This window comes from Martes martes (assembly GCF_963455335.1).
Source record: "Martes martes genome assembly, chromosome: 4".
Classification (NCBI taxonomy): Eukaryota; Metazoa; Chordata; class Mammalia; order Carnivora; family Mustelidae; genus Martes; species Martes martes.
The window spans coordinates 68894529-69038707 of NC_137891.1; positions in this window are offsets into that span (position 1 = coordinate 68894529).

Genomic DNA, 144179 nt, shown 5'->3' on the forward strand with positions numbered 1-144179 from the left:
AGTCAGAAGGTAGCCCAGGTACAGATGGAGGGAAATAGACACCATCTTGTGGTAGGAGGACTGGCAAAGTCACCTGGCAAAGGGACAGGCATCCAGGGATAAGAGATGTTTTGTAGCCATTCTTATAAACAATTTTCCCACAAGATCCAACACCTGCTTATACTGTACTCTGTTTTGTGTAGTGGTATCATGACCAACTCATGATTTATTACGTGTAACAGGATGGAGGACTCCATACTGTTGGGCCTCTGGTTTGATCTGACTAGTGAGGGGCAGGCAGGAGAGAACAGTTTCCATTAACTGTGATGTCTGTGTTTTGGAATTGCTCTTCTGGCAATGGATCCTCCCATGGCTCTACCTCCTCCTGAGAGTAGTCTCTTCCTCGCCTCCAGCTCTCATCTGATTTTGGTAAAAGCATTTCCTCCAAAGGTTTTTTTTTATTTTTTAAAGATTTTTTTAAAGATTTTATTTATTTATTTGACAGACAGAGATCACACGTAGGCAGAGACGTAGGCGGAGAGAGAAGGGAAAGCAGACGCAGACGGCCTGATGCGGGACTCGATCCCAAGACCCTGAAATCATGACCCAAGCTGAAGGCAGAGGCTTAGCCCACTGAGCCATCCAGGCACCCCGGTAAATTTTTCTTTAAAGTGAAGATAAGGCCAATGATTTTCTAACCATGTTTCTTTAAGTAAATATATATTTAGTATTACTACCTACTGAGCTAAGCTTTGTGAAGATACAGAGATTAATTTTTCAAAAATGTACTTTGATTTCACTATGCTCACCATCTACTGGGAAAACAAAGGTACATAAATAAACTTAACACAGAAGAAGTAAAAATTAAATCTAAGATATACAAATAAAAAATTCTGGCAGTTGACACAAATGTGCAAGATGTGGAATTTCTTCAGATTCTGCTAGTGCAAATAGCTGCAAGATATTCTTGAAGTGGTTAACTGAATTGCATTTATCCAAAAAACAAACAAACAAATAACAAACCACCACCACCAACAACAACAAAAACACCCCCAAATCAGACTATTTCCTTTTCCTTTCTGTTGCTACAGGGCTAGGTAGTATCTTTTGTCTCATTGCCAGTACTTGCATATCTAAGGCTCCCCTGATGTTTCTTTTAACTTTTTCCCTATGGCTACATATAGCTTCTTTGTTAATTCTCTGCAAATTCCCTCTGAGCTTCCTTTCTGTTTTCTACCAGACCTTAACCGATCAGTGGATCAGTGGGCGTGGAGTATTTCACAGTGAAAACGGAGCAGGTCCCTCTGGCGCTTGTAACCTGTTCTGCCTTCAATAGAAATTTGCTGCTCCAAACCCAACCCTTTGGGGACAATGAGGTAAGTTAGAAGAGAATCAGAGAAGAGTGAAATCTGGAAATTCAAGGGAAAAGAGTACTTCAAGATGTTAATCACCAATGTCAAATGTGATTGATTAGCCAGAAAATAAATTACTCAATTTGGTAATTAGAAAGTCTTTGGTGGGGGCTCCTGGGTGGCTCAGTGGGTTAAAGCCTCCGCCTTCAGCTCAGGTCATGATCTCAGGGTCCTGGGATCGAGCCCCACATAGGGCTCTCTGCTCAGCAGGGAGCCTGCTTCCTCCTCTTTCTCTGCCTGCCTCTCTGCCTCCTTGTGATTTCTGTCCATCAAATAAATAAATAAAATCTTTAAAAAAAAGAAAGAAAGAAAGAAAAAGAAAGTCTTTGGTGGGGCGCCTGGGTGGCTCAGTGGGTTAAGCCTCTGCCTTCAGCTCAGGTCATGATCTCAGGGTCCTGGGATTGAGCCCCACATAGGGCTCTCTGCTCAGCAGGGAGCCTGCTTCCCCTTCTTTCTCTGCCTGCCTCTCTGCCTCCTTGTGATCTCTCTCTCTCTCTCTGTGTGTCAAATAAATAAATAAATAAACAAATAATCTTTAAAAAAGAAAGTCTTTGGTGATCTGCACACATAAAAAAAAATGATATCCTCCAAAAGGCTCCTGCAGCCGGTATAATTGAACTAAATAAAGTTTAGATTTGTGTTCATTATATCTGTAGATGACTCCATGCGGAACAGAATTACTAATAACTTAAATAATAGCTCAGAAGATGAAAGTAAACAGTGGGTCTTAAAATGGCCAGCTTAAGGGACAACTGAGTGGCTCAGTCAGGTAAGGGTGCGACTTCACTCAGGTCATTCTCTGCAGGCCCTGGAATCGAGCTTCACGTAGGTTCCACACTAAGTGGAGAATTTGCTGGTCCCTCCCCTTGCTCCTCCCCTTGCTCATTCTTTCTCTGTCTCTCTCAAACAAATAAATAAAATCTTCCAATAAAATAAAATAAAATGGTCAGCTTAACAATACATGCATGCATATATACATGAGACAGGTACCAAACATAAATATATATCTGTGGGAAATAAATAAGCATAAGCAAGTAAGAAAACTCCTTGACTAATGTATCATTTCATATTAATAAGACCGTTATGATCATAGATATTGTTATCATATTCTATGCTATACAGAATGATTTACTAGTATACCAACATATGACCCCTAAAAACCAATTTTACTATTTACTAATCAATGAATAATGCAATAAGGAAAAATAAAGTGGGTTAGCATCAGTAAACTGCTATTATTGTCTATGCAGATTTCTGAATACGTAGAAGACAAGGACATTTCAGATATGTCCCTCCCTCCAGCTGTATATAATCTATTTTTCCAGATTTTCCAAAAATTTCAAGTTTAATTTCTGCCTTCTTTGAATTTCCCTCAAAATAACTTGATCTTTACAAACTTTGAGAGTCTGGAGGGTTTTTTCCCTACATTTTGAAGACTTTGATAGAAAGGACAAAGAGGATGGAGAAATGGGAAAGAAAAGAGGATATGAAACAGAAATGTACTGGAAGTGTCAGATGGAGCCCTTTCCCCTTGGAGACTGAGGTTTACTTGGCCGGAACCATAACTTACTCCTCAGCTGCTCAAAGTCTGACGATTGTCCCATAATTCCAAACTCATCACCAGGGATCATACTAGCATCAATCTCATAGTCCATTTTGTTGCCTTTCCTAGATTCCTCTGGGCATGTGGCTCAGGCCTTGCACCAGTTTCCACCGACATCTACTCCTTTCCAAGCACTTCATCAGTTTTGGAAGAGTTCGTTCAAGCTACATATGGTTGTCCGGATGGGTCACATCACAAGCTCCCACCACCCTCTCCCCACATGTTGCTCTCTACCTTCTCACGCATAAGCATTTGCTGTTCCCCGACCCTCACCCTCTCCGTTCCTCCAGGCAGAGTTAGCTCTCCCGTTCTTCTGAAATCTTAACACTAAAAGAGGGGAGGTGCTCAGCTTTTCTCAAACTTACTCACACAGACTCACTGAAGCTCCCAGCAGAAGCCAGGCCTGAGCATTAACGGGGCCAATTATCCGTCAGAAGCTGAGAAGGTAGAAATAAAATGTCGGTCACATGCAGCTTTCTGCCATTACAGTGCATCACAGCTGTGTGGTTCCACAGCTCGCTCCAGATCAAACTCTGTCCCCTCAGACTGAACAAACTCTGAGTGAAAAATCTAGCAAAAAAGAAGTTAGCCTTTATAAAAGGCTTTAGCCGTATTCTCCACAAGCATCTTATATAAACATTCCAGGGCAATTTCTCCAAGAAAGTATACCTAAACTACTCAAAAATGTTGGAAATCTGGGAAGGGAAATTTAAAAAGCCATGTGTTTCTTAAATTTATTTCCCAAACCCTCAAGTATGTTAATGAGGTAAGAAGTGAAAACAGCAGGTCAGGTTCCCACTTCCTCTATTGAAATGTTATCACAATTTAACATCCTAGAAAAGGGGCACGTGTGTGATATGCTAATGACTTCAAACTGGGAAACCTGTGAGTTTCTAGACTTTGGGAGAAACTCATTCAGCCTCTAGCCTAAGAAAAAAGTTCGTTTTGGTCTCTCCAGAAAACTAGACCTTTCCTTCCCTGCCCATGTCCTGATCTTCTATGCTCCAGGAATTCTCTCCACAGTTTGTTATTTTCTCCTGTAAGCCAAGCTTGGTTTTCTTTCCCTGCTGGGCTTTTTTTTTTTTTTTTTTTTCTTTTAACGTTTGTCTTTTTCAAAGAGAGAGAATTGACCTCCAAGTTCACCTTGAATCTTTTATGCTCTAACACTCTACCTATTAGGATTTAGGGAGAACTATGATACAAGACATGATTTTGTAAAGGCTTCTGTTATGGGAGAAATTGCTGCTTCAGCCACATTCTTAAACATCCCATTATTATGGGGAAGAGTGAAATTATAACAGTTAATAAGTATCTATTTTGCACAAAGGCCTGTACTGTTTTTTGAAGCCCTAATCTCTTAGCTTTCTGGAAAGAAAAAGTTATTTCTTCTAATCTTTTACTGTGTTCTTAGTGGGATCATGTTCTCCTTCCCAAACATTGGTATTCCTCAGAGTACAACCATGGGTAAGTGGGCTTCTCACAATACATTTTATTTCTCTATAATCTTACCTAAAAGTGAGTGTATGTATGAGACAGAAAGAGAGAAAGTCTAAAGCTCTAGGGAAGCGAAGGGCTTGAGAAATAAATTTTAAAAGCATCAGTTTAAAGAACTAAAGTTACATAAAGTACGTTTCCTCTAACAGAAGAAGAATTATATTAGAATCAGTAACAAAATAAAATTTATAAGTTCTCAAAATTAAAAAAATTAAAACCATGAATGGAAGAAAAAATAGATATAGTCCTGGAAAATACAACTTACTAAGATTTTCAGCAAAAAGGTGAATGGGAAAATCTGAATTGTACTGCTCTTATTTTAAAAAAATCAAATCTGTAGTTTGAAACCCTCCTACAAAGAAAACTTCAAGCCTAGTTGGATGAACTGGTATGTTCCTCAACATTTAAGGTAGGAAACCACCAATCAAACACTGATCCAGAAAATAAAAAAATAAGGAAACACTATCCACTACACTTTACAAGGCCAGCATAAATTTAATACCATAGTCTTCCAAAGGCATTTTTAAAGAGGAATGTGTAAATCATGTCTAAAAATCATTTATATTAACAAGTAAACTACAGTTATATGTTAAAAAAAGATAATATATCATGGCAAAGTGGTGTTTATAACAAGAATGCAAGGTTATTTTAACACTAAAATCAATCAATTAGTAAAAATCACCATCTTGACAGAATAAAGAAAAATTACAGTCAACTCAATCAAAAACATTTGGCAAAATTATAATTCTCAATAATTGCATTAAATTTAAAAATTGAATTGAATTAAACCAAAAAAGTCTTAGAAGCTAATGACAATATAATGGTATAATAGAAACTAGTGATAATATAATATATATAATAGAATAGAAAACTAGTGATAATATAATAATATAGTATGGAAAGGACATTTCTAAACCCCCAAAATCATAATAATAATAAAATACTGAAAGCATTGTCTATGCAATCAAGAATGAGACAATGATAACTTCTATCACTTCAGTTCAATCATTTGCTGAAAAAATTAACTAATATAATATAACTATGTATAGAGTGCATATATTTTCAAATAATGATTTTATTTTTTATACAAATAATTATTTTAAGAGGAATAATAAAACACTAATTATTTAAAGACAAATTATTATATATGTGGAATAGCCAAAAGAATATACAGAAAAACTGTAAGAATTAATAAGTAAATTTAAGAAGGTCACTGGATAGAAGTTCAGTAAAAAAAAAAAATTGTATTTCTAAATATTAATAATAGAAAGTTAAATTTTAAAAGTGATATCGCTTTTATAAGCACCAAAAACAATCAAATACTTAACAATAGTCTTAATAAAAGGTGTGTAAAACACCCTCCCAGGAAACTAAACTTTACTGAGATAAATTAAAGAAGACCTAATTAATGGCAGAACATACATAGATTAAAGGTTCGCTTTGGTAGAAATATCATATTTCTCAAGTTGATCCATAGATCTCATGCAATCCACCAAAATTCCAAAAGAATTTTTGTGTGGAATTGACAAGGTGATTGTAAATCTTTTTTTTTTCAATTTTTTATTTTAATAAACATATAATGTATTTTTATCCCCAGGGGTACAGGTCTGTGAAGGTGATTGTAAATCTACATGAAAATCTAAATGGCTAACAGTAACAGAAATAATCTTGAATAAGAACAAAGTTGAAAGACTTACCATGTATTAAGACTCATTATAGAGATTTAGTAACTAAAATATTTGTGGTAATGGCACAAAGGTAGACAAATAGACCAACAGAAAAAATAGAAAACATAGAGTCATATCCATATATATATGGTCACTTGATTAATAATAAGGCAGGCCGATAAGTAAGTCTAAATAAATTCAAAGAGATTGAAATCAAACAAAATATGTCTCTGAGCACAATGAAATGAAATTAAAATTCAAAAAAGGTAGAAAATTTGGGAAATTAACAAATATATGAAAATTAAACAGCACTCCCTTTTTTAAAACATTTATTTATTTATTTATTTATTTCAGAGAGACAGAGACAGAGAAAGCGAGCTGAGGGAGAGAGGGAGACAAACAAACACCTTACTAAGCAGGGAGCCCAATGAGGAGCTGGATCCCAGGACCATGAGATCATGACCTGAGCCAAACTCAAGAGTTGGATGCTCTGCCACCCAGGTTCCCCTAAACAGCACACTCCTAAACAATCAATGGATCAAAGAAGAAATCACAAGTAATATAAGACAATACTTTGAAATGAATGATAATAAAACAACCTGCCAAAACTTATGGGATGCGGGTGAAGTAGGGTTAGGGGAAATTTATAGCTGTAAATGCCTATATTTTATAAAAATAAAAAGTAAAAAAGGTCTTGGAGCATGTAGGTGGCTCAGCCAATTAAGCCTCCAACTCTTGATTTCTGCTCAGGTCATGATCTCAGGGTCAGGAGATCAAGCCCCGGGTCAAGCCCCACGTGGAGCCCTACATCGGATTCTGCACTGGGCACGGAGCTTGCTTAAGAGTCTCTCTCTCTCTCCTTTCTCTAACCCTCCCCTCCCCTCTCTCTAAAAAAAAAAAAAACAAAAAACCCTCAAATCAATAACCTAATTTTTATCAATAACCTAACTAGAAAAAGAAAAGGAAATTAAATCAAAACCAAAGAAAAGAAATACATAATAAAATAAAAACTAATGTAATAAATAATGCAAAAACAACTGAGACAGTTAGAAAAGCCAAAAGTTGATTCTTTAAAAAAATCAACAAAATTGACAAAATATTTAATAAGTTAATCAAGATAAACAAAAGATGAAAATAACTAAAATCAGGAATTATAGAAGGGACATTACTACAAATCAGAGAAATAATAAGGACCATATGGGACTATACTAAACAATTGTATATCAACAAATTTGATAATCTAGATGAAATGTAAGTAATCGTAGAAAGATGCAAACTACTAAAAGTGAAAATTAGATAGAAAATCTGCATAGACCCATAACAAGTAAAGACATTAAATCAGTAATTTTTTTAAAATCCACAAAGAAAAACCCAAACCAAGAAGTCTTTGCAGGTGAATTTTACCAAATATGTAAAGAATTAATACCGTTCTTTAACAAATCTCCAAAATATAGAAAAGGAGTGAACAGTTCCTAACTCAACCTGGGAGGTCAGTATGACCCTGACCACTCAAACTAAAGACATCACAAGAAAAGAGAACTACAGAATATCTTTTCATCAATATAGACATAAAAATCCTCTATAAAATCTAAATCCAACAACCTATAAATAGGATTATACACCATGACTACATGGGATTTATCCCAGGAATGCAAAATTGGTTGAACATTTGAAAATCAATCAATGTATTATATTAATAGAACAGGCCAAAACTACATAAACATCTCAACTGACACATGAATGTGTGTGTGTGTGTGTAACCTAAGGAATCTACAGGAAAAAAAAACAGCAGACGTAGTAAATGAGTTCAAAAAGTTTCAGCATACAAGATCAATATGTAAAAATGTATGGGGTGCCTGGGTGGCTCAGCGGGTTAAAGCCTCTGCCTTCGGCTCAGGTGAGGATCCCAGGGTCCTGGGATCGAGCCCCACATCGGGGGGGGGGGGGGGTCTCTGCTCAGCGGGGAGCCTGCTTCCTCCTCTCTCTCTGCCTGTCTCTCTGCCTACTTGTGATCTCTGTCTGCCAAATAAATAAATAAAATCTTTAAAAAAATAAAATTAAATTAAAAATAAAAATAAAAATGTATTTCTATACATTAGCACTGAACAATTAAAATTATATTAAGAACACAATTTCATTTATAATTGCATCAAAAGTATAACATACTTATGAATAAATTTAGCAAAAGACATATAAGGTTTACACAGTGAAAACTATAAAACATTGAAAGAAATGGTTATTTTGAGGAAGAAAATGAATGACAGAGTGCATTAGGGCAGCTTCTGGGTTGCTTGAAAGTTTTTATACCTTGTTATTAATGGTTGTTACACTGGTATATTTAATTTGTAAAATTTCGTTGAACTATATACTTAGGATACGGGTACTTTATCATATATATGTTATATTCAATTTTTTTTTAAGATTGATTTATTTATTTGACAGACAGAGATCACAAGTAGGCAGAGAGGCAGGCAGAGAGAGGAGGAGGAAGCAGGCTCCCTGCTGAGCCGAGAACCCGATGTGGCGCTCCATCCCAGGACCCTGAGATCATGACCTGAGCTGAAGGCAGAGGCTTAACCCACTGAGCCACCCAGGCACCCCTGTTATATTAAGTTTTTAAAGGATGCCAAAAAATTACTCAAATCATATCATACTATGTTTCTATTCTCATTATTAAGCATAATGCACGCAATACAAGAAAGACAGAAAACTACATCACAATGAAGATATTGAACTTCAAAAAGGAGCTGATAATGAGTATCCAACAATGGAAAAAGAGTCCAAGTCACTGGATCTAAGTGAAATACATCTTAGAGTCATAAAGGATCCTGTTAATAAATCTCTAAGAGAGTGACAGCGATTAGGAAGAATTTGTAACAGACCTGAATAAGGGAGATATTCTTGTTTCCAAAGGAAAAAGGGAGATTCCAGGAATAATTCATTTACAAAAGTTATATTGATCTCTATCAAAAATCAATAACATCTTGGTCTCTAATACCATTCTGTATCGAATAGAAACAGTTCTATTCAGAGAAATGGCTGACCAGGCCTATAGCATAGAGAGAACAAAATGAACCTAAGATATCCTAATAAGTAAATAAGTAAATGTTAAAACAACTAGCAGCAACAACAAATCAGTTGGTATTTGTCACAAAGATATGAATTTAAATATAAAAATAATTAAGGACAGTAATTAATTACAGACATTGAAAAATAGGAACTCATGAGTCCATTTTGAATAATTATTTTGATATTTAAATTGTCCCTGTTTTGGCCACTGAGGGCTCCTTCATATCTTTCTGACAATTTCTCTAAGGCTGTCTGGCCTTCCATACTTTTGTCTTTTGGGGGTTTGATTCTTGCCTCTGAATTTGAACTCCTCTACTGGAGCTGCCTTCACCTTCTTCTCCTTCTTCTTTCCTCTTCTTTTTAAGATTTTATTTATTTATTTGTCAGAGAGAGCACAAGCAGGGGGAGCAGCAGGCAGAGGTAGAAACAGGATCCCCTCTGAGCAAGGAGCCAGATGCAAGACTCAGTCCCAGGATCCTGGGATCACGACCTGAGCCGAAGGCAAACGATTAACTGATTGAGTCGTGCAGGTGTCCATGGAGCCTTCTTGAGTAGTGTCAAAAATCACCTTAATAATGACCATTGGCCTGACTTGCTGCTTATGATCAGCTGAAGAGATTCAGCATCCCTGTGATTCGACTACCCCTTGGGGTACCTTCTAGACCTCTTTGACACCAGCAGCCTCTAGATCATTGTCTACCTGAAACTATACTGGGTATGTCCCTGGAAACCCAGTGGATTGCATCAGCTTCAGGTCCCAATGCCCTCCATAACCAACCTTTTCTGCTTGAAACTTGCTTTTCTCTGACAATAAAGACAGGCAATAATACAAATAATGCAAGACAGTAGGAAAGAAAGAAAATGAGACACATTTTAATAATGGCTTTAAGGTGTTAAATCACTGTACAGTTCTAAAGTAGCTCTTACCTGATTAGGGATTCAGGAAATAGTTTATAAAGGAAGTGACATTTGATCTTGGTTTTGAGTGATGAATAATTTTTATTATTAGGATTGCTGAAAGCAACGGTGGATCCAGATTTTGTGTGGCCTAAAACCTGTAGAAATGATAGAAGGAAGGATTCTTATAGAATGCAAAGTGACAACACAAAATTAAGTATTCACCATTCATTTAATAATAATAATTATTCATTAAGCAATCATTTAATGAGAATGAAAAAAGAAATGTCAATGTACTTTAAAAAACTGATAAGTACCAAAAACATCACAACAACCAGAAAAATAACATAATATTTATATTAACTTGATACCTGACATTTTTTCAGCTACATACTCTTTAAATCACTTTTTCATATGACACTAATTTTGTAATGTATTTCTAGAAAGAATAGAAAAATATTTCAATCTTTTATTGATTTGGTTGACCAAAATTTGTTTTTTATTACTTATAGTATAAAAGTGTTCCTTTGATTTCATAACTCATTACTCTTAATGTCACATAAATTTTTAGTAGTTTGGTCAAATGTGGGAAAATACCTGCCAATTTATTTTCTTATAAAAGACCTATTTACTGTAGTACTGCTATAAGTTTACACCCTTAAATCACAAGAAGTCTGATAAATTCTGTGTTAAGTCCATCAAAAAAGAAAAAAATATATATAGTGATAACCTTATATACAATATTACCATATATATATCTGCCAAGAGAGATATATATATGGTATATATATATATATATACCTTATGTCAATAAGGATAATTTTGTTCTTATTTACTACATTTGTACATTTACTATAATTGTACATAGATGATTAAAAGAACTTCTCATAGACTAGCTTCTAGAGGATACACTAAGATCTATAGGATATAGTTACATTGATATACAAACCCTGACTCTACCATTGTGTTTTGTTGCTGGTTAATGGCCTAGCAGAAAGGAGGAGAATTTCTACAACCCGTTCCTAAACTGGTTCAGCTTGAAATACCTACACATAAATGTGTCAAGTTGTAATAACTATACATTAAATGACTGCAAATTACATCTTTATCCCACTGTACCAATTTAAACTAAATGTATTCCCCATTCATCTCCTCCTTAGCTTGATACCAAAAATGCTCACAGCCATTCCAAACATGGAGAAGAAAGCAAGGTTAGGTCAAAGTGTTAAGAGATAGCATGATATGCTACTTTGTAAAATTTACCCAAAAAATCATATGACCATCTGAATGTATGGGTAAGGCCCTCCCAGAGCCTTGATTGGGGACCAAGCAAGAGCAAGAGAAGGCTTTGTAGCTAAAGCTTCATCATTTCATAGTAAACACACCCCTGACGTCAGTGCATTTTCAGGCGGAAGAAATCGACAGTTTCACCCTGAACTCTTTAACTGAGTCTACTGTTCTATCTAGAAAACTATCAGTTTTATCTAATATTTTTTGCACTAATAGAGGCATAAATTCAAAATTAGTAGGGGTAATGTCCATCATGCTCATAAGACCAGTTTTGAGAATCAAACTTTAGAAGGCCAATTGCTAAAACTGGAGGATGACCAGAGGATAGGGATCAATAAGGTGTGAAGGCTCAAAAGGAGAAAAGTCATTAGAACTTGAATATTTAGAATGTCAAAGAGATGACTTAGGGAGGAAATAAGACCTTTTGGTAAATGTAAAAGGGGTTGTCCGATGGATGAGGAATTTGACTTGCCCTACATTCTTTGTGGCAGAAGAAGGAAAAGGAGTGGTTTGAAGACTTAGCACAAAAAACATATAAAATATATTATTAATAATGTTTATATTGATTACATGTTGAAATGATAATATTTGAGGGTTATGATAATAAGTTGAGGTTAAGTAACATGAATTAATTTCACATTTTTTTTTACTGCTTTAATATGGCTACTAAAAATTTCTAATGTATGGATATAGCTTGCATCTGTGGCTCACATTATATTACAGTTGGGTAGCACCAATCTGTTTCAGCCCACTAAGATACTAAGCCCTCAAAGCTTTTGCAATAGTACCAAGAGCTGAGGCATCCACACCATTGTATATTTAGGTAGCTTTTACTTGAAATTTTTTTTTCCTTTTTAAATTTTTATTTAAATTCCGTTAGCCAACTTACAGTACATCATTGGTTTCAGATACTTCTTTTTAATTTAATATATTTACCTGTTTTATTGGCTTTTTAAATATTTTACTGAAGTATAACTGAAATGCAATATTATAGTGGTCTCAGGTATACAACATAATGGCTTGATATTTATATATATTAGGAAATGATCACCCCAATAAGTCTAGTTGATATCCATCACCACACGTAGTTATAGAATTTTCTCCACATCCTTGCCAACACTTGTTATTTCTTGCCATTTTGATAATAGCCAGTCTAACAGGAGCAAGGCCATATCTTCCTGGTTTGTCTTATTTTGTTTGTTGTTTGTTTATTTGTTTGTTTTTAAAAAGATTGTATTCATTTATTTGAGAGACCATGAGCAGGAGGTGGGGCAAAGGGGGATAGAGAAGCAGGCTCCCTCCTGAGCAGGGAGCCCAATGTGGGGCTCCATCGCAGGACCCTGGGATCACAACCTGAGCTGAAAGCAGACAGTTAACTGACTGAGCCACGCAGGTGCCCCAATATCTTACTGTTTTGATATGCATTTCCCTTATAATTAGTGATGCCAAGCATCTTTTCATATTCTTGTTGACCATCTGTATGTTATTTTTTTAGAAAAACATCTATTCAGCGCTCTGGCATTTTTTAATTAGATTTTTTTTGCTATTTAGTTGCATGAGTTCTTTATGCATATTGGATACTAACTTCTTATTAGACATATGATTTGCAAATATTTTCTTCCATTCAGTAGGTTGCCTTTTCATTTTGTTGGTGGTTTCCTAAACACTAAAGCTGTGCAGAAATTTTTTAGTTGGTTGTTGTTCCACTTGTTTATTGTTGCTTTTATTGTCTTCACTTTTGGTATCCAATCTAAAAGATCATCTCCAAGACCTACATCAAAGAGGTTATTGCCTATGTTTTCTCCTAGGAGTTTTATAGTTTCAGGTCTTATTTCAAGTCTTTAATTCATTTTGAGTTAATTTTGGCGTACAGTTTAAGATACCAATCTAGTTCTTTCTTTGCATGTGGCTGTCCAGTTTCTCCAACATCAGTTATTAAACAGATTGTCCTTCCCCTTTGCATATTCTTGGCTTCTTTGTCATAAACCAACCAGGCATATATACATTGGCCTAGAGAGCCTAAAGGCTCTCCCTTCTATCCCATTGATCTACGTGTCTGTTTTCATGTTAATGCCACATTGTTTTGATTACTATAGCTTTTGCAATTAGAGAGCAGGAGATCTCCAGCTTTGTCTTTCTTTCTCGAAGTTGCCTTGGCTCTTCAGGGTCTTTTGTGATTTAGGATTCTTTGTTAAGTTTCTGTGAAAAATTTCAATGGACTTTTGGTAGGGTTTGCATTGAACCTTTAGATTGCTTTGATAATAAGGATTTTCAATAATAGTAATTCTTCCAATCCACACAGAATATGTTTTCATTTATTTGTATCTTCTTCAATGTCTTTCACAAATGTTTGCAGTTTACAGAGTACAGATCTTTCATCTCCTTGGTTAAATTTATTCCTAGGCATTCTATTCTTTTCAAAGCAATTGTAAATGGGATTATTTTCTTAATTTTTTTGATAGTTGATTATTAGGGTATAGAAACATGACAGATTTCTATATGTTGAGTTTATATCTCTCAACTTTACTGAATTTATTAGTTCTAAGAGTTTTTTGGTGGAGTCTTTGGAGTTTTCACATCATCTGCAAATAGTGACAATTTTACTTCTTTCTTTCCAATCGAATGCCTTTTCTTTCTTTTTCTAGCCTACTTGTTCTGGCTAGAACTTCCAGTACTATGTTGAATAAAAATGGTAAAGTGGGCATACTTGCTTTAGAGGAAAAGATTTCAGTTTTTCATCACTGAGTACGTGAGCTATGACCTTGTCATTTATGGCTTTTATTGTGTTGCCACATATTCCCTTTATACCCACTTTGTTTACCATAAATCGATGTTGAATTTTGTCATATGCTTTTTCTGCATCCACTGAGATGATCATATGATTATTATTCTTCATTTTGTTAATGTAATGTATCACATTGATTATTTTCAGATGTTGAACTACCTTTGCAACCCTGGAATAAATTTCACTGGATCATGGTATATGAGCCTTAGAATGTATTGTTGAATTCATTTTGCTAGTATTTTCTTGAGGATTTTTGCATCTGTGTTCATCAGGGACAATAGCCTATAAATTTCTTTTCTTGTCTGCTTTGGGTATCAGGGTAATACTGGCTTCATAAAATGAGTTTGGAAGGGTTCCCGCCTCTCTACTTTTTGGAAGAGTTTGAGAAAGATTGATATTAATTCTTATTTGAATGTTTGGTAGAATTCACTAGTGAAGTTGACTAGTTCTGGATTTTTGTTTGTAGGGAGTATTTTACTTACTGACTCAATCTTCTTACCTATCACCAGTTTGTTCAGATTTTCTATTTCTTCATGATTCAATCTTGGAAGGTTGTATAGGAATTCATCTATTTCTTCTGGGTTGTCCAGTTTGTTGGTGTGTAATTCTAGTAGTCTCTTATGATCCTTTGTATTTCTGTAATATCAGTTGCAATGTCTCCTCTTTCATTTCCGATGTTACTTAATTGAGCCCTGTCTCCTTTTTTCTTAATGAGTTGAATCTAGCTGAAGGTTTATCAATTTAGTTTATCTTTTCCAAGAATCAGCTCTCAGTTTTATTGATCTTTTTAATTGTCTTTTTAGTCTCTATTTTATTTATTTCCACTCCAATCTTTGTTATTTCCTTCCTTGGTTTGTTCTTCTTTTCTAGTCCCTTGAAGTGTAAAGTTAGGTCATTTTAAATTTTTGTTTCTTGAGGTAACCATTTATCACTATAAACTTCCCTCATTAAAACTGTTTTTTCTGTATCCCATAAATTCTGGAATGTTGTATTACCATTTTTGTCCCAAGGAATTTTTGCTTTCACTTTCAATTTCTTCATTGACTCATTGGTTGTTCAATAGCATGTTGGTTATTCTCTACATAATTTGTACCTTTTCCAGTTTCTTTTTGCAATTGATTTCTAGTTTCATACCATTGTGGTGGGAAAAGATGTTTGGTATAATTTCAATTATCTTAAATTTGTTAAGACTTGTTTTGTGGCCTAACGTATGATCTACCCTGGAGAATGCCCCATGTACACTTGAGAAGAATATGTATTCTGTTGCATTTGGATAGAATGTTCTGTATATATCTGTTAAGATAGTGCCTACTCTTTGAGGCCTCAGGACAGGTTTCCAGTCAGCCCTTAGATGTGTGTTTAATTGGAAGCCTTCCCCTCAGGCTGCAGCTATGATGATAAGCTAATAGGCTTTTTTCCAGAAAGATTGTGCTCCTAAGTCTATTGTTTCTTGCTTCCTGGCTGGGCCAAGGGAGGGAGGGGCTTGCTGTTTAAGAACTATTTTTTCATTGCTTGTTGCCCTGAGGGACCCACAAGCATAAGCCTCTCTGGCCACCAGAACATGGTGATATAGAAATGTCCCCTGACAGCAGCCACAAAAACCAGGGCACCAGAGAAAAGCATAGGTTTCTTTTGTAAGATACAGGTGAGTTAGGGGGGAGGCAGAGAGGAGTACAAAGATTGTGTTACCAGCTTCCAGGTATGGAGAGCCCCTCCACAGGCCCCTATAAGTGTGCCAAACTGGAAGTGCGCCCTTCAGAAAAACTGGGAATGTGTTCGTCCTCTGCCTGTGCAGTGCACTGGGATGGCAGTCTGCCAAAAACTGTCTCTCCAACTGTCTCCTGGTTCCTATAGGACCCAGGAACACAAAACCCTCTGGCCTCCAGAGTCAGGTGATTGAGGGGCATTCCTTAGGTGAGGGCCTCAAAAACTGGGTCACCGGATACACAAACTGCGGCCCCAAGTGTGTGTAAAGGATTCCCTTTGGGAGATAATAGCAATCAAGAACAACGAGAGGAACAGAGCCTGAAGATGTCATCCACTGGCTTGAGGGAAGGAGAGGGGGAGTACAAACATGGTGGTTGTCACAAAAAGGGAATAAGAAGAAAAGAAAGAAAAAAAAAGGAGGGAAATGAGGGGAAAAGAAAAAGAAAAAGAAGAGAATAAAAAGAAAAAAAAATGAGATGTTGTCACATCTCAGGCAACTACAATTTAGTGTCTACTAAATTTAGCAAGACAGAGGGAGAGTGGAAAGATTGTGCTCCCCACCTTCCATCCAGGGAGAGTCTCCCAGCAGGCCCCTGCCCTTAGACCAATGCTTTAAAATTAGGAAATGAGTCTATTCCACAGGAAGTCTGGGAACTTTTCAAAGAGCTGCTTCTGTGCTGGGCCCTGGGGTGGGTGAGTCACCACATAGGCCCTTTAGGGGATCTTCTTCAGTTTGTCACAACCCTGTAGGTCTCTTCCGTGTGAGCCCCGTTGGTCTCCACACTTGGCTTTTTCTTAAAAAAGGAAAATGAGCTCCTATAGTGTTCAAAGAATAGTCCAATAAAGATATTTTACTGTCCCTTTATTCAGTAAGAATTGATGGGTCATAGCAGTATGTCTGACACTGGTAGGTTTATACAGTAATTTTTTTTCTTATCAGCTACTTAATGAAATGAATTTCTATCATAGCATCTTTTAAATGTTAATACTCTTACAGCTGTCTTCAAAGACCTATTTTGAACTAAATATGTTATCAATCAAAATACTCATTAAAATTCGATGCAAGCGTATATGGAGAGAGAGATTAAATCATTGAGGCATCTGGGCCTCTTATTCCACTAATGTGACCTCATTATATCGTAATTTGTTATTACAGAAATTTAATATTCTGATGCCATAGAATTACTAAGGGTCTTCACATTTCCCTGGTTTTCATCTACCCTAATTGCAAACTTTTTGATCATTTACTGGTTGGGTTCTTGGATATTCCCAAGATTTGTATTTCTGGCTGACTACAATGTATAACTTAAGCAAACAGTACCCTCTGACACTGGAGATAGATGATGGCTCCCGTCCCTAAGGGAACTTGGAGACAGTGTTCTCTCTGATGAGATGAAGAAATATTTTGAATCAGTGATTCCCACCAGCCACCATTAATACACCATTAATACTGACTTTACTCCTTCACATGCTGTACCTTATCACTGAATTGCATTGCCTTCCCTAGATGTGTGATGGAGTCAGAGCATAGAGGGTACTACTTAGAGCATTAAGCAGATTCTCTATCCACCTGAGAGAGAGTACTAAGGACCAAAGAAGATAATGTGCAAAGCCCTAGTAAGTACCAAACAAATTCTCTCCTCAACCCACCACTTTAATCTAGCCATTCAACCAAACTTGTTACTTGGCTTTCTCCTGTCATTTGAGTAGAAACCAAGAAAAGCCAACGGAAGAGACAGAACATTCTGAGTGTCAGGAATCAGGAATATAGCATTTAAAATTTTAGCCCATTTTTCATATGAAGACAATTATCAAAATATCATAATTTAGAAGCAAACTCAGAATTAAGTCTGAAAACCTTGTCATCTCTAACTCATATACCTGTATCCAACCCTGTTCTAATTTAAAACAAAATGGTCATTCCTCCCATCCCTCATATTTTTTTCTCCCTGTTAACCTATCTCTTAAATTTAAAAAAAGAAAAAAGAAGCAGCCAACATTTGTGGGCCTTTTTGACATGGGTGGGAATAAATTCTGACCAGATCCCAGAACACAGGGATGCAGAATTAGTCCCATTTAGATTGTGATAGCCAGAGACACTTGGGTGGCTCAGTAGATTAAACACCTGCGTCGGCTCAGGTCATGTTCCCACAGTCCTGAGATCGAGGCCTACATAGGGCTCCCTGTTCAATGGGGAGCCTGTTTCTCCCTCTGCCTGCCACTCCCCCTGCTTGTCCTCTCATTCTCTCTCTCTCTCTCTCTCTCTCTCTCACTCTCACTTGATAAATAAATAAATAAATGAATAAAATCTTTTTAAAAAATAGATTGTGATAGCCAGTAATTAAGTAGCTTTGCTCCTAGTGATCAGAGGAAAAATCTGTAAGAAAGATATGAATAGCCCATCAGATGAACAACCTCCTAACCACAAGTTGTTATAACACATCTCTTATGACAGATGTGAGCTGTCAGGAAGTAGGTATTTTCAATAAAAAAGTCCCCCGTTAGATTTGCTGTCTCTTCTACTATTATCCTCCCCTTGGACCCTATGCCAACTACGCTGGCTTCCTCTTCCTTCTTCCACAACCACCCACCGCAGTAGGGCTTTTGCACATTCTGTTCCAGATACTACAATACTATTCCTCCAGATTTCCATATGGCTCACACCCTCACATTCTTCAAGGCTTTGCCCAGTGATCACCTTTTCAATGTGGATTTTCTTGTGACCTAATTGCAAACAGAAACTCTTTCTCTGCCCAGGACCCCCATCTACTCCTCCGCTTGATTTTCCTGGATGGTGTCTACCACCAACTGACACACTCCATATTTCAAATGTTCGTCCATCACTGCCAGTCTCCCTGGCTCACGTGTGAGGTCCACGGGTAAAGACTTTGAATGGCTTCTTGTTGTCACATCTCAGGCAACTACAAGAGTATTTGGTACAAAGGATAATGAGGGAGTAAATGAAGAGAGCACAGAGTAATGGGTTTTTGTCATTTTGTTGGAGGGCTTCGACTAAGAGTTAGTTGCACAAAGAACATTACTTTACAATCCATGCAGTGCATAATTTTGGTGACTTGATTTATATGTACACGTCTATTTGTAAATATGAATACACTGCAGTCTAAATTGTTGGGATTGTTGCTGTGTGCATTCTTTAGTCACTGGGAAAACAAATGGCTGTGAATTCATATAACCTTCAGCATGATTCTGAGTAACAGATGACAGACTACTTTCCCATTGTTTTATGTGAAATAATGAAAGAGAAATATGTACAGAAAAAGCCATTTTAGAGTGAAAAGAAATGCCCACGTTGGCTTGGCACAACCACCATTCACAGCAGCAGGACCCCAGGAAAACAGAAACTTTAGATTGCTGTGTGATGAACAGCTTCAAGTGCATCCCAAGCAGCAATGTCTGGCTCTGGTTCCCTGAAACTTCAGTTTGGGGAGATGCTACAGCCAACGGGAAGCCGGCTTCAGTACTACGTAAAGAAAATTAAATCCCATAAAGCAAAAGCATGACATTTCTTCTCCACACCCTCTGGTTTGTCCTCTATTATTATTTGAGAGTAAGCTTTTTGCAAAATGAAAAAAAAAAAAAAAAAGTAGAGAATTCTTTGCAGATAACTTGCAGTTCAATAACCTGATAATTATTCATTTCAGCTTAAAGCATGCTTGTAAATATCATTTCAAATGAAGCACTGACTTGATTTTTAATCAATGAAAACTGACATTTGTTGAAAAGCCTTTCTGAATAATTACCTTGCATTCTTATTACTAAAGCGGATTTAACGGAAAATCAAAACAAACGATATTAATTACATCGTATCCTCATTATATATTAATAGGTTCAGAAACCAAACATTGAGTGTCTTATAGAGCTGGGTGTAATATTTATATGAAGCTTTCTTGTGGAAGCCAGCTTAATTCTAATGCATCCATTTTAGTGCTCTGACCTTCTGTTCTCTGGATCCATGTGTTTGGTCTCAGCTAGGAGCACACATATCCGGACCCCATGCTTTGGTTTCATGCCTGAGAACCCAGAATGTCACTGGACATTGACTTTCTCACGCCAAGGTACATGAGTTGACTGACCAGACACCATCGACTTTTAATTCAGAGTTATTATTAAAATACTTCTCTGGGTGATAGATTTAGAACATCACATGAAGGGATCTCATTATGTGACTGTACACCTAGATCTGCCATCATCTGTATGCCCAGCAAGCAACTGGGCAGGTGCAAGCAGGAGCGTGGAAATGAGAAGAGTATCACAGGAGAAGGGATTTCCTTAGCTCTTTCTCTCCCGGACTGGCCCTGGACCATCAAGCCTTTCACACTCATGTTCAGCCCTAGCACTGGCTCCTTAGCTGTCATTAGAACCCAGCAGGTGGTTTCCTAGCTATGGGAACTTTGGGAGTTGTACAACACTTCTGAGCATCAGGTTTCTCATTTGTAAATTAAAAATAAAAATGATATTTGGTGGCTTAAAGATTAAATTAAAAGTTTTTATGAAGATTAAATGAATAATCCATATGAAGTACAAAGCAGAGTTTCTAATGCATGTTAGACTCTCGATAGATACTAGTTACTAAAATCATTATTAAAGGCCCCTTCCGGTCCTGACATTCTATGATTATTCAAGAGCAATATGGAAGCCCCACTGTGAATATCTGATGAGATGTCTTACTTCTTTAACCTTTTTCTCTGGCACACTCCTCACTCCTGAACTTGCTGCGAAACATCAGCATAAGCAGAATGGGCAAGTACAGAGAATTACTTAAACTTTGGACAAAGAAGTCCTCCATACTAGAATATAGACCACTTAGAAAGCAGTGAAATTTCCCCAAAGCAGGCAGTGTCCAGACAATACCATCGTCCTCAGAGATGACATCTGCAAAATCAGAATAATTCATTCAGCAAAAATTGACTGTGCCAAGAAGTGTTTTAGGTATGAAGACTCATCAGTGAACAAAAAGACAAGTGCATCTTGGGGAGCACACATTCTAGCTGGGAGGGGAAAAAGAGTGGAGCAGAAGGAAAGGGGAGGTGATGCAGTGCCCTCCATCCTTCATGCAGGCTCCTGAGAGCCTTCCCTGGCTTCTCCATGACTCCACTGTGCATATTAGTCAGCATTAAACTGCTGTTGATTTCATTGCCTCCTATAAATCCTCAATCACCCCCCTCTTCTGCAGTCCCACCGACCCTTCCCTTCCCAGTCTTTATTTTCTTCTGCTTTGGTTACAACTGTATTCCATATATTCAAAAAGCTAGAGGAATGGAGGGGAGGGTGAAATAAAAAAGACCCAAATCAAATCTCTAAAGATGAAAATGATAATGACTGAGCAAAAGAATATAATTGATGGGATTAACAGCAGATTTGAAAACGCCAGGAAAAGTGAATTTGAAAAACAACTCACAGTGAATCAGAGAAAAAAGACTGACAAAAATATGACCAGAGCACCAGTGAATGTGGAACACCTTCAGATGGCTTAATGTATGTGTGACTGGAGTTTTCAAGGGGTGGGAAAGAGAACAGGGGACAGAAAAAAGTATCTTGGAGGAGATAATGTTTAAAATTGTTCTACACTTGATGAAAATTATATACCCACTTTTGCAAGAAACTTAATGGAACCCAAGCATAAGAAGCATGAAGAATACTAATGGTAAGGAAACTAAAGCTCAGAGCATTTACCTAATTTTCTCTTTGTTATATAACAAGCTCTGGGTCCATTCACAAAGGCTGGACTTTATACCTATCTTAAAGAAGTCACAGATGTGGATAGGTAGGAACTAGATCAGAGGTGAAAGCAAGAAGAAAAATATTACGTAGGCGTGAAGGCAGAGATGCTGCCAAAGAATTTGTAATAGGATATATTAACACTTCACGCACTAAGCCAAGGTCAACAAGACCATGTCTCTGCCGGCAATGAGCTCTACCAACCACTCTGAGCATGAAGCCAGTACCAAGGGCCACAGTTTATATTCCCACTTTCCTCTTCTGTTGCCTGATTTCTTCAGTCTGCCTTCTTCCTCTCAGGCCTTAATAGTCCATTTCATGGGAATATTGCCTGTTTCTGTGTGAATTTTTATGTTTGTTTGTTTATCTGTGTCACTGGGTTGTTTCCTACTCAAATTTTAAAAAAAAAAATGTTTGAGAAGTGGGATGTGTATCATTTCCAAAGCTTGTAAGACAAAGAGGTTAATCAATTATCTTTCCTTTTGTTCTTCTTGTGCTTATAAAGTAGAAATTCCAGGTACTACTTCAGCACTTACCACTCATACCCTTGAAAATGCTGATTTTTTTTTTCATTATTTGCTTGGTGAGTAGTCTTACTCATTTATTTCTCTTCAACAGCCTTTTAATTTCCTAGCTGGATTTTGACTATTTTTATGATTTCATATATTCTCTTTTCTAGATAATAATAAATAACTGAACTACTGGTAAAAATCTGAAATTAAATTTCTAATTGAGCTCAATTAGACTAAAAGCACGCTTTTAATCTTCCTTCCTGTCTTCGCTCCCCACTCCACAACTTCTAAATATGGTTTTTACTGGAGTTGAAATACTTAAAATATGCTTTAGATTGTATTCAACTAACAATCATTCTACCCTATCGTGCACACACACCGATCTAGACCGACGGGGGGGGGGGGGTGGGGGGGACGGGGGAGAGCATGTAAAGATGAGCGACATCGGCGCTTCCCACAGGAGGTCTGTAGCAAGGGACACTGAGATAAGATTAAACTAAACAAAATCCAAGCCAAACAATGACAAGTGCTTTCATTATCGATGGGTATTCTTCTGAGTAGTTTGCTCAGATATAGAACACACACACTGCAACTTATAAAATCCTTGCTCCGAAGCAACCCAGCATTAGTTGGAGCAGAATTCAGGTCTGGCCTCATGAAATCATGAACGTTTGTACGTGTTTTCAAACAGCGTTTCTGAAGATTTAGCCTTACCTACCACCGTTGTATGTCACCTCTGTGACCATATACCAAAAGCATAGCACACCCAACACAAACAACAAACCTTCCATTAGCACTGCATTAAACCTACAAACCTTAGAAAACGGGTCTAAGTCAACAGGCCAAGAAAAATGAACAACTCAGACCCAAGAAGGTTCTAATTCTGAAAATAAACCCGATTTTTAAGCACTCAAGTTAACATGTGTGTGTTTCCATTTCTGAAATAACCCGAAAGAATGGTGGTCTTTAAAAAGACTCTAAGGCCTGCTCCTAAAAATGTGAGCATAATTTGCGGTATTGAGATAGATGTCGCTCTGAAGCAGACCGTCCAGGGAAAGAAAGGTAGGACAGCTTGCCTTAAAACCCCTTCTTGACCCCTCACGTTCCAGAAAACTGCAGACCAAAGAAATACCCATCATGTGCACGAACCCAGTGTAGATAAAGAGGAAGGTGCCAAGCAGGACTACTAAATTTATTCCACGACCATTCACCCTTTCCATTTTTCTAGACAGTTCACAGGCAGATTGATAAGGCAGCAATCAGGACCCCAGGCCAAGATGGCTGAACAATCAGGGTGGCGCGGGCCACCCTTCCATTTGTCAGAAGAAGCCAGAAAAGGACGGAGCCTGAAGGAGCCTGGCAGAAGAGGGTGTGCGAGTGATGTTCTGTGGCCTCAGAAAACGAGACATAATATCAAGGGGCAAACGGATGTCTGGGAGCGAAAAGAGGAGAGAAGCAGCCTGAGCCTGAGAAAAAGCCAGAAACAATGGGGGTAACTAGGAGGTGTCTGGGGAAATGTTTTAGTTATTTCCTGAAGTAAAGGGAACACGAGGTGCAGGAGAAAAGCTTTATCTCAGCTCCCGCATTGTTTTAGGAGTGATTTCCCTAGAAAGATTCTTCCTTGCCTCTGAACAGGTCAGCATACACACTCCCCCAGGATTTTCTCCTTGTTAGCGTCACAGGAGTGTTGGGATCCTAACACTCCAGCGGTTAAAAGCTCTCTGCTCGCCGCTCCAGCATCTAGGTCGACTCTCTTTCCTTTGTTACAAATGCTCCGCCGGCAAGAGAAAGGATTCTTTCTAGAAAGAGCAAAATAGCAAAGAGATGGAAATGGAGGGAGGGAGAGGTGGGAGTAGACAGAGAGACAGAGACAGGAGACAGACAGAAGGAGAGGGTGGAAGGAGAGCGAAGCCAGTGCAGGAAGCCCCAGCCTGCAGTCGAAGCCCCAGCTATTGGCACCCGCCCGCCCGTCTTCTCGCCTGGCCTTCCTGGGAGCCGCAGCTCAGGTGACAGCCTGCTGCTGGGGCCGCTGGCTATTGCTCTTTCTGCCCTTCAGACTCCCTTCAGCATTGTGATGCAGTAATGAAGCAGAGCTGCCCTGTCAGACCTCATCAGCAGTCCTGTGAAGGCAGAATGAAATCACTCCTATTGACCCCCTGGCATATTTATAGGCTCTCTCTTTCTGCTGAGGCTGCTGGTTATCACCTTCCCGTCCTGCGATGTGTTTATTCAGCCGCACGCTAAATCACGCCCCGGTGCAAGGGAAGCATTCATCAGGAACCACAAACCCCTCTTTCAGGCTGCCAAACCTATCCAATTACTGAAGCTGGGAGGGCCTGCAAAAACCCCTTTGGCCAGGCAAGTTCTCTTGTTTGTACCCTCTAAAAAGAATACCTTCTGAGCTCTGCACGCTTCCTCTGTCCAATCTGCACGTTGACTTTGAACTACCAGAGCACTCATTTATCCTTCATTGGCTGTGTCTCCAAGTTCCCCCTTTTCTTCTTAAACAACGAGCAAGAGGCGCTGCATTGCTTTCTGGAGAGGTGGGGGAGAGGGTGCGGGGTACGCCTGCTACTTCTCTCTCTGTCTTGGCTACCTCTTCCAACGTGCAACTTATGCAGTCCTGTTCTCCTAAAGGGCAGCTAGCACGCTGGTCCCATGCTGCCCTCTATCTGTTTCTTGCTAAACAAGTAATTTGGAAGAAACCATTAAAATAACAAGGGAAATTACATCATTTTGGTTTAAAGTCATGAGAACTGGATTTAGACTTGCCTTTAAAATGTGGACAGATAAAGATGGTAAATGGCTTAAAGTATGTGTCTCTTAACCCAAACTAATTTAATTCGAGCTTTGGGTTTTTTTGTTTGTTTTGTTTTTGTTTTTGTTTTACCAACACTTGTACATTTTCTATTTCTTTTAATGTATCTTATTTTTTGGGTAAGAAAAAAAAGCAAAGATTAATATTATTAAAACTAGCATTTTACTCTGTAGCCTGCAATGTTTTCTGAAGCTAATTACAACGGAACATTTATGATTGAGGATTTTTTAAATTATGGGAGGCAGAGTTGAAGAATAGCAACAAAACCTACCTGGACTTAGAAAACCTGAATTCTTGTCCCAGTTTTGCTTCTAACTAGAATTGTAACCTTGTAAGTCATTAATCACTCTGGGCTTTCGCTCCCTTATCTATGGTTCTGTCTAGAGCTAACATTTCCACACTTGCAAGTATGGCATTGAACAAAGGGAATGAAGCTAAATGACCACTTGATTAATAACCAAGCCATTTGTGAAACTTGGGGCAAAGGTTGATTGCTTCCCTTATCCCCAGAGGCTAAGGCATAATAGCGGTTGAGGGTGCAGCAGGAACGTACAAAGCATAATAAGAAAGACACCTAAACCAAGCATCAACCTTCCAGGGTGTGCTGGTACATACTTAACAACTAGTTCTTTAAAAAAAACAAAAACAACAACAACAACAAAAACCACTGATCTGTAGCCCTTGCCAATTTCAGTAGTGTAAGTAACTCCCACCATGGTCAATTTCAAGCTACCTACTTGATTTCACTGACAGAGGAGTCAGGAGGAAGTGCTAAAAATTGGCTCTCCAGAGCCCTTCTAATGGTTCTCCAGCTCAGCACAGGTTCCACACCAGCAAACCATCGTGTGTTCAGCCCATCAACTCCCACCGACCACCACTCCCATGGCTCCCCAGAGATTGGCTGGGCTTTGAGGAGAGAATGGTGGGATTCTACCAAGAATCTGAAACACACAAACTGAAGGTGGTAAGATCCTAAATAAAAGCTTGCAATAATAGAGAGGTTTTGAATGCTTCTCAAAGATATCACAGAAGGGGCACCCGAGTGGTTCAGTTGGTTAAGCATCTGACTCTTGATTACACTCAGGTCATGATCTCAGGATTGTGGGATCGATCGAGGAGCCTGCTTAAGATTCTCTCTCTTCCGGGGGCGCCTGGGTGGCTCAGTGGGTTAAAGCCTCTGCCTTCGGCTCAGGTCATGATCCCAGGGTTCTGGGATCGAGCCCTGCATCGGGGTCTCTGCTCAGCAGGGAGCCTGCTTCCTCCTCTCTGCCTGCCTCTCTGCCTACTTGTGATCTCTGTCTGTCAAATAAATAAATAAAATCTTAAAAAAAAAAAAAAAAAAGATTCTCTCTTTTCCGGGGTGCCTGGGTGGCTCAGTGGGTTAAAACCTCTGCCTTCGGCTCAGGTCCTGGAATAGAGCCCCACATCGGGCTCTCTGCTCAGCAGGGAGCCTGCTTCCTCCTCTCTCTCTCTGCCTGCTTCTCTGCCTACTTGTGATCTCTGTCTGTCAAATAAATAAATAAAATCTTTAAAAAAAAAAAAGATTCTTTCTCTTCCTCTGCCCCTCCCCCTGCTTTCTCTCAAAAAAAAAAAAAAAAAAAAAAAAAGAAAAGAAAAAAAGTCACAGAAATATCCCTAAAGACAGAAAAGAAAAAGGAAGGGAGGGAGATCTTGTGCTTCTAGTCTTTCTGGATATACCGTCCAAAGATACCTTAGAAGAAAATTTCCTTAAAGTTTCAGGTGAATTTGCATTCTGTTTTGGACCTATCTGCAACAATTTTAATATGAAAATAATATAAAAATAGGGAAATAATATGAACATTTTAAACCCCCCCCAAAATCTTTTTACATAACCCCTAACACATCAAAATGTAAATCAGTAACATATTCTAAAATGAAATCACAACCTGAAGCATTTTGAATGGTTTTCTCCATGAAGGAGAGAAAGACCGGAGAAAGGAAAAGGAAGAGAAAAAAGAAGGGAAGGAGGGAGGCATGTAAGAGAAGCTATACCAAAGCACTAGGACATGGAAGAAGAGTTGTTTTGAAAAGAGATACCACAGTTGTGACATCCTTCTCATGAATCAGCTCATCACCACTCTTCACAATAAGAAGGCTCCAAATTTCTGTGCTCTTTAGCTCGCTAGAAAAACAAACACTTCCTCATTTAGATGAATGCCTATTTAAGCAAAATGGGAATCAGTGGAGGCCATGTTATAAAGATCACCAAGACCTGGTGTGTCAAATAGGAGTAAGTAGAGAGAGGCCACGATGATAGTGGTAATCAAGGACAGATACACGAAATCAGGAGGAAGTAACAGCCTTGGTCTTCATACTCTTAGAGGCAAAAAGCGAGACGTTATCTAGAGGCTTCACTACCTCAAGTGGGAAAGGGAATATTTTGAAGAATTTGTAGTAATGGGTCAAAAAATTCCCAAATTGGTATCAGACCATCCAATTTAATCTCATAAATATTCATGGTGCACCTGTGAGCACAAGATCCCAAGAGGAGCGGAAATTGGTTCAGGAAAAGGGGCAGGGCATAGGAAGAGTGTTCAAAGATAAATAAAGATGTGATAAGCACCCTAAAGAAGCTAAGAATGTAGCAGAGGTGGATAAACTGCCATCTAAAGTACGAGGAAGGACGACAGGTATTACAAGAGAGGTAAACACACAGTGTTTGAGTAATAACTCCCAGTGGGAAATAAGAAAATAAAATATAAATAAAATAAATAAAATAACCTGCTCTTATGTCTATTTGTAAATTCAGTTTTTCCCTATAAGTGGTATATAGTGCTTATGCAGAAATAAGCTAGTCATTTGTATTTCAAGTAGATATACCCAGATTTACCACGCGTTTCCCTTTTTCAAGTATCATTCAGCCATAGGAAAAGGACTTTTTGCGTATTGCCAGCTAAGACAAAAGAAGTTTACAAACAGCCTGCCCTTCTAAAAACCTTGCAGACCAATTCTTGGTGATGAGCTCCTAGAGCTGTGTGCTCTAAAAACTTGCATGCATCTCCCCGTGCTGAAGTGGAGGCTTTGTTTTCCGGTTCAAGCCATGAGTCTAGAAGTATTTATAGAAGAGTTATTATTTCTTTTTTACTAAGGGACATAATTCTGAACTTAACTTTAAAAGATCTGTTAATGTCCTATTAAAATTATCTGTCATTTTAAAATGTATTAATGCCATTTCAGTGTTTATTATGCAAGGATCGAGGAGCTTATGGAGATTGTTAAACAGAACACCCGCTGGTCCACACACTAGTCGACCTGGGAATTTTACACCCTCTTTATATAACCACCTATGGCATTCAAAGCCCAACACCTCATAAAAATCTAATAAATCTGGTCAGTCACATGTGCAGCAAGACATCTAGATATTTTGAAATTTCAGGTAACTGAATTTTAATTCTCTTCATTTGTAACATTTGGGGGGGGGGACAGCCACTAAGGCCCAAATTCCAACCATCCATAGCAGATGAGTTAACAAATTCATTAATTGTGTATGAAAATGTGTTTTGAACCAGCCTAGAAGGGTATCACAATGAAGAACATAGACTCCAGAGCCAGACTTCTTGGATTCAAATTCTGGTTTCCCCCTTCTTGGGCTAGCAAACCATGGACTTGTATGTTATTACATGGTGAGGTTGTGGTGATTAATAAAGAGATATCTATAATATACAGAAACCATCTTTCAGCACCTCATAAACATGAACTGTTAGTATTGCCATATATTTTTACTGCCCTAAACACAGACCCTGCTATAGTTTGGGTATTAATGAAATATTTGTTTGTTTGCAAGCCTTGCAAAATTCCAAAAAAAAACAAAAAAACCCACAAAATTCAGCCAGTATTTTAGAGAATGATATCTGTTGACACTTACAGAAGTTTTCCATGTTGACCCTTGGAATCCAGGAAAAGGTGACAGAAGAGGGTCATTGATGAACTTTAGGGAATCAGTTACCACATCAAAAAATGTTTATGCAAAAAGAAGTAAGTCTCAGTAGACACTTTTTGGAGGACATTGCCATGGCTTTCATCAGATTAGAGAAGAGATGCAAAAGTTGACTAAAACCTGCATTTAAACCAAAATACCACCGACCCTACAATTCATATAGAACCTAACTCAGGTATTGTCTAATTTTTCTTCTTTCTCCTCAGACCTAACCCCTGATCTTTATGTCCTTGCCAACATTTTCTGTTACGTGGCAATTATTATGTTTATACCACCTGTTTTCTTTAACTTTCTGTTAAAACATAGGCAAGTAAACTATTATCAAGCCCCACTGTAAAATTCAGGTTTACTTTAACTATTTTGAACTTAACAGTTACTTTCACTTAGAATTCTTATTACTCCCCTTTCTCCATTAAATTTTTTTAGAGAAGCATCCCATAAAGACATAGAGGGATAGTAGGATAAGTGGGTTTTGGCATCAAACAGGTGCCTGGATTCAAGTTTTCCCTCAAAGGGAAGATGGGAAACTTGCCCAAGAATGGCTGTGAGGAAGGTTACAGAGGACAAAGCATGTAAAGTGCATGGCTTTCAGACACAGTCGAAATGCAAAGATGGTTTTCTTCCCCTCTCCTTCCTCTTCTAGCCCTCTATCCCTTAAGAAGAAGTATTGCAGCTTTGTAAATGGCACACACTTACAATTTTGACAGGCGTCAAAATTAGCATAATCAGCATAATCACCTCTGGTTTTATTCATTATATTCAGAGGCATATTTTCCATGGAAGAAGGAGAACTGGTAAAATAAATAAATAAATAAATAAATAGCTTTAATGTTTAAGTGCAGCAATTCATTCTATAATGAATTCATGTTAATAAAAAATTTAAAAATATAAAGTGTACATGAAGTAGTAAGTTAGAAATATTACACTAGCAGTGTAATATTACTGAAAATGATCACATCCTCAGCCCATTATTTTGTGTGCCCTTAGTGAAAAGTTTTTACATTTATTTTCAAATTCTCTCTACATAAATTTCATATCTTTCCCATCGATGCCATTTTTTTTAGAAATAGACCTTTATTACACAAATATTTTCAAAAATATTTCTAATACTCCAATGTTGGAAAAGATACATGGAAAAGAATGCCAGTGACTCAAAGACTTATTTCTTATATGAAACACAACTCTTGTCTCCTTATAAACAAAGTTTTAAAGTTGCCTCAAAACTCAACTCTGAAAGGAAAAGCAAATTAAAGATTTATAGACTATTAACAGAATTTACTGTAATAAGACAAAGCATACAAACCACATTCTGATTATCACAGTGACAACAATTTTGAGTTAGCCAAAAAGTAGGGTTCAGATTTCTGGTTCTTGAATTACATAGACATTAGATTTACTGCCTTTAAGAAATAGCTTTTCTATGTCATTTACATTCAGGGATCAGCAGTAATAGCATTTTATGACCACCTAAAACAAAACCTGCACATGCATGATTTTCTCATCTCACAATAAATAAGGTCCCGAGTTAAGGCCCATGGGGAGCAAAGGAAATGATAATAATGAGTCTTATGGGGGTCCTCAAGGGACTAATAACTCCAGGTGGTCTTAGAAATCATGGAGAATATCCCATCAGGAGCTCTTGGGAGGAAGCCAGGGATATGCAGCTGGTACAGCGTTCAAGTCCTCTTCACAAACTACTTCAATATGGGCCCTTGTCACTCCTCAGAGCTGCCCTTCAGAGAGCAATAATTACATCACATTCTGTAGATTATCACCCTTTGAGTGATTTCTCAAATATTCTCACCCCAAGTGTTACCTTGAAAGCCACAGCTACCAGGTAGGAAGAGCCAGTGCGAGGGGTGACGGGTATCAGCAGAGGGCACTGTGGGCCCCTCACCCAGCTTTTCCCATCTGTCCTTCCCTCTCCTTTCCCTGGCCTCCAAGGGGGAAAAAAATGCCTGTGGCTGCCCTTAAAAACTCAGGTATAGCATGGAAGACATTAGGAGAAGGAAGGGGAAAATGTAAGGGGGAAATCAGAGAGGGAGATGAAACATGAGAGACTATGAACTCCAGAAAACAAACTGAGGGTTTTAGAAAGGAAGAAAGGAGGGGAGTGGGAGGGATGGGTGATCCCGGTGATGGGTATTAAGGAGGGCACAGATTACATGGACCACTGGGTGTTATACGTCAAAATGAATCATGGAACACTACATGAAAAACGAATGATGTACTGTATGGTGACAGACATAACATAAATATAAATCAATCAGTCAATCAATCAATCAATCAATCCTCAGGTGTAGGAGTAATGCCAAGCAGGAGTTTTCCTTTCCACATCTTTGAATTCTGTTTCTGCTCCATAACAACTATATGGCCTTTAGATGTTACTCCTTAGGTCTCAGTTTTACCCTCTGTAAATCAGGGAGAGGAAGACCTACTTCCTAAGGTCATTGACCTGACTAAAGTCACTAATGTATATAAGATACCTGGGGCCAAATGTCTGCTCATGCACCCAAGGAATGGTGGAAATGTAAATATTTAAAATTGATTGAATAGCTTCTCCAGACTGTGCATTTTGTTAACTTTCTCAGCCAATCCACAGGGAATGTGGAGGACCTTGTAGCTAATGGCAGTGTCCAACATTCAGAGTTGAGAATTAAAAAAAAAAAAAAAAAAAAAAAAAAAAAATATATATATATATATATATATATATATATATATATATATATGCCAGACCAGGCTTTCACTTATTCCTGAACAGATAATTAGTGAGAACTTGCTATCTGATGGGATGTGGTGATGGGGATACAAAATTAAAAAAGAAATCCTTACTCTCATAGTTCATAATCTGATGGGGTAGAGGAATCTATATACTCATTACCAAGAGGGATCAAATGAATAGAAGAGGAAATTATTAAATAGGAATCTCATAAAAATTATCTCACATGTGACTATGCTTTTCCTTTCTAAATGGATTTCTTCTCCTGTTTATTACTCTGTTATTTAACACACCACTCTGTAAGCGGCTGTGTTCTGCCAGCCCCATAAATGGCATGAGTTTTAGAAAAAGTAAAAAAAAAAATGCCAGATCCATGTAGTTCTGACCAGTCCCAGACACTGTGATGCATCCATTTCCAGCATTTCAGAAGACTGATAAGGTTCCTCAGTTTTTATGGTGGACTAAGGATATGGGACCTGTAATGGGGAACAAGAAGAATAAGCTTCCCACTACACAGACAGACTGGCTGTGGGAGATGCACTGCTGAGGGTGCACAGGACTGACCCAGATATCAGAGGGAACAGAACTAGGAAGGGAAGAATTGGGAGAGGCTTAGCTGTGTTAGTACAGGAGAGGATTGGGAAAGAGACCCTTGCAGCCACACCGCAGTTGGAAGTCACTCACCCCATGACTGGAGCACAGTCTAAGGAGCCCACCTGAGAGTTCACCTACAGCTTCCCCAGTTCTGCACCAACCAGATTCAGGGCTTAGCTCAGAAGTCCTACTGCAACCTCAACCCTGTGCTTCTCTGAATGGGTTTGTAATGAGATACAGATCTAATGACTGGCCATCTTTTAAAATCAAAAACCACTTCAGCCTCATTAAACGCTTACAATTGTGTGTTATAAATGTTTACTTGGCACACAACATTGGGTTGATCCTTGAGACAAGGCAATGACCTGCCAGGAATGACATGATTTAAACTGTTTCTTAGGCCCAAGCACTGTTTGCAAAATGTTTTAGAGACTTCCTTATAAATATAAGCTGGAAATCCAAGATAAGCCCTTGTTTATAGCATCCAAAATCTTAGCAAATATTCCAGGCTGTGAATTATTAATTAGCAAGATTTCATTATTTTTCTGCAAGAAAATGGGAGGCATCATCAGGTCCTGCAGAAGACCTAAACAAGTCCTCAGAACTGTGGCATTAAAAAGCCTCTGGGTATTTATAGGGCTATATATGGGGAAAGGTCACCTCTTGAGGAAGCACACCATTTGAAAAACAAAGTATAGAGAACATCAGCAATTTTCTCGGAAAAGTCAGATACTTGTTCTACACTTTGTCCCCCAGTTAAGGAACAATTTTCTCCATCACATACAAAGTAGTAGTGTCCTACCTGCCTTTCTAAAAAGAGGAGGGAAATGCTGAAATATGAGGTTTATCTTCAGCATCCTTTCCCTGCCCCATTTTGCACCCTTCTGCCGTCTCATGGAGCCCCGTGAGTCTCTAGAACTATGTTGGTGCCCAATGATCCGATCTTTGTTTCTCACCTTCCTCATGCCCACGTTTTCTTCTGTCACATTCTGCTGAAGCATCTTATGATATAGAGGAAGAGGAGAAGCTCTGGACTTAAAATCAGAGGTGCTGAGTTTGAGTGGTTTAACCAAAGATAGGGTCTAAGCATCAATATTTTTGAACACTTCCCATGCATGTTGAGATACAGCAAGGCTTGACAATTAGCCTATTGTAAACTGATGGTGATAATACTCAGCTAGGAGTTCTTCTAGAAAACAAGTACATAAACTCCTACTTTCCATTGAGTCAACTCTGCTACCCAGTCCAAGGAATAAGTGTCCAAGGATGATGTTAGTGCTATCAGGTTGTTGGGAAAGCTACCTATATGTTATTGAGTCTTGTGAACATTCCCAAATCTGCTACTCCATCTACCCAGCAACTGGTCCTAATTCAGAAAACACTTGTACTACTCCTATCACCCATAGAAAGCTCAAAGAATCATTTGAGGGGAAAGTAGTCACTATATAAATTTGCTGGTATTGTGCCTTATCAATAAGAATCAATCAGCAAATATATTACTGAGCCTCTTCTGAGGAATAGCTGCTTTCTCCAAATAAAGGGTAGGCTTCCAACAAATCATTTGAATCCCATTCATTAAGAAAAAAAAATTATCTCACCTTCACTTGCAGACTGAGCCTCCTTGTTATGATTTACAAATATGGCTTCATATCCAAATGGCTTGGGACTTTCTTTTAGTGCCTCACCAAAATACACTAAATAATATTAATACTAATATATGAATGTGGTTTCTGGAAGTTCTTTGTGTAAAAATGTATCATTCAATAAATAGAATTTGGATAATTGAGAAACTCTGAGGGGAAAAAAGTAAGTTGAATCGGTATCCCCCATACTGAAACAGAGTGAAGTCAAATGGATCACAAACTAAAAAGTAAATAAATATAACCACAAATGAACAAGAAATAATTTTAAAATTCTTTTACTACCTCAGAATTGAAATAGCTGTAATCTAGGAATAGATTAATTCAGTGATATAAAATATTTAAACATTATTATAAAAGCTGTTGAGATAGATGATAGGTAATGATAGATGATAGGTAGGTAGATAGATAGACCAACCATAAGAAGAGTCAAAGGATAACAAATTGGGGGGGAAGTTAATTTATAAGACATTTAAAAATCTAATCCTTAATGTAAAGTATTCCAACAAATTTTTAAGAAAAAGGCCAACAACCCAATAGAAAAATAAACAAAAGATTAGAATAGATAGTTTATAGGACAAGAATAGTAAATGGTTCATAAATAAAACACATGACCATATTTTTATTTTTCATAACAAAACCATAAATTAGAACAATACTGAACTGTCTCTTCACAGTTCAGACTGGAAAAATTCCGGTTTGATAGCACATTCTTATTGAACAAGGTGTCGCGAACTACCTTGTTCACTCATGTAGAGTGTAAATTACATATCTGTGGAGGACAGAGTACCAATGCTATCAAAATTGCAAGCAGTCATGTCATTTGACCTAACCACTCTCTTCTTCTCTATAGACAGACCTTCATGCGTACATTGTTACAGTAAAATATTTTAAAATAATCCAAATGTGTATCAAAAGGGGTCTGTTTTATTAAATTAGGACTTATCTGCTCAGTGGAATGCTTGATGGCCATAAAATAAGACCTAGGACGTTTCTTTCAGTACTGACATTTATTGATGTCTAAAGAAACAAATGAAAGTACAAAACGGTCTGTATATTATAGTGCTATTTGACGTTTTTTTAAGCCTAGGGCAGGAGTGCTGATTTTTTCTTTCTATCTGATCTCTCAGTTTCATAAGAGTCACTATAATGACTGCCAAAAATTTTTATCCAACACTCCCTGTAATGAATCCATATGAAATCATGAATAAACATGGTGCCTGATTCCAGGCAAGACCAGAGCATCTATCATTCCTCAGGTGTTCTCTAGATAAAACTGAGCCTCTGCTGATGTTGTCCAACCAAGCTCTGCGTTGTTATCATCGTCTTCTCCATATCATAAGTAAATGTATCTCCTAAAATTAGACAAGAAGAAAATAGGGGAGCCTGAGGTAGGGAAATGCCCATATATAAGAAAAAAGTTTGAAAGATAAAGCTAATTGAGAGAGGGTATCTCGGCAAAAGTCAGATTCCAATTGACTAGATTTGGGTTTGGGTATGAGATTGGGCATTTTTAGCAAACTCTCAGATGATACTGATGCTGCGAGTTCACGGATCACATTTTGGATAAATGTTATGAGTGCATATTGCACAGAAATATGGTCATTAATGTGTTCGTTAAGTGTTAAACATTTAGGTTCTTGGTATTTTATTGTGCAGATACCTCTGGTGATTTACTATATAACAATTGAAGGAATAAATTGGGAGTTTCTGATTGCCTGGGAACATACTGGGTTTTTTTTTCCCTTTTAAAAGTTTAATGGATTATAAACTCCAACTATCCAAAAACTTGTAATCCAGCAGATTTTCAGAAATTCCTATGTGTACTTATGCATGTGTATTAGCTCCTATGTGCATAAAATAATTCTGGATGCCTCTGGAAGAATAAGAATTTTAACATTGAGTAGATGCAGAGCATAAATAATGATCATCAGTTCAATAGTGCTCAGACTTCATTATATTTCCTTTTGTGCCCTTTGAATTTGAATCAGATAAATACATTATTTATTATTAAATAATTTTTAATTCCCCCTCCTAAAACTGATGACCTCTTGAAGTTGAATGGAAATAAAAGAGAATTTATGCAGGTCTAAATACACAGAAAGCTTTTCCAGGAAAAGCATGGTGCTGAACTCATTCTGACCAGCTTGGAATAGCTTAAATCTATACATAGAAGCAAATAAATGTGAAATGGTTGTATCATCAGCAAATGAGAGCTTTCCATTCTTCTGATAGCTTTTAAAAAAAATACTTATAAAAATTATACATAAACATAATTTTAAAATCACTTCATATAGTAAGACATTAAAAAAAAAATACCCGATTTACTATCTATCCATCTAAGAGGGATCCACAGAGAAATCATTTTTTATATTTTCCCATGATTATGCTCATGCTGACACATGGTGTGTTTATATACCTATTTATAAATTCAGGAATTTTATTTATTAACCATCCACTCTCTGCTGTAATGGAAAAGATCTAGCTCACCATCACCCCCTATCTTCATCTGCCATCCACTTAAAATCGTTTTACCACCTTTTTTAGGCTTTTCATAACTGTAAATAATGTTTCTTATTTATTTCTCATCCTATCAACTATTAGGTGTCTCTTGACTCATCACTCTGTATAATGAGAACATCCCTGTCCTTTCCCTTCTTTTTAATTATCTCTCCACTTTTGTCCTTTCAAACAGTGTCAGCTGCCAAGGTGATAACGTTTACATTCTGTTTTCAATCACAAACATATAGGCCATATTTTAGCCTAAGAGGCTTATCCTACATGTTGAAAATCTAAGGCAGTGTATATGTAATTATGACCACAAAACTATTGTTCACCTTACTCAAATAGTATAATATGATTCTTTTATTTCTTAAATAGCTTTTTAGTTTTCCCAGAGGTCCTAACTGGTTTCTTTTTTTTTTTTTCCATTATTTAACTTTCTCAAAATTTTAAGAACTTAAGATTTTTCCCTAATGTATTCATTTTTCCTCTGTAATATCAAGTCATATTCTTCTAGTGTCTCTTCCTTCCCAGAGCATTCCATTTTCTGCTGCCATTCGTATGGCAGCCTGGGCTTGCTAACACAATTATCTTCCTAATCTTCCCTTCTCTGCTGGCCTGGGTTGTATCCCTGCCACCTTAGTGGTCCTTTGACTTGAAGGGAAGCTCTTGGCTAACATATCCTTGCAGCAACCGTAATAAGACACACTTCAGCTCAACAAGGGACCCTAGATGAAAAGAACTGATAACAAAAGTCAAAATACCATATTCTACGCTCCTCTTTTGCTTGCCTCCAGAATAGCAATCCTCCTTTTCAAGGAGTTCCCTAAGCTGATGAATCAAATACGGCAATTTGGAAGTTGATTTTAATTTAGTTTTTTAATTCATGCCAGTTATGATTCACTCTGTTTCATACTGAAATATTGTACTTTATTTTTCTTTCAAGAACAATTTGACAGACACTAAATAGAACTTCCTCTTTATAACAAAGAATGCTTAATTGTCAAAGGAGTTAAAATATCATACATGGACTAATGACTAAGATTTTACTATATTTTACTAAGATGCTCTGATTCTGTTTCCTTAATAATGACCTATTCTTTCAGAGTCTACTTCTTGTGAGCCTTAAGACAGGGTAGACAAGAAGGTCTGTGATTACTCACCAAACTGATTAACTTTTTTTCTCTTTTTGACAAAGTATTGTGTCATGGTTATGTACAGCTCCGATTCCATTTAAATATCTGTGTGACAAATATTCTGCAGAGGAAGAAGAATAGGACTTGAGTAATGTGACTAATTCAGCATACATAATTTGTTAATGCAGTTAGTGCTGATTCAGAACTACAAAATTCTTAGTGGAAGGCATAAAAGATGGACAGTCCATAACTTTTACTTCTCTTATGAAAGTTCAATTTACACCAAATTCTAACCTTTGATACAGAGATCGGTATCTTGGAGACTTTTAATGTGCAAATGGCTTATTTTATTCACTTCCTTTTTTAAAATCTGATAATTTGTTTATCAAGCTTACTGTCTTATCTTGTACTTTTGTTCAATGAATATTTAATAAACGTTTAGTATTTATAGTTTCCTCCTATTTACCTGGCCCAGTGCTAGGTTCTTGAAGGAGACATAATGATTAAAATACCAATATCTCACTTTAAGTATCTGGTAACATAGACAGAGGCATAAGAAAAGTAAATATGAAAAAAAAGTATTCAAAAACAGTTAATCAAGAGGTACATTGTGCGACACAAAGAAATAGGAGGCATTTAGAGACATCTGAAAAAAAGAGAAGGATTGGAGCACCCATGGAAGGCTATTTTGATGCAAACATTTCAAGCCAATTTGTTGACTATGAAACAAAATTTTCTGCTGCATCTGGAACATTATTTAACTTCTTGGGTATGTTTTCTTTCTTTCTGTATGATGGGAATAAGATAAAAAGATTAATGCTTGCTTTTGAAAGTTGACTCTAAATGTCAACATTAGGCTGTGTTTGACTTTGAACAGAGCCTGCCGTTCTAACTAAAATTCATGCAAGTAAAATTCTTTATTCTTTGCAAGTAAGTTGAACTCAGAGGGCATTATCATTTTGGAAGATGTGTTAATACTATCTTATGACCAACCTTACTGCAATGCCAAAAACATCACTCAACTCAGTCTGGTCATGTTTATTTTAAACACTAATCCTGTGGCCAAAAATGTATGATACAGGAATATTTCACTTAAGGAAAGAGATTTCCTTAAAACCTGAAAGCCGTAAAGCAGAAGTACTAGGTTAAGCCATATGAAACTGCCAGTTGTTTAGGTCAAAATAACAGTAATTATACATGGTTCATTGTAGAGCATGAGACTCTTTTCCATCTTGTTCTTCTGGTAGCCTCTACCTATAGCCACTACCTGTAGACTTGCTCCCCCACCCCCAAGTTAAGCTTCTAAAGGAAAGACTACTTTTATTTCTAAAAATCCTAATTTTTAAAGTTGGAGGTATACAAATCATCTCCAGGACAGTCAAAGCAGATAACTGATGTTTTCTAAATTCCAGGAAGTTTCTTTGAAGATTCCTTGGTGGATCTCTTACCTCAGCTAAGAATGACTAGCATAATGATATGTATATTTGGTGTTCAAGAAATTGAATGATGATGCTTTATCTAGAATGTTTTTGGACTTTCATATAAGAAATAAGGAAAAGAAGACAGGGAGACATGCTTGTCAGCCTTGACCCAGAGCTCTTAAGACAAAGAGAAATAATATACTAAGGTCTATTCAAACTTTGGCCTCTCCACAGATCATTACAACCAAGATGCCAATTAACACTAAATGTGACAGTGGCTTTTGTGATGTGGACAGCTGGCCACTCAAAGATACACAAGGACCACCTGTTCATATAACACAGGCCACCAAACAGGCACCAGATGGTGACAACATTTGAATGTTATTACTATAGTCACTTTCACCTCCCATCTATTTGAACTGGACATTAGGAGGCAGGACTGTAAATTTCACATTTGATTTTTAGAACAATATGATTCTCTATAAATCTCACCTGTATGACTTACTTGAGGCCAAAGAATCATTCCTGGGCATTGGTGACTCAGCAGAAGTTCAGCATCCTGTGACAACTAGAAGAAATTGGCTTAACCAAGGTATAGTATACGCACTGAGATGCCCTTACAGAAAGCTTGGAGAGGAAAAATCAGCTTCAGGAAAAGACTTGAGTAAAGTGATGGAGTTGGTGGTTGGTAAAAAAGTTAAAAAATGGCTGTCAGAAGAAGCAAGAGCCAAAGCAACAAGAGGAGCCAAGACATGCACATTTTTGGCTATATATCCCAAGCCCCTGAAAATTGTTTCTGGCTGTACAGATTCTTAAGAAAAAGCCTTCTAAAAACTTTTAGACAAGTTTATTGCCCACAAAAAAGGTAGAAATACAAATTTATCAATAAATGTGTACCAGGAGGTTGAGAGAACATTGAAGAGTTTAAAATCACTTCCTAAAATGGAGGAAAATGTTCTGTTAAATTGGCTAGAGCTCCAAGCATGGCAGAAGAGTTATAAAATAGCTTCATTAACAATTCTGAAGACATAGTTTGTAGTTTGGACAAAGAGCCACCCATGGTTGTGTTTCATGGGGGGTGGGGGGGGAGGGGCAGGAATGGACCTGTGATAACACCTCCAAATCCTTAGTAAAGAAAATACATTGTCTAAGGAACTAGGGATCGTATGTAAATTGCCTAGCAAATTACACAATAATCAAAAGACCATACAGATTGCACTAATGTTATTTATTTTGCATTATAGACTGAGGTAGTCTACTTATCTATGAAAAAAAAATCCAATTTCCATTTCCCTAACAACTTCGATGAACCTTGTTGAAACAGCAGCCAGATGTCCAATATGGTTTCCTGAATTTCAAAATGCAACTAACTTAGCAGGTGGTCCTAAGTCTCTAAATCAAACTGTTAGGGCTTTTGGGGGGGCTCCTAGCTTAGGAAAATGGGGTCAGTATGAAAAGATTCTGGGGGGAGAAGCTAGAAAAAGCAAAAAGAAAGAGCAAAGAAAAAATATTAATAAAATTTGACAAATGTATTTCTCAGTATTATGTCAAACATGTTTACTGAGCTGCACAATTAATAAAAAATATTCTGTACTAGAGTCCCTAATTATTATTCCACACAGGACAGAACACCTCTTCATTATCCCTTTTTGAATTGATTGTGTACATCAAACAGTCGAGATATAAATAAAATATGCCTGCATGCATAATACCCTCACATTAAAGCTGGAGGCAATTAACCTATGATTTCTCATTAATTAAATTAAAATAACCTTCTAAAAAATGTCTAAAATCAAAACAGATTTCTTTTAGTGTAGATTTACCTCACAATGATGCAGAGAGCTTGTTTACTAAATTTATCACACCAAGAAAAAAAAAAGAATGTGATTTCTGTTTTTATCCCAGGCTGGTCTTTGGTTTTCTCCTGAGGTTCCAGTCTCATTTAGCTAAATCCGATTACAATGTCAGGGGTTTTTTTTGTTTTTATTTTTGTTATTTTCTCTGTCTTTAAAAATACCTGTCCTCATCAAGACTTCTTTTCCATTAAATTGTCCAAGGGCTTTCTTTCTACCTGAGTTGGGTCACTATCATAGTGGAAAGCTGGAAATTATTTGGTGAATTTGCTGAATTTAGACAGTTGAAGCACTTAAATGAGATAGCAGAGGGCATGATGGGCCTGAATATGGGGCTGCCCTCAGCCTGGATGGAAAATCCTCACAACCTCCTGTTCAGGCTCTTCCCAACTTTTGCTCTCCTTCCCTGACTCCCCTTTACACCAAGTTGTTAGTTATTTCAGATTTCCAGAGACTCCCCTCTATAGAGTATTTTCATTCTAAACTGGCATAAAAGGATACATATCACCAAAGAATATGTCCTTAATAATAGAAAATTTTGTTTTGTTTTTCTCTGAAGTCCTTTGCAGATCCCCTAAAATCTCATTATACTAAGAGACCACATAGCCACAGATTGCCCCCCCACAAAACCTGTCCACCTTAGTACACAATCACATGCTAAAAATTTTCTTAAACATCATGCATTGATTGCTCAATCTCTTCTCCAATGGAAAAAAATCATATACATTCACCTTTTTTTTAATATCCTGAAAATTTGTCTGACACACTGCTTTCACATGGTAAGTCCTCAATAAATGAGGTCGTGTTGAATTGAGTGTTAAGCCTGGGTCCATTCCTTTCCCCCAAATCAGCTCCCCATCTCAACCACCACAGGCTGTTAATGACAGCACTTGTCTTCTAGACACTTGGATAAGAAATTTGGGACATCTTTTACTCCTTTGGCACCTTTTTTAATCCTCTTATTGATTTCCTCATGAGGTATTATCATTTCTTCCTTCAAAAGATCAGATTACTTCCTTTTTCTTGATTCTGACCACCGCAGCCTAATAGAGATACCTTTTATTTTGCCCTTATAAATCCAAGCTTACCCTAATTCTACTCACTGCTTCTAAAAATTATCCCTCTACAGTGTTCACACTGATACTCTTTAACAACAAATCTTACCTAAGCTTAGTTTTGCCCTTGACCAACTCCTCACGTACCTATGCCAGTTGCACAGTGCACATTGTCTACTGCCTACCCAAAAACTATCATCATCTTCCTACTAATAGAGCCCTGGATTTTGTCCCCTCCTCTGCTCTAGGATTGGTCCATACCAGCCAATGGTCTAAGGATAGGCGTTTGTCCCCATTCTGACCAATGAGCTCTAAGAGAAAGTCAGGGCAAGGGGATGACAGGGTGGGATGGTAGGAGACCTCCATTACTGAATAAAATGGCAAAGTTTCATAAGGACAAAACATTATACCTCTGTTGCTTCCTTACTTCTTGGAATATTTATACAAGGCTGTGATGCTTAGAGCTATGCCATCAGTTAATAACAGTAGATCAAAAGAAGAGAAAAACATCAGGTCTTTGATGGCGTCACTGAGCCATTGAACCAACACTTAAGGACTTTTTGTTAAAGAATAAGAAATTTAGTATATTGAATTGAATTGAAAAAGAGCAAAAGACATTATTCTACTTAGACAGGATGAATCTTCAAATGCACTATGTAAAGCACTGTTACTCAATGCCCCAATTTGGGAACCCACTGTCACAGAAGACCAAGAATAGCCCGAATACCATGTAACTTCATGATAAATTCTTGTAGGAGATTGATAACATATTACACAGGATTTAATGTCAGGGTACGCACAATCTCAATCCAACAAAGGCATCTGAGAATTCACTAAGCACGTATTTAAACAATTGAATCTGTCATGTGCATTCAGAGAAGTCCCTGAAGAAGAATTTGCCTGACAGGATACAATGGCATTGGAGAAGCTATTATAGTCAATTCTATGAATCAGGTAGCCTGATTCCCCAAGGCGATTTTTACAAGAGCAGGTCAATGGCTTATGTTTAAAGCTTTGTTTTAAAACAATAAGAGGGGTTTGAGAAAGGGTTTCCTTTTAGTTACAATACCTTTTAATACTGTGTTAAAATAAGATAGGTGCTACTTATACAAAGGTATCCTTTAACCAAAGAGGATTTTATGACAAATAAATCTTAAAATGATGTATTAATCTAATTTTTACTGCAGACCATCATAAGTAGAATGCAGCATACTATGTATAAAGAAATGATAAAGCATAAAAAGATATAAAGTATTAAAAGTATGACTGAATTTTGCAAACCGTATAAATGATTTTTAGCTACTTAAAAGGAGTCACCTTGTAAAGCTATGCCCTTATTGTAACAATGCTCAAAATGTACTCTACATATATGTCCTTGATGATGACAAATCCTTAACTCTGAAAATGGAATTGTGCTTTGGAAACAAGACAAAGTCATTAAGTTGAATGAAATTAAACTCAACTTGCCAAAAGCCTTGTGCTCCTCAAAGACCAATGGAACTCAAGTCCAGCTCTTGTCCTGGGTCATGCAAACCAGGCCTCACCAATGTCATACAGGTAGACAGATGCAGAACCCCTCTCACGGCTCTTGCACATCGAAGGCTTCATTCCTCCAAAACAGACTCCCAGAAATCCAAGGACCCAGTTCCCCCAAAGGTTAAATTACAGATCATTCTTACTATGTCATTTATGTCATGGTCCTAAATTCCCCTCAAATTCACAAGAAAAACTCACTCCTCTTCCCTTCATTCTTAAAGGCTCATCTAATCGTAATTCTTTCTAGTACTTCAGACTACTCAGGAGCACTTCAGTGCTTTTACCTCATGATCTACAGGGTTCATGCCTACATTTCACCAGTGTCCTTAAGGATTCAGGTCTAGTATCCTTAATTCACAATTTTCACATAATCTTTCCTTTCACATACCATCTCACCAGAGGGCATCAACTCAGACCCTTTTAGCACCTACTTTAAAGGACCCATGGCAGAAAGTATGTCCCATATGGTGCCAGCCCTAGGAGTCATTCAACCCCCTTCCTCTCAAAGCTCCATAGCTTTCTCTACCAATGATCCTCAGAATTTAATCACACCATTAACAACTGAACATCAACTGAACTTCAACTGAAGCTTCTATTGATACTACTTAACAGTCTAAGAGCTTGAATTGTAGTCATTCTTTGATGTTAAACTGAAAGGTAAACATGCCAGCTCTCTCTTTTTAAACATGTACTATCTTGAATACACCAGATAAAATTTTGGAATTAGGGTTGGTATCTTTGCCTCTTGAAAGTCTCATTTCTACTACTCATTATCCAAAACTTGGGAATGCAATAAATTCAGATTAGCTAAGAGACCTCACTATCTGAGTCCTTGCCGTATAAAACCCAGGAACCAAATATTAAGAGGCAAGGGAGATTTATTGTACCAGGATTGTAGAACTTCACAGAAAGAACAAAATGGGTCACAAAGCATGCAAGACTGGAGTAAAACCTGATTTGCCATATTAACATACTTTAAGAATCTTTAGATGAAAGGAGGGTTGTCAGCTATGAAGGTCTACATTGGAGTGATACACAGAGCACATAGCATGTGGAACAATCTCCTCCTAGGGGAGAGGAAGCTTTAGTCAAAGTTTTAAGTTCTTCAGTTCTACAACAAATAAAAATTGTGCTTAAATGGAAAGTTCACATGTCTATATACAGCACATCCTTCTGCATTGTCGGATTCTAACCATTCACTTTCTTTGGGCTATTTTACAATTGTTTTGATTCTTATTCGGTCTTGTCCAGTAATGTTTCCATTGATTTCCTCACCCTCCCTCCACGTGACCCACTATGGAGAAAGCCATTTCACCTCTATTTGAAACTCAATTCCTTTATTCCAAATACATTTGTACCTTTTTACTTTCCTTTTAAACCAATTTTAACACTGGCTGAGTTGTTTCATTGAACAAGTGTAAATTCTTTAATATATATTCATTTGATATCTATATGAGAGTCATCATTTTATCCCTAAAAAAAATCTTTAACACTAGTTAACAAAGGCATCCCTTGTTTTAGATAGATGGAAAGTGTTGGATTCCAATTGACTCAGTATTTCAAATTCTACAGGTGAGTCTATCTCCCATAATGGTGGATTTCTTTTTTTCTCATTACTGCATAATAATCCATTTTACATATATAACAAGTGCTCTTGATACAGTCATCTGTTGAAGAACACTTAGGTTGTTTCCATATCTTGACTATTATGAAAATTGCTGCAATGAACATAGGGGGTGCAGATATCTTTTGGAGAGCCTGTTTTCATTTCCTTTAAATACATACACAGAAGTAGGATTGCTGGATCACATGGTAGTTCTATTTTTAATTTTAATTTTAATTTAATTTTAATTTTAATCTCCATTGTGGCTGCCCCAAGTTGCATTCCCACCAACAGTGCACAAAGGTTTCCTTTCCTCCACATCCTCACCAACAGTTATCACCTTGTCTTCTTGATTTTAGCCATTCTAACAAGTAGTAGGTGATAACTCATTGTGGTTTTGATTTGCATTTCCCTCATGATGACTGTCAAGCAACCTTTCATGTACCTGTTGATGATTTATATGTCTTTTTTGGGAAAATGTCTAATTAGTTCCTCTGCCAATTCTTTAAATCAGATTATTTTGTTGTTGTTTTTGTTGTTATTGACTTGTAAAAGTTCTTTAGATACTTTGGATATTAATCCCTTATTAGATATATGATTTGCAAACATTTTCTCCCATTCTGTGGGTTGCTTTTTCACTTGCTGATTGTTTCCTTTGCTGTGCAAAAGAGGTAGTTCCACTAATTTAGTTTGATGCAGTCCTAATAATTAATTTTTGCTTTTATCATTTGTGCTTTTGTTGTCGTATCCAAAAAAGTTTTTTGTGAAGACCAGTATCAAGACGCTATGTCCCTACATCTTCTTCATAGTTCCAGATCCTATGATTAAGTCTTTAATCCATTTTGAGTTACCTTTTGGAGTGTTGGAGTCTAATTTTATTCTATATGTGCTTAATTCAGTTTTCCCAACACAACTTATTGAGACTAGCATTTTCCCATTGAGTATTTGAGCTCCCTTGTCAAATATGAGGTGACCATACATGTAAAGGATTATTTCTGGGCTCCTGAATCTATTCCATTAGTCTATGTGTCTATTTTTTGCAACAGTACTATATTTCTTTGATTACTAAAGCTGTTTTGTTTCAGTCTCAGCCTCTTGACAGTGATGCTAACAGATAGAAATGCCTGGTGTACTCACCTGGACCCATACTACTTACTCATGGAGAACTCCCACAGATATTTCCCTAACTAGAACTAGTGTTGTGGCTGGTCCAGTCCTTGGGTTCTAATTATAATTGCAAGATATACTTCAGCAACAACCACCAGGGAACTTTGAAAAAGTGAGGCTTATTTCTCACAAGTCCTGGAGGATACAGGGCATACTCAGGGCCACCCAACGAAGTTAGGAGGAGAGAGAGAGACAAAGAGACAGAGAACATAGGTCTGGGGTTCTAGCTCTACTGGAGTAAAGAGTAAGGTGCCTAGTGTTTCAGGGGTTCACTCTTGATTGGTGAATTTAAGACATAAGAGCAGTAATTAAAATGCAGAAAACAAAAAGCAAGCAGGCAGTTTTTTAGGCTACCCAGGACTTTCTAAAAAGGAAATTCATGGATGGGGCAGCCTGGCCCTTTATCTAGTTGTGTAGCTGACAGTGTGTTTATTCAAGATGGATGTCTTTGAAATGGATGTCTTAGCAGTCAAAAGCTTAATGTCAGTCATTTAAATTATAATCAAAAAAGCTCAGTGTCAGGCACTTAACACTAGGAGAGTTTAGTATGCAGTTTGAAATCAGGAAGTGTAATGCCTTCATCTTTGTTCTTTCTCAGAATTGTTTTGGTTATCTGAGGTCTTTTTGGTTCCATACCAGTTTTAGGATAGTTTTTAATATTTCTGTGGAAAATGCCTTTGGAATTTTGATAAGCAATTCAGTACATCTCTAGATGGCTTTGTGTAGTAAGGACATTATAATAATATTAATTCTATTGATACCTTGACATGGATTATCTTTCCATTTGTTGGTGTCATGTTCAGTTTCTTTCATCAAAGTCTTACAGATTTCAGTGTACAGAAATTTCTCCTCTTTAGATAAATTTATTTCTGAATATTTTTAGTTTTTGATGTTATTGTGAATGGAACTGTATTCTTTATTTCTTTTTCAGATTTTTCCTTGTTAGTGTATAGAAATGCAACAGATTTTTGGATATTGATTTTGTATCCTCCAACTTTACTGCATTAATTTATTTGTGCATTCATTCATTTATAAGTGTTGTGGTGTAGTTTTTAGGGTTTTCCATATATGATATCACATCATCTGCAAGTAATGACAATTTTACCTCTTCTGTTTCCATTTGGATGCCTTTTATTTCTTTTTCTTGCCCAATTCTTCTGCATAGGATTTCTAATACTATGCTGAATAAAAATGGGCATTCTTGTCTTCTTCCTGATCTTAGAGGGAAAACTTTTTGCTTTTCACAATTGAATATGATGTTAACTGTCAGCTTGGCATGTATGGCCTTTATTATGTTGTAGTTTGTTTCTTCTTCACTCAATTTGTTGAGCATTTTTTACTGTGAAAGATGTTGTATTTTTGTCAAGTGCTTTTTTTCCACATCTACTGAAATAATCACATGATTTTTATCATTAGTCCTATGAAGATGATATATCACATTTACTCATTTGCATATGTGAAACATCCTTACATCCTAGGAATGAATCTCACTAGATTATGGTGCATCAACCTTTCAATGTGCTTTAAATTTAGTTTGCTAATATTTTATTGAGAATTTTTGCATTTATATTCATCAGGGATATTGGCCCTTAATTGATTTTTTCTTATAGTCTCCTTATCTGACTTCGATATCAAAGAAATACTGGTCTTATAAAATTAGTTTGGGAGTATTTGCTCCTCTTCAACTTTTTGAAAGAGTTTGAGAAAGATTGGCATTAATTCTTCTTTAAATATTTGTAGAATTCACCAATGAGTTCATCAGAAACCAACTGATCGTGGGCTTTTCTTTTTGGGAGGTTTTTGATTGCCAATTACTCATTATTAGTCTGTTCATATTTTCTACTTCTTCATAGTTCAGTCTTTGTAAGTTGTATATTTCTAGAAATTTATTCATTTGTTGGTGTATATGTTGGTGTATAATTGTTTATAATAGTGTTATGATCCTTAGTATTTCTGTACTATCAGTTATAATGTCTCCTCTTTCATTTCTGATTTTATTAATTTTGTCTTCCCTTTTTTCTTAATCTTGCTAAAGGTTTGTCAATTTTATCATTTTAAAAAGATCTCTTAGTTTCATGGATTGTTTCTATTATTTTTCTGGTCTCTATTTCATTTTTTTCTGCTCTGATCTTTATTTCCATCTTTCTGCTAATTTTAGGTTTAACTTGTCTTTATTTTTCTAATTTCTTAAGATGTAATTGAGTTATTTATCTGAAATCTTTCTTTTTCTTAATATAGGCATTTATCGCTACGATCTTCCCTCTTAAAACTGTTTTTGGAGCATCCCATAGGTTTATTACATTGAGTTTCCATTTTCATTTATTTCTATATATTTTTTATTTCCTTTTTGAGTCCTTCTTTGGCCCATTGGTCGCTCAAAGATGTGTTGCTTAATTTTTATATATTTATCAGTTTTTCAACTTTAATCCTGTGATTGATTTCTTGGTTCATATCTTCATGGTCAGAAAAGATACTTGGTATTAACTTAGTCTTTTTAAATTTGCTACAAATTGTGTTATGACCTGATATATAATCTATCCTGGAGAATGCTTTGTGGGTGTCTGAGAAAAATGTGTCTTTTTCTGCTTTTGTATGAAATGTTCTATATATGTCCTTTAGGTCCATTTGGTGTAAAGTATGGTTCAAGTTCAATGTTTCCTTGTTGATTTCCTGTCTGAATGATCTAATATTGGAAATGGGTTATTAACGTCCCCTTCTAATATTTTATTGTTGTGTATTTCTCTCTCTTCTGACTTGTTAGTATTTGCTTACTATATTTAGGTGCTCTGAGGTTGAGTTCATATATATTTACAACTGCTATATCTTCTTGATGAGTTAAATCCTTTATCATTATATAATGACCTCCATGTCTCTTGTTACCACTTTGGTCTAAAGTCCATTTTGTCAGTATAAATATGGTTACCCCTATTCTCTTTTTGTCTCCACTTGCATGGAATATCTTCTTCCATTTCTTCACTTTGAACCTATGTCTATTCTAAAAGCTAAATTGAGACTCTTAGAGGCAACATACAGTTGGATCTTTTTTGATTCATCTAGCCAGTCTGTCTTTTGATTGAAGAACTCAATCCATTTACATTTAGAGTAAATATTAATAGGTAAAGACTTAGCTAATGCCATTCTATTGTTTTCTGGCCATTTTGTGGTCACTTGTTTCATTCTTCTTGTCTTGTTGCCTTCCTTTGTGAACTGATGATTTTCCCTAGTGGTATTCTTGGATTCCCTGCTCGTTCTCATTTGTGACTCCACTGTAGGTTTTTACTCGGTGGTTACTATAAGGCTTACATAAAGCTTCTTAGAGATACAACAGTCTATTTTACACTGATAACAACTTAACTGTGATAACATACAAAAACTTTACCCTTTACCTTCCTCCTTCATTTTATGTTTTTGATGTCAAAAGACTTCTTTTTATATCATGTATTTAAAAGTTATTATAGCTACAGTTATTTTTATACTCTTCTCCTTTCATTTTTATACTGTAAGTGGTTAACATCTACCACATCACAGAATTGGAGGATTCTGAATTTGCCTATATACTTGCCTTTACCAGTATGTTTTATATGTTCATATGCTTTCAGGTTACTAATTAATATCCTTTCATTTCAACTTGAAAAACTACTGTCAGCCCTTCTTGTAAGAGAGTTGTAATGGTAATGAGTTTCTTCAGCTCTTGTTTGCCTGGGGAAGTCTTTATCTCTCCTTCATTTCTGAAGAACAGCTTTGCTGAGTAAAGTATTCTTGATTGACAATTTTTTTTTCTTTCATGACTTTAAATATATCATTACATTCTCTCCTGTCCTATAAGATTTCTCATGAGAAATCCACTGATAGCCTTATGGGGAGTTACTTTTAAGGTACAAGTTTTTTGTGGGTTTTGTTTTATTTTTTTGTTTTTTGTTTTTCTGCTTTTAAGATTCTCCCTTTGTCTTTTTTGTCAGTTTTATTATAATGTGTCTTAGAGAGAAGCTTTTCAAGCTGATTTTGTGGTGACCTCTGAGCTTCTTTAACATGGATACCCAAATCATTCCCCAGGTGGGAGAGTTTTCAGCCATTATTTCTTTACTTGTTCTTTTCTTTTTTTATAGTTGACATATAATATTAAATTAGTTACAAGTGTACAGCATTATTTCTTTAAATAGCTTTCTTTCTTCCTTCTCCTTCTCTTCTCTTCTCTTCTGGAACTTTAATTATTTACATGGTATCCCATGGTATCCCATAGATCACATGATATCCCATAGATCACATGGACTTTCTACACTCATTTTCATATTTTTTTCTTTCTACTCTTCTGCCTGATCACAGGATGGAGAGGAGGTGAAGGCGGTTGGTGAGGCATGCCAACATTAGGTGTGCTCATGGGCTACTTGGTAGGATCTGCAGGGGAGGCATTCTCAGTGGCATGTGAATAGGCTTCTCTAATGGGGTCCATGATGTAATTAGGATCTGTATCCCTTTAGTGTCCTCTGAGAGTTCTATTCCCCACCTTCCTTGCCTCTTCTTGCCTGTCAATCACATAGCTCATGATTCAGTATTCTGGATGGGGTGACAGAGAAATGGGTCCTTTTGGTAGCCACCATAGAGCTGGGAAGCTGAGTGCTCACTTACCCTTTCTCTTTCCCATAGGAGATAGCCTAAGCCCAAGAAGATTTTTCTTGGCCCTTAGCTGTGTTATCCTGGGAGAAGGAAGACATAAATAAAGTCAAACTCTTCCTCTCACCCATTCTAATGCCACCAAATTTGTAATTTTTTTCTCCAGTAGAGTGCTGGAACCTCTCTGGAAACTGGGATTTACACAAAGCCTCTCTCATCTGCGAGTGATTGTCTAAGAGTGTTCTCCAGGAGCTCCCAGACTATGGCCAATAAAGGCTGGAGCAGTTCATAGGCTACTGCACATTCCACAGCTGGAACTGAGGACTGTTTGGCAATTACTCAATGTATGACTCACCTCAAATCCCTGGGTATATGGTCCTGGATCCCAGGGTTCCCTCAAAGGTATTTTTGTCCATAGACAGTTGAGGAATTTTCATTATTGTGGGGGAAAGACAAAAACATGGGACATCTTGGGCTGCCATGATGCTAAAGTCACTCCTGACCACTAGATTTTAATTGGCTTTCTGTATTGATCCTCATTTAGGAATAGAAGGTCCTGACCATACAAATATGAGTGTTTTAGTTCAGTGGCAGTTACATACCTTATCAAATATCAAATAAGTCTTAAGTCAAATATACATAGTAAGCATGCAAAACAGTTGTGAACAGAAAAGAAATAAGAGCAAGTAGCACAGTATAAAAAGAAAATCAGAGCATGGGCTTTAAAATCAAACCTGAGATTAAATTCTACCTGTTCCAATTTATAAACTGTGTGACCTTGGACAAGTCACTTGATCCCTCAGAGTCTTATCATCCTCCTCAGCATACATGGATATTAACACAGGATTATTGGGAAAGCAAGCAATGACCTATTTTTAATTCAGATGTCAGTTGATGCTATGTTTCCTTTTCATGCTATGACCTCTGGAAATGCCAGTCTCCAACTTGCTCTGAGTCTCCTTGGTGCTGAATTCCATGGTTAATCTCTTGTTTCTACTAAACATTTTATCTCTTTTATATCCTGCCTCCTGTACCATTTTCTTTTCTCTTAATGGTGCCACCCCATAGGGAGCACAACCCTTTCCTCTGATTTCTCCAAAGCACCACCACTCACACAAGATATTTGTGCCAAGGAGACGTGAACAGAATAATAACAGACTTAAAATAAATATTAAAAATGTTGTGAGCTATTTTCTGCTCCTAACCAACTTTCCTATTAAAATTGTTTCCTCTTACTCCCAACATTATCCTCATTATCTCCTTCTCTAACTCCCAACCACTAAAGTTTCTGCTATATTTCTTTTGAAAATCATGTAGTTACCTTTTCTTCTTACTCTCAAGGACATTCTTGTTATGCTCAGGGACACTGATTCTGAGAAGAACTTGGTGGTCAGCAGTTAAAGTGATGTTGTTTTCTCTTAGCTACATTCCTAAAATTCCTGGAAGAGCAGACATTCAATTAGTGGTAGTTATTATCATTATGTGTATAGATCCCCAAGGTAATGACCTTGAAATACTATTCTTATTTGAATATATAAATTATTTTATGTTTCTTTTTTTTTAAAGATTTTATTTATTTATTTGACAGACAGAGATCACAAGTAGGCAGAGAGGTAGGCAGAGAGAGAGGGAGGAGGAAGCAGGCTCCCTGCTGAGCAGAGAGCCCGATGCGGGGCTCGTTCCCAGGACCCCGAGATCATGACCTGAGCTAAAGGCAGAGGCTTTAACCCACTGAGCCACCCAGGCGCCCCTTATTTTATGTTTCTTAAAAAGACAGTCCTGGTACTTTATGGTTGCCCTAACAAATTACCATTCCAAAGACCACAGAGAATAATTTAATGCTTTTGTTTTTCAGAGTACTGAAAAATAACTCACTAAAATTACATTTTTACTTATGTCCTAACAAATAACACTTTTTTCCCTTGTTTTGCTTCAACAATCACTTATTTTCCTGTGTTAGATGTATTCTACTTTGGATTTCAGAGAACCATTCCTGGGCATTCTCAAACTGTATGCCTTCTCTTGAACTGCAGATACTATCCCAATGATGAGGGTATATTATGTGATCGAGGCCTAGGAATAATCTAGGTAATAGTACATTCCACTTCCTAGCCACAGATATTGGTCAGGAAATAGACAAATTAACAATATCAACTGAACCAGACCAAATGAGACTTAATTCTAGATGCTTCCAGGAAAACCAAATGTGTCTAACACCTCTAGCTTTAAGAAAAGTTGTTGGATAACAGCTCCTGGACATTAACCCCCACTGGGCAAATGTCTCAGTTGAAGAGACACACCTGCCTTAGGTCTTCCCAGGATAGCCTGCATTTCATAACTCATTGATATCAGTGGTATAAAGATCCTCCACTTTGCTTCAATATAGGATACCCCAAAAGTCATCTCAGATCCTCCTTTTTGTTCTCTTTTTGGGTGATTGGTACCAACATAAAACTGAAAGTCATCTTCTAAGTCCCCAACCCTCAACATCCAATGAGTGCTTCCTATGTACCATACCCTATACCAAGTGTTTCGTATTGCCTTCTTTTTTTTTTTTTTAAAAGATTTTATCTATTTATTTGACAGACAGAGATCACAAGTAGGCAGAGAGGCAGGCAGAGAGAGAGGGGGAAGCAGGCTCCCCGCTGAGTAGAGAGCCCGATGCGGGTCTTGATCCCAGGACCCTGAGATCATGACCTGAGCTGAAGGCAAGAGGCTTAACCCACTGAGCCACCCAGGTGCCCCTTGTATTGCCTTCTTTATACCTCACTACTGACCCTAAGACAATGACTGTTCTTATCTCCATTTTACAATTAAGAAAAATCCAGTTTAGAGATATGAAGTACATTTTCAAGGTCACACAGTGAGTAAATGTAGAAAACAAATTGAGATTGTCTTCAATCTGCTCTAGGAACCACATCCTGAGCCAATTCTTTATAGTGCTTTTGCATCAAAAAGCCAACACATTTTTTTTTAAACACATTCCTATTTTTAACTTTGCAACTTTACCCAATCACTTTTGGAGAGGAATATTAATTATCTGGAGGCAATTTTTAAGTAAATGTTCTTGTTTACCACAGGAATGGAGATTCATTCAAGTTACCTCATGCATAGTTAACATGATACATATGCTAACTAATAATGGAGGCAGGGTCTCAGAATCTAGAAATAGACAGACAGTCAGGCTTCTTGGAAAGGCAAAATGGATATTTAGGACCCAAGAAACTCCAACCCACACTTTATCTTGTTACTTTTCAGCTAGAGTTTGTTGTTCACTCTAGCTCTCATCAGTTAACATGGCTCAGCTCTGTCTCTATTGTTCTTTTTCCTGGCATATTTTTCCATTTATACTTCTTCTACTAACTCTTGTATTCTTTCCCCATATCTCTAAGTCAAATTCCTGATGGATAAAAATAATATATTGAGTAGAGCCTTTGAGTCAGACCTTCTCAAATGCTGTCAGCTAGCTGCCTGTGATTGTTGCCCTTGGGTAAGTTCAAGTCCAACAGGGAGAGAAGATTGGACACTGTGGGCACAGGAAATGACCACCTATGCTTAAAGACAGCCTGGCAAAGATGTCTTCAGCCAGTAACTGGAGTAAAGAAGTTTTCCATTGAAGAAGACTGAGAACAGGCAGGCCTCTCGAGGTTTGACCTGCCCAGTATGTTGTGGAACACTTAATGGGGATTGAGTGCATATTTAATTCCTTATCACTAGGGTAAGACTTATCACCCATTAGAAGAAATGATCTAGTTCTCTTTTTTGTAATCCTTACTTGTTGCTGTAATTTCAAAGTGTGATATAGGTCAGGATTTCAAATGTGTTTCTTTTCCTTTTTTTTTTTTTTTTGTTTTAAGATTTTATTTATTTATTTGACAGAGAGAGAAAGAAAGAGCACAAACAGGGGGAGTGGTAGAAGGAGAGGGAGAAGCAGGCTCCCCACTGAGCAGGGAGCCCGATAGAGGGCTCGATCCTAGGACCCCAAGATCAGCTGGGCTGAAGGCAGCCACTTAACCAACTAAGCCACTCAGGCACCCCTTGAATGTGTTTCTTATGTAGGCTTATAGAATATGACCATTGAAAGGGACCATGAAAGTCATCTATTCCAGGATTTTCTTCTGTGGGAAATATGACATTATGAAATAGCCTCTATTGTTTATAGATTTACTAAATGTGATCAATGTCAGAGGAATAATATGATCAGATCATTGTTTTAGGAAGATAAACTGAACAATGAGGTTAATGAGATATTGAAGGAAAAGAGACTGAAAGATGCTTTGCAATAGTTTGGATGAAAAATATCAGAGTCTTACTAAGAGGCAATGCGAATGGAGAGAAACACAAACCAAAGGTGTTTGTAGTAGGTAAAAATGAGGTGCTAATGACAATGAAATAATGAAGTGGTGTGAAATGAGTGGCAAGAATGACAGAGGCTTTGACATAAAGAAAAGTGGTGATTTTAGGGACTATGGTGCCTATACTTAAGGCAAGAAGTACAGGTGGAGCAGAGGATTTTTCTGTAGGGAAAGGATGGCATCTGACATGATTTTGAACATGTTGCATTTGAATTTTCTTCAAGTGATCCAAGTGGAACTTTCCAGAAGGAAGTATAAATCTGGGGTTGGAGCTTAGAATAGAGATTGGAACTGGTCATATACATTTGGCAGCATATGGTCTATTCTAACCTTTCCACTTTGAATATTACTTCCAATAAAGAAAACATGCCAAAAATAATGTGTGCTTATTTCTTTCTCTGATCTCCCAAATACAGGTTATCTCTTTTCTTAATTCCTTAAAACATACTAAGTTGTTGAGAAAGAAAAAAAAAAATTCCAAAAGATTACATACTGAATGATTTCATTTGTATGATATTTTTGAAAAAACAAGAAAATACAAAATTTTAGAAATGGGGAAGAGATTAATTGTTGCCAGGAATTGAGCAGGGGATACTGGAAGGCAGTGAGTGTGGCTATAAATTTCCATGGTGATGGAACTATTGTGTTTCTTGACTGTGGTGACAGTTCCATCAACATACACTTGTGATAAAATTATATAAAACTAAATATATTCACACATTAGTACAAACAAAATTGGAGAAATTAGAATTAAGATTGATGGACTGTCCAAAGTTAATATCCTGGTTGTGATATTATACTATAGTTTTTGAGATGTTACCATTGGAGGAAACTTGGTAATGGGTATATAGGATCTCTGTATCATTTCTTGTCACGGCATGTGAATTTACAATTATCATAAAATGAGAAGTTTAATCTTTAAAAATAGTAAATCTAGATAACTTTGAAAAATTATTTTCTCCTTATCTTTTCTCCATTTGTTTCCTTGATTCAGGAATGGTCTGTGTCAAGCTCCTGGAAATAATTGAGTTTAAGGAGAAAGGAATTCCTACTGAGTCTAAGACTAATTTGACTTCATTGAGAAGGAGTGGGATAAGGAAATTTGGAGAAAAAAGAAAGAAAGAGAACAAAGGAGAGATTGAAGAGTCCTTAGCACCAGATATTTGGGACAGGAATAAAGAGAGATGATGCTTCAGGAGCCAAAAGTTATATGGCACCTAAGCCATGGTCCACATACTCAACCCTCTTCAAGGTATTCACAACCTATTTTTTTTTTCAAATTTAATTATTTGACAGACAGAGATCACAAGTAAGGAGAGAGGCAGGCAGAGAGAGAGAAAGGGAAGCAGGCTCCGTGCTGAGCAGAGAGCCCCATGTGGGGCTTGATCCCAGGACCCTGAGATCATGACCTGAGCTGAAGGCCGAGGCTTTAACTCACTGAGCCACCCAGGTGCCCCTCACAACCTATTTTTAGCCTACATTAGCTGTCATAACCACCAGGGACCTGTGAGGGCACCCCTTGATAAGCAGTTAACACCTTGTTCAGTGAATGTACAAAGTAATGCTTATCCATAACCTGATATTTTTTTATCTTGTCCAAATTACCCCTCCAAAATGTTCCAACATATTTGTAAAGCCAAAGAAAGGAAGGTAGAACCTGGACATCTAGTACACAGTGATAATTGAAGGAGGTGCTCTTCTATCCATATTTAGGGGATGATGTTAAACAGGACCAGCTTGAGACTACCACCCTCCACCCCCAGAAATATTCAGCCCACCTACAGTATCTTTCTATTTCTTTAACAATCATCTTAAGCCTATGGAAAGTCTGGATTTTAGTTTTCTATCATCCTTTATGTCTTTTGTTACGTAAATCTCCTTTCAACATTAGTGAATTTCTTATAAAATTGGAACTCAGTAGAGATTTTTATGCAGCCACACTAGTTTCTTTATATACCTCTACCTTTTGTAGTGCATTGGAATAAGCATATTTCGTTTTCTGAATTTCCATTTTGGGGGACTTCTACCTATCTTAAGCCACTTTCTTCTCTATAAACACCTGACAACACCTGATTTTTAATTTGATTTCCTCCATGCTAATCCATATGTAAGATTATCCTAGAAATTACCTTGTTTTTTTCTTATTATGAAATCTGATATGTTTTCTATTACTTCTACACCACCAGTGTGTTCTTCCTTCCTGGTAAGCATTAGCTCCAAAGTTCTACATGCTACAACTTCTGTCTTCTTGGAGAACAAAGTCTCATCAAGGCAATTGAAGAGTTTATCAAAACCCTGCTTTCAGCAGAATAAGGCTTTCAGCAGATGTCTGGGTAGTTCTAGTTTCTTATCACAACCAGATCATATTCCTGCACCTGTTTTATAATTTGTATGAGGAGTGCGTCATTCCCTTCCTCTAACTGCCCAGCCATCCACAGTAGTGATATCACATCTGTTTCCTTCCAGTTTACCCTTAACCAGATGTTCTCAGCTGTGTTTCCAAAATCAGGTTTATTAACTTTCTTCAGTAAAAAACTTCTTGAGAGACAATAATATTCTCCAACCATTTCTATCAGGTACATTTCTCTTGTAAATATTTAATGTCACTTTCACTGCTGCTTACGGTATTGATGATTATGAGCACATGTGCATCAATTTGTGGTAAAATCTCTGGTTTTTTATTACTCTATGCAACAGTATGTAGGTACTTATAACCATGTCAATCATGACCTTCTTATTTACTTTTTCCTCTGGCAGTTAACAAATCCTCTTTCCTCTAAGGAGAAAGCTATACCACAACAGTAATTCTTGATGATATCAAAAATTTACAGAGTTCTTTGGGGACATATCTTTTCTTTCCCCTCAATTTTCACTTTTTAGCGGCCTTTTCTAACAGGTTGCTGACACTCCTGTTTAAATATGTTCTTTTCAGGCAATTGCCCAATGAGTCAGAAGGAATGGAGTTTATAAAATGCCAAGAAAAATCATTCTCATCTAAATCATTGTTCAACTTTCTTGACAGCAAGCATACAAATTTAAATGGAGGAGAAAAAAAATCCAATTCTTCTCATGGCTCCAAGTAATTCTGAGAGGACAAATTGCATTACATAGATGAAGCAGGAATTTTTAAATAAGAATATTTTCATTTTTTTAGCTACCACTCATTTTTTTCTTACCATTTTGATATATGCTTTATGAGTGACAACATCATTCCCCAAGCTCTTCACAGACATTAATGATCCAGAATGATAAGTTTTTATTATAATCTCTCTCATAACTTCTTCATATCTTTCCAAAAGTTACCTCAAAATGTTCTAGTTTAATGATTGCTTATATAAGACAGTCATTTGTAGAGTTTTGTTTGGGTTATTTGTATGCTTGTTTTAAACAATGTTCAAAAGAAAAAGAAAAAGAAAACTTTTCTGTAACACTCACAATACCATGACAAGTGTTTCCTTTAATACTGTTATGGAGCAGTAGGGATGGATATTCTAAAATAAGAACATTGGTAATATTCATATAAAGGGGATCATCTGTCTCCAAAGAGGAGAATCCCCTTGACGGCCAGTTTCTCCCCCAAGAAACTCATAGAGACTAGTTGATGACAAGTCAGTAGTCTAAGTAATTGGGTGGTTAGTGCATAACACTTTAGTGGTCCAAATCACCTGTTCTCACATGTGGCCAAAGCACAAGCAGAGAACAACAAAAAATAGTAAAGTACAAAGAACGAAATAATATGAACATAAACTAATTTGCAATGAATGAATTTCAGGAAAACCATCAAAAACAAGAGTGCAATGAAAGATAAGAAATGTACAGAAGATAGAAAGTTTGCAAAAGAAAAAAAAGAAAAAAGAAATAAAAGAGTGGAAAATTACTAAGGAGGGACAAAAAGTCCATAGTAACTTAAGATTGAAAATGTAACACTTTTTCAATCTTAACGGTCCCTTAATAGTCCAGGATAATAAGAAATAGACCAAATCGAGATAAGCGGTTCCAGTGAGGGAGGGGCAAGTACCCAGGGTTCTAAACCACAGAGTCCAAAGAGGTAAAGTACACATCAACTTGGTTCAGAAGAACTCCAGTGGCTATAGAAATTCATTCTCTGAGGCAAAGCAAAGCAATAGAAGTTTCCAAGCAGAAGTGATGTCATGGTTCCAAGAATTCAGTTCACTTGCTGCATGACCCCAAGCAGCAAGTGCAAGTTGAAGAGAAAGGGTCTATCCCTACCTAGAGAGAGCTAGTCAAGAGATTCCTGTTCTCAAAGGAGGAAAACAGTTTCAACAGAATAAAAGAGTATAAGACAGGAATCAAGAGATGGGCAATTAGATGTCAGCATTAGACAAATACCTAGGTAAAGAACACATTCCTAGAACTCCTAGAACAAGATAACCTGAAAAATGACTGCTTGTGAACTCTACCTATAAGTGGTACAAAAGTTGCTTTAGCCTTGGTCAGTATAAACTGAGCATGTAAAATGAAGGTGAGAGAAAGTAGGATGAAATCAACTGAGTGTGTGAAACCCTTGCATAAAGAGAATTTTTAAAAGTATAAAGAGAGTACAAAGTATAAGGTAAAGAGAGTAAAAGTATAAAGAGAGTATAAAGAGAATTTTTTAAAAAATGACAGAAAAGGAACAATCCGGGTAAAAGAAAGACAATGAATTAGGACATAAGACCAAGCCAGTGACCAAACTCTATAACTAGTGAAGGTTTTGCTTGCATAAGTTTTTTCTGGTTACTTCAACTCATTTTTCACATGATTTAATTAGTATAAATATGAAAATTGATAAAATTTGGAATAATTACCCATAGGTAATTAATCTGTTTATGAGCAAGTCACTATTAGTTTAAAGTTCCAGCCAAGAAACCAAATAAGATATTGTTCATATCAGAAAATGAGTAAATAAAAGTACTTCCGCTTTTAGTAATAGTGGACTGAGTGACATGGACCACTCTTCCCTGCAACAAAGTACCAAAATCTTCCAAGAGCTAACACAATATTAAGTAATTATGAGTTGGTGATCCAGAATACTGAGGTGAGAAAAGTACACAAGGCTACCCTTGCTAATTAAAAAGAGAAGACTAAGAGATTAAGATGAACTTTTGGTGAACTTTCAGGGCTGGAGGGGAAAACTCAAGGTTTTATCTTCCAGGATGGAAACCTTGGTACATAACTCAACCCATTTTGAACCAAGTCCCTTAAAGACTATATCCAACTGAAAGTTAACCGGATTAAAACCAGCACTGGAAAAGTCTTCAGAATGTCTTTTTTCATCTGGATATCTCAGGATATCTTATTCCATAAGTTTAGATTAAAGTTATCTTGAAAGATCATCCACCCAGACACTTGGCAGGCAAATAAAATCACATCTGTTAACAAAGATAACATCATCTTAGCCCTCAAATTATTTTAGTAATTTTTCTATAAGTAATTTTTCAAACACAATGTCCAGCACAAAAAAAAAAGCAATTAGAAAAACAGTACAAATACAAAGGTACAGAACAAACTATAAAATACCAACAGAAACAAATAGAAAACAAAAAAGCCAATAAGAAATTGAGATATTGGAAATAACAGGCACATTCTATAAAATAAGTAGGTTTTCTGTGTTTAAAAAATGTAAGAGGGGTGCCTGGGTGGCTCAGTGGGTTAAAGCCTCTGCTTTCAGCTCAAGTCATGATCCCAGGGTCCTGGGATAAAGCCCCACATCGGGCTCTCCGCTCAGCAGGGAGCCTGCTTCTCCCTCTCTCTCTGCCTGCCTCTCTGCCTACTTGTGATCTCTGTCAAATAAATAAATAAAATCTTTAAAAAAATATAAGAGATGAACTTGAAAATTTTGGCAGGAAAAGGGAAACCATAAAAAGTGACAGAATACTTTCATCAGTACATACATTTAAGAGCAGACTAGACATAGCAGAAAAGAGAATTAGTACACTTAAAGATATGTCAGGGAAAAATCTACAATTTAATATTGAGACAAAAGGATAAAAACTATAAAAGAGATAGTAAGACACATTGAATATACTGTAAGTTGCCTAGTAAATGTTTAATTGTTGTCTCCAGTGATTTAGTTTTATGTGTCATCTTCAACTTGGCTAGGCTATCATACCCAATTACTCAATCCAGCACTAATGTAGTTATTGCTATGAACATATTTTGTAAATATGGTAGACATCTCAATCAGTTGACTGTAAGTAAAAAAAAAAAATATTGTCAATAATGTGGGTGGACCTCAGCCAATCAGTTGAGAGGCCTTAAATCAAAACTAAGATTCCCTTGAAGAAGAAATTCTATCTCTAGACAGCATTATCAATTCTTATCTGAGAGTTCCCAGCCTGCCAGCCTGCCCTATGGACTTCAGACTTGACAGCAACCACAACTGCGTAAGTCAATTCCTTGAAATAAATCTTTTGTCTCTGTTTCTGTCTCTCTCTCTGTGTTTGTGTGTGTGTATGCATACTTACACATTTATGTGGATATTAACATTGGAAAACTATGTAAATTTTGACTAGTTAAAACAATAATAATGACATATAATGTTACTGGAATTTAAAGTATATTTTGAAGGAGGGTTAAATATACAAAAAATATGACAAAGTTTATGTAAATTATAAATGGAGTATACGTGCAGTAAAATTCTTGTATTATCTAGAAGGGTAAAAGTTTTGGCTAACATTAGACTTTGATAAGTCAAGAAGACTTGTAAGTTCTAGAAGTAATTACTAAAATAGAAAACAAGTATACCGACTTCCAAATTTATAAGGTAAAGGTGAAAAATTGAATTATGTTTTTAAAAATGTTCAAGTGAAAGAAAAAGAATAAAAGAAAATAAAAAGGCAGAAGCAAAAAAAATGTATAGACAGATGGTAGACTTTAACTCGACTTATAAGTAAGTGCATTAAATATAACTGGATTAAAAAAGCTTTTTTAACAAGCAACTCCTGTTACCTTAGATTAAGGAAAAACTAAAATGTATACTGTTTAAAAAGACTTCTAAAGTATAAGAATACAGAAATGCTTAAAGGATATAACAAGATATACCATGAAAACATGAACCAAAAGAAAGCTTATGTAGCATGTAAGTACTGCACAAAATAAAACGTAAGGAAAAAGGCACTGGTAAAGTTAAAAAAAAGTTCCTTTGTAATGATAAAATGTTCAATTCACCAGAAAGATGTAACAATTCTAAGTGATACACATTTGACAACATAACCCCAAAATAAAACAAAAGGCAGCAGAAATGCAAGTAAATTGGTTAAATCACCACCATGTTAGTGAGTCTTAATATACCTCACACAGTATTTCAAAAAAGAAGCAGACAAAAATCAAGAAAATAGCAAATTTGAAAAACATGATGATCAAACCTGAATTAGTGGATATTATGGAACCAAACTCAATAACTTCAGGATGCACTTCCTTTTTGAAAATACATGCAACAGCTTTAGAGAAGAATACACTAGACCAGAAAGACCATCTCAACACATTTAAAAGAATTAAAATCTCAGAGTATATTTTCCAAGCACAATGTAATTATGCTAGAAATTAATAAGCAGAAGATACTCTAAAAATCTTCCCATATGGTTTAATATAAGAAATATACTTCTAATTAACCAGTGGGTCACAAAAGAAATCACAAAGATAATTAGAAAATCTTTGAATTCATGGATAACACAACTAGTATATGTCCAGAGTCATGGAACTCAGAAAAGAGAGAACACAAAAGGAAAACACATATGCTTAAGTGCAAATATTAGAAAAGCCTGAAATTTAGTGAGCTAAGCTTTCAGATCTATAGATAGAAAAAGAAGAGTAAATTAAACCTAAAGAAAGTAAAAAGAAAGAAATAACAAAGGCATGACCGTAAATTATTGTAACAGAAAACAAATAGGGGGACCCAAGAAAAGCCCAATTTATCAACACCTTGAAAGACTGATCATGCGGTGAAAAGGGAAAGCACAAAAATACCAGGAAAGAAGAGGATGATGTTACAGACACTAAAAATGATAATAGGAGGAAAACACAATCTTACACCAAAATTTCTCAAAATTTAGGTGAAATTGACCAATTATTAGAAAAAAACAACTTAAGAAACTGACATAAAAATAAATAGAATTTAAAACATTCCTATGAAGAAAACTTCAGGCCTCGGTAGCTTCACCTGCAAGTTATTCTAAATATTTAGGAAATAACACTAATCTTACAAGAAATCTTCTAGAGATCAAAAAAGAAGAATATACTCTTCAAAAAACTTTAGGAGGTCAAGATAACCTTGGTTCCAAAACTGAACAAGAAAGAAAAATTGCAGACCAATCTCACTTGTGAACAGAGTTTCAAATATTCTAAATAAAATATTAGCAAATTGAATCTAGCTGTACAAAGAAATAATAAAATACGACCAGCTTTGATTTGCCCCAGGAATTCAAAGTTGTTTTAACATTAAAAAATCAATGTAATTCAGTCCATTTACTAAATATTATGAGGATCTGCAGAGAGGCAGAAAAAGTATCTGATGAAACTCAACATCTTATCAAGACAAATACTAGCAAGTGACAAAAAAGATCAAGCATTATATTTAATGGTGAAATATTAAACATTTCTTTCAGAGACTGGGGAAGAACGAAGGTGCCACTGTTATCTCTATTCAACATTATGCTAGAGACTTCAGCCAGTGCCAGAAGGCAAAGACAGAATAAAAGGTAAATGGATTAGAAAGAAACCAAAGTTCCATTTTTCATGGATGATGTAAATATATGTAGAAAAACCCAAAGGATTCCACTGATTATTAGGACTAATAAAGATGTAGCAAGTTTCCCTGATTCAAAATCAATATACAATAATCAAGTGTGCTGGCAGCATTCTTCTTTACCTGGGGAGTTGCTACCTGTTCATTTGCTTTGTAATACTCTGTCAATCTGCACGTTCACGTTTTGTGCACTTCTTTTTAACCCTTACCCATTACCAGGACCTTAAAGATGGGATACTTATCCTAATAGGATCTATCAACTTAGTAGAGAAGCAACATGTATGTAGCCCTTGTATCTTGAAAAGCAGTAATACACATATATGAAAATTGTTAAAATTGTTAAAACCTTCTTTAACGGACACCTTCATGGATTGATTCCATTCTAATTTTAATGTTTGACTTTCTTGTTAAAGCATCAATTTCCTGTACATCATTTACAATAGACCCCATTAAAGTATGACAGAAGCTATCTACCCACCAAAGCATGCTACTTCCCTTTGATATTTTTGTTTAAAATAGACTTTTACTTAACAATTCTATGTACCTAGCTTTCGACCAAAATGATCTGTATATTCTACTTGGCGCCTGATGCACTGGTCCATACATTAGCTTTTACCAGAAGGAAAGGGTCACTCAGAAAGAAAGAACCATTTGATAAACCTATACAGCAAGATGTTGTCAGTAGAACTGAGACGTTCTCTTGAAGACAAAGTATAACAATTTCTTTTCATTCACTGATCAATAGATTAAAAATAAGTTGGATATTTACGGCACAAACAAGCACTCTTTGATTCACTCATTGCTGGTTGCATTGAACATTGTTAAAATCCATTGGAAGCCCAAAGAGCCATTAGCAGAGGGTGGCCGTCACAGCAGCCCCGTCATTGGGCCTAAAAGCAGAATAGAATAGCAGTATCAGACCTCATGTAGGGATACAGTTTAGAACTCTGGCAAAACTCCCATGCTCCTAGGGTACCTGCTTTCTTTTACAAAAAAAGTCATGTGCTTTAAATGCCTGAACCACTTTTCATCTAAAAAACACCATACACTACTGCACAGTTATTGTAATAAACCTATATTATATGTTCATTAGACATTAAAAATACAAACACTGACATTCTTTGCCTTACCTGTTATGGCACGAGAAAGCATAAACGAGTCTGTCAAGTAACAAAAGGATTTTGTTAAACACCCCAAAACTAATCTCTTATTATTCTGCCTGTCAGGGGGAAAAGAAAAAAATCAGAAAACACAAATTCATATCATTTTCTATTAACCAACTAAAAATAGAGGATAAAATGTAATACCACTAGAAAAATGAATAAGTTCTTGAAAACCATCACATTCTATAAAGGTCTAGCTTTTGGAAACTGTAACCCTGTCATTAAATTATTTCCCCAAATCCATTCACACAGTCATGTGCTGAGTCTAAGAGGAGGAGGAAAGATCATTTTTTTCCCCAAATTTGGTATCCAGCTTTCTAAAAAAAGACAAAGGCACATTTTATCATCCTGGAAGAAGTGACTTCAGTGAAGCAGATAAAGTGTCTAATAAGGCCTAATTATCTCATGTTGTGATTCTTTTTAAATCACTTTTAACCTCAGGAAGAATTTTAATTATCTTGTATAATAAAGTCTTTCCTTATTTCACCCCCTCTAGGAGAAAAGGCATATTAAACCTTATTTTTGTCAAAAGATAAGAGCAGTATTAAGTTTAAATTGATGTCATTATGAAATATTCGATATCAGGATTACAAATTTCAACTTTAGTAATTACTCTATTGGTCACAAAAAGAGTATCATTTCACCACCAACTCCTAGAAAGAGGCCATCACTGCTCTCAGCATGCATGAGATACACCAGGGACAGTGGGGAGAGAGAAAAATGTATTCTTTCTATTCCAGTAGAGTCTTGTGATTCCAAGGTTAAATTATTGAAGCAGTTTGGGAGGTACTTTTTAATACGATTTTCAAAAAGTTTTCTCCTCATTATCAACTCTTTAATAAACACTTCAAAGTTTCTGTGAGCTTCCCTATTGGGAAAAATATTAATTCATGAGTCTTCTTCCAAAACATACGCTCAGTTCTCTCGTTGGGATTCAAGAACTCAAGAAGGAAATATTATGCAAGTGTCTGCATATGGAAAGACAAAGTTTCCCTTCGTCTTTTTTCTATTTCTCCTACAAATGCACTCCCTTCATGCTTGGCACATAACCTCTATCCTGCAGTATGATTCTGGCGCGAGGCAGGGGCTCTTCAACTGCGGGGGGAGGGGAAGGAAGGCATATGGGGGAGGCGCTTCCGAAACAGGATGTTAATCTCTTTCTCTCCTCTTCATTCCCAATCTATATAAAGTAACAGCAATAGTTAGCGTTGACTACCTGCTGAGAATTGTGATAAGCACTTTTCAACACATTTATCTCTTTTTTCTTCACAACTCTATCCCCATCTACCAATGGAGTCATTGATCCTTAGACATGTCCAGTGGCTTTCCTGAGGTTACCTAACTAGTAACTGGTGGAATTTGAATGCATATCTGTTCCAATACAGAATCCATTTAACCACCCCACCAATTCTTTTTTTTTTTTTTAAGATTTTATTTATTTATTTATTTGACAGACAGAGATCACAAGTAGGCAGAGAGACAGGCAGAGAGAGAGGAAGGGAAGCAGGCTCCCTGCTGAGCAGAGAGACCAACTCGGGGCTCGATCCCAGGATGCTGGGATCATGACCTGAGCCAAAGGCAGAGGCTTTAACCCACTGAACCACCTAGGCGCCCCCCAATTTTTTTTAAGTTTTTTTAATTTTTATTTTTATTTGACAGAGAAAGAGAGATCACAAGTAGGCAGAGAAAGAGGGGAAGTAGGCTCCCTGCTGAGCAGAGAGCACAATGCAGGGCTTGATCCCAGGACCCTGAGATCAGGACCTGAGCCAAAGGCAGAGGCTTAACCCACTGAGCCACCCAGGTGCCCCCACCACACCAATTCTAACACAACCTTTTATTTCTACAGAGAAGAAGTAGCTACAATGTCAATATTCAGGATGCCTGGAAAAGCATGACATTTTTCCTATACTTCTATGTTTATGTAGTCGTCCTCGACCCTTGCCACAGAAAGACATTTGGGTGAAACTTTAAAGCATCTCATCCTACTGCTAAAATTCATGTTGGAGAATTACATAGATGCAGAATTCAATTATGTGGTATTTTACTCACAGGAACTCAAGTTCTCTTTCGCTTACTACAATAGAAATCAATGTTTTATTCTGGTCAAATCCCATAGGCAGTATACAGGGAGTGGAAAGAAGAAGGTCATTTGTGCATTTAGGGGCCCAACTTTTCAGGGGTTCCAACATCTCACAAATTCACCGTAGGTGTCAACCTCTAACCTGGGGCCTTGGAAAGAAAGAGTAGAGGTTTTTCTGAACCAGACATTATACTGTGTCGGGCACTATTCTCAGTAATTTACACATATTAACCCATTTCATAAAACCACTCATGATTGGCCATTTATTATGATATGTAAATAATGTTGCTTTAAACTGTGTTATTCGGTTTTGTACTGGGAAGTTTAAAACATTGCTTCCTAATCTTTCTTGAACTATTAATTTGATTAGTTCACTTAACACAAAAGTCAACTTCAGATAAGTTGACCTATCTAATCTGTTAAAGCACAGACTGCAGGGCCCCAATCCCAGAGTGTATGATTCAATAGATCTGGGATGATATCCAAAAATTTTCAGTTTCCCTAGGTGACATTGAGGCTATTGCTATAGATAAATCAAAGGGTCTTATCTTGCAAAGGTGTGGTAAACCCCACCTAGAGAATATGGATCCTCGGAATCTCTGAGGAATGCAAGAGAATAGCATAAAAGAAAGGGTACAACTCTGGGGCACCTGGGTGGCTCAGTCAGTTAAGCATTTGTCTTTGGCTCAGGTCGTGATCTCAGGGTCCTGAAATTGAGCTCCAGATCAGGCTCCCTGCTCATGTCTGGTGGGAAGTCTTCTCTCTCTCCCTTTGCCCCATCCCCATGCTCTCTTTCTCTGTCGCTCTTTCTTATTCTCTGCCTCTCAAATAAATAAATAAAATCTTTTAAAAAAAGGAGTGGGTACAACTCTGATTTTGATTAGAATCATAGAAAACAATGTCCCTGGGGACACCTGAGTGACTTAGTCAGTTAAGCGTCCAACTCTTGATTCCCGTTCAGATCATTATCTCCGAGTTATGATGCCTGCTTCAGAATCTCTCTCTCTCCCAATCCCCCTCTCCACTCTCTCTCTCTCTCAAAAAAAAAAAAAAAAAATTAAAAAGCAAACAACAACAACAAAAACAAACAGAAAAAACCACTGTCCCTGGATATTTATTATAATGAGATTTCTAAAAGTCATGTAAGCAGACAAAGCTTCAGCTAAAATTATATCGTTTTGAGTTTGCACATCTCCAGGGAGGAAGAAGATGTCATGTTCTGCTGTGTCCTTTATGCTTGGTGGGGCTTCCCTAACCCTTTCTGAAAAGAAAACTTCAGATATTTTAGGGCAACCTGATTTAGAGCCACCTGGATAGAGAGAAATGAGAAGGCATCCAGGAAGAGATCTCACAGGCAATCCATCTCTCTGGCTGGGAGGGATACTGAGATCATGATGAGAGATGGGCCCTCTGAAAACAAGCCCTAGGAAGGCACTGACTAGCCAACCTCATAACCTGTGCGAGGTGGATACACGCAGAATAAGGACACCATCCCTCAACTCTGGTCTGCTTCCGACTTTGTAATTTGAGAAGAAGGCAGAACATGACATTGTGATCGATACCCCATTCCTCTTCCTCCATGGGTAATATTGCTTCAAATCCCTTCAGTGCCGGAGTCAATTTCAAGGGCCTCTACAGAACATGATTGTATCTGGGGTCTTTCAAGTTCCGACCGTGAGATTGCTTTGTACGACATTTTTCTAAAATAAATTGTTACATGTTTTGGTTTCTGCTGCAGATTCTCACTGCCTTTGCTAAATTTGTTATTTTAAAAGTCCTGTTTTAACCACAAATGAGCAACTCAATTCTGCCTTCCAAGCAAGGAGATTGTTATCATTATACCAAAAGCTGATCTCTTCCTATTCTCTTAAGACTATGCTGGATTGGGAAGGGCAATCAGTTACTCCCTCTTCTCCATTCCTTCCATTTGAAAAGGACCTGGCACAGACAAAGCCAGACAGTCACCAACAAGCACAGGACCTCCTCACTAAGCTCCAATATGTAATAAATCTCTTTAAGAAAATGAAGCTGCTCCCTGAGAATCTCTCTGAGTGAGTGTCCAAGCATTTCTATAAGAAAAGGAGACAGCAGGATACAAGCCATGAGGTGGCAAGGAGGAAACAGGCCATGCTAGCAATTCTCCCTTTATCATTTCATTTACTCTTTCAGTAAATGGTTATCAGAGGCCACTCTATATATCAGTGTACATATCAGTATACCAAGACAGTGCTGGACCCTGGAAGTATACAAGGGAAAAGAGACACAGAGTCCCCGCATCTGCTTTATATTCCAACAGGAAAACATATTATTAAAATATAAAATATATAAATATAAAATTTAAAAATATAAGAAATATTAAACAACTACATGCAGTATTAACTAATTGTGGTGCAATTAGTTTTGTGGGGCACTGTTACAGTCTGAGAAGCTGAGCTGGTCCTGAACACCGGAAATGCTTCCCTGAGGAACTGACTCCTACACCAAGTCCTAATAGAGGAGTGGAGTTCTCTCATAGGAGAGATCGCAAGCAGGGCAAAGACCCAAAGGCCCAAATGAGGGAGCAGATTGGGGTATTTGGGGAACTAGCAGAGGGCTGTGTAAATGAGAGAAAGACAGCAAGATATCCAAGAGGAGATGGGGTTCCTGGGAATTCAGGTGGGGTGATCACGAGCCCACAATCAAATGTGAAGCCTCTCCAAGCATCAAGGATGTTGTCCAGAATAATCAAAGTGCTGTCCTCTGATCCCCTTTTTTTAATCCAAAGCGTCTCATGGAGTGCTTGGCAGAAGAAGATGTTCAATGAATGTCAGTTGAATAATGAATAAATTAATCAGAAATGTAAGCATGTGTGTAAAATCTATCTTTCACATATTGGAATCTGTGCTCTGGTCCATTTGCTGCAATATTGCAAAATCATATAAGTGTCTGGGTTTCTTGAATTTGAAAAGGCAGCCTAAAATAATTATTGAATTCTGAGCCACTATTCTCTCCAGTTAATTCCCAATGTAGCATATGCACTCTTATCCAGCATTTCTGGTTCTCTGTCCAAATGAAAGAAGAGTATTTTCAAAAGACATATTGGAGCATTTATACCATATCCGACACCAGAAAATCCTAGAATTTTTATTTATAAGAGCCAGAAGTGATAATGGTATCAGAAGCAGCCGAAAACAATATGGACAATAGAATGAAAGACCTCCTCCCTGAAAAATTTTTCCACTCTTTACATTTTTTTTTTCATATCTGTCCCCACCTCTGAATGTGTTCAGCCAAAAAGTTCAATATTTAAAAGCAAGATGGACTTTTTAATCAGTTGATGTTTTCTCATTCTCCCTATTCACATTTATATTCATCCATTTATATTTACTGAGCTGTTACCATCTATCAGGCACCATGCTAAACGCAAGAAAAACAAAAGTGGGTGTAACATATTCTTTACTGTCAAGAGTGTTAGAAGGAGTTGATAGACAAAAGGTATTGAAATATCTCAGGCAGAAAATTTGGGTCTGGGGCAGAGGAGACACCCAAGAAGGAATGGTCAGTTCTATCTGTGGCGGTGAGCCAAGGAACCTGTTACATGGAGGTGCAGACAGGAAAGGCTCATAGGTGAGCTGACATTTTCCTAAGTGTTGCAAATGTTCACTCTACAACCAAGGGACATAGAGAGGTAGCATTCCAGGCAGAAGGAGCAACAAGAGCAAATGCAAAAGGAGCTGGAGTACTCCAAGAGCTCCCTGAGACCTGGTAGAGAAGAGCACAGGGTTTAAGGTAGGAGTACTTGTTCCTGTCTCATCAGAAGCACATTGTATTGAAGAAAGTGCAGCTACTGAAGATTCTTAAGTAGGGGAATGATAGAGCCAAGAATTTTATTTCCAAAAAGTCTCTCTGGTAGCAGTGTAAGGAGTGGATTGGGTGGAAGTTAAGACTGAAGGTGATTATCTAGGCAAGAAATATTACCGAGCTAGAAATGATAGAATTAAGGTGGCTTCATGAAAATATTGGTCTAAAATAAAAGGATAGTTAATGCAATTTTCACCCTATTAACACATTAGTACTTTTGTATAGGATTATTCAAGGGTATGGTTGGCTAGACTTAGAGGTCATCTAACTTGGTGCCCTAATTTGCTGAAGAATCTGAGACCCAGAGAAGTTAAGGTCCCAGAGGTAAGCAAGGTGAGTAGGCTGAGGCATCCTCAGTTTGGGCCAACTTTCCTGAAGGCAACTGTCTCTTCATCTCTCCCTACTTTATTAATCAAATAGTACCAGCTGTCAAATGCCACTACTAGGATTCTATTCTAAGGCACTATGCAAGAATCTGTTTATAATACAAACCAGCGTTTCATTTTATATTTTATATATTCACTTGTTTATAGTACATTGTGCTTGCCTAAAATTATTTTTTAAACTTTGGGAATGTTCTTTTCTGTAAGACCCAATGAACAAGGACCATACAGAAGGCAGTGATCATTAACATTTATAATGCTCATTCATATTCGTCTTTCATTTCTTGCATTGTGGTGATCTAAGGAAGTCTTTTGCTTTACAAAAATTATAAGCCTGGGGTGCCTGTGTGGCTCAGTCAGCTAAGCAACCAACTCTTAATTTAGCCTCAGCTCATGATCTTGCGGTCATGAGACTGAGCCCCACCATGGACTCCTCGCTCAGCATGGAGTCTGCTAGAGTTTTTCTCTCCCTCTCCTGTTGCTCCTCCCCTACTCTCTAAAATAAATAAACAAATAATTTCTTAAAAAAATAATAAGCCTCTGTTTGAAATCCAGTTCTGCCATTTGCTAACCTTATTGTCTTTGGTAAGTCACTCAATCTCTCTGTGCTTCTATAAAATAGGCATAATACTAGAACCCCTCTGGTAGGGTTGTGGAAGTCTTAAATGAGTTAATGTACTAGAACAGTGTGACATATGGCAAATATTATAAGTGATAGCATTTGTCAGCATGGATAAAAAAAGGTTTCACTAGCCATGGGGTGGTCCAAAATGGAACCCTAACAAAGACAAGGCTTAGCTTTGTATTTTACCAGAGGTTTTTCTCTGGCTGTTTTCAACCTTCTGTGAGTCTATTAGGAGGTTTCATATGACCAAATTAAATTTGGATGAGGTGATTCTCCCACTCTCTTTGTTTGAGATTATTTTCTTCTGACTTCCTGACTCTTCAAGTGTTATCTCTTCTCATTAAGGAAATAGTGTTGTACCATTTTGCAAGTACTAAACTTACCTGAAAATATCACAAACTCTGCTGAGTACTTACTAATGATGCAGTTGACTCTCTTCAAATAATGAGAAATTCATTCTCATATCTCCTGAATCTGTAGCCAGCTGCCAATTTTTATTGTTCTAATAAGAGATACCCATTTGTTCAACAGTAAACAGACGCTGAGACATATTAGGTGGTGGAGATGAAGTTAGGAATACGGAGACATTTCCTGTACTCAAGGGAATCGCCATTTTTAGGGGATTTGTTCATTGCACTCCCATCCATAGAGTACCTACTGAGACCCAGGCCTTCTTCTTGAGAATGGTGGATAGTGCTGAATGGGATCCACATAGTCCTTGCCTTCATTGAGCCCCAGCTTTAATGGGGGATACAAAGAACAGATAAGGAGACAAAAAGGCACACAATTACAAACTGAGAAAATGTTCTGTGGGCAAAGAACAATCTCCCCGTTCCTCCAAGGGAGCAGGTCTGTGTAAATAAGGTGAGAAGAGAACACCACCATGAAAAAGTAATGACCCAGGAGCCTGCCTTAAAGGAGCATAGGAAAAGACGATCAAAGTAGAAGGAACAGTGTAAGTGAAGGCCCCATAATAAGAACAATTTAACTCTGTCCAAGTAACAGAAGTAGCCCAGTGAGCCTGGGCAGAGGCAGCATGGCACCAGATTAGACTACAGAGACAAGCAGGGACCTGACCTGCAGAACATTGTAAGCCATTCCAAGAGTATGTATGTTAGTCTTAAGGCAGCAGGAAGTCATGAAAAGGTTTTAAAAGGTGATGTATAATTTGCCCTTTTTTAAGGTTCCACTGGATGATGCTTTAAGACTAGATTGGAGGGTTTAACAGTAATAAAGATGGAACCAAGGAAAGAGCTGAGATCATCCGGCAGCCCATCCCACTGCCCACTCTAGAGCTAACACTGGTAAGGTCGAGCACAGTTGAAAGGAAGCAGAGGAATTCCGATTCATCTGCAAATAGAATGTGCGATCTCACTGATGAATTAGAACTACAGGATGGGGAATACGGCAGAATTGAGGATAATGCCCATGTCTGCGACTCAGGCAAATAAGTAGACCGGGTGAGAAGGATTGAGGAAGAGCCGGTTTCATGAGGGAAAAAAAAACTGTTCATTTTTTTTTTTTTTAGTTTGGCCTTACACAGAGAGATCTTTTTGTAAATAAGTACCTTGTAGTAGTTAAGTCCTAATAGAGTTTCGTATCAATAATCCAGAAGATTGCTTTATGCACTCTGATTCACACTGAATTAAATGCAAGGGAGGGTTGCTCTCATCCCTGGATCACTTTCTTCTCTGGGTAGTGGGCATCCATTACTAAATGTATCTGGTAAAGTAACCCTAAGAGTGGATAATCTCCCAAAGGCATTTCGCCTGCCCTCCTACCAGCCTGAAGTTGGCTTGGTACTAGTTTAAGTTGCCTAATAACGCAGCTGAATCCTTAACTAGTCTGACATTAGAGCACGAAATGAACAGCCATCTTACAATACCACGTTACGCTGAAATTTCAGTGTGTCTTCATAGCTATGTGGCCACCCCAAACAATCAGCCTGACTGAGGGTCAGTGAACTGGGGAGTCTGGAAGAAAAGTCAAGGCCCCCAGAATGATTAGCCTAACCCAGTCATGACATTCAGATTCCCTTTGCTGATGATCAGATCAGGGATGAGCATGTGATTCCACCCTAGTCAATTCCAGGGAAGGAAATACTGAGGGCTTTTGCAAAAGTGTTTTTCTTAGTCCTAAGAAGGAGACACAAGGAGAGACAAAGCCAATAGAAAGCACACGAGCTAAGCAGGAGCCCCTCTTCCTTCCTTGGATGTTGTGCTCTTCCTCAGCTTCCCGTGATACAGGACAAACAAGTACCTCTTTGTTAAGCCAGTTTGACCAAAGGCTTTCTCTTGCTGATGCTAAGTGTATCTCCACTAATATATATAAGTCCCATGATTTGGGGAAATGGTCAAATCATTGCATGTTCTACTTGGGGGGGTGGGTGCTACTGCATTACGTTAATGCTACGGATACCTATTTTTAAGAAACCTGTATATTCTCTCAAGAGTTTCGAAACCAAGATGACTAGATTAAGTTTAATGACAGAAGAAAGCTGTCAAAGAATTGAAATACTTTTCAATAATGTTTTCTACAGAATTATAGAATCACTTTCAAAAGAGAAACAAGTGAAAGAAGTTCACCAAATGGGAAAATAGAAAAGTAAGAACATATTGAAGACCACATTTGAGTAAATAACCCCTGAAAAAAAAATAAAAGAATTGACAATAAAGGAGGTTTTCTTTCATTCTCTTCTGTCTCTTGATTTATTATCTACGAAGTCAGATGAAAAGTAGAAATGGTACTATTGAAGTTAAGAGGGGAAAATTATTTGGAGGACACCTCTGATGTTGTAAACAGCAGGGAATTATCTGAGCATCAAAAATGTCTTTGGATAGCAGGTTATAAAGAGAAAGGACTTACTGGCCTTTGTGGTCGCCAAATCCTGAAACAGGTAAGTCACTAGAGCAGGGAGAGATTAGTATGGATCATAAGAAAAACAGAGGGTATAAAGAAAACTATATTTTGTGTGCAGCTGAGCACTGAGGGCCCTGAGGACAGGGAGACCTAGACCAGAAGCAATGGGAGAAGGGAGAAGGCTGCCCAGCCCCCTTCCACAGTGCCATGTCAGAGCGCATGCAGGCCAGGCTCCATTCCTCCAAGGCTACCTGGCTGGGAGGAAGTATCAGCTCGTGCTGTGTAAGTCTGCACGTTTCAGATCTGGGCCACGATAGAGCTAGTCTCTGTCCCCGGTTATTTTCAAAAATGTCACCTTAGGTATAAAGATTATAGTGGTTAGAATGTTTTTGGAATATTTAACACTCTCAAAAACATAAAGTCTCAAACTTTTCATCTTCTAGAAGAAAGTGAATGAAATAGGTTCCTTTTTTTTCTCTTGAGATTAAAGGAAAATTCAACTCATTCCCCTATTTCATACTATTTGTAGTAACTACAATTTATTCTAAGTTTCCCACTAAATTTAGTCAAATGCACCCACATAAGTGCTCATGTGTGTATAAATAAACATGAAGATGTGGTTTAGTGTGAGCAAAAATATGAAAAGAACAGATTCACCTAGCAAATAAATTAAGGGATGTCTAATCACTTTACAAAATTAACCATTATGGGAGCTCTTTAAATACTGAGTTTCTATGATGAGTTTTCATAAAATTATTAATTCATAAATATTAATTTACATAACATGTCACTACTCTCTCAACTGCACCCACTTCACAGCACCGGGCCTTTTATGATGTAGAATTTACAATAAGACCTCAATTACCTATGTAACTGATCATCGTCCTTTAAAAAAAGCTGAAGACAATTGGATTTTCTCCCTCACAGGTAAAACAGTAACTGTGAATATGACCAAATAACCTAGACTTTGAGAAATGATCCAATGTCAGACTCTCTTGATTTTTTTCTTTGGTGTCATAACAAAACCACAGCCTGTTCTCTCCTGGAAATAGTGATGCCAATCAATATGCCAAGTGGTTGTGCTCAGAGTGGAAATGAGATGAAACTTGGCTGGGGGCTTCTCCTCTCTCTAGTAAGACATTTTGTTTCCTGTGACGGGCACCACCTGTCCCTAACTTCCATCTGGGAGAGGATGAGTGGGGATGGGAGTTTCTACTGTTTTCCAGAGCTAAAGGTACAATGTCAGCAGTGCAGAGAAGTGGGCATCGGTGGGGAGGCCTCTACTGGATGGCAGTTATCAGGTCCTATACAGACACAGGAACAGGCCAAGAGCAAGGACCCTGTCCTTCTGGATCTAAGATGGGAAGCCAGCAGGATATCTGGTGCCACCACAGGAAAGCTAGCTGTGCACAGAGCACAGACCTCCTGGGTCCTCACCAGCAGAGGGTGTGAAGGCCAGAGCAAAAGCAAGTGCAGACTCATTACAGAGCTCTTGTGAAGACAGCTGTGAAGACATCTGTAAGGACACCTGGGAGGATACCTCTATGGATACCTGTGAGGCCTTCCCTGAGAGGAAACCACAGAAATGCTGGGAAACACTTGGAAGACGACCTGTTTACATCAAGGGAGTTAATGGTCATCTTATAGAAATTACATGGTTTTGGGGCCTTTGCACTGAACTATTCCCCCTTTCTGAAATGTTCTTCCAGATAGATACATAGCTTATCTCAACTCCTTTGGGTCTCTGTTCAAATATCACCTTATCAAGAAGTATATCCCTGACCACCTTTCTTAAAATAGTAATACACACACAAAGAGTACCCATCCTGTGTCATTACTTTCATTTTTTAATGCACTATTATAATCTGACCTATCTAACATATATATATTTATTATTTGACTATTTCCACGAGAAACTCTGCGAGGCAAAAATCTGTGCTTATTTTAGCTACTGTTTTATTCCCAAAATGTAGATTAGTGCCTGGCACAGAGTAGGCACTCAATTACTATTTGCTAAATAAGCAAACAAATCCATCTCATGCTGTGGTGTAATGGTCTCTCAGTTCTTTGTCCTGGTCTAGCTACAAAAATTGTCATATCTTAAAACTTGTCATCACCGATAATCAATTGTCCCACCTCCACATCTCTTTCTTCTACTGACTTATTCAACATTTCCCACCACAAACATTCCACAGACTTGGTAAGATGCCTTTACTTTGTTCAAACCATCAACTCTCTCCTTCAAACCCAGCTCTTCCCTTCCGCCAGTTCAGCTTCCATAGAATAATAGTCAATAACATTTCTTGATGCTCTATATTTCAGTTTTCCTGTCCTGCTGGCTCCCCAGACCCGGGGGGTCCAGTCTCACTTCTTTGTGACCACACCCTACAGTTCAGTATTGCTGAAGAGAGTCACACAACAGAGCCAATTAGCTAATTAGCTTAAATTCTATCAACAACTTCACGTGGGTTCTCCAAACTCCCATTTTATTCTTTCACTTTCACCACATTATATGTCCTCCTAGTTTACAGAGAAAATAGAAGCCATCATATGGGAAACCCATCATCTTTTTAAGAGCAAACACACAGGTCTACTCACATCTCATATATTCTGTCAATTTATCAAATTGGGTCCCATTTCACTTACTTTCTGAGTAACTTACATTACCAATTATCCTTTGTATACTCATCTTCTTCCTATGATCTCATATTAATTTTCTAGTGTTGCTATACAATGTACCACAGACTAGGTGTCTTCAATGACAGAAATTTGTTGTTTGACAGTCTGGAGGCTGAAAGTCAGAAATCAAGATGTCAGCAGAGTTGGGTTCTTCTAAGACTATAGATTATGTTCATGTCTTCTCCTAGCTTCTAGCACTTTACTGATAATCTTTGGCACTCCTTGTGCACTCATGAACAATCACCCCAATTCCTGTCTTCATCTTCATATGGCATTCTCCTGTCTGTGTCTCTGTAACCAAATTTCGACTTTTAATAAGGACACCAGTCACTTAGAATAGGACCCGCCCTACAGCAGTATGACCTCATCTTAACTAATAACATTTACAATGAACCTATATCCAAATAAGGTCACATTCTGAGATACTAGGGGTTGGAACTTCAATATATTAATTTTGCAGGACTCAATTCGATCCGTAACAGATCTGCATCCTCCCCATTGGCCTTCAAATATGCTTAAATCTCTCCCTGTAAAAAAAATTTAACAGGGCTCACATTGCAGTCTATATTCTGCCCCTATCTCTGTTCTTCTCTAAACAGTCACTTAAAAAAAAAAAAAGTGTTTTGTTTTTTTTTTACCTGATATCTCTATTTCTTTATTTCCCAGTCTCCCCTTGCTCCACCCCAAATAATCCTCCAACAGCCCACAAAGGTCAGCAGTGGCCTCCTGGAGATAACACAATGGTTATTTCGTAGTCCTCAGATTACTTACCCCACAGAAGCACTTGACAACACCAAATATGCCCACCTTCTTGAAACAGTCTCCTCCACTGGGGACTTAGCACTAGCACTGTTTTGTTTTGTTTTGTTTTTTTATCTTTCTACTCACTTTTCCACTTTCTTTGCAAACTAATCGTCATCCATGCAGCCTACAAGCAAGCCTATAATCCTTGATTATGGATCCTCTTCATTTCATACTCTGTATTCTCTTCCTAGGTGATTCCATACATATGGCTGGCTTCAGACACAAGTAACTGTGAATCCTACTGCCTACTTGCTTCTTCTCGAATGTACTAAACTTTTGTTGACTTCACATTTCTAAAACTGAACATAAAATCCTCACTTCATCACACCATTAATAGAACAATCCTTTTCTTTTGTTCGCAACAGTAATGAATTAAAGCATCATACAGTCTTGACTAAAGGACTGTATACCAAAGTGATTATCTCTTCCTTTAACTTCATGTCACCCTCCAGTTAAATCAGGTTTAAAATACTTAAGCATCCAGGATTATGACTTTTTAAAATGAAACATTTTACATTGCAAAAAGTTCATGAACTCTCTTGACAATTTTATAAGGTCATTTTCTCTAGTCACAGTCTGTAGATGAGGAAACCAGGCTTGGAGAAGTTAATCGTTCCCTCAGGATCACCTAGAGATCAAATAATGAAACCTTGTGTTGACCTAAATCTGGCCCGAGAATCTGAATGCTTAGCTACACTACTAAACTATGACAACAATCATAGTATATATTAAAGTCATCGGGAGAAAGTAAAAAGCTGCATTTAGCCCTGGTTTTAAGGAATTAGAGAAAATATGGATAGAGAAAGTAGTCGAAGTCATGCTGTCTGAGCAAAAGGAAAGATTAAAGTGACCTGACATATGAGAGGGACAGTAGAGTCCATTCCATGGACCAGAGCCCTTGTTGAGGACTATTCAGTAAAGATGAACGTGTAAGTGAAGGCCATAAAATGGAATTTTTTTTAATGCCAGGCTGAAAAGTTAAAACCTGAACCTCTAAACAATAGGAAATCAAGAGCACAAGCACAGTGATTTTGGAAAGTGTGGGATAGTCTGTTTTTGTTTCCACTGTCTTTTCTGACAGCACCCCAATCTCTCATAGCCACTTTGGGCTCAGAAGGCTCAGTGAGGACATAAACTCCTCCTTTCTGAGTTATAACTGGTAATGCATAGATAGGTACAGTCCTGTAATCCCAACAATAAACATGCATTGAAGGTGGTTGGGCTTTCCATACTAAATTTCTAGATCCTTCATAGGAATATACAAATTATTTAGAAAATGTACTTTCCTTGACCTAGTTATCTCTCCTTTTGCATAATAATGCATCTTTTTCTCCATCAAAGATCTATACCAGAAATTAATCTGAAAAATGGACGATAGAGCTGGGCACCATTGTTCTGGGAGATGGTGATGCATTTCTTATGGTAACGGCTCACTCTCCACTTCCAAAATGCCTTATTCTTACAGCAGGGTTGATGTATCAGGAGATGAACTTGTCGATCCATCAAAAGACTAAGATCATTCATAGATAGGTATACCTAAATGGACCAGACAATTTGCTCAGGACAGGAGACAGATGGAGCAAAATGGTTCCTATCTTCAAAGAGCTTACTGTCTTTGGGGAAAACAGACACTAGTCATATAAACACAAACATGCCAATTGATATTGATGAAAACTCATATTACATAATTCACTTCAATGTGACAGATTAAAATTTGTTTTGTGTTTTATGTGCTATGGTCCCTGATATGCAATCTTGGAATTCCTACAGTACACAATCCATTTGCATAAGTCCTCCAGCAAGTTATTTAATTTCATTAAGGTTCAGTTTCCTCATATATAAAATGGGAATTTCATCAGGATAAGTGAGATAATTTATATGAAAGTACTTAGCATTGTGCCAATATGGACTAAATATTGGACTATATTAGCTATTGTTACCTCAGAGCAGTGCTTCTTAAGGATCTGCCATCTTTGATTCTATAGGATACAGAATCTGATTAGTCAAATAGTTCTTAACTGCAACACAATGTTTTGTGCTATCAATAAATGTTGACTTAAAATATCTTACAGGCAAATCATTATATAACATTTTGGAAGCAGGGAAATAAGATGGAAACTTATTATCTAGTAAGGGAAACAGAGATGGATATCAATCGATATAGACACAAATGTATACACCATGTGGAAGCTGGACATGCTAAGCGAAAGCTGGAGATGGAAAAAGCCAGACTGGAGATGATTCAAATTGGAACACTGGAGTGATCCTCATATCAACAGTAGCAAGCTTTGCCTGGATCTGGAGGCGGGACAGAAGCCCAGATGGAGGCAAAAAAAGAAGAGTGATCAAAAGGGAAACATTTCAATTTCATCCCAGCCAATGTCACTGGGCATGGTGTGGGGAGGGGGTGCACACACTTCAGGGAATGTTTCTATTCAAAGCACTATGACCGTGATCATCCTAAGTGTTTGATGCCAACATCCACCCAGGATACAGGTCAGGTACACAAAACGGTTCTAGTCTCAAGTGGTTAAGATTTCTTTTACATCTCAGACAGGTTGCTGAAAAGTTTTCAGCCTGAAAACTTCTACCTGTTCATACCTGCATTTCAATGTTTATAACAACTTTGTACACAATTGCCAAAACCTGGAAGCCACCAAGATGTCCTTCCATAGGTGAATGCAAACAGATGAAGATGAACAACCAGATAAGCGGATGAAGACACGGAAGAACTTGGAATGTATATTACTAACAGGAGGACACCATAATCTGAGGAGACTACGTACTGTGGGAATGCAAGTAGATGACTTTCCGAGAAAGCCCAAACTATGAAGACAGTAAGAAGACCAACATTTGCCAGGGCTTTGGTTGGGAGGCAGAGATGAAGAGACTGGAGCATAGGCAACTATGACAGTGAAACTATTAAGACAGTGAAAGACTAAGAAACTATTAAGACAGTAAAACTATTCCATAGGCTATGGTCATGGTGGATACATGTCTTTACATATTTGTTGAAACTCACAGAACTTATAATGTCAGGAGTGAACCTTGACATCAGCTATGGACTTTGGATGATAATGATGTGTCCCTCCTGGTTCATGGACTGCAACAAATGGTAACTCTGGTGGGGGGTATTGTTAGTGGGGGAGGCAGTACATGTATGGAGGATAGGGCATATGGGAGCATTCCAGCTTTGCTGTGAAACCAAAACTCAAAAAAAAAAAAAAAAAAACCACCTCTATGATTTTAAAAAAATGTATCAGTGGGAATGCCAGGCTGGCTCAGTCAGTAAGGGATCCAACTCTTTGTTTCAGCTCAGGTCTTAATCTCAGGGTCATGGGATCGAGCCCCTTCATTGGGTTCCATGTTCAGCACGGAGTCTGCTCCCCCACTGCTCCTTCCCCTATTCTCACACACGTACTTTCACTCTCTCTCAAATAGATACATAAATAAAATCTTTAAAAAAGAATTAAAAATCCTAGTGGAAGGACACTGTGTAGATGGCTGACAGGTATGGAAGGCAAGCTTCTCTTTCCTTGTTCATCCCTTTCAGCTTTTCCAATTTTGCATCCTGACAATATATAACCTATTCAGTGAATAATTTCTTTACATAAAGAGGCAAAAATAAATACCCACACCAATGAAATTTATTTGAAGTCTACAAGTAATTAAATAGTAGTTAGTCATATATCATGTATGGAAATGCGCAGAAAGCATGATTGGTGATGCTGAGCCAGCTTTGAATCATTATACCCATTTCATCACTTAGGGAAGTGACACAGGCATATGAAGCCCTTTGCTTCCAGTCACACAGCAGCGTGCCAGGAATAGTTTTATCTGACCAGGAAGATGCTGCCTCTTTCCCTCCCTGCTATTTTGCTGCTGCTTCGTATTGCAAGGCACAGAGAATGGCAGTTCAATAGAACATTCTCACAAATCACAAAGACTAAGTAGCACAACAGATTGTTCAAAATTAATAAACCTTAAACCAGAGCGCCTGGGTGGCTCAGTGGGTTTAAGCCTCTGCCTTCGACTCGGGTCATGATCCCAGGGTCCTGGGATCGAGTCCCACGTCGGGCTCTCTGCTCGGCAGGGAGCCTGCTTCCCCCTCCTCTCTCTGCCTGCCTCTCTGCCTACTTGTGATCTGTCTCTCTGTCAAATAAATAAATAAAATCTTTAAAAAAAAAATAAACCTTAAACCAGTTATATGATTTGTTTACCTTTACCCCTTAGAAATTATGATCGACCTTCATACCTGAGCTCTGGCCTCTGCATCCTGGCAAAGCCGTGTCATTGAGCCAGGGGAGAGGTTTAAAGGTAACATCATGAATCTTCCAGCTTCCCAATAAGTAACACAGCAAGAGGGCACACTCCCAGAAACTGGGGGGCTTCTTAGTTCAAGTTTCCATATAAGGAAACGGATACTAAAAGTGAAGATGAGAGACGGTCACGTAGCTGATATTTATAAAGAATCATGTATGAGTCATCGTTCAAAGTGCTGTTAGATATTAACTCATTTAACTCATATAGCCACCCAGGAAAGTAGGTGCAGCTCTGGTTCTCACTTCACAGATGAGAAAATGAATATATTCGGAGGGTAAGCATCTTGTTGAGGTCACTTAGAGATGGAATCAATCTATAAATTCTGGTAAACTCTGTCTACTTGGTATAGAATCCATTTGCTCCTACCTTCCCCATTAGGATTTTAAAAACAGAGGCCACAGCTATCAGAAGGACTGTGGAATTTGTTCCCGTACAGAGGTCTGAGGTATTCTGAGGGAAGAAGGGAAGCAACCGAAAGGTTTCATTCAATTCAGAAGGGTCACCTTCTGGGGCAAGGAGTCAGCAGGGAGGTCTTTGTGTGGTGTAGTTTCAGGATCTTAATAACCAGGCTGGAATCTCAGGCATTAACTGGGACTCATGTGCTATAGATGCCCAGATCCAACCTCGGGAGTAATTCTGATGACTTAGGAATCTCAAGGTGTGGTCCCCAACCAACATCAGCATCACCTGAGAATTTGTTAGAAATGCACATTCTCAGGTCCCATCTTGGAACTCTTGAATCAGAATCTCATAGTGAGGCCCAAAACTCTGTGTTTGAACAAGTATTCAGGGGTGATTACGATGTATGCCAAAATTTGCGAACTTCCACCCCATGGGATCCCCATAACTGATCCCTGTCCTCTGTCCCCAGAGCACCTTATCTGACAGTCATTTTCTGCGTATCCTTGGAAGCAACCTGAGCTCTCCTAATTCTGTGGGACGCCCACCTGTGACAGTAGCATGTAAACGGGTGAGGGGAGCACCTGGGACTCTGACTTCTATTTCTTTTTTCTTAGTGTTTTAAAGAAGAGAGAAAATAATTTATCTTCTTCTGAAAATGCCAAAGGCAAACTAAATCATCAGGTTGGTTGTTTTTTGTTTGTTTTGGCAGAAATGAATCACAGCAGGAAAATCTTTCAAGCTTGGAGTGATTTATTCCCCTCAAATCCCATGTCATCCCAGTAGCCTTGGCCATTTCTGGCCTGGCCAAAGTTCCTCCTAAATCAAAAGGAGTACAATGCCTGCATAAACTGATTTTTCTGACCCTCTTCCAGATTATGGGGAAACCCAGGACAGAATATCCCAAACCACGTTCAGAAACTTCCCTTTTTTCCCCTTTCTGTGTAGACAGCATGTTAAAAAGATGTGTAAGTGACTGTTCTAAGGATCTGTTCCACCTGCTCGGAATATAGGAAACTACAGACGCTGCTGCAGTCTCATCAAGGAAATGGCTTCTGGAAGCTCAGTTGCAAAGAGGATTGTGTTCTTCATACGCCCTCTTGTGGCCACTCTGAGATAATGCAATCAGGTAAGGTTTGGCTTGTGCTCTCCTAAAAGGCTCACTTCAGAGAATTCAAAAGCTAGGAATTCGGGATTTGGGAAGCTTGTCTTATCCTAAATTATGTTTGTTTGGGGCCTTGTTGAAATCTGTAGAGCTATTCGTCCTGAGAGGATTATGATGACATGTCCCAATTAAAGCTGTTTTGCAAAGCATAGCAAGTAAATACTAGCTTTTTCATTTAAAGAGCGTCTAACAGTTCAGGAGGCTGCAAGCCCAGAGAGGGTAACTGCAGAGTTCGTAGTTGTGTTTACATGGGCAAAGCAAAATATAAGAGACAGTTTCTATCATTTGCAGGATTATTCAGCAGTGAAACCAAAAACAAGCCGTAAAAGAAATAGGTATGTTCATAGATCTGTAGGTATTGACATAACTTTTCCATGCGCATCCTGCACAACCCCCCAGAACAAATCCCTTCCTCTTTTAGTAGAGTTCTGAAAGCCAGCACCCTCCACAGGGCTGTGCTGCCTTGAGCAGGAAGGAGGTGACGACTTTCCTCAACTCCCCCAAGGAAACATGGTGCTCCCCTCCCCCAGCCCTCTTACACCTGAGGAACATCTTTCTGCCCCATCAACCTCTGAGAATGTAAAGCCTTCCCTGTTGCATGTTAAGTTTAGCAGCATCACATTCCTACTGTTTCTCTTCTGGGTTTAGGAAAGAAGGCTGCTTAAGGTTATTAACTCTCCATAGAAAAATAAGATCCAGTGCGCTGGGCGGTGTCTAGCGAATCACCTCCTCAAATAGATATTAATGAAAGGTTGATCATGGGAAGATTACATTAATTATTCAGTTTTTCTAATTGTCTAGAAATAAAAATAGGTTGTCAGAAGCTAGACAAAGATTTCCAGAACAGAGAAACATGGGGATGAGCGTGGGGATTAGGAAGCGTGGAGGGTTTAAGACAGGGCTTCTGCACCTTGGTTTTTGACTCATCAGTTGGATAACCCTTTATTGTGGGGGCCGTCCATCCCATGTACTGTGGAATGCACCGCAGCATTCCCAGACCCCCTAGCTGCCCAGGAGAACCTCCCCCAGCTGTGACAATATAAAATGTTTCCGGGCATTGCCAAATGTCCCCTGATGGCAAAACCACCCCCAGCTGAGAATCATTGATTTATGAGGATGATGTCTGTAGCAAAATCATCAACACATTGTGATGGGTGAACCGAGATGGGACAGAGGATGTCTGACTATGGGGAGAGCTCCCCAGAGATGCCAGTAGACAGAATGGGCTTTGGAGTTAGTGAGACCAAGTCTCAATGAAATGATGTGAATTTAGGTCGCTCTTTTTTTTTTTTTTTCTCCAAAGTCTCAGTTTTTACATCTGTAAAATTTACATAGAAGATTAATAACAATGATAATGTAACAACAGTAGTAATCATGAAAAGGTTATTGAGAGGTTAAACGAAATAAAGGATCTGGTATGTTGTCTAGTGTTTAACAATGGCAGCAGACAGTGTTCAGGCCTTCTTTCCAGAAGTTTGTAGAAATAAAAGGTAGCTTTTGGGGGCTGACCCAAAAAAGTCCCGGGAGACTGGTGTGGGTGGGCTGGAAAAAGCCTTATACTCAGATCCCTTGTGAATAATGTCACCCTGGCTTCCTTCTGAAGAATTATTCCTGCAACACAGCTTGTGTGGGTTCAGAACAAAGTGCAGGGGGGATGTGTTAGCTTTCCAGATAAATAATCACTCTGGGGCAGCAAAGCATATAAAATCATTCCAGAAACAGAAATATTTATAGTCCTTAAGTGTCCACTTTGGTCTCTATTTTTCAATCAGAAAAGTACGAAATCACCCTTTTACCTTGTGGAGTAAAATCCTTACACTTTTGTATCAAGGAAGCATTCTTGGAGAATTTGAAGCAGAAGGGACGTTTGCAGTGGTGTTGGCGTCTGATAAATATCCCTTCTTAAAACAATGAAAGCTAAGTTTCCAGATGACTCCAGTAATGTTCCATGGGAACCTTAAGTGACTTGGGAAAGCATCTTCATTGCCATTACTGGTCCCTACAGCTTGAATGACATCATTTGTTTTTATCTTATAGAAATCACCGAAAAACCAAAAGATGTTCAAAACGATTTAAAATCCCCACATATTAACAACTGTGGCATCAGTAATTTTTCGTGAACTTCATCCCACTGAAGATGAATTCTCCTTTTCCTAGAATCTTTACGCCCTAATCTGGACACATTTTTGGTTTTCTCCTTTCTCTCCAACATCCAGGATTCCTCATTGGAAAACCAGGAGAGGATTCAAGTTCTCCGTATCTTAAACTTTGCCCAGGCCATTACCACTGTCACAAATTGTTCTAGGTTGAACTCTAGGAAAATAGCAATATTTGGCTTATTTTATCTACAAAAATGATGAGTTCCTATGGGTCCACACTAGAGCTCTATGCCTACTTCTCTCTTTTAAAATTCTGCACGTTCAATGTCATTTTCCCTGTGGTATTTTCTCCAATGACCCCCTACCCTTAAATGACCTCCCCTTTCTAAAGAGACCTACCCTGCTGCAGTACTGTTGTTGCTCGCTCCTGACATCACTTTTAGAGGTTTTTCCTTACAAATTACAGAAATCAGCCAGAGCCCTGTATCTGACTCCTGATTCCCCTACGTGCTTGCTGGGTGACCTTGGCTAAAGTCACATGGCTTTCCCACATCTCAGTTTCCACACTCGCGAAAAAGTTGTCCTAAGCACTGACAAAAAGGACTCAGTATTTGACATAATGTCTATTAAGTTCGGGCTCAGTAAGTGGTCATTTATAAAAATGATTGGGAACTGTTATCAACGGATTTCTAAAGCCAGGCCTTCTTTATTGCAGCCTGCCCATAGTTCTTAGCATACCATGGGTAATCGACAAATAACAGTAACAACAACAAAAATATAATAACTTATTTTTATACGGCATTTACTCTACCTGGTAGTAGGCTAAGTATTTTCCATGCATTATCTCATGTAATCCTCACTGCAGTCCTGGAGGGTAGATACTGTTGTTATACCATTTTAGGGATGAGGTTCAATAAATGGAACATGGTCACACATGGGGAGAGCCAAAGCTGGAACCAAGATCATCTGGTGTCTGAGTTCATAATTTGCTGGATACCTCCCCGTGGATGTCCTACAAGTATTGGAAAAAACTCAAAGACTTCTTTGTACTTTAAAGAGTCCATGATTCAAATAGAATATTCTTTCAGCACTAACTGATATTTATACTCACTTAACTAATCAATTGTCTCATTTTTTCTTTGTCCTATTAACTGCTTGATATTTCATTTAGGTTGTAAGTAGCTGTAGGTTTTGTCAGCATAGCTAGGCAGTACTAAATCATGGTTTGTTTTTTGGTTTTGGGTTTTGAATTTTTATTTATGTTATAAATTTTATTTATTTATTTGACAGAGAAAGAGAGAGAGAGAGCACAAGGATGGGGTGCAGCAGTAGGAGAGGGAGAAGCAGGCTCCCCGCTGATCAGGGAACTCAACACGGGACTCCATCCCAGGAGCCTGGAATCATGACCTGAGCCGAAGGCAGACAATGAACCAACTGAGCCGCCCAGGCGCCCCTAAATCATAGTTAAAATTAAGAATTCGGTTCATTTCTACAATTGACCTTCTGAATGTGGGGTAGCCTGTGAGGCACATAACGAGTGGACATGCGTACTCTACAGTTCTTAGCTGAAAGTATTCATGGCTATACCATGTTAAAAGACTAAACTGAGCCCCTTTAGAGGGGGTGACCCTGAAGTCTCAAACAAAGCTGAACTTTGAGAGTCATCACAACAAACTTCACATACGCCCCTGTGTGCCCAGCCCACACTTTGTGAGGTGTTGTGGGAGCTCACCAAAAATACAACATGACCCTTGACTGCAAGGAACTCACAGCCCGGTGAACATAGTAACATTCGCTGGTGCAATCAGATGATAATGCAAATCAACACATTCATCCCGTCAACAAATACGGATGAAGAACCCATTCCCTGCCAAGCCTGTGCTGGGAGCTGGGACAGGGATGGACAGGTTGGGTCTGGCCTTGCCCCCATGAGCCATACCAACTGGGAGAACATATGAGCGATTTGCGGGGGAAGGTAAAAAATAATATCACAGCTTAGAGAGTTCACTGAGGCAGAGGGTAATTGGAAAAGGCCTCTGAATGGCGAGCAGGATTTGAGTCTGGTGTTCAACAAAGTCTGGCAAAATGCCACTTGGCGACTTGGTTCTCAAACACGGCAGTCAATACAAATGCATCGCGCCGTCTCATCAGCCTCACACTGGTGGTAGAAGACAGCCGATGAAACATGATTACACTTCCAAAATCTGCATTCCTCCTCATATCACACTTAATAGCATTTTAAGCTTAGTATTCTTATTTCCCTTACTGAGAAAACCAAGGCAAAAAATAACCTCAAATTCAAAAACGTTCCCTGCAAAGATTCCTCCAGCGCTATGTTAAAAAGCCAGAGTCCCGCACCATCGTTAAAATGGAGGTGTCTTCCTTTCGACTCAAAAACCTCAATTTTCAGACCTTAATATCTTAGGCTTTTCAATCACAGGAAGTTGGTTACAGAGAGTAGTTACGGGGAAGCAGGAGAGGGCTGATAGCATACTTTGCCGTATAACCACCGCCTGTCGTCTTTAAAATGGTTAAGTAAGCAATCCCAAGAAAAAGATGCTGAGGGTTAAATTGCTAACTCAATCGAGATGAAAGACCTGGGCAGGTCAAACTGTATTTTTTTTCCATTTCCTTTAATACTAGCGGGTAGTGTAGGAAGCCCCGCTATTTCCTTCCCTATGATGGTTTAGGGGAGCTTTCTCCGGCGTAATTCACACGGTATCAGGGATTATCTTTTTATCTGCAAACTAAACAAGATGGAATTATGTCAGCACAAGTCTCTGCAGACAAGATATGTCAAAAAGATAAATTACATAATTTATATTTGCATGCCTTTGCATTTTTAATATTGTTATATTCTTTGCATTTCTAATTATATTTGCATTTTAAGTATTGAATTCATTTTTAATTTCAGGGGTAAAATGATACGAGATAATTAGGAATGGATGGACATGGGACACTTTCAGATCCTTTTCTTTGCCACAGCGACAATCAAAGGGTTCTTTCCTTCCTGTCATATCCCCAGGGACCCCGAAGGCCAGTATAATAAAACTTAAGACCTAGCTGATTATTAATACGGTACCTCTTGCTATTGTCCAAATTATCCTTTCTCTGCCATGTTAGCAGATTATACACCTCTGTCCTTGTGATGCCTCCTGGTAGGGGGTAAGGCACGCGTCTCTGCCCCACCATTAAGCCTGTGCATGTCAGTGGACAAGGAAGTTTTCAATATGCCACCACCGCCTCTGTGCCCTTGCTCTTTGCAACAAGAACACCGTGTCCCAGACAGGGGCTGCTCCTTCAGCCCGGATCCAGGAATGAGGAGACACGGGGAGTGGAATTACAGATGGCCTACAACACTGAGCAGAGCGAGAGCCAACTCACAGCCTTTATGTAATGAGAGAGAAACGGATGCTTCCTTTGGAGACCACTAAAATTCCGAAATCATTACATGGAAAACCTGACTGATACAATAAGCAGTGGTGATTATTCTATCCTACTGTCCGTCGTATTTGTATACAGAGAAAGAAACGGTAAGCAATGTGACAACGCAGCCTACGTACAGAATGCAGGGGAAATGTACAAAATGCAGCCTACGGGAAATGCAACCTATGGAGAAAGTGTTTCAAACCATCTGTTAATATCCAAAATATATGAGGAACTCATACAGTTCAAGAGCAGAACAAATAATCTAATTATAAAATGGGCAGAAGACTCAAATAGACCTTCTTTTTAAAAAAAGACAGCCAAATGGTACATGAAAAGATGCTCAACCTCACTAATCATCAGGGAAATGCACATCGAAACCACAAGGAGCTATCACCTCACACCTGTTAAAATGGCTGTCATCAAGAAGACAAGAGATTGCAAACGTTGGTGAGGGTGTGGAAGAAAAGGAACCCTTGTGCCCTGTTAGTGGGAATATAAATTGGTGCAGCCACTGTGGAAAACAGTATGGAGATTGCTCGAAAAAGCAAAAATAGGACTACTATATGATCCAGCAATCCTATTTCTGGGTATATATCCAAAGGAAACAAAAGCAGGATATCAGATGTTTCTGTACTCTCATGTTCATTGCAGAATTATTCACAATAGCCAAGACATGGAAATAAACTGAATATCAATTAATGGATGAATGAATAGAGAAAATGTGATATACATATATCACATTTTATGTATATATATACACAAAATATAATATTAATATTATTATAAAATAATAATAATATTATTGTATATTATATATAACCTAATATTATATATAATATTATTCAGCCATAAAAAAGGAAACCCTGCTTCTTGTGCCAAAATGGATGGACCTTGAGAACATTATGCTAAGTGAAGTAAGTCAGGGAAAGACAAGTACTATAGGATCCTACTTAGGCTTGGAATCTAAAAATGCCAAACTCATAGAAATAGAGAATATAATGGTGATTGCCAGGGGCGAGGGGAATGAGGAGATGTTGGTCAAAGGGTATAAACTTCTAGGGATGGAGGTGTTAACCTGATTGTGGTAATCATTTTGTAATATATGTGCATCAAATCATCACACTGTTCATATGAAACGTACATGCTGTAAGCCAACTATACCGTCATAAATCTGGGGGCGGGGAGAATCTGCTACAGAGTTATCTTCTTCCTCTAAGAGCACCCACAGAAATCCGTACTGACGCCTCTGTCTGTCCGCACCCACTCCACACACACTCACTGGGAGGCACCAGCCCCATCTTCCATGTCTGTCTCTCAGCCTGTCATGTGGGCTCACGTTCCAAGTTGAAGAACCAGGACTAAGCTGAGTCAGTACACAAGCTATACAGAGCAGCGCTGGAGAAAGTGACTAAAAAACGCCCATGGCTTGAGTGGCCCCGTGATCACCTCTCAAGGTAGTCTCAATATCATGACTATCAAATTGTAAAATAATACATATTTCATACATACTGCCTAATTGTTAGGACAGACTGCATTTTAAAATCTTCAACTCCTGGGGCGCCTGGGTGGTTCAGTGGGTTAAGCACCTGCCTGTGGCTCAGGTCATGATCCCAGGGTCCTGGGATCCGGCCCCACCTCGGGCGTCCCTGGTCAGCAGGAGGTCTGTTTCTCCCTCTCCCTCTGCCCCTCCCCATATTCATGCTGCTCTCTCTCAAATCAGTAAGTAATCTTTTAAAAAAAATAAATAAATAAACGAAAATCTTAAGCTCCTTCCCTTTAGCTTTAACCTACTTTATTTGGCCGCACGCTAGTGTTCCCTTCTATCAATTTTCCTGTTCACGAGGCCATTTTTAGTCCTGCCTCACTCCATACGGATGCTCTCAACTCTTCTCAGGCAGTTCCTTCCCTCTATGATGTCTATTTCAAGATTCCTGAGAGATTGACAACTCCTAGAAATACCACTCATCCATCTGTTTTCTTTCCCGTCTTTCATAGTGGGGCCTAAATTTTGCTCTCTCAAGCGCAGCTTCCTAAAGGCTGCATGACTATGACAAACTGACATGCTTATAGCTAGCTGACTGACTCTCGTCTAAGCTTTGTGCGCCTGCCAGTTTTAGGGGAAGTGCTGAAGTTGCTATGTGTGTGCATTTGTGTGTCTGTGCCTACACCAAAATGCGAGCTACGCTCCTCTCTGGATGATGAGGTTAGGGTAATTCTTCCGCCCCCCTTCCCTTTCTACTTCTTTTTTACTCCTCCTTCGTCTTCCTCTTCTTAGGCTTCTCCTCCTCCTTTCCCTTTCTCTCCCTCTTCCACTCTTTCAAACCTCACCTCCAGTTACAATTCTACCCACACTTCTAACGTGGCTTTTATCGTCTCTAACTTATGAGAGGGTTCCCTCTTTGTGACCATCCCACGTTCTAGGAAGCCCATCTCTGTGAATACTTGAAAGTTTTTTATTTTCATTTTGAGTTAACTTTTTTTTTTCCCCCAGCTCTACTGAAGCATACCTGGGAAATAAAACTGTATATGTTGAAGATAGACAACATGAGGCTTCAATATGTGTAAACCTGGTGAAGTGATTGCCACAGTCAATTAATTAACACATCGGCCACCTCACACAATTATGCCTTTTGGTGTAAGTGATGAGAGCACTTAAGAGCAACTCTCTTAAATAATGTCAAGTTTATAATACAGTATTATTAATGAGAGTCACCATTTAATGATCCACTAAATCTCCAGAATTTATTCATCCCACATGGCTAAACTTTTGTACTGTTTGATCAATATCTCCTCATTGCCCCCTCCCCTTACTCCCTGGTAACCACCATTCTTAAAATTTTGAGATTCCATATGTAAATACCATAAAATGTTTGTCTTTCTGTGTCTGGCTTATTTCACTTAGCATAATGTCTTTTAGGTTCATCCATGTTTTCCCAAATGATGGCAAGATTTCCTTCTTTCATGAGGTTGAAAAATGTTACAGTATATATATATATATATATATATATATATATGTAATATATGTTACATATACATATATATAAAATATCACATTTTTAATCCATTCATTCATCAGCAAACACTTGGGCTGTTTCCATATCTTGGCTATTGTAGATAATGTTGCAATGAACATCTCTTTGAGATACCCTTTGATAGTGATCTCATTTCCTTTGTATATATGGCCAGAAGTGGGATTGCTGGATCGTATGGTAGTTCTCGTTTTAATTTTTTGAAGAACCCCCATAACGTTTTCCATAGTGGTTGCACCAATTTACATTCTCACCAATGGCACACAAAGTTTCTCTTTTCTCCACATCCTCACCGATACCTCTTGTCTTTTTTTATGATAGTCAATAAATACTCTGCAGAGTAAAACTTTGGGTAACTGATAAAAGGTATTTGAAAAGGAAAGTTGGGGTGCATCCATATGTCAGGGCAACACCACATGTGACCAAACAAGAATATTCTGGTTGCAAACCACAATTAACCTGGTCCACTCGGAAAAAGCAGACCAAATAGGTACTCTTTAGTGTGATTATATCTAGAAAGAAAATTTTTTTATCGAAGTGGAAGTTGTCTGTGTTAAAGTGTTTCTTTTTTCTGATTATACAAGATCTTCCAAAAAAATCCAACATGGAGAAAGGGGAAGTCTTCTTATTTATAAACCCAACCTCCACCTAAAACCACTGTTAACAATTTGGTATATACCTTGCAGACTGACTTTCTAAACATATCTAAATAGATAGGTCTTTTTAACAGATAGTATTCAGTAACTTAGCAAATAACTCGATGATTTCTACGTTTATTTGTGAAGTAAGCTTACCTCTTATGAAGAAACAATGATATTTTGAACCACTGACAGCTCTTTTTCTTGATATAAACAAATACTTTTTTGTTGTAGTCTAAAAGATAAAGGAAATTCAGGCTCTAGAGTCTGATCACCTCAGAGGGAAGTGATAAAAATCAAAGCCTGGTAGGACAATAGAGTAACAAATGGAATGGTCTCATGACCTACATTTGATAAAATAATAAAATCAAACTTTCAAAATCCACAGCATTAAGAACAAAATAAATTGATCTTCAGAGGGAAAAGGGAAGATTCTGAGCTGTTGGAACTGCACTTGGAGAGACCTGATGTTAAAAACTGAAGTTTCTGGGGTGCCTGGCCGGCTCAGTTGGTAGAACACATGACTTTTGATTTCAGGGTTATACGTTCAAGACCCACTTTGGGTGTAGAGATTACTTAAGAAATACATAATCTTTAAAAAGAAAACCTGGACTTCCTTCCTATCAAAACTACACTTAAGGAGGAGGGCAAGAAATAACAATGATTTTGAAGCTTTTGCACAAGCAGAAATCCTTCTGATAAGGAGTTTTGAACAGAAGTTAAATCTTAAACAATGCAAGTGAATATAGCAATAGAAAAGTGAAGTGAGATGACCATTTTCAGAATGGAAATATAAGGCATTGCTCTCTTCTCCTAGTTATAAGAATCTCATGTTTTCACAAACCTTACAGTTCTATGGAGGTTTGGTTTACTGATTGTTTTGTACCTTAAATAGTACCTGAAATGCTTTTTTATGAAATCGAACCTATTTTTCACCCTAAAGAAAAAGTAGCTATCTTTTTAGGCCTGCTTTAACCAATTTTAAAACAGTAAATGTCAAATGATTGCTATGGTTTTTCTATAATTTTTCCAAACCTACGGCCTCCTAGAATTCTTTGAATGTGTAATACAATAGTTAAGGAAACAGGTTTTGGAATCAGAATGACTCTATTAAATCCCAGTCCTGTCAATTAATATAAACAATTAACTCATACTTCTTGTGCCCAGCATGTTTTTAACCTATTAAATTGATACAGAATAGTACATATTCCATAAAAGAGAATTAAATGAGATACTGTCTTTGCAATTCTTAGAATAATGCCTAGTACAATAAACTAAAAATTCTTGAATTTTATGGACATGTTTATCAGGTAAAAGTTAACATATTTCAGCTACAGGCAAGTGTGCAAACACAGCATTGGATATGCAATAAATTCTGTTGATTGAATGTTAAGTGAAAACTCCTGCATTGTCAAACAAAATCTTATACGGTGTTGTGATCTTTTCCAACTTCCCCAGGCAAGGTTAGAGCTCCCTCCTCAGGATTCCCTCAGCATTACAAACATGCTTTTATTATAGAACTTTGAACTATGGAGTCCTCCCAGGCAAGACTGTCTTGTTTAGCTCTGTAACCTCGGAGCCTGGTGCTGTAACCTCTGAGGTTTAATAATCTCTTAATAAATGTTCTCTGAATGACTGAATTTCAATTACTTAAACAAAGGTTAAGACTCACATATAACAGAACATTTGTCAGAACAATCCTTGGTCAAACTTTGACTCATCCTGGGGGGAGGAGGGATGGCTCTGAGGAATGCTAAAGTGGGTGTATTTAAAATAAGGAAGGTTATGAGCTATAGCCTCAGATTCGTACTTGACAGTAATTTACTAAGTACCTACTGTGTCGGAAGGCACTGTACGAGACACAAAAATAAAAACATTTCCCTGTCCTAGGAGAGTTTATATTTGAGTAGAGAGAATAATATTTTTACATTGGAGTGCCTGGGTGGTTCAGTCAGTTAAGTGGTAAACTCTTGGTTTTGGCTCAGGTCATGATCTCAGGGTCATGAGATCAAGCCCCACGACCAGCTCTGCACTGAGTGTGGATCCCTCTTAAGATGCTCTTTCTCCCTCTGCCCTTCCCCCTGCCTCATGCTCTCTCTCTCTAAAAAAAAAAAAAAAATTAAATATATAAAAAATAAATAAATAAATAAATTTACATAAATCACTCAAAGTAACATATGATAAATTCTGTATAATAAAGTTTCTTCTGAAAAGGATGGATTTCCAACTAGTATGATAAGGTTGTACATCTGAAGGAAAGAGGTATTTAGGCTGTTAGTTGAAGGTAGGTAGGCACTCAGTGCTGAGGGTCAATGGGTAAGAAAGAAGATGGAAAAATAGTTGACAGAAGAAGCAGGAAGGGGAAAACTGTCAATAGGTAAGAATGTGCATCTCACATTTGGAAAAGTTCTAACTTCTCAGCTGTGCTTGTAATGTTTGTTGAATGAATGAGGGAGGAAAGCCAGGTTCAGGGTATACTGTTCAGGAAATTGAATGCCAGCTTGGACTGTGTCCAGTGATTTCAGAAGATACATGCAGTGTAGTGTGGGATGGTTTGGAAGGTAGGAAGGCATCTAAAGTGAAAGCTGAAGGTGAGATAATTAGTACCAAAGCAAGGAATTAAAAGGAAGAAAGAGAGATAAGAATCATCCATGAGGTCAAATTACTAAAGCTTGGCAATTGGCTGGATATGAGAAATCAGTAGAGAGGAGGCAGAGATGACTTTTGATCATTAGACAGTCAACCTTTGGCCAGAAGATGAAGTATTCCTCCTTGTGACTCACACATTACCAGAAGCTTTTGATTTCCTGGAAATTTTTTATAAGATTCCTAAGTCTCTCAAGAATAAATTTTTAGGGGCGCCTGGGTGGCTCAGTGGGTTAAAGCCTCTGCCTTCGGCTCAGGTCATGATCTCAGGGTCCTGGGATCGAGCCCCACATCGGGCTCTCTGCTCAGCAGGGAGCCTGCTTCCCCCTCTCTCTCTGCCTGCCTCTCTGCCTACTTGTGATCTCTCTCTCTGTCAAATAAATAAATAAAATCTTTAAAAAAAAAAAAAAAGAATAAATTTTTAGGGGTGCCTGGGTGGCTCAGTGGGTTAAGCCTCTGCCTTCGACTCAGGTCATGATCTCAGGGTCCTGGGATCAAGCCCCACATCTGGCTCTCTGCTCAGAGCGGGGCCTGCTTCCCCCTCCCCCTCTGCCTGCTTCTCTGCCTACTTGTGATCTCTTTCTTTCTCCCTCTCTGTCAAATAATCAAATAAAATCTTTTAAAAAAAAGAATAAAGTTTTAAACCATAAGTTTTACCATTTTGTTCATGCTGTAGTATCTCTATGATAGTTTCTGAAGCAGAGACATTCTTTCCAACCCGTGATGTGATTTGAACCCAATGTGACCACTTCTGACTAATTGGTCTACAAGTCTGTTACCTCAGAACAATCCTGTTGCCTAGATGGCAATGAATGAATGGTTGGTTGAAAGGTTTTCTGATTAAATAAGAAAAGTCTGGATGTATCCATGCTAGCAAAAAGACTAGTTGTGCCAGCTCATCCTACTGATTACAGGTTTTCCAGTGTTCAGTCCATGTGCATACTACTCACTGCACCCCCTGGAAGTGGATTCTGACACACAGCCACTGAGAGATTTCTTGACTAATTCACGTAACATAAAGCCATGTCTCTGGGTTAGACTTCTCTCTTCAAGATCCAAATACCTATTTTAAAATCTCCCCCTAGATGTCCCACAGCCATCTCAAATTCAGCATGCCCAGAAACTAATTGATTATTCTTTACCCCAAACCTGCTTATTTCCTTGTATCCTTTGGCACTTAAGACTCGGAGCCGTGCTTCAGTTCTCTCCCTCTCCTTTTCTACATTCAGTCCATCAACAAGCCAATAAACCCTGTACCTGGACCTTCCTCTTTAGTCTTCTCTTACTGTCTGTGTTCCTCAGCTGGGACTGAAGTCCAGAATAGAAGTTCTAGCCTAGGACTTCTGCAATAGCTACAAACAAGTGTCTCACCCACCAGTCTGCCTCCTTGGATCCATTCACTATATTGCAATCAGAGTTAGTTCTCCAAAATGGACATTTGGAAGTGTAAGATTTTTCTTGAAACTTCTCCATGGCTTCTGATTTCCAAGCAAATAAAAAAGTAAAGTCCAAACTCTTAAATCCCATCTTCTCTGCAGCACTTACCACATTGTTTTGTGACTGGTGGCTCCTTTGTCTGAATCTTCTAACATATTGAAAGCTACTACATGTTTGTGGGATGAGAAAATGAAACAGTACTTGGTAGAGTTTTATGATATTATTTAATTCTCCCAAGAACCCTGTCAGGTAAATATTGTTCTTCCTATTCCCTGGATGAAGAAAGTAAAACTCAAAGAAGATATTCACCCTGTTGAAGTAACATAGAGAGTAACTGACAGAGACAGGCTTGAAGAGTAAGTCTATACAACCCCAAAACACTATGGCTCACCACATCTCCATATTGCCCTTTATTTGTATTTGTTGTCTTCTGATTTTTGAAGCTGCCCTAAATAAACCGGAAATACAGCTTTCATTACCATTAGTATGTGTGCTTACATGTGAGTATCATTAGATTATGAACTCCTGAAATTCAAAAGCCATTTACTTCCACAACCCCAGGACCTGGCATAATACATTTTATTCATGTCTTTAGTTGGTTCTTAATGAATGATTTATTAAATTTAATCAAATAATGCAATGGTGAAGATGATTTTGTTATTTTAGGAAATAATAAACCTTAAACCAATTATAAAACATGAAGTAATTTTTAAAGTACCACGTAAGTACCATTATAGATGAGATAAACAGTATATAAAGAAAAAATATTTGCTGTATGAATTTACTATTTGTAGCTCATGAATTTTAACTACTGAAGGAGACAATATGTCTCTAGAAGCTTGGTATAAGTAATAGGCCAATGTTCTCAGGGCAAAATTTTCCAGTTATATTATTAATAGGATTTCACTTTGCTTTGGATTCAGATCGTCCTTGGCCAATGTCATTATTCAGCCTTTCATTCTGAATTCTCTGTACAGAAAAATTTCTTTGGGATCATAACTGCTACCAATAATGGAAACTTCCAGGTCAAGCAAAATAGTAAGTTCTAAGGGAAAATATCTCTTAAGAGGTCTCCAGCTTTCTATCAGATGACTTTAATTCTATATTGATCAAATATATCTGTTGTAATGAGTTCTAGAAGCCATATTTTCATGATAAAATTTTTAAGAATAAAGAAAACGTGATGGTGAAGGTATCTTTATGAAAACTGACTTATCTGAGAAAAAATTACAGAAATTAGACATATATAGTCTGGTGATAAGATTTAGGAGAAATATTTGCAAATATGTGGTGTTTGCAGAATGTGCAAAATTACCGATCTTTTCTTCTAGAAAAGGGCCTTATTTCTCTCCTTTTTCCACATAGGTGAAACAGCCAAGTTCCTATGTGACACAACCCTCAAAACACAGTAGATTTGGGGTGCCTCGGTGGCTCAGTCAGTTAAGGGCCCAAGTCCTTTTTTTTTTTTTTTTTTTTTTTTTAAAGAAGTGGGTAAAGGAGCAGAGGGACAGAGAGGGAGAATCTTAAGAAGGCTCCATGCCCAGTGCAGAGCCTGATGCGGGGCTCGATCTCACAGTCCTGAGATCGTGACCTGAGCCAAAATCAAGAGTCAGGTGCTTAACTGACTGAGACACTCAGACATTCAAGCATCTGATTCCTGGTCTCTGCTGGGGTCTCTCAGGATCATGAGTTCAATCCCTGTGTTGGGCTCCATGCCGCATGTGGCGCCTACTTTAAAAAAAAAAAAAGAAGTAGATTTGTTCAGGGGTAGAACTTGGTCCAACCACAAAAATCACTGTCCTCTCCAGGAATTATAGGAGAGAGAATAAGAGAGCAAGCATGAGAGGCGCACAGGTTAAAGCATAGATGAGAGACATGGAGAGAATCTTGATCCTTTCGAGTCTCTGTTTCCAGATCATTTCTGAAGCCTACTGCATTTGTGCATTTCTGTTCTTAGTTTCCGTAAGAAAACTCTGCATCCTTCTTATATTCCCCCTGTTTGCTTAGGCTAGTTAAAGTTGGGTTTGGCTATCTACAAATTAAAAAGTCCACATTAGTACAGTTATTTGGGACTTCATCAAGATCAAAAGCTTCGGCACAACAAAGGAAACAGTCAACAAAACAAACAGGCAACCCATGGAAAGGGAGAAGATATTCGCAAATGACACTACAGACAAAGGGCTGATATCCAAGATCTATAAAGAACTCCTCAAACTCAACACACACAAAACAGATAATTATGTCAAAAAATGGGCAGAAGACATGAACAGACACTTCTCCAATGAAGACATACAAGTGGCTAACAGACGCATGAAAAAATGTTCCTCATCACTAACCATGAGGGAGATTCAAATCAAAACCACATTGAGATACCACCTTACACCAGTTAGAATGGCCAAAATTAACAAGACAGTAAATAACATCTGTTGGAGAGGATGTGGAGAAAGGGGAATCCTCTTACACTGTTTGTGGGAATGCAAGTTGGTGCAGCCATACCTTGCAAAACAGTGTGGAGATTCCTTAAGAAATTAAATACAGAGCTACCCTATGACCCTGCATTTGCACTACTGGGTATGTACCCCAAAGATGCAAATGTAGTGAAAAGAAGGGTGATCTGTACCCCAATGTTCATAACAGCAATGGCCATAGTCGCCAAACTGTGGAAAAAACCAAGATGCCCTTCAACGGACGAATGGATAAAAAAGATATGGTCCATACATACTATGGAGTATTATGCCTCCATCAGAAAGGATGAATACCCAACTTTTGTATCAACATGGATGGGACTGGAAGAATGATTACGCTGAGTGAAATAAATCAAGCAGAAAGAGTCAATTATCATATGGTTTCGCTTATTTGTGGAGCATAAGGAATAACACGGAGGACATGGGGAGATGGAGAGGAGAAGTGAGTTGGGGGAAATTGGAGGGGGAGATGAACCATGAGAGACTGTGGACTCTGAGGAACAAACTGAGGGTTTTGGAGGGGAGAGGTATGAGCCTGGTGGTGGGTATTAAGGAGGGCACATATTGCATGGAGCACTGGGTGTGGTGCATAAACAATGAATTCTGGAACACAGAAAAGAAATTTTAAAAAATAAATAAATAACTTTAAAAAAAATACAGTCGTGATACAAAAAAGAAATCAGACATCCTTCCTGTTTGCATAGAGAGAGAAAAATAGGGACCAATGTGCTGAGGTTATGAAAAGGCAGGTATCAGTGAAAATACACAGAAGAACTTTATAACAGTTAGAAGAATCTGTAAATGTGTTGATGAATGAGTTTTCTGTCCCTGGAAGCATTAAAGAAGAAGCTGGATCTTGATCTGATACAGATATAGTAGAAACGATTTCTGATTCCCAGGAAATTGGATGAGATAACCTATTAAACTCTTCCCCAACTGTGATATTCCAAGAGGTCTTATGAAAATAAATCATCAGTCATCTTCAAGTCCCCTGATACCTACCTCAAATACATAACTATGTTCTATCACATGCTACTATCCCAATGTCCCTGTCCCCATCTCCACCAGTTGAGCTCTACTCTGTCACCATTGTAAAAGCTTGGTTCTTGGCTGAAGGGAATGCAGCAATGATAAATGGCAAGGTGGTTATGGGCTCTAGAAAGGAATTGCTAACATGATACTGGGAGACTAGTCTTACAGAGGATGGCACAGGAATTAGCCAAGAAAGGGGTTGTACATGAATGAAAAGGATGGAAAAATCACAACCTGGAGATTTCTGCAAGGATCTGTCAGTATACTTAATATTCCCAGCACCTAGGCAGTGTCTGGCTCATAACAGAAGCTCAGTAAATTCACTGAGCAAATGAATGGATGGATGGATGGATGGATGGATGGATAGATGGATGGATGGATGAGTTAAGTGAATGAACAGATAAAACAGTCAAGAAACTTAGGCAAGAAGATATGAGAAGAACATGAGTATAGAAATTAGAGATAACTTACAGAGCTCAGCATAATTAGTTGAAAAACCACCTCATTCTCTTTTTTTAAGATTTATTTATTTATTTGAAAGAGAGTCAGGGGAGGGCAGATGGAGAGGGAAAGAGAAACTCAAACCGCCTCTGCATGAGCACAGACCCCAACCTGGGGCTCAATCCCACAATCCTGAGATCAAGGGTCAGAGGCTTAACTGACTGTGCCACCCAGGTGCTCTGAGAAACCACCTCTTAAAGCTGAACTGCGTGCATTGGCTTTAATTTGCAATTTCAAGGTTCCATTCACTTGGTTTCAGAAGTAATTGTTAAGTTTAAACACTAGCATAGAGCCCTTGCTTGCTTTCCAGATTGCAGATATATAAACCAGAGTATTCCCATCAGAGCCATAATCACAGACTCTGGCTCATCACAGCTCAGACTCACTCCCTCAAAGCATCAGACACAAGTTAAACAGTGTTACTTCTCTGTCCTTCAATCTAAAACAAATTTTAAGTGAGGGAGTAATCTCTGAACAAAACAAGAGGTTTGAAAACAATTTTGATGGTTGGAAATAAATTAAGGTGCTTAAAATGTCCATTAAAGTCAGTGAAGAGCTTGAGTCATGCTGGCAACAATATAGAAATCAGGCACTTTGGAATCTGAAAACTCTTGAGTTACATAAGTGACCTGAGAGTACTGGGAAGAGCAGCCTCCGAGTGCCTTGTTCAAATCCCTAACCGGAGCGCAGGTGCTCTAAAGATTGGACGATAATAAGCTGCTCCTTTCCCCAACACCCCTTTTACCCTTCACATGTTCAAGCTCTGTTGAAGGGATTCATTTTTTTTCTCTCTTTCTACGTTCAAACGTCTTTCACCTGCCCCACTAGTTACTCGGAAGAGTAGGTGGTCTGAATTCCATTTTAACCATGTGCACCAAGCACTGAAGGCCAAGGACAATAGGGCAGAGTAATTCCTTCAACCATGGACAGCAGCGTGCGAATCCTAGAGGCCAAGGTTTCCATATGCTAATTAGGCTTCCTACTTATTTCTTCCATAACTTTTTTCCTGATAATCCATTCGTGTGATTTTTAAATATTATACAAAGTCTTAGGCTGATCAGGAAAAACATTATCTCCAGTGTTGTGAAGGGTGGTTGTTGATGTGGAAGGGTGGTATTTTGTTTTGTTGGATCTAGTTCACAAAAGGAATTATATTCAAAACTCATAAAAAAGGGAACCCATACCTCTCACTTTCGCTCTTGGTGCTAGTAAAAGATAAACTCACATACTCCCTTAGAGCATTAACAGCTTGACAACTGTTTATACCACCATGAACCAGCATGACTCAGAGAAGGACTGATTTTTTTTTTAAAGGTTCTTATGTGGCTATGTAAGTGTCTCTGTCTTAGTCCTAGATTAGCCTGATTCTGATTATTTCCATCTAATACTACATCATTTTTTTCCATCCACTTTACCAGGTGGTAATTTATTTATTACTACATAACCAATCCTGTGTCAAAGTTAAAGTAAGAACATTTTCAAATATGGATTTCCAGATTATTACCACATGCTCTGACATGTACATGAGATCCTGTGTCATAAGGTAAAACTCACTAATACGGAACACAGTAACTCAAAAATCCCAGTGGCTTCACATAGTCAAATTTATTTCTAACTCAAGGCCAGTTGGTGATGGAGGTAGAGAGAAAGAAGGATTTTCGTCTCCACACAGTCATCCAGGAACTAGGCTCCTTCCTACTTCTTGCTTCACTATCCCTTGATACTTTGAGCTCTCCTGCTATGTCTTGGCTTTGTCCACCAGATGGAGGAAGAGAGAGAACCAGGGGTTGCACCTGAGGCTTTTATGGACCAGAACTGGAAGGAGCATACCCACTTCTGCCCACAAGCCATTTCGTGTAGCCCAGTAAATGGCCTCAGCTCATTCAAGGAAGACTGGGACATGTCGTAGCTGTGTGCCCAGGAGGAAAGGAAAATGGGATTGGAAAAAAGTAGCCAGTCTTTGGCACATCTAGTCACTAAAGAATAATGGCAATCCAATTATTATTCAACATATATTGATCACATACTCTGTACCAGTCACTGTATCAAGTACGTTACATTCATTACTTCATTAATCCTCTCAAAATACCTAAAACCCGAGTTTCATTATTATTACTGTCTTATAAATGAAGATTCTGAGGCTGAGGAGTTAAGTATTTAATCAAAGTCCCGCCATTATCCAAGATGGGATTGGAGTCCAGACGGTGTTTCTGGAGTAATAGTCTACATTCGCATTCAAGACAGCTAGTTCTTCAGCCACCTGCCCTCCAGCGCTGCTCTACGGAGTCCCACACTTCAGCCCCATGACGACAGCATCAGTCACTTCCTGGCCCACCTTTCCCCATCTGCTCTTGCTGACGGATGTAGCTGAACTGACTAGAACTTCTTTCTCATCAAAAGACGATAACAGGTGTTTAGTATGAACAGCCCCTCTCTAAATGAGCAGGCATGAGATAGATAGATGATAGATAGATAGATAGATAGGCAGGCTGTGATTTAAACTGAGGGGAAAAGTGGGTCGGAGCAATTAGGAAACCACAGGCATCATCCCCCCGCAGGTGTACACTATTTCCTCCCTCCTGGATGCCCTTCTGCAGAGAATACATCTTCTACACATCCGGTGGTCAGAGATCAAAGTCCTCTCTATTCTCTATATTCTATCTCCCTCTCTCCTTTTCCCTCTCCCCAGCCCCCAATACACGCACACAAATACACACACACCCCCCAAAGACCACAAACAGAAACAAGTAAACACTCCATCTGGGGCTGCTGGAGAAAAGATCTGCAGTGTTTTTTTTCATCCTCCAAAATTCCAAGGCCCAAACCACATACATATGGATTACGTAGGTGCAAACATGAAAAGTAATAGAGAAGGTGATAGAATGATATTAATTCTAACTGCAATGACCTACGTCCTCGGGAATGGTTCTTAAAATATTGCAAATAGTGTGGAACCGAGGCTGAACAACAGAAATTAGAGAGGAAAGGGAAGAAGAGGTTTCCGCTTTTGAACTAATTCCCCGGCTTCCATCCTCCTCCAAATAAAGACAGTGGAGCCTGAGGCCATACGATTTCAAACCAGTTAAGTGAGCCTGGAGCGTCCTCCCAGGAGCACTGAAATTCACGGCAGGCTCAAGAGAGATCTTTAATGAATTCAGTTTTTGGACTCAAATGCAAAAGGTGAACTCACATAGGCTTCTCTAAACCTTAAGCTGTTAAACAGGCAAGAACAAAAGCTCACCAAAAGCCTCTTTCAAACTGCTCTCAGCTGCAAAACATTTTCCCCCCCAAGACAAACCTGCTTTTGGAGCAATAGCCAAGGCTTCTCTGTTTAAACTCAAGACATGGTTTTTAGAAGCTGCGTGTTGTTGTGGAAAAACACTAGTCTCATACAGTAGGTTTTCTTGTGTGATTCTCTGTATACCATTAAGGAAAAAGGCACAGGGCTGCTGAAGCAGAATTTTAGATGGATGTGTTGCAGGAGAAACCCATCATAACTGATTTAAGGAGAAAACACCGTAATAAGGCATTAGATAACACTACGCACTGATGGGAGGAGAGAGAACGAGCAGACAAACCTTTGGCAGACTAGTTCTTTAGTACAGATATACACCCCAGGAGCCTAAATGACTGCCATGGAAAAAACTGAAGGTTTTGTTTTGTTTTGGTTTTTTCCCCCCTCATAAGGATGGTCAAAATAAAAAATAAGCCACCTCTAATGGGCTTCTGCTGGGCTCGCTCTGCTCTCTGGGCACTAAGACACCCCACCCCCACACCCCTGCAAGGGACCGGAGGTGCACTGGTTAAGGACTCTGGCCGGAATTCAGACCTGGGTCAGAATCTCAGCTCTGCCACTCACTAGCCGAGTGACCTCTGGCAAGTCACTTGACATCAGAGTCCCCATCTGCAAAATGGGAGTGAAGTAGTACCTAAATCACAAGTCAGTTGTAGCAAAAGAGATGCTCGTGTGTCTTGTGTGCTCCACTTCCTAGCAAATGAAATTTAGCAGCAAAAATTAAAGACAAATGGGGTGACCAGCATGGGCCAGACTACTGGAGCCTGCCAGGGCTGCCAGGGAACAGGGACTTCTAGACACCGGAGAGAACTGCAGTTTGGTGAGAATTAAGAGACAACCGCGGCAGCAGACAGTTTGGATTTTGCTTATACACATCTCCAGTGTCTAGACTATGGTAGAAATAGTCATTCAGTGCGTGGAGAATGCATGTGTGAATGTATGCATGCATGAACATCATTATCTTATAAATGTCCCACTAAATCTTGCTCAGCTTGCAATAAGCCTTTCTCTGACCAGTCTGCTAACGGCCGAGACCCGGAATGTCCATCTGCTGTGGTTATGCAGGGCCTATGGGAATGGCCAAAATCTATCTGTCATCTTGGAGCCGTTCCATACATTCTCCAGAATAGCAAAAAGCATCTGACTATTTGAAGAATATGTATTGCCTGACAAACACCCAATCATTTTTTTTACATGAATAAATGAAGATAACAAACCTGATTTAATTAGTACCTGTGTATCTAACCTTCTCTCCCCAGCCTCCTCTGCACCCAAGCTAGCTGAGGACGCTTTTCTCATTATATTCTGGAGCTAAGGGATCTGCTGAGTTGAGCTGAAAACAGGTTGCCTTCGCTGGGGCCCCTCCTTCGCCAGCTACAGGCCAACAGAGATTCTCAGCAAAAACAGGAGAGCTGCAATGCAGTATTTTCCTCTGCAACTTTGAAACTGTATTGAAGATTTCAGACATACAGTGAAAGCGTATTTGTTTTCAGTGTTCAAATGCAATTTAAATGGGAGTTGTTAAAGGAGGCAGATGAATTATTACCGGTTCGGCAGCACTTGCTGGAGCTAGCCGATCATAATGGTATTTTGCTGAACTAAATTATTTTAGGTCCCCTTGAAAATTATGTAGCTCTTCCGCAGAAAGAGTCTGCTGTTAGTAACTGTTAACCCTGTAGTACCATTGCAGGGACGAGAGCTGAAGAAGAACACTGTCCACTAAAAACAACCAGCCCCGAACCTTCCAGACCCAGAAAAAGAAAAAAAAAAAAACAAAACAAAAAAAACAAAAACAAACTGATAAAGGACCAGCAGGGAAGTCGTAGCAAAACAATGGCAAATGGCAAGCTACCTCTCTCTGCTAAAGTTCATTTTTCTTACTGCTACTGATGCTAATCACAGGGATTTGGATTTCTCAACGGAGACTTGTATTATTCTGTGCAACATCACTCCTGAGTCCTATCTCACCTCTGCACATTGTGCAGCCCAGGGAATGCATTCCTGCCTCACACTCCAGCACATTCTTCTTCCTCTCTCTTGCCTCTGCTCTCAGAGGCCAGCCACTCAATTCTCTGGTCTCAATATAACAAAAATCTGTCAACACCCACTAACAGAATACACCCCTGTCCCAATTCCAAAGTCTAATTTAACCTTAGAAATCAGAAGAGAGTTTGGTTCGGGAGAAGACTTGCAGGATCAGAGCTCAGTGTCCCCGTTGGAGCGTGACAGTGCCGGAGAGGGAAAAACCAGCCATTCTTATCCATCGTTTAGGAGACGGTTATGGCTTGTTATAGAAAATGGAGTTTGGTTCTGCACTTTGGAAGGTTTGATATTCAGAACCAGTGCAAGATTCCATTAACCCACCTACCCCTCAGTGAGATAGAAAGCCAGCAGTAGGGACTTGGCTTTATAAATATGGTTATGAAACACTACCAGGTTAAGAAACATGGCCAGATTCATACCAGAAACGACACTGAGCACATGTGTGTGCATGTGCACGCATGCGCATGAGGGTGTGTGTGTGAGAGAGAGAGACAAAGAGAGACAGAGAGAGGTTTAGATCTACTGTTCTGTTACTTTTCCTTTTATTCTAGATGATTCCTTTCCTCTTTCCTTCTTTTTCTTGCCCTTTTATTTGAACATGTCCTTTTGGCTCCATCCCCTTGAATTTTACAAATTTACATACACATATATAAAAGCTTTGGCTAAGCCCTTTAACTCGGACCAACATCTTCCCATTTCCAGAAATTCATGCAATCTTTTCGGAGTGAGAAAGAGTTAAAATGTCTTCCAGAGAGAGTCAGCCTTTGTTGTCGTCCCTTCCAGCTAACTTTGTTTCCCATCTTCTGTCATCTCATAACTGGTAAAACCCCAAGATGTCTCGTCATCAAATCATTAAGCCCGGTCTATGAAATTGCTACTGGGGTAGCTAACATTATCCTGCATTCAGGGGTGAAAATGTTGAATCTTTAATTAACCTGCGCCTTTCCTGCAAGCAACTAGACTCTTTCATTCCTGCATGTTACATTCTAACTCCTCTTGCCATAACTAATATCTAAAGAGAGGATTTTCACAAACACCAAAGAGCTTCCTAACTAAGCTCGCTGCTCTCTTTTCATGAAATTGCTTCTGCCCTGGAAGCCTCTGCATGTCCTTTCCATTTACCGCACCTGAATTAATTCACTGATGCTCTGCGAGAGCCGCCATATAAGGGTAGAAGACAGAGGGAATATGGCCCTTCACCCAGGGCACCTCTGAAATGTAATGATGGCTCAAACTAACTAGCCTGTAATAATATTGGCAAGTTTATAGGGTTCTTTTATGAGCAAGGTAATGATGATCTGAAATGGTCACCTTGACTTCTTTACTGTACCTCAATTCCTTAAACCTATTATTATGAGGCAAAAGACATGAAATATCTTATTCTGAGAGGCATATAAATTATTTGTAGGGAGATCTTAACAGAGTTCTGAGTGGAGCAGCACTGGCTGTCCCCATGTAGTGGAGGCAGAGCCTGTGAGGGAATCGTGAAGGCACATTCTCGCCACCGGCCACACGGATGATGGCACCTGTACCCTCTTCTCTGCCCCGCATTAAGCTTCCTTCACCTGCTGACTCCCACTCTTCCATTGCCTTGGCTAAACTCTGACACTGCTCCATAACCCATGTACTCCTGACTACATGTGAAAATTACTCAACAGAGCTAGATCTCTGGTCCCAGCAAGTTCTCATGGAATGCATGGTTTTTGTCTGCCTCCAAAGCACATGAACTACATCAATGACCTATTCTGATTCCCCTTCGGGATCTGGATTGAAGTTTCCTATCCTGTTGTTGTCATCAATCCTCTCCCTATTGAAGGTGGTATTCTGGCATTTGGGTAGCAAGTTTAATGCTGTGACTACCTCTTGTCTGTGCCCTTAACCTCGAACAGGATTCTGTCTCCCCTCCCCTTCTAAACATTTTGGTCAAAGAGGAGAGGGCAGAGCAAGGACACATCGAGAAGATGGGCTGTATGGGAAGTCTTTTCCAAAGAAGAAAGGACTGGGGACTCCCAGCCTTTTTTGCCCACATGAATATCTTTGACAAGAGAAGAGGATAAAGTTGAGAAATCAAATACGAGCATTCACACTTTCCCCCTCTTGAGACGGAACCCCAAGTGGAGACAAAATAGAAGCATCTGGAGAGTTAGCAAAAGCCACAGAACATTGAGCAGGGGGATAATACACCGACCTGGATAGCTGTGTGTCCTGGGGAGGGAGAGGAGCCCAGGACGCCATGTGGCCACAGTCAGCCAAACGCAGAAGCAATGTCACAGCCCAGACGCATGATTGCTCCTTGAGCTACAGGCAGTGCTCCTGGCCCCTGGCCCCTTGCATCCTGTCCAGTTCCTGCAAAAGCCCAAGTCACCATTTGTCTTGACTAAGGGTGGGTACTGCCAAGTTCTTGAGACTGCTGGGGAAACAGCAGAGGACTGAGAATCAGATAAAACAGCTTCAATATGTGGCAATCTCAAGCCAGTAAATACAGTCAGGATCACAATCCCTAGAAGTAAATGCCAGACCAGAGAGAAGGCTGGCCACGCAGTCAGCAAGGTTCCTTAGAAAAGCAAAAGGATCAGGCCCTCTTCGCCTCCCCCTGCAGCTGCAAGATCATGGAGGCCTACCCATCCTATAAACTCAGGACACCTTAGCAAGGAGCAGGGAGAGGAGGTGAAATATGAAAATTTAGCATCTACTCAAATATAGAAGACATCCAAAATAGACCACTTAGAACAGGGAGAGGGTTATACTACTCCTCCACTATCTAGATAGATTAATGTGTTTCTAGGGAAGGGTAGGGCTTGGGAAGCTAAATTGTGAATACATTTATTCAATTATTTAATAAACAAACAGAATCTAAAAAATTATATTGTCGTATATAAGAAAATCTTGCTGTTTGGGAGCCTAAGTGGCTCAGTTCGTTAAGTGTCTGCCTTCACTCGAGTCATGATCTCAGCATCCAGGAATAGAGCCCTTCAGTGAGCCCCGCACAGGGCTCAGTGCCCAGTGGGGAGTCTGCTTGTCCTTCTGCCCCTCCCCCAGCTTGTGCTTGTGCACTCTCTCTCTATCTCTCAAATAAATAAAGTCTTAAAAAAAAAAAAAGAAAGAAAGAAAGAAAGAAAGAAAAAGAAAATCTTATTCCTGAGTATAGGGAGACACATACAAAAATATTCATAATAATTTGTTACAAAAAATTGAGAAGGACCCAAATACCTTTCAACAGAAGAATTGGTAAATAAATTGGAATAACGTCACATGATGAGATACCATAAAAGAGAGTTATGTGTATCGATATGAATAAATATTAGGTCACAAACATAGTATCAAGCTGGTAATGAATGATGCAAAAGGATACATATACATAATACATCCTTTCTATAAAGCTTAGAAACATGCAAATTTATTGGTTTAACATAATAATAATTGCAAACATTCACTATTGAGCTTCCTTTCACCAGGTACTGTTCAAAGTATTTTACACATACTAAATGAGTTACCCTTATCCCCACTTTCCAGATAGGAAAACTTAGATAGATAGATAGCTAGATTATAAATATAGGTAAGTTAAATAACTTTTACACTGCTTAGTTAGTAAACAGGCGCCCCAGGATCATATCTAGGCATTTCTATTCCAGAGTGCATGCTGTTAACCTCTATGCTTGACTGTCTCTCATATTCTATAAATATGAAATAAAAATAAAAAAAAATACATGGAATGATAAAGTCAAAATTAAGATTAAGTGTTTACCTATGAGGGCAGAGAGAACAATGCAAGAGAGCCAAGTACACTGGCCAGGGAAGAGGGAAGCTTTAATTTTTTTAGGCTTAGTGATATTCATTATCTTACCATTTATACCTTTATTTCACTATATCTGGCCTACTTTGCTTTAAGTTGGTAGATAACTATATTTCTTTGAGTAACTAAGTATAATGTGAGTCAACTTGACATGTTATTATAATGATGTGAACTACAGACTCTGGGTGATAATAATGTATCAATATAGTTAATCAGTTATAACACCTGTACCACTCTGGTGGGGTTATTGATAATGGAGGAGGCCGTGAAGATGGGAGGCAGGGCATATAAGGGAAATCTCTACCTTCCACTCCATTTTTCTGTTAACCTGAAAACATCCTAAAAAATTAAGTCTATTTTTAAAAATGCTGTTACAGGGGTGCCTGGGTGGCTCAGTGGGTTAAGCCTCTGCCTTCAGCTTAGGTCATGATCTCAGGGTCCTGGGATTGAGCCCCGCGTTGGGCTCTATGCTCAGCAGGGAGCCTGCTTCCCGCTCTTTCTCTGTCCGCCTCTCTGCCTACTTGTGATCGCTTTCTTTCTTTCAAATAATTAAACAAAATCTTTAAAAAAATAAAAATACATTAAAAATGCTGTTACATACAGCAACATTATCTGGGATACTACTGGATTACGACTTAGGGTACAAATGATGTGAGAGTGTTGGCAGCTAGTGAGCATTGGTAAAGATGTGTCTAAACAATTATGAAAATGGTACTCTGGGATTTAAATTAAAATGTCCCTCATTCACCTTCAGTGACTAGAGAGAGGAGATGATAGAGTCAGAGGCAGGCCTGAGTGACCTCATCAATACTCTCCAGAGGCTTGGGGGGGAGGGGACACTGGGGGACTCGTCCAGAAAGGGTGGCCTGGATGAGAATCAGCTCTGGGAACTGTCTGAGAGTATGGGCACTATATTTTCCAGGGACTAAATAAGCCCCCCTGACCTTTTGTAAACAAGGAAAAGGAAAATTAGTGATTTTCCAGCCATGAAAACCCCGCCAGGAGTTTTTCCTTCCCAAGCTATAGATGAATCTCTATCCTGCCCCAGCCTTCGCTTTGATTCAACGTTTTTTGTTTGTTTGTTTTAATGTTCTAAGAAATTATCCTAGCCACCCCTCCCATGGCAAAGCATTTCCACTAAATACTTCCATTGCTCCCCAGGGCCTCTACTCTCAGCTATGGAAATAAGTCAAAACTCTTGACTTCAGGATTTGAGCAGTGTTTGCTTACAAGCTGAGGAATGCAGACAAAATGAATTTGGAAAAAGGAATGAAAGAAAGAAGCAGATCATTTTACTGGCATTGCAAATTTTTTTAATGTTATATTTCACACTTTACAATAAATGGTTTGGGGGTCCCATCCAAACACATACAACTTTTTTTTCTCTTGGAAAATGGGCATAACTCCCAGGTTCTGCCTTCTCTGAAACCGCAGAGATGTAAGAGAGTTAAGGTTCCCATTCTTTCTCATATAACTGGATTTGCTGGGCTCATAACTGCCTTCTTTGGACCAAGACAGAAGAGGAAGACACAAGAAAGAAGAAAAAGAGAGAATGCAGGAAAGGAGAAGTACTATAGGATAGTAACATCAGTAAAAGAGGATGGATTGATTACATTGTCCCATACTGGGCACTGATGAGGAAACCACCACTTTGTGTCCTGCAAGTGTGGTTCCACTTTTCCCAGATAATTAAGAATTGCTCACAAAACTAATTTCATAACAGTATCAAAAAAGTTTTCATTGGTTTTTATTTTAACTCCAGTATAGTTAACATACAGTTATATTCATTTCAGGTGTACAATGTAGCAATTCAACATTTCCATACATCACCCAGTTCTCATTATGACAAGTGCCCTCCTTCATGCCCATAACCTCTTTCCTCCATCCCCCCACCCACCTCCCCTCTGGTAACCACCAGTGTGTTCTCTAGGGTTAAGAGTCTGTTTCTTGGTGTGTGTCTCTCTCTCCTTTTTCCTTTGCTCATTTATTTTGTTTCTTAAATTCCACATATGAGGGAAATCATATGGAACTTGTCTTACTCTAACTGACTTGAATGAGATTTTTCAAGATGAGAGGAAGTGTAGAAGTGAAGAAATAAAAAGATCTGAATTCAGAAACAGCTAGATCTGTAAACAGTGGAAGACAGGGTCTCCCAAGAAGGGCTCTACCCTGTGTACGCAGTACTTTTGGGCCTTGTAATAACTAAGAAGAATCATTGTATATGAACCTAAAAAGCCCACACAATAAGCTTGGGAGCCTTGACAAAGATCTTCATGACTCAGCAAGAGGGAAGTGGACACATAAGCCTTCAGCCTGTGACAGGCAGGCATTGTCAGAGACAAAGGTAAGTAGCAGCAAGGAAAAGTAGAACTGAAATTTGGCTTCTTCCCAATTGCTCTAGACCAGTGGTTCTCAATCAAGGGGGATGCACCCTCAGTGGGATATTTGTTGATACCTGGAGGTATTTCAGTTGTCTCAGTTGAAGCAGGGAGTGGGAAGGTGGGGAATAGTTCTATTTTTCTCAGGGAAGCACCCAGATCTGACATCTAGTGGGAAGAGGCTGAGGATGTTACTAAACTCCCCACAGTCCCTCCCACCAAGAAAGTATCTGCTCCGTAATGTCAATAGTGTCAAGATTGAGGAACTGTGCTCTAGACTAAGTGCGTTCTGTGGCTCCTATATGATTCTGAAGGACTAGGAAAAAGTGTTCCCCAAATGATCAAAATTGAATTTCATGACAGCTCTGATGGCGAACATCAAGCCAGATTTGTGCTTTTTTTAATATATAAAAGTGTGACATATTTGAAGCAAATGTGTTATATTGCATAATGGGACTCTCTCCCCCCATTGCTAAGAGGGGAGATAATGCTCCCCAACATGTATTATAGCTTCTATTGTTGGAGCAAAATGATTTTGAGGAAATGATCATGGTTATTTTGTAGATTTGAAAAATACTCAGAACTGCCTGTGGAGTGGAGAGACTGGACCCTGTCTGTATCCAGCCACTTGGGTGGATACCACTTTGGTAGACCAATCACATGCAGACACCATGACCCCGCAGCAAGGATTTAAGTCTCTAGAAAAGTCAAAAAGATTTTTGCTTTGCCCAGGTACAGCAGGGGTGTATTTCAGACATCAACCAGCTTCTAAGGAAGCAGAAGTGTTCTTTTGTTCACTGCTATAAAAAAGATGGAAATGTCTTGGCAGACATTTCATTGTACCTAAAAGGGTTCTATACCAAATTCCAATGTGGGGTGGTTTCCCCAAATACCACCAAGCAATCCTTCAGGATACCAGCTGGATGTCCTACCATTCAATTTGATTCTGACACTGTCTGCCTGGAGATAGCATTAGATTCCATAGGTAAAGGGCTCAGTCCCACAAGACCACCCTCCACTTTGGATACCAATCACAAGGCCAAGTTATTACCTGTGCTTCTTGATGTGGAAAACAAAGGTAGAAGAAAAAGTATCACACTTCCTTACTACCTACAGCCCATTGACAAGTCCTTGAAACAGGCAAAGTGACATTCCTTTAGGAACTCAACTGCCTCATTGTTGATACTTTGCTAAGGGCAAAAGGAAACCTTAGCCCAACTCCCAGGACCCTGTAAGTCTACTTTAACTTATAAAAATTCCTTTGGAAATTTCATTTACCTCTACCCCCCAAGATACATATTGACAATCATCCCCCAAGCATACGGCCCATAGATATACATCTGAAGGATCTCATGACTAAGGTTTTATTAGAAGGTAATAAATGACTCTTTCCAACAATAGCTAGCCCCCTCAAGGCCCTGGAAACTTTGCTTCCAAATTCCTTAGAGACTTACCCTATCCCTAACCCCCTCCCAACTTGAAAGTATATAATGGGCCACTCCTCTTGATCCCAGTGCTGCTCTTTCTGCCCACAGGTCCTGTCCCCATGCTTTAAAAAAATCCTATTTTTGCACCAAAGATGTCTCAAGAATCCTTTCTTGGCCATTGGTTTTGAACCTGAACATCTTTCCTACATCACTTTTGACCAACTGACTGTAAGCTAGAGGTTCCAATGACTCCCTCCAACTCAGGATGCCAATTGCAAGTCCAGGTTGTTACTAGCAGTTCTAACTGACTGGCTATAAATCAGAGGCTCTCATAATCCCCTCCTTGGGTTCAACTAATTTTCTAGAGTGGCACACAGAACTCAGGAAACCTGTTTACTTACTAGATTACCAGTTTGTTATAAAAGGATATAATCCAGGAATAGCCAGATGGAAGAAATGCATAGAACAAGGTATGGGGCAAGTACATAGCATTCCCATTTCCACTCTGAATATGCCATTCTATCCAAATCTCCACATGTTCACCAGCAAGGAAGCTCTCCAAACCTTGTCCTTTTGAGGCTTTATAGTGACTTCATTACACAGGTATGATTGATTAAATCATTGGCTATTGATGATTGAACTCAATATCCAGCAAGATATTGAGTTGAAGCAAGATATTGATTGAACTCAATATCCAGCAAGATACTGAAGTTCAAACCGTCTAATCACATGGTTTGCTCTCATGACAACCAGCCACCATCCTTATGACCATTATCATAGTCAAAGACAATTTCCTGCTCTTATCACCTAGGAAATGCCAAGGATTTTAAGAGCTTTGTGCCAGAAATGAAAACAATGACCAAATATTTATTTCTTATAAATCACGATATCATAGTATCTATGAAAATAAAACACCATGAGTTAGGTGGAATCTAAAGCATAGTTTGAGGGTCTTGAAAAAATCAGAGGGCTCTGGAGGAGACACTCTCCTGATCCAATGAGAAACAGTTTCCTAACACCCATCTCTGTTGTTACCACAGATAGTTATAGCTCCTGGGTGGAGAGAAAGGGGAAAAAAGCCTAAATAACACCTATATGCTAATGGACAACAGATCAAGGTGGAATTGATCATGGTCACAAGAGCCACTGCTTTGTGGTAACCATCCACTGCAGAGAGCCCAAAGACATCACAGTGGGACTCTCAAACTGAAGTTAAGATCCAATGTGAGAAACTCGAGCTGAGGAGGAGAATATCATTCTAAGGATTGAAACTATTACCATTAAATAGGGCTTGAGCCAAATTTTATTTGAAAATTAAAAAGCATAGAGTGTCACTTTTTTTATGCTTTCTATGCCATGTAGCAAATTTATTCCACACACATGGAAATACAGCCATACAAAACATGCAAAATACATAGAGAAACCAACATAACACAAATTCTCTGACCTGGAGGAATAAAGAACTTCTCAGGTATGAGGAATAAATTAATTATTCAACTGAATTAAAGACTATCTAGTTTTACAAGACAATCCTTTCATTTCTCTGTGATTTAATTTCTTCACTTCCCTTTGGGAAAAATAATAGTTTCTTTTAAAAGAAAAAAGTATTATGAGAAAACTTTATATTTCTATGGTGCTTTTACACAGAAAGCATTACATAAAAAAATCTCCTTTCACATAAGTTCTCTAAAATGCCTACAACACCATTTCTCCAGGAAACTTACTGGACAGAGAAAGTAAACTATAATTTAAACACCAAATAATATCTGCTAAAAGATCCATCCACTTTTTAAAAAACAAGCATCCACTTATACCGTTTATTTTATCTGAATGATTTAAACTCTAAATTATTTGGGACCAATAGTCAAGTTTTAATTCCTGCTCTGTAGTCTAACACATCAAGTACCTGACATAAAAAAAGAACAATAGCTCAGGTAAGAAATAGGAAAAGTGTATCTAATTATTAAAGGTAATAGTATAATAACTTTTTTAAAAAGGATGCAAGTTAATTGATTCTTACATTTTCTTCTCTCTTCAGATTTTAGTTCATCTTTATTCTTTTATGTTTTTATAACTATAGTTTGTGAATTAATCTATTCAAATGGGATAGTATTTCACAGAAAATGGACATCCTCAGAATCCCAGAACTCCTTACCAAGATGAAAGACCATGTTAATAAAACAGTATTAAATTACTCCACAACAGTAATTGCTCTGCTTCCTTCCACCATAGTGAATGGTAATAAAGGAAGATTTCCCCATACAAGTGCCCACTGCCATTTCAAAAAAATGAGACTGTTGGCTTGATTTAAAATTTGGCTGTAGGGTCTACCAGTTCTAATTAAGATGACTAAATCTTGATTTAGAAAAGAAAGAGAAAGAGGTTAAAAAAATACAGCATGTCCTAATCAAGTAAGAAGATAATTCAAAGGTCATTATTTTGCCCATGGAAATGACTGCCAGTTGAGATATATAAAAGAAAATTTAATCAAGTTGATATAATCTAATACATAGGAACTGACTTGAGCTGCATAATATGAAAAAGAAGTTTTCTGTGATTCAGAAATTCAATACATAATGAATACTAGGTCAACAGAATCAATATCAGTAACTGCATTCTTAAATGGATATTTTTAAATTGTCTTTAATTGTCTTAGCTATTTATATTAATCAAGTAAACAAATAAATTGTAAATTACCATCATGACAATGACTACTTTTTTAGAAGCCAGAGACTAAAAGCATAGCCACAGAGGAGAGAGACATATAGAAAGCCAAGGATACTTGGCAGTACGTAGATATACATCTTAGATATATTTAAGCATAGATTTAGCCAAATATGTTCCATACTTGTCCACTGAACATTATAAGATATTGCTGAGATTAAGAAAGCCCTAAATAAATGCAGAGAAAGACCATGTTTATGAACAACAAGATCATATTATTAAAATGTCGAATCTATCCGAATTGATCAACACAATACCAATCAAAATCCCAGCAGACTTTTCTGTAGAAATTGACCCGCTGGTTCTAAAAATGTATATGGAAATGTAAAGGATCAAAAGTTGCCAATTGATTTTGTTCATTCGTTTTTGTTTTTGTTTGTTTGTTTGTTTGTTTGTTTTAAGAACAGCCAAGTGATTTTGAGGAGGAAGAACAACATCAAGGGCTTACACATTACTTCAAGATTTGCTAGAAAACTACAATTATCACAACAGTTGTAATATTGGCATAAGGACATAAAAAAATCAATAAAAATCAATGAGATAGAATAGAGAGTCCATGACAGTCCCAGATATCAGTAGGGAATTGATTTTAACAAAGTTAGCAAAATAATTGTGTGGAGAAATGATCATTTGTTTCAACAAATGGTGCTAGAACGATTTGCAAATTTTTGAAAAATCTTGGATCTTCACCTAATATCATATCTATAACTTAACTTGAAATGAAAAACTGTAAAACTTCTTAAAGGAGAAAAATCTTGCTGATCTTGGCTTAGCCAAAATTTCTTTATTATCAGGAATTGTCAACTACAAAACAAATTTACAATTCATCATATTAAAAACTTCTGTTCTTTGGGGCACCTGGGTGGCTCAGTGGGTTAAAGCCTCTGCCTTCTGCTCAGGTCATGATCCTAGGGCCCTGGGATTGAGCCCCACATCGGGCTCTCTTCTCAGCAGGGAGCCTGCTTCCCTTCACCTCTCTCTGCCTGTCTCTCTGCCTACTTGTGATCTCTGTCTGTCAAATAAATAAATAAAATCTTTTAAAAAAAATGAAAAAACTTCTGCTCTTCAAAATTCAGTTAGGAAAAAGAAAGCATAGTCCAGAGCCAGGGAGAAAATATTTTCAAATTCATATCCTATAAAGAACATGTCTCTGGAATTATATAAAGGACCCTTAAAACTCAATAATAAGAGGACACACAACTTTTTTTTTTTTAATGAGCAAAGATTAAGACAAATACTTCACAAAAGATGGTATGCAAATTACAAATAAGCATATAAAAGATGTTGATTATAATTAGTCATTAAAGCACATATTAAGGTACCACTAACACACTCACCAGAATATCTGCAGTTTAAAAGACTGATATAATGAAGTACTGGTGAGGATGTGGAGCAACTGGAACTCTCATTAAGGGCTGGTGGGAATGCAAAATGGTACACGATTTTCAATAAACTTAAATATGCACTCATCACTTAGTCACAAATCCTACTTCTAGATAGTCAGCAAAGAGAAATGGGGGGGGGGAAAATGTCTACCCAAATGTTCATTATAGCTTTATGCAGAATAACCAAAAAACCAGAAATAACCAAAGTGTCCATCAGTTACAGAATGGAAAACATCAGTATATCATACAATGGAACACTAATCAAGAATAAAAAATAAAGAATACTGATATGGTTCAACAACATGGATGGTTTTCAGAAGCATTATACTGAGTGAAAAAAACAAACACAAAATAGTACCTACCTTATGATTCCATTTATATGAAATTTTAGAAAATACAAAACTATACAGAAAGAAAAAACCTCAGTGCTTTACAAGGGCTTTAGTAGAGGAAAAGAACTGACTCCAAATAGCCATTAGAAAATTTTATCTATACCATGATTCTGGTAGTTGCCATATGACTGTATCCATTTGTCAAATCTCCTAGAATTATTCACCTAACCATGAAGAATTTTATTGTATGTCATTTATATCTCAATAAAAAAATTAAAAACCTAGGAGAAATAAAATTGTATAAATCTAAAACATAGAATAAATACAGCAAAATATGAACAAATGTTAGTAAACTGTTAAATGTGGCTGATAGGTATATAACAGTTTAATTATGGCCTCTCTATTTCTCTGTGTTTTACAAATTTTCTTCGTGAAAATATTTTTAAGGAAGACGTTAACCTGATGGGGAAAGTACCTAGGTGAACACCAAAAGTAAAAAAAAAATCTTCCAAGATTGTCTTACCATCAGTTTATAACCACCACCACATACAGTGGTTCTGTAATAAGTTTATGACCCCAGCTAAGACCTAACTTTATATTTCTTGAGGCTACTTCCACTCCCTTTAAAAACAAAGTCTCAAGAACAAAGAAAAAACAAGGGAGTAAGACTAGTGGTGTTATTTTAACAGAGTGAATGATTTCTTACTGGCTTAGACTCCTTTATTCTCTCTCTCCCTCTCTCTCTCTCTCTCCCTTTTTTTTTTTTTCCACGTGCAAAATTTGCTAAAGAAAATTTTTTTGGTGTTTTATGTGGCTTTGATATGTTTCTTTTTAGCGTGACTACTCATAGATTTCCTTTTTTTATTTCCTTTGTAATTGATCTGTTGGTCATCCTATTTTTAGAAATACAGTTCTAAGAAACCAACTAAAGCAGGGAAAATACTAAGCAGAAAATATTGTCATTTAGCAATTATTAGGAGTCCTTGTTTAAAAGGAAAAAAATATTCCCCAAAACTATGATATATTAAATACTCATTAAAATTAATGAGAATGCTTTTATTCTTACCTGTAAGAATCTGGGCTTTTTTTAAAAGCATGGTTTAGATAGAAAAAATTTTAGTCTTGCAAGTGTTCTATAAGTGTTAAGAAGTCTGGAGGGACCATATGAGAGAAAGTGAGAATGTGTAGTGCTGTGTGAAAAAAAAAAAATTGTAAAGAGTATGATGGGTAGGAAGAAGAAAAGTTATCACAGTTTTTCTGCTTCTGCCTTTCTACCACAGGATTTCACTAATGTTCTCAAGTGAAACACTCTTCTGAAAGTTTAAACAAGATCAATATTTTCCTTCATGTCAAATACATAAAAACATATTTTCAAAGGCAGAATGTTTTAGTTATCTGTTTGTCATGGTGGAAATGATCAATAGTTGATGTTGGGGGAAAAATCATTTCATACATGTTTTCAAGTAAACAACTTTCCTTTATAATAAAAAAAGAAGCTGTGTTATATATAAAAATTATCATTGTTTTTGTCCTCTTTCCCTGATCTAATTAACAAAAGGAAAGAAGGGAAGTTCTTCTAACTTATTAACTATGGACATAGTTAACTCTTGCACTTTCAACAAAAGAGAAAAAATAAATGCTATTACCTGAAAAACAAGGAAGACTAAGAAAGTCTCTCACTGTAGTCTGTGAATTCCCATTCAATGTCATAGGATCCCGTTAGCAAATGGTTTTACTAGGGTGTCTCAAACACAGTGGAAGCCCTCAGGAATTCTCTTTAGAAGTCCTTCACTTGTAGCCCTGAGACTGTCAATATCTAACAAAAGAAATTCAAGGGCCAATCAGATCACTTTTTCACTTAATAGTAACAAACACTGCTATCTTTTACTTACCTCCTTTTACCAAACACTGTATCACCAAGACAGATATGGAAATTCCAACATCAGGGATTTCATATTTGTGTATACATGCTGCCTTTCTATTTTTTTTTTAAGGTTTTACTTATTTATTTGACAGAGAGTGAGAGCACAAGCAGGAGGGACAGGAGGCAGAGGGAGAGGAAGAAACAGGCTTCCCACTCTGGAAAGCCCAATGTGGGGCTCGATCCCAGGACATAGGCACCCCCATGCTGTCTTCTTATTAGGTAAATATTTACCACATGCTAGTACTATCCAGGAAATTATGGAAAAATTACATGCAAGATACAAATTTCAAAAGTGTGCTATGGGCCTCCTGAATAGTTCAGTTGGTTAAGCATCTGACTCTTGATTTCAGCTCAGGTCATGATCTCAGGGTCATGAAATGAAGCCTCCCTCCATTGGCTCCATCCTATGTTGGGAGGCTGCTTAAGATGATGTCTCTCTCTCTCTCTCCCTCTCCCTCTCCCCCTCCCCCCAACTGGTGCTCTCTTTCAGGGGGGAAAAAACAATGTGTGCTATCTACATATACCTTACAAGATAACAAGATAACTTACAAGATAAGACAATCCCATATCATGCCATGATAGAGAAAAATAATTACTCAGTAAGAACACTGTGCAGATGGCATTCAACTATGTAGTGTGTAATTTACAGTGATGTATAAGCATGATTTCTACACTTTAGTAAGGTACTATTTTGTTAAAGAGAAAAATCTTCAGATGTAAATCTTCAGGCAGGAGTGTAAGAGGAACCATGGGGCAAATCTATGACTAGATGCCAAAAGGATGGTACTGATAGAATGCAATGCTCCCTTTGAGGCAGTGATCACTGTAATCCGGGAAAATTCTATGATATATTCAGCGTAAGTCATCACTGATTGAATGTCTATGCTTTTTGAGGAGTTTTCATACTGGGAAGGACACAGAATTCAAATTAGTCCCACTTTGGTATGAAATCAGACTTTGCCACCCAGAATCTCAGCACTTGTAAAATGAAACTAATAGTACTTTTTCATTCATTTGTTGAGGAAATTTATCAAATCAGATACTCCATGAACTTAGGGTCATCCCCTGGGGGCCAGACCAACAGCCAGTTCTGAAGACCTTAGGGATGTACCAGGTTTGAGCAACTCACGCCTGTGGAGTTAACCCTTTCTTGTAAGGTTGAATAATGGCCCCCAAATTTATCCAAGCCCTTATTCCTGGAAACTATAGATGTTATATAACAAAAGGGACTTTGAAAACATGATTAAGTTATCTTGAGATGAAGGGAATATAGTGGATTATCTGGGTGGGTCTTAAATGTAACCACAAGGGTTTTGTAAGATGGAGGCAGAGGCATATTGAACTACAGAGAGACAGCAGACAATATGAAGACTAAAGCAAGAAGCTAAGGTGTTGGCTCTGGAGTTAGAGGAAAGGGCCACAAGACATGTAATACGAGGAACTGAACTAGCAAAGTAAGGAAAAGGAGTCTCCAGAGAGAGACATGGCCAACACCATGATTTCAGTCCAGTGAAACGGATTTCAAACTTCTGATTTCCAGAATGATAAGCGAATAAGCTTGTGTCACTTTGTTATAGCAGCCATAAGAAACTGATACACTTGAGGATAGAACTTCGTAACGAGATCACGTTGGCATTTTAATTACTGAATCTTCTTGGAAGTCATTTTTTCATTTCATTCAGCTCTAAAAGAGTGAAATATAGCAAGATGTCAGTATATACATGAACATGCAAGCACACATTTAAAATGCAAATGATCATAAGTACAAAACATTTCAAGAATTTGAAACCCTTAAGAAATAGCAGCAAGCTACCCTAAGCCAGATGGCTAACTAATGGATTCAGCAGTTGTCCTATAAGGATATTAAATTCAAATATCAAAAGCTGTAATATCCTGAGTACTGTGACTTGAATATAAAAAATAATTGTTAACACCGAAATTAAAAAATTAAAAAAAAAAACTGGCATCCCATGAAGGGTAAGATAATCAAATGACATTGGAAATATCAATGAACTTTACTGGGTTCGTGGTCTGAATTTCTGTATTCTATAATAAACCTTAAATCTGCTCAAAATATCTTGTTTCCTGTTTTTAAAGATGATAATGTGATCATATTCAGTCAAAGGTGATTTCCCCAGCTTTCATTAGCATACATGTTTACTCCTCTGTGAATGTAGACTAGGTACTTTCCAGTTCTAATTCACACACACACACACATATTAACCATTAGATCAGTTTTTAGGTTTTTTTTTTTTTTTCTCCTCTAAGTACACTGGTAAATCTTGAGAGTCTTTTTCTCACCAATCAGATTTACCTATATTTAAGCACCTTAATTTTTACAATTCATTAATTTCTTTTTTTAGTCATAGACTAAGCCACTGGAATAGTCAACTAACCGGAATGATTTTCCTGAGCTCTATTTTTATGGTCAAGATAAAAGTGCCAAATAATAATTTTTAATTTAAGTTAAAATAATAATTTTAAGGAGTTAGGAGGCATGTCTATCCAATCTCTCCCACATTTAATGTTTATAATATTATACTCTATAAATTGATTTTCATAATATACTATGCACATTACCCAATTAGTGACTTCTGAATCATCAAATATTAAGTCATGTTAGAATAACTTTAGAATCTATCATATTGTATCAAATTGTTTGAAAATTGGTAAGCCATATGTGGACTATATGTCAATAATGAATAAAGCAGAATATTCATTTTTCTAGAACAATCCAATATGTGGCCAGCCACTTGTTGTAGCTGTTCAATAAATGTTACTTAAATTTACATACTAATATACTTTAGTAACATACACTTTGTCGGGATTCTTAAAGCCATTTCTGTCAGAGTAAATCTCAGTCTTCATTACCCCCACTTCATTGAAACTTTATGTAATAAATTAGTAAACAAAAGCAACAGGAGATTAGGTAGATTGGCCAATTCTCCCAGCAAGTTATTAGCAGAGTCTATACATGGTTACAAAGTTTAATAAAAAGATTTACATGTATTTCCAGTTTATCATGAAATACATAAGAACATATTTCCCATTGAATACTCTCAAGATATACAGTATTCAGGTTTTCTTCTTCCCTGAATAAAAGATTGCAGAATTTTTAATGATCTGGATAAATTCATATTTACAAAAGTCATACATCAACTACTACTAAAGATATGAGTCCAAATTAAATTAAAGTGTTCATATTTGATCCAGTTAACTGGAGACCAAAGAAGATATCCAATCTAAATAATTTAGTTTCTGTAAAAGTTCTTTAATTAATTACCAAAACTGTTAGCCAAAGTATCAAATTTCCTCAATTATCTGAGTCACTGTAGCTTTGGGGACCCAGCCAGAGGTTGTGGCATCCTGCAAAGCTTTCCATCCTGAGGACTGGCTCTGTGTATCAAGGGAAATATCAAGGGTTTTATAGAGCTCAGGAGCAGCTCTAACTCAGACACATAGAGCCATTTCTACTATGATTTCCATGGAAACCACTAGAAACATAACTTAGTAAACCAAGAACCAGTTATAACGCTTCTCAGCTAAAGGCACTGCAAGTTCAATGTTTGATGGTCAAAATGAGGGTCATGCAGTTACTTGAAAACACAAACTTATATAGTGACAAAGAGGCAGGTAAAGATTTTGTAAAATGAAATTAGTGTAAAGGTGGCCCAAAGCCTCCTTTTCCCTGTTGACTGCCTATGAGCTTGTTACTCTCCCTCCCAGATCAGGGCTTTACTACAGCTAAACAAGTAATGGTTATAGTTTCTGTGTGACCATATTTTGCCTTTGCATGCTACTTTACTTCAAGAAAATCAAGTAACAGCACAGATTCTTAATTTAGTTCCAAGTGCTATTATTTGCAAAATTATTTAACATTTTAAAAAATAAGTTTCCATTTACATTAATGTTTTTCGCTTTAAGTCAACAAAGATAGAATTCCCAGTTTGTCATAATGAAACCTTTAAATCAATTCTTAGTCCCTATGTATATTTCATCTGTTGGATGCAAAGTGGACCAGGAAAACTCACACCTACATCTTGGTCACTGGAGGTGACTGCTTTATTCTGAAAGTATTTACTGAGTACGTACTATGTGCCGTGCACTGTGCTGAGTGCTAAGGATATAGTAGGAGTGAGACAGGCATTGTCTGTATATTCAGGGAGCTTCTAGTCTATGGTATTCCATACTTTGGGTGACCCAAATGTGCTAATTATTGGATAAAAATTCAAGGCAGTAACGATGTAGATAGAAAAACTTGTCTCTGCTAGCTGGAGCTGAAAATTATCCAAGGTACTTATCCTTCCAGTTAGCCCGTAAAACATGTATTACTTGGGGTAAATAATGCTAGCTATTATAATAAATAAATAAACCCTGAAATCTCAGTTCTTGTTTTATCTCGCAGTGGTGAGGGGGGAGGGTGCTCTGTTTCATTATGTTTCATGGGATCTAGGTTACTTCCATCTTGCAGCTCCACACTTCTATCTATCCTTGGAGTTATTATCTACTCAAGGAATAAAGAAAGTGGGAGGATTTGACAGGCCAGAACTGGAATTTGGGCGTATGACTTCTGGTGCATTTTATCGGCTAGAACTCAATCTCATCATCATAACTAACAGCACTGAATTCTAGGAAATTTGTCCAACTGTATGCCCAAGAAGAAGAAAAGAACTTTCTCTACCTGTCCCCACCCACACCAATCCAAATCTCTCTCCATTCTGCCAGCACATAGGGGAGAAGCGCAAAAAACTTATGAGAATTTTTATCAGCCTAGACCTGGCAATGAAGCACATGACTCACTTACATTCCATTGACCAGAACTCAATTTGGGGACATTTAGCATAAGGGAGCCTGAAAGTTCTAATGTAGGTGTGTGCCCAGGAATACAATACAGGTATTAGGGATTACTGGACTGCTCTAACAGGAAATTCCTTTCAATCATTACCAAGACAAAGGAAAAAAATGTGTCCTTAATCATTCACATTCCTTTGACTGCCCCTACATGATTCTTCTTTCCATAAAGTCCTTGGCATTCATATTTTAATTTCTCTATTTTAAATGAGAAGACTCAAAAGGAAAAATATTGACTAGAGCAAGGTCAGATAGCTAAGCAAAAACAAACTTGTAAGTGAATTTCAGATTTCCTAATTCATAGTCTATTTAGTTCGCTTTTATTCAATGTGTGCTGTGCATGTAGTACTGTGTTAAATATTTGGGGAATAAAAAATAAAAGCTTGGGGGCGCCTGGGTAGCTCAGTGGGTTAAAGCCTCTGCCTTCTGCTCAGGTCGTGATCCCAGGGTTCTGGGATCCAGCCCCACAATCAGGATCTCTGCTCAGCAGGGAGCCCGCTTCCCTCTCTCTCTGCCTGCCTCTCTGCCTACTTGTGATCTCTGTCAAATAAATAAATAAAATCTTTAAAAAATTTTTTTTAATTTAAAAAATAAAAGCTTAAAATCAGCTTTTATTTATTCTTAAGCATCAAAATATTTTGCACAGAAGAAAACCATATATGTAATTATTATTTAGAGAAATAAAAATGCAATGGCACATAATGTGATGCTAGGATCAGAACCTACAGTCCAAGGTTTGTAGATGAGAAGGAATTGAGCAGAGTGTAACACCTCGGAAGAATTGCACTGAGCTTAAACTCGAAAACTGTAGGATGTAGAACAGAGAAAGAGAGAAGAGTTTTTAGAGATGGTATTTGAGGTGGAAGGGGAGTATGAGGAAAATTCTGTTGTGAATACAGCAAGGAGACAGGTGTGACGGAGGTGGGAATAGTGCAAATGACCCCATTTAAGATGATTCTGAAATCATCCCAGAGAACCTCAGTGGGAACTTGACCTGGCCATAGCATGCCTGTCCCAGTGTCTAAGGAATATCATTCTGGCAACAATGTGTAGAGTAGAAGGTGTAGTGAGTGACGACTGCAAACTCAGTGGACATTTACAGAAATGGAGAAACAGGAAGATAAAAGAAGGGACTAGTGTTTTGTTCAGTTTAACATTTTATTTATTTACTTGGGAGAGAGGTAGAGAAAACAAGGGGTGGTAGGTAGGGTCTGAGGGAGAACCTACTGGGCAGGGAGCCTGACATGGGGCTCCCAGGACCCTAGAATCATGACCTGAGCCAAACGAAGGCATACGCTTAAGCAACTGAGCCATCCAGGAGACCCTGGATTAGAGTAGTGTTAGAGAAACTTATGAAGAAAGAGTAAGTGTGGAGAAAACACCCCTTGACCACAGAATCTCACATTTACGAAACAACATATGAAAAAAGACTTTAAGGATACCTGGGCAGACCAGTTGGTTAAGTGTCTGACACCTGAGTTCAGCTCAGGTCATGAACTCATGGGTCATGAGACTGAGCCCCATGTGGGGCTCTAGACATGGCGCCTACTTGGGATTCTCTCCCTCTCCCTCTGTCCCTCCCCTGCCACTCACATTCTCTCTCTCTCTCTCTAAAAAAAAAATACTAATAAATAAAACAAAATAAAATAAATCAAAAATTAAATAAAAAAGACTTTAAGATATTACAGAAAAAATGCCCAAACCAATAATTTAGGTTGACCCCCTACATGGTGCCTCACTTCTGGTAAATCCATGCACTCATGTCCTGTTTATGTTTGTATTGTGAGGGGGAAATTATATAACCACATAAATAAGACCCTGTGTTCTCCCCTCAAAACAATAATTTTTTCTAAAGATTTATTTATTTATTTATTTGATAGAGATCACAAGTAGACAGAGAGGCAGGCAGAGAAAGAGGAAGAAGCAGACTCCCCACTGAGCAGAGAGCTCGATGGGGGCTCGATCCCAGGACTCTGGGATCATAACCTGAGCTGAAGGCAGAGGCTTTAACCCACTGAACCACCCAGGTGCACCTAATTTTTTTTTTTTTTTTTCAAAAAAAGTAATCAAAGCTACAACCCTACTAAGAAATGCAAGATTGTGCACATTATCTCTTACAGGCAGGCAGTGACATTTGTTATACACTAAGGAGATATCTTCTCAAAAAAAGCAGATGTCCTTAGTTGACAATAGAAATGTAAACAGAACCCTACAGAATTTTTGTCCTCATTTGACTTGTTTATTTATATACTGCCTTTGCTAGAAAATAAATTAGGCTTACAGAGATAAAATAAAACAAGAAAAAGTAAAAATAGGTGATGGAATCAGGGAAAAATAAAATAAAAGTAGGAAAAATAAGAGCCGTGAGTAGTTTTGGTACATTAAAAAAAAAAGTGTGATAAAACTCTTCCCACTGGCTAGAAGTGAATCCAAAATTTGGTTTGAAACTTTCTGCCCAAAGCAGAATTACCTATATGACATAGTGTTCATATAACAAGGCAGTTACTCAGAAGGGAAAAATCGTACCTACGTCTGAGATCATCCCACCCAAATTTCTCTTGAGGACCCTCCAGTAAAAAGAGGTAACAATTACTAGCATTTTGTGTTGGTCAGAACTCTCTTCACTGCAAAAGACCAACTCAAACTTGACTAAAGCAGAATAAAGAATTTACTGACTAGTACAACTAAAAATCCAAGCGGTAAATCTATGATTTCAGTCAGTGCCAGCTGAGGGGAACTCAAATAATGCTGTGAAGATGCATCCTGTATCTCAGTCCCACCAGCAGTGTCCAAGGGCTCCTCCCCTCCTTCCCTCTTCTCTGTTTGGTGCCAGCATTTGTTACTTCTTCTCTTCTTAAGGACAGCAATTCTCACAGGTGTGCAGTGATATCTCATTGAGGTTTTTAATTTGCATTTCCCTGATGGCTGGTGATGTTGAGCATCTCTTCATGTCCCAGTTGGCCCTTCGTAGAACTTCTTTGGAAAATATCTATTCAGGTCTTTTGCCCATTTTTAAATTGGTTTATTTGGAGATTTTTTGTTATTAAGTTATGAGAGTTCTTTATATATTTTGGAAATCAACCAATACCTGGTAAGGACCAGATGTATGATTTGCAAATATTTTTTCCCATTCCATAGAATGTCTCATCACTTTATTCTTTTTCTGTCTGGAAGGTTTTGTGTAATCCCAATTGATTATTTTTAACTTTGCTGCTTGTGCCTCAAGTGTCATATTCAAAATATCATTACCAAAACCCATGTCAAGGATTTCTATTCTTATGTTTTCTTCTAGGAGTTTCATGGTTTCTGTTTTGAGTTAATTTTCATGAGTGGTATAAGATATGGTTCCAGTTTCCTTCATGTAAATATCTAATTATCCAAGCACCATTTATTAAAAACACTATTTGTTCATTGAATATTCTCAGCTCCTTTGTCAATTATTACATCACATCCTTGGGTTTATCTCTGGGCTCTCAATTCTGTTCCATTGGTCTATTTGTCTGTTTTTATGCCAGTATCATACTGATTTGATGACCATAACTTTCTTTGGTTAGTCTAAGGGTTTTTCATTTGTGTATCTTTTTTTAAAAGAATCAACTCTTAGTTTAATTCATCTTGTCTGTTTTTCATTTCTCTATTTCATTTATTTCTGCTCTAAGCCTTACAATTTTCTTTCTCCTGCTAACTTTGGGTTCAGTTTGTTCTTCTAGTTCCTACAGCAGAGACTTAGGTTGTTTATTTGGGGTCTTTCTTGCTTCTTAATGTAGGTGTTTATTGCTATGAGCTTCCCTTCCTTTTTGGAACTGCTTTTGTCGCATTCCACAAGTTCCGGTATTTGTGTTTCCATTTTTGTTTGTCTCAAAGAACTTTATTTTTGTTTTAATTCTTCTTTGATCATTCATGAGAGTGTTCAATTACCATGTGTTTATGAATTGTCTAGTTTTCCTCTTGTTATTGATTTCTAGTTTCATGGCATTGTGTTCAGAAAAGATACATGGTATGACTTCAATCTCCTTGAAATTGTTAGACTTGTTTCATGTCCTAACATATGGTCTTTCCTAGAAAATGTTCCATATGCACTTGAGAAGAATATTTATTCTGCTATTGTTGGATAGAACGTTCTATATATGTCTGTTAGGTCCATTTGGTCTGTAGTGTTCAAATCTGCAGTTTCCACATTGATTCACTGTTCGATGATCTATCCATATTTGGGAGGGGATATTAAAGTCTGCAGCTATTATTGTATTACTATTTATTTCTCTTTTTAGTTGGTAATTATTTCTCTTTTTGCTTTATATATTTAGGTACTCCACTGTTGAGTGCATAAATATTTATAATTATTAGATCTTCTTAATGTATTGACCACTTTATCATTCTGTAATAAATTCTTTTGTCTCTTTTTATCATTTTTAGTTTAAATTCTATTTTGTCTGATATAAGTATAGCTACCCCTACTTTTTGTTTTGTTTATCATTTGTTTGAAATCTCTTTTTTTAATCTCTTCCTTCTCAGTCTATGTGCATCTATAAGGCTAAAGTGAGTATCTTGTAGGCAGTGTATCATTGGCTCTTGTGTTTTTTTCTGGCTATTCAGCCATTTTATGTCTCTTAATTAGAGAATTTATTCCATTTACATTTAAAGTAATTATTGATAAGTAAGGACTTACTATTAACATTTTTTAATTGCTTTCTTATTATTTTATAGATCTGTTGTTCCTCATTTCTTATCCTGCTGCCTTTTATTGTGTTTTGATGTCTTTTGGTATCAATATGCTTTCACTATTGTATCATGTCCTTTTGTATAATTACTACCGGATTTTCCCTTGTGGTTACCATGAGCCTTACATAAAATACCTTAAACTTATAATACCCTATTTAAACTGACAACAACTTAACTTCAACCGAATTTTAAAAGTTCATACTTTTACTTCTCCTCTCTTACAGATTTTAGGTTATTGCTGTTACAATTTACATGTTTGTTCATTTTTTTATATTGTGGGCTAAATAACAGTGGGACAACTGGGATAAGGAACAGGCCCTGGCTTCATAGAGATTATAATCTAACGTTTATTAAAGCCAGGTTATGAGGAAGTGTGAAAGCATATTTTTTTAATATTTTATGTATTTATTTGACAGAGAGAGATCACAAGTAGGCGGAGAGAGGGAGAAACAGGCTCCCTGCTGAGCAGAGAGTCCCATGCGGGGCTCGATCCCAGGACCCTGAGACCATGACCTGAGCCGAAGGCAGAGGCTTAACTCACTGAGCCACCCAGGTGCCCCGTGAAGGTATATTTTAATGGGAGAATTGGTTTATGGCCTTCTAGAACACAGGAAGAGGGGAACAGTTAAATGTGAGTTAGGGAAGTAGAAGTCTTCCAGGGATAACCTGAGATCGATTTTGATCCCCATATTGAAATCCGGGAACATTCCAATTCAAGAAAATTGACAGGCAGAGCTTTAGAACAACACCCTCCCAGCATTACATCTATTTACCAGTTGGCATCTTTGTTCTCTCTTCCCACAACCCTCAGAAACAATAATGGTTAACCAACTAAATGAGGCTCTCTGGGAACATCTGAAGAAGAATCCCTAATGGTGATAGTGCTCAATATTCTAGAGTTGAACATGGTTTTATTCAACCATTTAAAAAAGAAAAAGGAAAGGGGGGGAAGCCTTAAGGATCTTGTTACCATCCTCTTAATTTACACTATTATCTTCTGCATTATCTGTGACCTACAGCATCACACTTCAAATCTTGTCAGTGCCTTGAAGCCAGACATAGAACAACAATTCTCCTATGACTCACACCACAGGGAAAAACACCTGGCACAACTCCTCAAGGCAGGCTATGTATGGTGAAATCTTAAATGGAGACCAGATGGTTTTTGAGCACTGACTCAGCTCCCAGATGTCAGCAGTAGACAGCATTCTCCAATGGATACTGAGTATCTCAATATGTGAACTCCACCTCTATCAGATGATCCCCTCCCCCACTATCTTTTCTTTCTAATGCCTTCTTCATCCTTTTCCATTTCCCCAGACAGGGAAATCCTTTCAAGTCCCAGAGGCTGAAAGCTTTACCTTTATTCATTATGTCTAGCTCAGAGATATCTAATTTAAACCATGGTAGAAATGATCTGTAATTCTGAGCAATACATACAGGAGTCTTCATAGCCATATCTGACTATTGAGCACTTGAAATATGTAAATGAAGAACTTTTTCATTTTACTTAGTTTTAATTAATTTGAATTTGAACAGCTACATGGCCATGGGCTAGGTAAGGGCAGCACAAGTATAGCTCTTGCCACTCAAAAACTAAGAACCGATTTCCCTCTATTTTTCCCCTGATTCTTTCTAATTTCCTTTTGAAATAGTCTGCTGAATAATTGGAGAAATGAGAACATTAAGTAATGTTTCAAAAATATGAGTTTATCACATCTATCCCATTGTATCCCTGCAAATGAAATTTACTCTAGTCCAGGGCATAAGTGTTATTTGCCCCTGGTTGTCTAAGGTTGATTTGATAAGCCTCAGTACAGGGGTAACATTATAGTCTCTGACAAGTGGCACTTCCTAGTTCTTGCAGGAAGGCCTCTCACTATAGAAATGAAGGACTTATCAGAGTCAAAGAAGGCAGAGAGAAGTTATCATCATACCCATGACTTGCACCCCTCTTTTCCTGTGTGTATGCAAGGAATTTGAACCCCATATGATTTGATGGGGTCTGGGTGGCCTGGTCTCACTATTATTGCCTGAGCTCTTGAATGGCTTAGAAGTTACAATTGTGTGCCTTCAAGAGTGGCGTTGAAGGAACAGTAACAGAAGCTGAACATGAAGAGGACCATATGGCAGGAACAAAAGATAACTCAACAGTGACCTTCATGGACCACCCACCAGGACCAGGTAGTTTAACAGATGCATCAGTGGATACAAATAAGGACAGATGATGGCTGAGGACCAGATGTCTCCCCTCCTTCCAGTTCCTTGGCATCATTAAAGTTTCCAAGAAATATGATGGGACCAAAGAGAAAAGGAGTTTGAATAGGTAGAAATTAGGTTTTAAAAAATCCTGAAAGATAAGCACACAACATTAATACCTAGTTTTTGTTATAGGAAAATAAGTTTATACTTAGTCCTCACCTAAGTTTGTAAACTGATATTTTATCATGTGATGATATTATTATTATGATATGTAAATGTCTGCATGAATATATAAATAGATTCCCCCCAAAAGTAGCCAGTGATAGTGGACTAAAAAGTCAATGGTATTCACAGTAACCCAGTTCCTCTTCAGAAGCACCTAATAGGTTACATTAGTACGTTTAGTCCTAGCTGTAGTCATGAGTTTATAAGGTTCTCCAATGAAAAGAGGTAAATTAAACTCATCCTGAAAGCCATCGATGCACAAATACTTAAAATTTTATTTGACTTGATAGAAGGGGGAGCAAATTTTTTTTCAATTAAGTTTGAATTAGCTTTGATCTATTTAAACAGAAACACAGTCTATGCCTAACTATCAATATTGAATTACATTCATGTTGCTGCCTTAGTTTAAGCGTCCAGCAAGTGGCCTGTACCATACATTATTTTCTATCTGTCTACCTGCTTTTACTATTATGAAAAAGCACATCAGAGGAAATATCAAAACGTTAATGAGGTTTTGTCTTCAAGTCCTCAAAATAGTTTATGTACCAGTTTATGTACCTGGTCCAGCTTACCTAGGCCTAGACCCACTCTCACCCACCCCCAGCATAACAGGAGGAGTCTAACATGAGCTTACGTGTTAGCATGTTGCTCTGCAGGATCCCTTGTAACTAAGGCCTTAGTCATGGGGAATGGCTCAGAGGGTGAAATTATCCAATACATCCAAAGGATACAAGAAGTTGTAGAACCTCGGTATAGACAAAAGATCTGGACAAGAAGTCAGAACACAACCTGACACAACCCCCCACAAGCTAGGAAACTTTCAGCTAGCCACTTAATCTTCCCAGTCTTCCGTTTCCTCATTTGTGAGGTGCTAGATTAACTCTAAGACCCTTTCCAGTGAAAATGCTGGATGACTCTGATTTCATCTGTTTAAATGTGTGCATGTATGTAAATAAATTAAAATAATTTTCTTCCATAATATTCTGGGCCATTTTTAAGATTTGTCCTATCAAACATCTTATAAAGTCACAGGAATGAAGAGTTTGGTGCTAGTGTAAAAACAGGCAAACGAAACAGAACAGAAAGCACAGAAGTAAACTGAAGGATATAAGCTAAAAGCTAAATATTGTTTAAACACTCAACATGTGCCAGATACTGTGCTTTGTGTATTATCATTATTCTATTTATCACTTAATCCCTGCAACATGATAACTGATATGTGAGGGTGATTTATTGAGAAGGTAATGGGTGTCTTGTTATTTGTTTTCTCTACTTGCGTAATACTCCCTGGAATAAAATCAAAAGGATGTTTTCCCTTTTCTACACCAGGAGAATAAGCAGGACCTGTATTGCTAAATTCTAGCTCGAGGTTATAAACCGTGACCTATAGTGAAATTTGGCTTTCAAATGTAAAACCCATTTTGCTTTTTTTTTAAAAATAAAAGTTAATTGTCAGTACTTTAAAATATGGAGATCGCACATTTAAAAAAAAAATTCCAAATTTTTGTCTTCTCTTGAAAAATCACAAGATTGGGCAACACTGGGCATTTTTGTCCAAACAAGATTAACAACACATCAGGAGCACCTTCCCCTTTAGGCTGAGTGTTGTGCTAGGCAAATTCATCAGGCCATTCTCCCTTCCGGTCCACCTCTGTGTTACCACCCAACTGAGCCCCGTGGGCATTTTCATTTGCACTTTCTGGTCCCCCCACCTGCAGGTGTAGGTTACCAGCTTTTGTGGTTTAGGCTTTGAAAGAAATCAACATGGATCTCCTCAGATGGGGAGGGTATGGAAACTTTGGGGCACCAAGGATAGGATAGGGAGGTATGGGAACGCACCCTGCGCAATCATTAGATGTAGAACACCAGAGAATGGAAGATTACAGCTTCCAGAGCGCGTCCAGATTCAGACAGCTCTGGAGGAGCATATCCAAATACCAAATCCCCCTGAGGGGACCAGGGATAATAAGCCTTAGGGACTTACAAGCTTAGGCAAAGTCTCAGGGTGCTGCCATCCTCAGAAGCTTCTTGCTACTAAAGGAAATCAGACTGGCCTGAGCAAATAGGATGACAAGCCGTAATGATCCATATGAAGACACAACAAATGATCAACTCCCAAGAGCAGCCTCATTGACTGTGAGGGGAAATGGCACAGTATCCTCCAAAAGACTCTTTTACAAAGCAGGTATGAGCAACTAGGACTTCTTTACCCTCTCAAGAACTGGAGAGTGTCCACAAAGAACAACTAATATGGAAATTCCCACTACACTAAATGAGGAGAACTGGTATAGGGGTGGGGGTAGGGAAGGAGTTTATCTTTTCAACAAGCTTCCCTGAAGACTGTGCAAGACAAACTGGTTTGGGATCCTCTGAACTAGCTGTTTACTCACTAAGGTCACTTACAGCTCAAAAATTCCATGGTCCAGAGTTCTTTTGCATAAAAAGTTGCCCATACATAGTGCACAGCACGTTGGTTGACAGGGGAATTGATAAACAAGAAACTCACTGCCAAGGTATAGGTCCAAAGTAGGAATTCTAACTTGAATTCTAACTTGTGAATTAAATCTTTAATTCACAAAATGATATATACCTAATTAGCTAGACAATGGCATTAGATGTAGGGAGAATTGGCCATTTTGGCCCCGCAGCCTGGGTTTCCTCATCCTGGAGGTATCCTGCTTTTTTTTTTTTTTTTTTAAGATTTTATTTATTTATTTGACAGAGCAAGAGAGAGAACAAACACAGCAAGCAGCAGAGGGAGAGGAAGAAGCAGGTTTGCCACTGAACTGGGAGCCCAGTACGCGGCTTGATCTCAAAACCCTAAGATCATGACCTGAGCTAAAGGCAGATACTTAACCAACTGAGCCACCCAGGCACCCCAGTATCCTGCTTATTTTTTAGGGCCTCATCTTTCCTCCTCTCCTTGCCTCCAAATAAATTCCATAGCCACAGAACACAGATTAATCTGCTTCAATGAGAGTTTGTTACAACAAGATAAAAGTTTATTTCTGTTTTATACCATTTAAGTCATTTCCTATATAACAGAAGTTATATAACATAGAAAAAGTTATTTCTTGTGTAAAATATATAACATATAAACTATTTCTCACTTATGCATTCAAAATGGTGGCCCAGGCCTGAGTGGTAACCCAATACTGTTGAGCGCACAGGCTCCTTTCAGTTTTTGTTTTTGTTTTCATTTTTGTTTTTGTTTTTGCTTTGCCATCTCTAGGGTATGGTCGTTTTCCACAGAGGATCTGCTTCTGATTCACTCATGCGGTTGTTAGCAAGCCTCACCTCCTCCTCATGTGGGGCTTTTCACACTGCTGTTCACAACATGGCCGCTGGTTTCCCCTGGTGAGAGATCTAAGAGAGAGCAAGGGAAAGCACCCAAGGTGGAAGTCACAATCTTGTACAACCTAATCTTAGAAGTGGCATCCCATTATTTCTGCCATATTCTACTTGTTAGAAGTGAGTCACTGAGTCTAGCCTGCACTCTGAAGGAGAGACTGACACGGGCATGAACACCAGCATGCAGAGAACCCTGGGGCCATGTCAGAGTCTGCCTGCCATCATTCCCTACATATAAATGAATCACTATCAGGAAAGGACTAGGGGAAAAGCTTACCTTAAAAAAGTATGATTTTGTTTTCTTTTTTATTTTTTTCATGAAATGGCCTAAAAATATTTAAGTGACTATTTTGCTTTCAAAATATCAGGCAGCAATTGTCAGGCAGAACTCACCATTGCCAATTTTTTTTTTTTTTTACTGTACTATAATTTTCATTGCACTGCTACAATGGCTATTTCCTATGACATTCCCAAGGATATTTTAAACGATGATAAAAAAGACAGTTATATCAATTTTTTGAATTTTATTATTATTATTATTATCAATAATAACAACCAGATGAGCAAAAAGAGGTAATGTGTCCTTTTCCCCACTTATCTTCTGTTAGTCCTCTATTACGATTTCCTTAGCTGCCATTGTAGCTTTCAAAAAGCTAGTTCAATTACTGAAGTACTACCCGTTAAATTAGAAATGATGGGTTTGCCAAAGAAAGCAGCTATTATTTCGAAATAAAAAGCATAGGCAAAGATGCTGCTAACCCTCAATGAATTTTCAGAAGTCTCAAACCTTTTCAAAGCCATTGTGAACAACAGAACTAAGTTGATGCTTTTGAAATCTAACAAATTGTTAAAGGCACAAAAGTGACAACACCTGTAAATAGCTAGGTTTTCTCAATTATCTAATAAAAGAGCTCATGTGCAAACAAAGTAATGTTTAAGCATCTATATGCCAATTGTTCAAGTGTTGGAGTTCCTGTTGGTTTCCATAGCTCTTATCTGAACAAGGAAGATGATATCCCCTGCCTAAAAAGGTCTACACACTCTCCCTGGAAGTCCACCTCTTGGGGTGGCCAAGAGGTCATTCAGGGTCAAGAAAAAAAATTTTTTAATTTTATTTCGATATATAAAAGGAAAGAAAGGGGGGCATGTATTGGCAAGGTACCAAGATTTCCTCCTAACAAACACATTATCTCATTTAATCCAAAATTAATTGTCACCTTTTCAAAGAAAACTCCCCTGATTACCCTCTGAAGGATCTCTAACATCCCTTCTACATTGTTCTCTGCCACATACTCTATTCATTTCCTTGATAGCATTTATTTGAATCTAAATATGAATTTCTTTGTTTCTTTGGACGTGTACAACACTAAATTATAAACTCCATGATGATAGAATCTCCACTCACACCATGAGGCATGTAGCATAGGAGCTAAGCCCCAGCTCCTGAAACCAGGCAGCCTGAATTCCACTCCTGGATATATCAATCACCAGCTACGGGACCTGTGCCTGTTTGTAAACCTCTTTGGGCCTTACTCTTGCCATCTGTAAGATGGGAATAAAGGTAGAACCCTCCACCCTTTGTTGTGAGGATTAAGTGAGCCAGTATGTATTAGCACTTTGAAGACTGTATGCCAAACAGTAAAAGCTGTTCCAATATTAGTTGTCAATGAATGCCTAGCTTGGGGCTCAAATAAATATGGGTTTAAAGGCTAAATTCAACTCTCAACAATAGTTCTACATCGTTTCTAAGTCTACAGATGAGTAGCTTGAACCTCAGAAGCCAGCCAAGATCACACACTAGTTAGTAGTCCGGGAACATGTCTGTGTAACTCCAGGCAATCTAGATTTCCCAGCACAAATTGTCTAGTTTTCTGTTACTCTTAATGTGTGCTTTATTTTCATTGTGCCCAGCTTTGAATGAAGATTTCCAGCCTCAGATTAACTGTACTCTGGGATATTAAAGGGAAAATCACTTGTGCTTGAGCCTTAGTGAAAACCAGGAGAGTGGTGCCCCCTGCTGGAGGCCTGCTATGGTCGGCCAAGGTGAGGAGGATCCTGGAGGCAAAAGTTGGGGTTACAGAAGCCAGGCACTTTTCCTCCGTTTGAGGCTCTTCTCCCTTCATGGCTAGCTTGGAAGAGCTGGACCATATTTATTAAGGATTCAGCAGTTGCCTTTCAATATTTTTGTCAATTTTCAGGAAAGTGCTGCTGGCAGGCACTATTACCCTCATTTTACAGAAGAGATACTGTGGAGATGCTGAATAACTGCCTCCTTTCCCCACCTCCCCCGTAACCCCATCACACCTGTGGAACAGGACTGCCATGGAAATTGATGACCCATTTGATTTCAAGTTATGTAGTATCTCCGAGTTTAGGAAAAGAGAAGTAATAACAACTACCTCATTAGTTGTCATGTCATTTAAACAAAGTCTGCGCATAGGAAATGCCTAACACACCCCTGGGAGCATAACTTGATATTTGGGGTGGGAGGGTGGTTGTTGGCATCTCAATAGCATATGCATTGATTCTTAAAGGGTAAGGTGATTTGCTCAGACCAGTAAGAAGAAGGCATGCAAGGCATCAATGAAGGGTCCTGTGAAGGCATGGAACAGAGGTTTGTTTGAGCAACAATGCTGAAAGAGAGAAGGTAGCAAAGATTGGAATGACCCTGAGAAAAAGTTTTAAATGGAAGAGAGACATAGGCAGATCTACTTTGAAAAATATTGTCCTGAGGCTCTGGTTTCCAAGGGTTGCATCAGAGGAGACAATTAAAAAGGCCTGGCCACAGAGGTGGCTCAGTCAGTTAAGTGTCCTACTCTTGATCTCAGCTCAGTTCTTAATCTTAAGGTCATGAGTTCAAGCCCTGTGTTGGGCTCCATACTGGGTGTGGAGCCCACATTAAAAAAAAAAAAAAAAGACCAGAACACCTGTATTGCTGCTGGACTTACAAACAGAGAGAAGGAACACAATATAAAATTTGAGCGAGCAGACTTGACAGGATTTGACTGTGCTTTGAGGGAACTAAAGGGAGAGAAGGCTAGGATCCCCTGTGTCTAGCATGGGTGACCAAGCAGATGGACAAACTGTTAACAGAAATATGACAGCGGAGCATTTGGGTGGCCCAGTCAGTTAAGCGTCTGCCGTCAGCTCAGGTCATGATCCCAGGGTGCTGGCATTCAGCCCAATGTGGGACTCTCTGCTCAGCGGAGAGCCTGCTTCTCCCTCTCCTTCTGCCTGCTGCTCCACCTACTTGTGCTCTTTCTCTGTGTCAAATAAATAAACAAAATCTTAAAAAAAAAAAAAACAAGAACAACAACAACAACAAAAAACCCCAGAGATATGACCGGCAGAAAGAGAACCAGGTTCCTGAGATGAGCAGAAAATGAAGAATTTTATCAGTGATGTAAAGCCCTTCAAAGGCAGACTTATCAGACAGCTAAATCCTATAGGACAAAACCTGGACCAACGTCTCTTCTTTTGTACTGAAATAACCTGCCTGGCCCCCAGAGCGAGGTTCTCAAATACGTGCTGTTTCTTCATTTGAGCAACAGATGAGCAAGGCGGCTTGTGGGTAGGGCCATCATGTGAGAACAGCGTGTGTGTTTCAATGCTGGGATAAAATTCAGCGTGAAGAAGTACCCACACCATGAATGATAGCGGATGGCGAGGTGCCATCTCACTCCCACTCAGGACATACCTGCATTGGATCAAAACCAGGCAGACCTGTCCAGTCAATTCAAGTTGTTAGTTCTCTCCTCTATTTCTAATTTATTTATTTATTTATTTATTTATTTATTTATTTATTTATTTATTATTTCTCAGCTTTTTAATTTGTCCGGCGAATATAGTTGGACTCATATAAGGTAAATATATGACGTGAGTCCTCTATAGAGGTTCAATTGGTCTTTAATGGAAAAATTAGTCAATGGACAATTAAATCCTCTGAGTTTCAGATGCTTTCCTTAATTCGCCCCAATCAGGAGGTAATGCTGTGAGTAAGCTGAGAAATGGAGTCCTACATGTCAATGGGCTTCATAGTTTCTTGTTTGCTTGCTCCTTGGAGGAATTTTGGAAAACTATGTGCCCTCTTGCTTATTTTTAAGTAGCTATCAAAAGTTTTTCACCATAACTTAAATAGTTGCAAAATACTATTTCCAGCATGGCACAAATAATGATTGTTTTAAATTAAGTTACAGGATCACTCTTCTAAATAAATCCAATGGAATATAATACTATATGACTCTGATATTCATCCTCATCCATTTCTAAAATATATACCAGCAAGCTCTCCTTTAATGGTGAAAATTTTTATATTATTTTATATTATTTTCTCCTTATATGCATATTTCCATTCCACAGCCTTTGTAGAATTTGATCCTGATGTAATATATTTTATTCTTAACAATATATTTATTCTTTGATTATAAAAAATAATGAAAAAAGCATGTAAACTAAAATTAAACTTATCTTCTGTGACTATTTAGTTCTAAATGTTAAGATATTTTTCCTTAAGAATGTTATCAAATTAAATATTACTATTGATTACAGTTGATCAAAACATAAGATTCATTGAATATATTGATTTAAATATTATTAAGCAAAAGAAGTTCCTATCCACTTCCCATTGTTGCCTAAACAAATTACTACAACTTTAGCAGCTTAAAACACATACTTGTTATCTCACTGCTCTGTGGGTCAGAAATTCTAGTATAGTGTGGCCCAGCTGGTTCAGCTATTCAAAGTCTCACAAGGTGGAAATTAAGGGGTCAGCTGGGCTTCATTCCCTCCTGGAAGTTTTGGGCCATTGGCCGAGGGGGGGAGTCCCTTTCCAGGCTCATTCATATTGTTGGTAAAATTCAGGTCTACGCAACTATAGAGTTGAGGTCTTGTTTCTTTCCTGGCTGTCAGCTAGAAACTACCCCCAGCTCCTAGAGGCGTCCCTCTGGGTAGCTGCTTGCCTCAGAACCGGCACCTGTATAATATATCCTTCTCCCTCCTCACCATCTCTGTTTCCCCTTCTTCTCCCCTTTCTGATACGTCTATCCTCCCTTCTGCTTATAAGGATTCAAGTGATTATATTGGGACCACCAGATAATCCAAGATAATCTCTTCTATTTTAAGGTCAATGATTCATAAATTTAATTCTACAAGGTCCCTTCACAGAGTACCTAAGTTAGTGCTTGCTTAACTAACCAAGGGTCAGGACTCTTAGGAGCACATTTTAAGAATACTACCCACCACAGTAACTTCCCATTAGAGAAAATCTATAGTGGGATGCATGAGGCTGTTTTACTTTTTTAATTAGTCTGCGTATTTGTAAATGAATATCACTCACCAGTAGGATGAGATATAGTCAACAAAAATTGTATTCTATTTTTCATTTTCAAATATGCAAGCACTAAGAAACTTTGTGCATATAAATAAGTAAATGAGAATGGAAGGAATTTTGTCATAGTAATGTAATTGAGTTCTCTAAACTCCTAAATTATTCTCCAAAATTATCAGCAAGTGATATATCATTTGAAGTCTTTTTTTTTTTTAATGGTCCATCAACCAAAAGGCCATGAGGATCTCCTTCAGTTCTATAGAAAACAGAGAATTGAAAACCATCTCTCTTGCAATAGGATTCTTTACTCAATCATCCTTATTCTCAATTTCTGAGACTTACACCAAAAAGTATTTACAAGACTTATTGAATGGTTTTGCCATGCCTATGGCTCTTTCACTTCTAAATATAATGGAAATAATTTTGGGCACAAATAAGTGTGGGGAGAAAGATATGTTTTTTTTCCTCAGCTGTGTCTCACTGTGTAAACAGTATTTTTAAATGCGAGTACCCAAGTTCCAGAGTTGGAATGGTCTCTCCAAATAACCAAAAACCCACCTAGATAGAGCAAAGAGCAAGGTTTCTTTTATTATACATTAAGTACCAAAAAAAGATTCAGAAGTGATTTAATCATTAAAAAAAACTAAGTTAACCTATAATATAAGGCTTATTTTCTCTCAGATGCAGCAATGCCAATAACAAATAGATTTCTTCAACACCCCTCAAAACTCAAAAAGGATATCTAGCCCAATGGGCTAACAAGCTATTTCAAAAGCAATGTAAGCCCAACAGAGAAAAACTAGCAGAACTGAGGCTGACTGTTAGGAATTGGGTGGGATCTATGTGATATAACCCCATCTCTTCACTGCATCCTAGAATCAAAGCCAGAATTCTTCCCTTAGCCCACTTTCCAGCTTACCTGTCACTTTCTCAAAAATATCCCTGGACCAATTACCAATTTATTACCTGCCTCATCTGCAAAATCACCCTTCATTACCTGCTTAACAAGAATTGATAGGGAATCCTTTAGATTTTCTCTGCCAAGTGGCATGTAAGCTTTGCCAGTAGATGGCACTGGAGGGACATTACAGGGAGACGGGATTTTTCTTTCGTGGTTTAGAGGGTGGCATGGCGGCAGGCATCTCAGAACTCAACTCCTACGGCACTCATACATAGCATTTCCTCTGGCCAGATCCTGCAGTACCCAGCAGCCAACTGCTGCCAGCTGCCTTGGCACTCCTTCTTCAGAAAGCTTTGTAGCAGAATGTCGACAATGCGGTAGCTCCCTATCAAAAAATGTCTTTCTAGAGAGTTCCAGAGGGTGGGTTTCTATCAACTTCTACCAGAGCAAGACCACAGTGACTTCTCTGCCAATCGCTGAACCACAACCATGCCTTCTCTAATAAGGACTAACTGTCCACCTGGGGGCCAGTGAGAAGTCTCCTCTTTGGAGAAGTGGGATGATATGTTCCTTATTTCCCCTTTCACCTGAGCCCTAGGAACAGTGGACACTCCTTACACCTGCGACTCCTGTAATCTCTGAGGTTCTCTTTACTTCTTACTAGTCAATCCTTTGTAACTCCAATTCCCTGTTATAATTAATAGATATAATTTATTTTTTACATTAAACTTTCCCTGTTCGAATTCCTGTGTAGTTTCCCTCTCCTGACTGGACCCTGTTAGAACCCTAAAATCAGACACCTCCAGAAATTCCCTCAGCTCAGCTAGGTACGTATGTCTCTTTAAGACTCACAGAGGAAAAAAAGTTTTTAAAATATGTTATACTTTCTCTTTTTAACAGATCACACTGTCTGAGACAAATTAATATTATTTTTAGCAAATTCCCTTATTATACGGAATGAATAATCCCAATCCATTTAACCTTTCCTCACAAGCTCTCATTCAATTCATTCAGCACATTTCATTGGTCTTTTGGGATCTCCTAGATGTGAAGAGAGATTCTGTAATCTCAGACAGACTTCCAGACATGCTGTTGTGCTCTTCTGTTACAATAGTTACATATTCACAAATTAGAAAAAGCGAGAAACATGCTGATGCAAAGGTAAAATTATTTTAACGAGTAGAAAAGGCACACTTTCTTTCATCTTTCTTTATTAAAAATGGAGGTGTGGAAAGCAGAGGAGACAAGAAGAGAGATCACAAAATGTTAAGCAACGTAATCAAAAATAGAAAATAAGCTGGTAATGTTTAAGTAATAAAATGACAACGTGGAAGGGAAAGTAAGGGACTTATCAAGCTTTTACATCTAAATTTGGACTTTAAGAAAGACTTTTAGCTGTCCTTGGAATTATCTGAATGACCTTTAAAAGACCCATCATTTAACCTTAATCCTGCTTTTGCTATTGTCTTCTGAAACAAGCCCAGAGAATTTTTCAACACTTCAAGGTCATATTCTACGGCAAGGGCAATAGAATTCTGCAGCCAATATAAGTCGATTCAGCAGCTGTAATAACAGGAAGCCATCTGCAGCCCTACATTTAGTATGCAAATGAGAGAAAGCAAAGGTCTCGCATGAGATGCAAGATCTTAAATTGCATACTTCTCTCTAGCTTTCTATCTGTTTTCCCCTGGTAAGATTGGATCCATTCACCCCTTTATCAAATAGTTATTGAGTGTCTGGGGGCACCAGACAAGAACTTGAATGATAGGAACAACCCTCTTTAGCCACTGGACTCTTTCTTATTCTTCTAGTCTACTAACTCCCTTTAGGATTTACTGG